Below are 144,179 nucleotides of genomic sequence, written 5' to 3'. Positions count from 1 at the left end.
CATTCACCAAGGCTACATCTTTCTTGTCTATACTCAGGAAGTGTTGTCTCTCTCAACTTTAAAATAAAAAATCTGGGAGTTCCAGTTGTGGATCAGTGAGTTAAGAACCTGACATTGTGTCCATGAGGATGCAAGTTGGACCCTTGGCCTCGCTCAGTGGGCTAAGGATCTGGTGTTGCTGTGAACTGTGGTATAGATTGCAGATTTGGCTTCGATCTGGTGTGGCTGTGGCTGTGGTGTAGGCCAGCAGCTGCAGCTCCAATTTGACCCCCTACCCCAGGAACTTCAATATACCACAAGAGTGGCCCTAAAAAGAAAAAAATTAAAAAAATTAAAATTCTGGACTCTATGCTGACTAGACTATTAATTTATGTTACATGCCTGTTTCTGATTCAAATCATTATGATCAAGTGAATAAGATTATGTTGATTGATTTAGACCAATGAATGTCCACCACTGGATCTGATTAAGAATTCATTTCAGGGAGTTCCCGTCGTGGCTCAGTGGTTAACGAATCTGACTAGGAACCATGAGGTTGTGAGTTCGATCCCTGGCCTTGCTCAGTGGGTTAAGGATCCGGCATTGCCATGAGCTGTGGTATAGGTCACAGACATGGCTCGGATCTGGCATTGCTTTAGCTGTGGTGTAGGCTGGCGGCTACAGCTCTGATTGGACCCCTAGCCTGGGAACCTCCATATGCTGTGGGAGCGGCCCTAGAAAAGGCAAAAAGACAAGAAAAAAAAAAGAATTAATTTCATCCAAACCATATTCTCCAGCAAAAATCTTAGGGTTGATAGGGTATTGAGTAAGAGACCAATGATTATGAACTATCCCACATGGAAAGTGTCTCTCCTCAAATAGTATTAATCCTAAAATGAGAGAACCTATTATTCGCATTTAATTTAAAAAATGGTATTGATTGCCCTCTTTTAGATGCAGGGACAACCAGTGTTAAATATTGTTAATTATAAACGAAATCCATTCTTCACCTTTTCTAGACTGTGGTAAAAATGAGTGCTGCTCACTGAATATTGGCTGATCTCCATTTTCTGGGTGCAAAGTAGGCTTGACCTTCAGTTACCATTGTCATTTGGTTGAGACCCTTGACAGATTCTGGCCAACATACATATGTTTTTTTCAAGTAAACTTTTAATGGAAGTGATATGTATCACTATTGGACTAGACCTTGTAAATGCCAATGAGAGGTTCTTAAGATTTTTTTTTCCCTCTTGTCAAATTATCTGGCATGGATCCAGGGAGTAGCTGTATATGAATGAGGATTGCAGAGTAAGGACAAAGAGGAAATACTAAGCAGAGCTCCCAGCTGACCCCTGATGGACATAGGGAATAGTTAAGAAAGAAAACTTTGTTCTTTTAAGCCACTGAGAGTCAAGGATTGATTGCTATCACAGCTTAACCTAGTGTATCCTACTCTATACACATTAATCTAGTTTTGACCTGGCATACTGGCACTCTGAGGGCCAAGAGCTATGTTTTTCAGTCCACTATTATGGTCATGTGACTATATTTTCCCCAGCAGAATGGGAAAGAAACTACTATATTCAATTTTCATATTACTTGTTTGAAAGGGTATCTGTTTCCCTGGGCTACAGCTTTGACCTCAGTGCTGACTGGAAATGACAGTGCCTATGGTTGTGAATGCCTCATGATGAAGCTGGCAGAGCTTACCCCACGTCTTTGGTCCATGGATGACTTGCTGGATCAAAGGCAGCCACTTGCTCAGTGCTTTACATAAGAGAAAAATACACTTCTGTTTTCTCTACGTCCTTGCATTTTTGGGTATTTACTGAAGTAGTCTATTCTTTACCCTGACAGATATATCAACTTGAACATATAAAGAACCAGCAAGAATTTATAGATATATTTATACTGTTTTTCTCTCCCCAGGGACTGCAAAATAAGCCAAAAAAGTGGCCTTTATTTTACTAATTCATTCATTCACGTGTATATTCCACTGATATTACTAAATTGCTATAATATGGGCAGGACAGTATTCAAGGTGAAGAAGGATTACTATTAAAATGTATGATGAGGTTTAGGGTTCGATCCCTGGCCTCACTCAGTGGGTTAAGGATCTGGCATTGCCTGAGCTGTTGTGTAGGTTGCAGACGTGGCTTGATCTGGCATTGCTGTGGCTCTGGTGTAGGCTGGTAGCAACAGCTCTGATTAGACACCTAGCCTGGGAACTTCCTATGCCATGGGTGTGGCCCTATAAAGACAAAAGACAAAAAAAATTAAAAAATAAGATGTATGGCACTTCCTATGAATGTGCTTATTATTTAAGTGGAAAGTTAAGAAATATGAAAATTAAGCATTTAGAAAAAACTGTGAAGCAGAATAGATTCAGTACATCATATTATGGCAAAAGGATCCTGCACTTTGAAGTCAGGCAGACACAAAATCTGAATTTAGACTCCCTTACCTGCTAATTAAATAATGTTGAGCAAGTGATAATAAATGCACAATGATTGTTATTTTGTAGGGTTGATGTAGCTATATCATCCTGTAGGTTGTCTAGAAAAGTTCATGGCAAATAATGGACATTCAATTGATGTAGCTATTGTTCATGTTAATTCCAAGCAGTTCTCATAAGCTATGAAATATCAAAGAAAGGATACATTTGCAAGGGGAAGCAAAATTAGAGAAAGTTTATGTAGATAGTGAGAAGGAAACTGAAATCTGAAAACTATAAAGGATTTTCCCCAGAAGAGGAGGTAGGTGAGTTCAGACACAAGTAGATATGTAGGAACCCTGGGTGAAATGCACATAGGTGAAATGGGCAATGGAAGAGAAGGGATAGAATGCAGCAGAAAAGGTATATTAGAAGGGAGTTAAGAGAGAAAGGTAGAAGTGCATCTTAATTCTCCTCCCACTGCTAGCATACAGCAGAGATAAGTATAGATCCCTCTGGGAAAACTTGAAAGATATTTTGCTCCCCCCCCCCCCCCCACTTTGGGAAAAAGAATCCAAGATTACAAATATAGGCATTGTAAAGTAAATAGCAGGTCTGTAACCCATTCTATCTCTTTTCTTGAGAAGAGAGGTGCTTCCAAGAGAGGAAAGTAGGTGACTTCATCCTGTTTCAGTGTTAATTTGCTAATGACAGAATTCTTAGAGGTGAACCAATAATACTTGCTAGCAGATGAGTTGCTATCTCTGGAATATTTTTCTAAAGGATCAACATGGCTCTCAAGGATTGCTTGTGAAAGTTATACCTTTATGGGATGGCTCACATTAACTATGTAGCTACCTAAGTGTAAAATGGAGATATTTTAATGAGCAGAATGTGTCGTTCTGTGTAAGGCATGTGACTGTACATATCACTTGGAAATCTTATATTAATATAGGCTCAGAACACATCTGGGGAACTTCACTGGCAACCTTGGATCTTTCCTTGCTCTACCTGAACCTTAAGATTACTTGAATCCTTTAAATTATTAGTAATGTTCAATATGGGATAATATCTGATTTATGTGAGTCTAATTTAGCAATATGAGTTTTCATGTTACTTCAGATTGGTGCATGAGCAGGGTTGCATTTCAGATCTGCAAAATGCAATAGCTAAGACATTATTATTATTATTATTTTGGCAAGAAAAATGAGATGGGGAAATATGATGAAGACTTGATGGCAAGTTAGTGGACTACCCATTTTTGTCTGAAATGGTGGAAACCCAGTGCATATTACTGGAATAAGTCTTTTTTTCTTTCTTTTTTTTTTTTTTTTTAGGGCTGCACCCTTGACATATGGAGGTTCCCAGGCTAGGGGTCAAATTGGAGCTACAGCTGCTGGCCTATGCAACAACCACAGCAAAGTGGGATCCAAACCATGTCTGTGACCTACACCACAGCTCATAGCAATACCAGCTACTTAACCCACTGTGCGAGGACAGGGATCGAACCTGCATCCTCACGGATACTAGTCAGGATCATTAACCACTGTGCCATGACGGGAACTCCTGTAATAAGTCTTATCATTGGAATATATAGAAAATCCATCTATATATGGGGAAAATGGCTAAGTGGATAAAGTGTGGTTAAAAGGGAGGGCAAATTAAAAGTTCTTTTCCTTGGCCATTGTTAGTAGCCTTGATAAAAGCTAGATTTCTGAAAGAACATTAGGCGGTGGTGGGGAAAGATAAAATCAGTAAGTCAGCTTTTTCCAGTCCTGGAAAACTTCTCATGCCTCTTCTATAACTGGGAGAAGTGTTACTTTCATTTAGCGAAATAATTCAACTATGACCATTGGTTACTCAAAAGTTTATATAAGCAACAAGAGATTAGGTTCAGGTAACTATGGAATCCTAAGGGGTTCTTTCTGTTGGAGCATTAGGACACTTAAAAGCAAAACATCGGGGAGTTACCATTGTGGCTCAGTGGTTAACGAATCCGACTAGGAACCATGAGGTGGTGGTTCGATCCCTGGCCTTGCTCAGTGGGTTAACGATCCCGCGTTGCCCTGAGCTGTGCTGTAGGTTGCGGACTGGGCTCAGATCCTGCGTTGCTGTGGCTCTGGTGTAGGCTGGTGGCTACAGCTCCAATTGGAACTCTAGCCTGGTAACCTCCATATGCCGCGGGAGGGGACCAAGAAATTGCCAAAAAAAAGAAAAATTAAAACATCAGGAAAGCCTGAAGACTAATTAGTGGCATAATCTCTTAGAAAAAGCAATCAGGGAGGCATACATTTGACACCATGTATTGCTGAATGGAAGTGATATTTTTGGGGTGATGGCTACCCAGGTTGCCGAGAATTTTGATGAACAAAGGGATCTGGATGGTCTACAATGAACATGTTGCAATGGACAAAGGTGAGAGAGATTGTCAGCCTCACTCTTACCTCTTAAAGGGCCATGGAGAATTTCCTTTAACTGTCCTGTCTGAAGAAATTTACTCCCTCTGTTAAAGGATAAGCCATAAAATCCAAAGAAAGTTTGACTGAATGGCCAAATCTGCTTGCTTAATTTCTGCCAAGGGATCTTAGACTGTATGCAGTGATTAGAGCAGGTGGCTTGGTAAGCAAAACCTTCTTAGGAGTGTTAGATCTAGCTGCTCAATAGGTTCCTATGAGGGTGGGAGGGTAGAGCTGTGCTCTGAATGGCATGGAGGTAAACCTGGGAGGGTTAGAGGAGTTCCTGAGGGAAACAAGTTCAAAGTAGAGTTAGGATTTAGGAAGTGTGACTGGATAATGATAGTTCCTTCCTTTTTGTTCAAGAATGCATACTTGGGGTGGATATTATGGGCAAATAGGGCATATTATATATCATATAGGAGGATATCTGCTAAATTCACCTTTCATGCAATGTTAATTGGCTGTGATAAATAGGAACCCTTGGAACCAAGCCTTCCTTTATTAACATGAAGCTATAAAAGTTCCATGAGGGAAATAAAATTGCTAATCTCATTAAGAAATGGTTGAGTTGGGAGTTTTGACTCTTCTACTTCCCTTTTAATAATCCTGTCTGGACTGTAATTATGGAAGACAGTGTTTAAAGGTTAATGCTGGGTTATTGAGGGTTTGCCAAGGCAGTTTATTTGATTGCTTCACCTGTGTTTGACACAATGGTGTCTACACAGGAAGTGCAGAAGGCCAGTTAAGACTGGTATGATGTTACCTGCTTGGCTGACACATTCCTTTTAGTAGCAGATTTGGAGTCCAGCCAGGTCCAATTTGCAATTTTGTGGAATGGAAATCAGTATGCAGTCATTGTTTTGATACAGGGCCATTTGAATTCTCAGGCATATGGCCCCAAACTAATGAGGTAGGACTTGAACTTGATAACCATTAGAGCAAGTTAGTATACTGCATTGATGATGATTATCATTGAGTCCTCAGAGGAAGAAGCTCTGAAGGACAAACAGAGGCTGACTTACATATCCAGCTAAGATAACTTTTAAGAGAAAACAGTGGTGCAGGCAGTCCTACTTGGTTACCATGAACCATAACTAAATAGACATAGACCAAAACTTTTGGCAGAAATTGGACTAAGGAGAAGACATCTTTGATTTTAGATTTGTAAACTATCTGAAGCTGCTGCTTATTACAGACGATTAGAAAACAGTAGTTGTCAGCTTGTTGCTAGGCAATGGTGAAAACTACCTATACCAGAGATATCTCAGGTGAGAAAAACCAGTCCTGTCTTGGGTGAGATCAGAGCAACTGGAAAAGGAATGGAGAAGCCAGCAAAATTCAATCATAAAGTTGCAGTACCATATTCAAAGGCATGTTAAGGGTGGGATTCACATATACAAGGATGTTGACTTTATAGAGCTCTTATAAATAAAGCTGGAATCTACTAATTTATTGGAAAATGTCACATGGACTATGGATCTATGTAGAAAACAGATGTGTCAGCATCCAAATTCCTCATGCTGTAAGTGAGGAGATGACACACTTTGCATAGAGATGTCTTGTATTAACTTGGGCCCAAGTGTGAGAAGAAAGTCTCAGGGGAGCTGCATTTGAGGTCCTGGCTCTTTCCCACTTTGTCTCTGCCTCTTAACTGCTTATGTTTATGAAATTATTAGTGAAGAACTATATTTAATTGTAGGGGTCTGATTTGACAATAAGATTGGATGTTATCTCAGTTACAAAAGGAGATATTTACTTGGATGTATAAAAGTAATTACAACACATCACACAGCTGAAAAGTGAATGAATATCCAGAAAAATGATGCAATATTTTTATTACTTAGTAGCAGACACCTCTATGACACTCTTTTCTCCTACATGATTTGACTGCATCTTCTATAATCACCTCCTTATATGATAATCCTCGTCATGTATCATTTTGTATATGAAGAGTGGAAAGATAGTTCTGCTTTTCCTCTAGCATGAACACTTCATTTTTCATTATTGATGGGTTAGACTAGGGGTCCAGGAGAAATTTATCCTCTACTTAGCGTTTTGAATGACTGAGGACTGGAAAATCCTTCACAAAGTATTCTTCGGTACGTTTCAGATCTTGTTTCTCCTCACTACACTCATATTTTGATTGCAGTCCCTTTAGAGCATCTGCATATCACCTGGCCCTGCAGTCCTTATCAGGACCTTGGGTGAGCTGGCACAGCAGGTGGCAGAAGTATTCCTGGAAGCCATTCCTAGCCAGGGTGGCTGGAAATAACTATACACGATAGTGACCGTTAACAGCATGAATAAACCCCACCATGTACAAATGAAATGTTCTGCCAGCTCCTTTATCTGGAGTCTGACAAATGGGAAGCATGGGTGGAAAGGGCAGCAATCCTAGCTCATTTTAAAAAGTCTGATTTTTGTCAATGTCACCTATGCCATGACCACAGTACTGGGGGTCCTTCCCAGGGCCTTGGAAGAGACCAACTCAAGTGAGGAGCCCTCAGAATAAAGCTCCATGACCTTTCTGGAAAATCTGCCTCTGAGTGGGACCAGATCATGAAAGGATTTGAAAGTGGTGGGGGAGCTGTGCTGGATGCAGTCTGCATCTAATATATGCAAAGGACATTATTATGAGCAGATAGCTTAGAAATTCAGAGTGGGTTAAAGATATGTGAGATGGGTAAATGGTCCTCATATACTAAAATTATCAACTCAGTACTCATTAAATTTCTTATTATAATATCAAAGCTTTTCTGTAAAAAATGTTTCATCTTTGCTAAATTTTTCCTAATACTGGGGTACTGGACATAGAAGAGTTGTATTAAAGATGTAGGATTGGTTTCACCAGTGCTAAATCCATTAGCAAGGCATTAAATCATCCTCTGGCTACATCAAATGATTATCAGTTTCCTAAAGCACCACCAAAGAGATTCTAGCTCAGTCTTTTATCAAGGTCATCACACATGTCAGACTTTGAAAATCCAGTGCCCTGTCATTATTTATTTTTTATCCTGCCCAAACAAATCTTCAACCATGAACATGCTTCTTCATTTGAAAAACAGGGTGTGTTCAATGCATTATTAAAATACTTACCCTTTAGTTGGCATTATCAGAAAAAGGAAGCTTCAATGGTTGCCAAAACTAAACAAATAATACTGCAATGGAGGAAGCAGCCTCAGAGATTAATTTGTTTGATGATTAAGACAGAGAAATTTTGTGCTGCTGAAGAAGTGGAAACATCTGAGAAATCACTGTGATGCTGCCCCCTTGAAATGGAGACATGGCCAGAAATAGCATCCTTATTATATCTGTCCCCTCAGCCAGCCCAGTGACACTGTATTAGACATAAGCCAGTGCACAGTTGGGTTGAGTTAGTGAATATTCCCTATTCTGATTATAGACATCTATATCCAGTTGCCCATTATGTCTTTTCATTTAGGTTAGTTATCATAGGCACTTCAAATTAGCATGTCTGTCACAAAACCCCATGTTTTGTTTACTGATCTGATGCTCTAAAATCTGCTCCCCAATTTATATTTCCTACATCAGTAATTGCCCCGGTCTCCAGTTGAATACCCAAGTTTTGTGAACACCATCTTCTCTTCCTCTATCTTATTGTAGTTCTGTAATTTTGTTCATGTGTTTAACCATGATAGCTTCCTCACAGCCTTCTCTGCCTTCAGTTTTCTTTCTCAAACTCATATTTCCAGATAAAATACAACTATAATATTCTCTAAAAGCAAAACAAAGAGAAATATGACCATGTCAGTCATCCACTTAAAATTATTTAATGGTTTTGTCTTGCATGAGTGTAACATTCAGTTTTCAACATGACCTATGGGCACCTGGTTCTCGCTAATTTTTCCAGCTTTACTGACTAAAGCTCTCCCTTCCTCATTCTAGCTATACCAAACCTTTTGTAATGTGCTCTTTAGTCTCTTTGCCTTTGCTATTTGATGAAAGAATAAATGTAGGCTGTAACTAACATAGACCATTTATTTACCCACCAAAAAACAAGAGTTGTTTTTTTGTTTTTTGTTTTGGTCTTTTTAGAGCCCCATCCATGCCATATGGAGGTTCCCAGGCTAGGGGTTGAATTGGAGCTATAGCCACTGGCTTACACCACAGCCACAGCAATGCGGGATCTGAGCTAAGTCTGTGACCTATATACCACAGCTCAAGGCAATGCCGGATCCTTAACCCACTGAGTGAGGCCAGGGATCAAACCTACATCCTCAAAGATGCTAGTCAGACTTGTTTCAGCTGAGCCACAATGGGAACACTGAGATTTTTTTTTTTTTAGAGTATAGTTGATTTACAGTGTTGTGTCAATTCCTGCTGTATAGCACATTGACCCAGTCATATATATATATATATATATATATATATATATATTCTTTATCTCATATTATCTTCCATTATGTTCTATCCCAAGATATTGGATATAGTTCCCTATGCTGTACAGTAGGAGCACATTGCTTATCCCCAGCAGATATTTATAAAGCAGGTAAAGCTTCCTGAAAAATATCTTATATAACCAGGATAAAATATGGTTGGTCCTAACCAATGAAACAGAAGATAATAATACCAAATATTAAATATCATTGTGTTTGATGTTTTACTGACTATAGAGGATCACTACATTAGATTCATCTAGAAAGCTATGAGGCTGTCAGGCCAAATTGATGGCATGACTGTGTTGTAAGTAGACAAGTAGAAGTATGACAAGTAGAAGTCATAAGTGAGCTATAATGAGGGTCTATGTTAGGGCAGAGCCAGTAGAAGTGAAACATGGGACATGGATTTGAGAAACATTTGGAATTGGTGCCAAATAATCATGGACAAGAGTAAATAAGTTTTTTGATATGGTCATGGACCTATGGGAGAAGGCAATACTAAGATTAAGTCTTTTATTATGATGCACCCTTATTTGAGATGATATAATTTAGAATGGTTGATTTAGAGTAGGTGCTACTCCTTTTATAAAATTAAAAAATGTATTTACCCTCCACTTGATGGTAATTACATTTTAAGACAGAATAAATTCTGAAAATTCATAGTGTTGTAGAGAAGTAGTACTTATACACACATGTAGCAGTGGTGGGAAGGATAGGAAGGAATGAAAACTCACCTTTACTGGGAGATAGGTTGCCTAATATACAAATGACAGGTGATGCTTATGAAGCAGAGAACAATAGTCATCAAGAGAATCAGCTCAGAATCCTGGTGCTAAAGTCTCCTCACTGTGTGACCTTAGGCCCATCACTTAACTTCTCTGTTTCTTGGTATAGCCATAAATATCTGCCACTTTGTGTTAAGGCCTTTTGCAAGTATTTTGCATTTATAATCGCATTAAGCCATTAAAATTTTTTTAAAAGACTGGTTTTTGAGATAGTCAATTTATTAAAAACTACTCAGTATTTCAAATGTTTAAAATAATATTTTATTAATTTTATATTACCATAGATGATTTAAAAAGGTATAGCAGATCAGTGTGAGGATAGTGCTTGGTGCTCACATGGATTCACAGTGCCTTTTCAAGGGCTGAAGGGGTCATTGTGCTACAGATTGGAAAGCTATTTCCTTCTCAGAAATAATTACTTTGGAAACCTTGAGAAAACACTATTAGTCCAATTCTGTAGCATATAAATGTCTTTTCAGCAGCATTATAATTTGATGTTTTGAAACAAAAAAATAGATCATATATTTAGCTATTAATCTGCCTCCTCCAAACTTTTGAGATTTATTTATGTAAAATATTCTGTAATCAGACTTTAAGGGAATAATGTAATAATAATGCTTCCTTTTATGTAAAGGAAACAATATGTCTGGATCATTGGCCAGTTAAATGTCTTCAATAACTGTTTTATTTTATCATCTTTGAGTAAATACATCTAGAGTTCTTATGAATGTGCCCAAATTTCTTTTTACAAGCTACTGACTAATATGGGACCAGAAGTACAGCTGGATTTTACTGGTCCTTAAGCAATGTTTCTGCCTCTACACCAAGTTGCATCCAAGTTGTATCAAATGAGGGTGAAAATTACTTAATTACATATTGATAGGCTGAGGATCTAAACTAGTAAACTGATTATCCTATTTTAACCACACATGTTCCAAAAAGTGAAAACTATTAGCTAGTAATGTTGGGCCTCAGTGATTAAAAAAAAATGAAACAAAAAATCAACTGGATGAAGGCATAGCATACATCATCCATCTCTGTGGATACACATCTTTCTATGGAGAAAATCTTCTGGCAAGTGCATACATCATCTATGTGGATCCCAGCTTATTTTATGTGAATTCATTATGGTCACTATATTTTTAAATTCCTTGAAAAATAAATTAATAATTCTAAGATATGTGGCTAAGTGGTAGGTAATATTGGATAAAATTGAGAATCTCAGGAGCATAATAGTTTCAATTGACAGTAAAGTGTTTCTGGCTCAATGATTTACTTCATTTTGCAGGAGAGAGGCTCTTTAATATATACACAAATAGCGAATGAGCCATTTCAAAGATTCCAAGGAAAAAATTATAAAGTCAGAATCCTTAAATAAAAATAACATTTTTTTCTCCCAACAATTCCTACCCAAGTGATTTATATCTCAAAGAGACTATATTTCATTAATCAGAACGGGAGACAGAAGGGTGAAGTGGCTATTTTTCAATTTTATCATTTCAGAATCATCTGCCTTGCAATAACGATGCGCCTGTGTGCTCTGTTTGCTGTGCTTTATTGCCTTCTGCTCTATGCTTTACCATCCTTGAGCTGGTTCTCAAATCCCTAGGTGGAGAAACCACGTCACTTCTCTTTTTCAGTTTAACCATCCATCCCGGGTAATCATGATTTCAAGGGTCGAAAACAGTTTAAATTAAAAGCAATCACCAGCACTCTAGGCATGACCTATGTGCAGGCCCTTGTAAGAGGTCTCCCAGTCTGGGTCAGAATGTGCCTCTTTCATGCTCCAGGGTCATCTGGAGAAAGAAGATATTTATAAACCTATTTCCTAACACCTTGAAATGTTGTAAGATATTCTGTGAAGAACTAGAGAACATTTTAGCTTGTTATAATCTCACAAAGGAGATCTCAAATCTGGAAAGAGAGTTCTCACTCTCCACCGACCTTATCGCAGAACCAGTTAGGCCAAAGCTGCTCATGAGATTCTATGTAGGATGAAAATGCCCTAAAAGGGCTAATTTGATGAAAGTTATTAATAATAAAATAAGAAGAAAAGATAGTTTAACCTTAGGTAAGTTTGTGATTAAAATAACTTGGTTTTGATAATGCCTCTGAAAGTATTTTTTTGTGTGTGTTTTTGCCATTTCTTGGGCCTCTCCTGTGGCATATGGAGGTTCCCAGGCTAGGGGTCTAATCGGATTTGTAGCTGCAAGCCTACGCCGGAGCCACAGCAATGCGGGATCCGAGCCGCATCTGTGACCTACAGCACAGCTCATGGCAACGCCGGATCGTTAACCCACTGAGCAAGGGCAGGGATTGAACCCACAACCTCATGGTCCCTAGTCGGGATTCATCAACCACTGTGCCAAGATGGGAACCTCTGAAAATATTTTTGAAGCAGCAATGTATGTTTAGAATACTGTTCATAATTTAAGACTCAAGAGTGATTCATCTACATCAGTTGGCAAATAGAAAAAACAAAAAAAACTATTTACTAAAGTTAATGCTGTAACTGATCTCAAATTGTATGGATTGCCATGAGAAGAAAAAGCTAGTAATAACACTAAATTCATAGTTTATAAGCCAAATACTTAAGATCTCAGCAAGGTTATGAGGTCAAACACAGGAGCGTGGAGAGGTCAGGGTACAATAAAACTCGAGGAGGATTTCACTGTCGGCTTAATGCTGGGACTCTTACACTCGGGAAAATCAGTGGAAACAATTCTCATATCAACCTCCTATTCAGAATTATCTATCAGCCCAAACTTCTGGTAGACCAAATGCCCATTTGAACTCCCACTTTCCATTCTTGAGTAACACATCATGGGAAGGTGCAATTTCATCTCTGTTCTATCAGTGTTGTTAGAACAATCTACTTTGTATTCTTGTATTCTAAAAGCACCTAAATGCAGTTACCCACATAGATGTAAGCAATTCCACTCTTATAAATCAAGATTCCCTAGCCTATCTTTGTTTTCTAAGGATTTTGTTAATCTCAGATTTATTTTTTTCATTCGGTAACACTGCTTTATAACATAAGTTTTCTGTGTACGATATTATATTTCTACTTCTATATACCCTACAGCATGCTCAAATTAATTTCTTTCTGTCAACATACAGTTGGTAGGATTAAAAATTTAAGAAGTAGAAACATAATGTTGTATACATGAAATTTAAATAACATCGTAAACTAATGTTAACGCCACACACATTTTGTTCTTCACTTTGCGAGTGTTTCTTTGGATCTTTGTCTGACCAACATGCATTTTACTAAATACTTCCTCCCTGTTGCTATGCCCTATCCATTAAAAAAAATATATATATAAAGCCATTTTTCAAAGTTGGGCACCATTCAGTAGTTATGAGACAGAATATGTTAAAAGAGAACAAAAATTCTCCATGTTCACAGACTTCACTGAGTCCTTACCACAGTTTATTGTCCAAATGACAACTTAGAAGAGACTCAAGTTTATATCTCCTATTACTTCATTCCATTGTACTTAATATGGTTGGGTTTTGAGGCTGATCATTCAGTGACCATCTGACTAAGCATGATACACTCATTTCATAGGCTACCTCAGTATCCTTTGTAGCGAGAGGAACAGGAAAACATTCAACTAGTAAATTCAGTTTATCTTATATATATAAAAAAAGACACAGTTCTGAAAAAAAGCCATTACAATACCCCTATTACAAGTAGAAAACATGTTCCTATTCATACAGCACCTCTGAGCACTAAATGCAGTAACATTATCTTCTTTTCCATTGGTCCCTCATCTGGGTATTATATTTTTATATATTCCATCTGCTGCTCTTTCACAATTGTAGGTTTATATGCTCTATCTTTTATTCTCTACCATCTCATCCTGCTGACAAATTTTAGTTTTATTTTTTCATATCAAAGCTTCCAAGATACTTGCATTACAAGGCCACATGGAAGGTCATTTATTCTCTCAAATCCTCAAAGAGATGTGGATGATACTGTGTTTCCTAGCTATCCTGTCCTTATATAATATATTAATGTTCCATTAGCCTTCTTTCAAAAGTGGCTTATAAATAAGATGCCTTTATCTCACGTTTTTTCTCTATTGGTTGTAAAGATTCTAAAGTAAAACTACACTTTTAAAAAATCCTGAGTTTTCTTCTTACTCAGACAAATTCCTTTTGTCTACCTAAGAAAAATTACAAGCCGACTACAAGTTCAAAAATGCACACCATTCTGGGGATGGGTAGCTATTGTCATTGGCAGATCCTGAGACATGCATTATTTGTTAAGCCTCTTCTACTTGAATTACTACTCACTCCAGAACAAATACCTTGTTCCTAAAAAAGAAATGGAGAAAAACCCAAAACTATTATTTTTCCCCTGAAAGATCACACCCAATGCTCAGAGGGTTTCTCAGAGACTGAAAGGAAATCTTTTTACCAGGTTACTGTTATGATTCCCTACAAGACTGAAGTCACCCAAGGGTATGCTCCTTCTCCTTAGTCCTAGAAGCCATTGGATGGCATACAAGAGCAGAGGGAAGATGATGACAATAGTGAAATGTAATTAGGATGCGTCCAATTTTCCTACCTGACTTGATAGACTATGATTCAGCCCAATTTGCCAAGCCCATAATGTTGGTTATTTTGTAAAGAAAAGCAGATTGACTTCTACTGTAATTGCATGTTGTAAATATACAACTTTATTTCATCCAGAGGAGGGAAGTTGGTTTATATAAATCTGTTTTCATAACCACATGAAAGTTTTCAAAAGGAACAGTGTTTGGCTTATCCAAGAGCAAAAGGTAACATGGTCACTATCAAAAAATGTTTAGGTCCCCACTCAGTTTAAAGGTCAGTTTCCAAAGGAAGTGTGTCACTTATGAGAGAGCTCACATGTTCCCCACATGCATCAATTAAAATCAGCTAGGACAGTGGAATGACAAATTAGAATTTTGAAAAAATAAACTGTTGTGACTTCCACTTTGAAGAATGGCCATATAAGTCACTTAGAGCAAGTGAAAATAGCTAAAATCTTAATTTTTTTTTCTTTTTTAGGGCCACACTGATAGCATATAGAGGTTCCCAGGCTAGGGGTTGAATTGGAGCTACAGCTGCCAGCCTACACCACAGCCACAGCAATGCAGGATCCTCAACCCACTAAGCAACACCAAGGATGGAACCTTCAACCTCATGGTTACTAGTTGGATTTGTTTCCACTGCACCACAACAGGAACACCCCTAAAAATAAATTTTAAATGCCTCTTTTGAAGAAACAAGACCTGACAAGATTGAGTGCAGTTATCAGTTGAAATTGAAGGGAAAATCAGAACTCTAATATATGGGTAAGCAAAGAAGCTACTTTGCTCAAAGGGCATTTTCTGATTCTGGCAAATTTGAACTTTTGTTATCTCGATTCACAGACCTCCATTACTTCTAACCTTTTCCCACTTGTTTCTCTCTGTTCTAGATACACTGCTCTTCCTAAATATCTTGTGATTGTACTGGTAATCACTATGACAGAAAAGGATGTATTGAACATTAAAGAATTTATTGTTTATATGTCCCATCATATTAACAACTTTCCAGCACAAAGATAGGATAATCATGTTAGAAATCAGCTTTGTCAAATCAAACAACAAGTAAATAAGAACCTACCATAAAATAAAACTGAGGTCTTCAGTCTATGAAAATAAACGACCAGCATTAGTGGCTGAACTCTCTGGCATAAGTATTTGGTTTAGACTGCAGAGTGCAGAAGTATGTTAATCATATTTTACTATTTCCATCATTTCCCCTTTGCTTTTGTGTGCCATCTAATGGCTTTCACAAGAAAGCAAGGCTTTGTCGTCATAAGCCGATTAAGATTGATCCTAGGGAATATGCATCCTAATCCAGTTATTATCAATATATTTCGTTTGTTCATACCCAAAGACAAAAGGAAAATATGTTTTTCTCATTTTCACATTGATATGCCAAATAGATGCTGTGATATGAGGCATTTGTTGCCCTAGTGATTGCTAAAGGCTGGTAGATAACTTCTGCCATCAGCAATTGCCCTTAGCCTAAGAAAGCTGCTTCATCCAAGTTCATGTCCTTTTCTCCAAGATAGTCCATATCCAATGACTAATTGATGCAGTGAGTAAAAAGAACTTGCGGTAACCTGACGGGTCACACCAGATCCAAACTTCTTCATGGAATTTTCTCAGGCCTCTGTTGTAGTGATAGCATAGTTCAGATTGTCCTTTGCCCAATTTTGCTATCATTGCTTTCTTATGCATGCTGTTCCTGAATGCACTTCCCAATTAACTTCTTATGGGCAAATCTCATAATAGAATCTCTTTCCAGAAAAAACAAAAAGTATCTAAGATAATTGGTATCATAAGTTGCCCTAAGAAGCTAATGAGTATAATGTGAAGTTTGGTAAAATGGATCACCCACTGGTTAGATGGCAATAAATGTCTGACCTCTGGTCTTCCCCTGGCATACTTTAGTGTGCAATTGTTAAAAATTTCAGGAGTTCCCATTGTGCCTCAGTGGTAGCAAACCTAACTAGTATCCATGAGGATGTGGGTTCGATTTCTGGCTTCACTCAGTGGGTTAAAGACCTGGTGCTGCTGTGAGCTATGGTGTAGGTCACAGACATGACTTGGGTCCTGAGTTGCTGTGGCTGTTGTGTAGACTGGCAACTGCAGCTCCAATTGTACCCTAGCCTGGGAAATTCCATATGCTGTGGGTGTGGCCCTAAAAGACAAAAAAAGATTTTTTTTTTTCATTAATTGTTAACTGAATGAGATGCCCTTGTTCTCACTTGTTTGAGAAGCATGGGGGAAGAAAAAAATTTCAGGACTGAGGAATCAAATGGCTGCTGCTAAATAAAATCAAAGCATTGGACAAAGATAAGGAAAAGTATGGGTAATCAATTTAAGGCAAAGTGTGAAACTTGGAGGGCCTTTTGGCAGTATATAAAGAAAATCTGATCTTTTTCAGTCAGAGGGTAAAAAACAACCAAGAAGGAGGCCCAGGGCTTGATTTCAAAGCTAGCTGATTTCTAGAAAAGAATTCCCAACCCCATCGAGTCTGCTACACCAAGGTCATGGCCTTGCTTTGGATGGAGTATGAGACTAAAATTGTGGATTGTGATATCTAGGTCAATGCACTTGAAACAGCCCACTGGGCCTGCAGAAGTGGCACATTTTTTTTCTTTTTTTAATGAAAGGTGAACACCCATATTGCTTATAAACAAAGTAGAATCCTCTGGCTTGTAAACCATTGTGTGTTCCCATCTGGATCCCACCCCTAGCTTTCTTCCTGATTATTAGAATGACAATTAGGGTCAAGTCACAGCTTAATCTGGCTGAGGAAATACTATTGGCAAAGAAAAGAGCTGTAGAACCTACCCAACAGGTATCAGTAGGAATTGGGAGGCTGTGTAACGTATGGGAATGAAAGGATGCTGGATCAATTGAGATTTCATACATAGTTGGATTAAAAAGAGTATTGTTATGAAAACACTCAACTGGAATGTAACATTTAATACCTTGGGAAGGACCTTTAGACAAAAGTGATGATGTTGTTAGGCCCTTGCAAGCTTGGAAAAAACAATGACACATACATAATGAAGCAGAAATATAAAGCTTACCATGGTGAATGGTGGGATAAGACATCAAAATCTCCAAGAAATAAACAGACTAGAACATCTACCAGGCAAACATGTTCCACAGGAAGGCCCAGAAAAATCTACAATTACCAAAGTTTTAAGTTATATGTTGGTGAGAGTGGTACCAGAATTGTTAAGAAACTCAGTGGTTACTATCCTTTTTAGACTGGAACTGATGATGAGATGTTATTATAGAACCGAGGATGATAGTCTTGCCAACTGGAGATTAGCACTTGCTGTCTGCCTCTGCAAGGGTCGAAGCATGAGCCATTGCAGTTGCTGACCTTCGGCACCCCCTGAAAAAAGCTCAGGGTGGAGATCAGGAGTGAGGCGCTCTGGGAAAACTGGCAGAACAGGTAATCAGATATAAGATATTTCCAGAAGACTTTTATGAGCCCAATTCTTGTATCTCCTCATATCTAGAAAAGAACTAAAATCCTTCATGGTGGTATCTGTTCCTTGTGACTAGCAGGAACCTTCCCAAGACTAGCAGCAACCTTCTGCAAAAATGTGTGCTTGATTGCATGTACTTCTCCCTTTCACCAAAATCACATGTATATTAACTCCCCTACACACCTATCTGAAGTGGTTTCTCAGCACTATCTGAAGTGCTGCCTCCAGGCTATAGTCCTCATTTCCCCCAAATGAAACTTAACTTAGAACTCTCATGTTGTGAATTAAAGTTGATAATCTCAAAATAATAAAGTCTAAGCTGTGATACCTCACTATAAGAGACAGACACAAATGCCATAAGAATGTTAAAGACACAATCCAGAAGACTTGACATGCAGAAAGTTCTGGAGATATTTTTCAAATCATGGTGCTCCTGGGAGGAAGAGAGATGGGAAAAAAAATATGAGTTCCTGAAACTGCATAATCAAAGAAGAAAATTTAGGATGCAAAATAAATCAAGGTCATGAATTCTAAGTCCGCTGCTCCAAGAAAAAGTCAGAAGTCATTGCCTAGTTTCTGGACCTGAACCAGTTCTTAATCAAAGAAGAAAATTTAGGATGCAAAATAAATCAAGGTCACGAATCCTAAGTCCACTGCTCCAAGAAAAAGTCAGAAGTCATTGCCTGGTTTCTGGACCTGAACCAGTTCTTAGTTCCAGAACCATCACCCTGAGGAGAGACCCAGTAATACCACAGCAAATGTATACTAAAACCGTTGTCCCGATACATCCCCAAAGGAAATGTAGCATCAACTTGGGTAACTTTATGATGGGAAAGGGGAATAACTAAACATTTTGAAGACTTTTGGATACAGTGTGTGCAGTGTTATTTGGGGGAATCAAAGGGTTATCATAGCTTCCTTGTTAAAGAGGCAAATTATGGGGACCAGATGATAAACAGAATCCTGATAAATTCTGATTTACAGTAAGTTGTTAGATCCATGCACCCATGAATTGGACATTACTTTGGTTCAAATGTGTAATTAGAACAGATATATTGTGTACTTGGTGGAGCATCACAACGTTTTTATTTTGTTTTTTTGTTTGTTTTTGTTTTTGTTTTTGGCTTTTGGAATAAGAGCTATTATAGTCATATAGTGAATCTGACCAAACTAGCAAATCAGAAACAGTATTACATCCCAGACAGAATGACAGGTGTTAGTGCTCTTTTTTGTTTTGTTTTTGTTTTTTGGCTGCACCCATGAACTGTGGAATTTCCTGAGCCACAGATCAAATCTGTGCCTTAGCAGCAAACCAAGCCTCTGAGGTGGTGGGTCCTTAACATGCCACAGGGGAACTCCTTAAGTGCTCTTCTTTTTAATGATCTCAATGATGCAGGGATGATGGCCCTAATTATATGCCTATTTCATCAGGCTGTTTCTGAATTCTGAATGATGACAGTAGACTAATGAAAACTTCTCCAAGTAGTAGCCCCATTTGTAGTGGTGGTGACAGATGTGGTATTTTTGCTTGACTAGAGAACAAGGCCTTGAGTGTGTGGTACATAATCAACAGTCTGACAGAGTTTATTCTATTTTCTTAAGGAGGGAGGATTTAAAGAGTTTTCATACTATGACAACATTATGCTTTCGTGGTCTGGCTCAGACCTATGTCGATTTTCCTGCTCTTTCATATTGTGGTCTGGAAAGATCTGGTTCAGTGAGACCTTGTGTACAACCACGCATTAGTTCAGTTTGGCATCAGTGTGCTGTTAATCCTGGGTCAGTGAGAAGCGGAAAGTGTGTTGGAGGCTCTGTGAAGATACATGCATTCAGAGGTTGGAAAATAAAACCTATGAAAATCTGGGTGCCCACCACATCACTGTGATTAAATGCAAAGAGTAGACAAAGAATATCCCTTATTGCGTCACTCAGAGCTTGCCTTCTCCATTTATTTAATCTGTTTTTCTTACTCCCTTATATTTGTTCCTGAGGGCACTTCCTAGTAAAGTTCCTGCAGAAATCTCTGTTCCCTTAAGAGAGAATCCAGACACTTAAATATTTGTAACTGGTGCTTGCTCTCATATACTTTAAAGCTCTGCAGTTGAAATCCCTGGATACCAGAATTTCCCCTCAGTTCATAATGAAATGGAACACAGCCATCATGGCATTGCTGTGTTTAATCAGCTTGTGACTATAACTTTCCCAATATATAAAGCGACCCAATAAGTAATTTCAGAAATTAGAGGTTTGGCTAACGTTTTGGAAGCCAGTTGAGATTAGCACTATTAAAACTCTAATACAGATTACAAAATAGATTTGACCAACAGAAAGAGAGTTTTACAGAACAAACGGATTCTTGATTTTATTCTAATCAGAAAAAAAATGGATTAGTATTCTCACTGGAAATAAATGATACGTATGCAGTGGAAAAATACTATAATATATTTCATATAATTTAAAATCTAACTGTGATGTAATTAGTGATTAGAAATAAAAATCCTAAAATGCATATGATTATGGACAGACCTATAATCATGGACCAGGAGCACAGTAGCATGTAAGTAGGCATAAAGCTGATAAGATGCTGCTTAAGCTACATTGTTAATAAAATGCAAAGAGGCTTATCTCACTAAGAGTCTGAAGAAGTATCATATAACATGTACTTGGAAAGAGTTGAAAAGAGGGTCAAAGTATAAAGAAATTATTTACCTCCCACAGATTTAATTCTGAAGAAGGGTGATGTTGAAAAATCGTTCAAGGAGGATTGTGGAAAAGGAGTTTGTCTTCCTTTTGCTAAGATAAGAGTGAAATAAAAATTAAGTACACTTTTATCCTCTAATTCTCCTCAATTGGGATTAAATGCAAAGAGTAGACAAACGCCTCGCATTAAAAATATTTTTTTTTTCTGAGAACCTAAATAAGTTATAGCTGGTGTACTCTGAAAGGTCTCACTTTAAGCTATTGAGAAATCTGTAGTTAAATAAAGGAGTTTGCTCAGTTGATTAATCAATTTGAAATAAATTCCCAGCTGAGATTACTTTTACCTATGCTGTACTTTATTATACAGCTATAAGATCATCTTGAGAAAAGAAATGAAGTCTCATTTGATTTAGAAAGTCTTTCTCAAGGGTCTCCAATTTAATCTTTTGTTGTGTTTTTGTTTTTCTAAAATATGCTTTTATAATAAAAATCCAATTTTACATATCTAATAGATATAACATATTCCATTATACAAATTAGTTTTATACATATTGAAGTAAAACAATGAAATTGGCACTGAGAAACTTCCATGAGCCTTGTCTATACAGCTAAGGTTCTCTCTAGCCCATGACAAAGCCAGTCTACTCTTTAGCTAAGAAATAATGTTTGCATTAAATTCTGTGTTCTTTATCATTTTGCTTTACTTTATGGTTTCTCTCAAATGGATATATCAAATAAAACATCATGTATTTTATTTGAGTTTACTTTACAGAAGTGGTACCCTACTATACTCTTCTGCAAATATTTTTCTTTCATCTTTTGCCATTATGTTTTAAGACTCACTCATGTTTATTTGTGTGGCTGAAGTTACATCATTTTGATTACTCTAAAATATTTAATTATATGTATTTCTAGTAGTCATTTTTTAAGAGCAGTTTTATATTCATAGCAAAACTAATGGAATCCTCTTATGGGCAGTAGGTTAAGGATGTGGTGTTTTCTCTGCAGTGGCTTGGGTTGCTGCTGTAGCTTGAACCCTGGCCTGGAAACTTCTTCATACTGCAGGCATAGCCAAAAAAAAAAAAAAAATCAAAACCCTGAGAGCAAGGGGGAGAGAGATATTTCCCAAATACTCCTGCCTCCACATCTGCAGTTTTCCCCATCACCAACAGACCCCCACCAGAGTAGAGTATCTGTTAATATTGATGAACTTACACTGATACATCATCGTCACCTAAGTCCATGGTTTCTATCTCGGCTAATTTTTGATGTACATTCTAAGAACTTGAACAAATCTGTGATGACATGTATCTACCATTATAGAAGTTTTACTGCCCTAAAAATTTCCTTTGTGCTCTGCCTAACCTCCCCTCTCTAATCCCTGACAACCACTGATCTTTTATTGTCTCCACTGTTTTGCCTTTTCCAGGAGGTCATATAGTTGGAATCACACAATATGCAGGTTGGGTTCTTTCACACAGTAATATATACTTAAGTTTACTCCAGGTTTTTTCATGGCTGGGTAGCTTGTTTCTTTTGAGCACTGAAGAACAGGCCATTGTCTAGATGTACTACATTTATTTACATTTACTTACTGAAGAATATCTTAGATCCAAAAAAAAAAAAAAAGGAGTTCACTGGTGGCCTATTGGTTGGGATTTGGCGTCATCACTGCAAAGACTTGGGTTCAATCCCTGACCCAGAAGCTTCTGTATGGTGTGGGCGTGGCCAAAAAAAAAAAGAAAAAAAGAATATCCTAGGTGCTCTTAACTTTTAACAATTGTGAGTAGAGCTGCTATAAATGTACATGTGTAGGTGTTTGTGTGGACATAAGTGTTCAGTTCCTTTAAGTAAATACCAAAGAGGGCAATTACTGGATCATACGGTAAGAATATGTTTAGTTTCGAAAGAAAGAGTCTTCCAAAGTGGCTGGGACCTTAACATGTTCCTACCATCAACGAATGAGAGTTCCTGTTGCTCTACCTCCTCACCTGCATTGGGTGTTGTCAGTGTTCTGGATTTTGGCCGTTCTAGTCGGTGTGTTAATTTGATACATCAGCATCATGCATTACATACTGGAAAATATACAAAAACTTCATCCTCTAACTTTTAACAAGAAAGAAAGTGTGTTTAAAAGTGATCTTGGGAGTTCCCGTCGTGGTGCAGTGGTTAACGAATCCGACTAGGAACCATGAGGTTGCGGGTTCGGTCCCTGCCCCTGCTCAGTGGGTTAACGATCCGGCATTGCCGTGAGCTGTGGTGTAGGTTGCAGACGCGGCTCGGATCCTGCGTTGCTGTGGCTCGGGCATAGGCCGGTGGCTACAGCTCCGATTAGACCCCTAGCCTGGGAACCTCCATGTGCCACGGAAGCGGCCCAAAGAAATAGCAAAAAGACAAAGAAATAAAAAATAAATAAAAATAAAAGTGATCTTGTAGGCATGACTTCATAAAGATAGTGGACTAGGAAGGCCTGGATCTCATTCCTCCGCAAAGACATTGATCTCGCTCTATGGTCCAAAAAACCTTCATGAGCACTCCAGAAGTTAGTGTGACCATTGTGGCACTCCGGGCAAGAGCAGCTGCATTGAAATAGGTAAAAAAGGAAAAGCCATTTTATTTCACCTGTGATAGCTCCTCCCCCAAACCTGACATTAACATAAAGCTATGCTAGATGTGAATTTGTGACATTGATAACATAAGTGAGGAGGAAAATGTAAAGGAGTAGAATTTTTGTTTTCAGTTGAAATTATTAGTTTAAAATCACTTTGGGAAGGTTTATCCATAAGGGTTTTTTAAACTAAAATATTTTATTGCTTAAAAATGCGAATAATCTGATCCATCAGAGGGTCATAATCTTTTTATTGGAGCTCTTGACTTGATGTTGATGGCTACTGAGCTATCAGGGTGGTGGTTGCTGAAAATCACTAAGGATGATGCTAAGTCTGAAAGGAGATAAAGAATTTCAAAGGGTACTAAGAGATGAAGAGGAATGGCTAAAAACAACTGAGCAGAATTTATGAAAAAAAAAACTCCACTTGAGATTGCTTCAAGGAATCGTAAGATGTCACTCAAGGCAAGAAATGAAAGGGCACTTCTGAGAAAAGATTGAGGGTGGAGTAAAGTTTGCTAATCAGATAAAGATGTTTCTAGAGAAGAGAAGTATTAGAAACAGAGTGGACGGGAGAGTTTGTGTCAGAATTAGAGGCCGCAGTGTGACACTGAGAGTCCTGGGGATCATAGAGGTCCAGAGAGGCTAGATTTCCAGTGGGGCCTGAGGGGAAGAGTTTTGGGAAATAAGGTAATCCATCTCTAAGATAATGGTGGAGTAGGCCTACATATACATATACATGCACATATATATGTGTACGTGTATACATGCATATATATGTATGTGTACATATACATATATAGTCCTGCCCATTCCACTTCCAAAATATTTCTAAAATCCATTTAATTTTCAACTGCTAGCAACCTAATTCAAATTACCATTTTCTGTCACCAGAACGAATTCACTTAAACTTTTGCTCTCTACGAATCCATTATAACTCACATTTTATCCATTGCAGTATTTTAAAAACATTTACATATATTTGCTTTAAAATGTATATTTATTTAAGAAATATATATGTAAATATATATATTTTTTGTTTTGGGGGGCTACACATGTGGCATATGGAAGTTGCCTGGATAGGGGTCAAATTGGAGCTACAGCTGTCAGTTTACTCCACAGCCACAACAACATGGGATCCAAGCCAAGTCTGTAACCTACACTACAGCCCATAGCAATGCCAGATCCTTAACCCACTGAGTGAGACCAGGGATCAAGTCTGCATCCTCATAGATACTGGTTGGGCTCCTTATTGCTGAGCCACAATGGGAACTTCCTAACAATTAAAATTTATCATTTCGTTCTCCTGCTTAAGAACCATGTAATAGCTTCTTACTGCTCTTAGGATAAAATCCAAAAGCTTAAGGTGGTTTACAAGTCAATGCCTGAGATCATTCTGCAGAATCATCATCTTAACCTGCTCCTCCCTTCCTGTTCTGTGCTCTCCAGCTATACTGACCTCTTACTTTCTCAAAATTGAGTGGCCACATTCAGGATATTTATACACTTTCTTCCCTGTGCTTGGAAGATGCTTCCTTTTCTTCTTCGATGAAGTTGCTAGATTTAGGAAAAGCATATAGAGTGTCCAGTTAAATTTGCATTTCAGATAAGCAGCAAATAATGTTTTAGTCTATGTCCCATGCAATATTTGGGTGGCCTGTTTTATCTGGCAACCCTGCTCCTTAGTCTACCTAATTCCTTGTCTTTCAAATTTCAGCTTAAAAGTTACCTCCTCTCTAATTGCCTCAGACTAATTTAGATTCTATTTTTTACACATCGTTAGAATAGGCAGTACTTATGTTACTTAATATCTGTCTTCCCCATTAGATCACAGGCTCTATGATTTAAAAATAATGTTTGACGAGCCACAATATTGACACATTATAGGAACTCTATAAATACTTTTGAATGAAGCCTGGGTTAAGTGGAGTATTGTGTGTGCAATATAAAATAAGGTAAATTTGTGCTTACATTCCACCATGAATCAACACCAACTGAGTTACCTTGGGTAAATCTGTGTTTGCTCAACAGAAAATTGGAGTGGCAATACTCTAAATTGCAAGACTGTTGTGAGAGTTAAATGTGAAGGTACATAATAAATGTTCAAAAATGCATTGCATTTTTCCTTCCTTCTTGAATTTGGTAAAGAACTGTGATGTACCCTTATCTTCCTTCATATTTAGTGCATCATTCAAAAATCCCCTCTGAAGCAAATCCCTTCATATAGCATCAATTCACATCAATCTCCTAAGTACATACTTACCCTTCCACTTTAATTCTGTTAATTCACAGATTGGGGCTCTCTTAACTCACAGATGTCTTCTAGGCCATAAGTTTAACTGTGATAAACACCTGTGTATAAGTGAAAATTTTTGTTTTTTGGGGGTCTACATGCATGAAATTGCTTTATGTTTTTATTTTTGCTTTATTTTTAGTCATTCTCCATGCCTGGTTGTAGTAGAGCTGCAGCTTTCCCAAAACTTTGGAGTGAAATCTAGGCTACTCTTAAATCTGGAGATTCCCTTCATGGCCATGTTTAGATGTGAGGAAATGGACATTATGGTACAGCTTCTCACCACTTGATATTTTGTTCCCTTCCCTCTGCTCCAGCTCTCTGTTAGTCTAGGGTACAGAGTGTGGGGCAGACAGGATGAAGATGGAACTGTTTTGTCATTCTCCATTATACACATTCTCTGCCTCATGAGGCAATTAGGATGCTGGCCAATACCGGCAGTCAAGAAGAAAACACAGCACTTGAATTAACAGTTTCACAAAAATTAATTCTTCACAAATTTCCTGCCATACTCTCCAATCTCCATTCTGTTCTTTGCCCTCCTTCCTTCCCTGCTTTTGAAAATTATTTCTTCTATTATGCTGTCCTTCCTTTCTTCTTATCTTTCCATTACTTTTTACATTTCATCTTTTCCCCTTTCTCTCTCTATCTTCTTTCCTCTTTCCTTTCTTCCAGATTATAAGCAAATCTATACCTTCATTTCTGGCCTGTAATTATGTTTCTGTAAAATACCAAATGCAAAATCCATTCCTTTCTAGATCTGTCAGATAACCTGAGAGCTTCCCAGCCTAAAACTAGGCTAAGCCCAGGTCTGAAAATCACAGAGAAAACTATACTTCTTTCTCTTCATCTGTATCCTAGCTTTCCGTGTTTTGCCTGTACCTATGTAATTTCTGAGCTGTTATCCTAACATTACTGCACTTGAATCCATGCCGAGAAATGTGAGTAGCTAAAGACGAGATTAATTTGATCTAAAATGTGGGATTGGAAAGGAGCCAGAAAAAAAACCTAAAAATCTTATTCAGCAATCCATAACTTTTTTCCTCCCCAATACTATTTAAAAAATTTTTAATTACATTATATTTGATTTACAATGTTCCGTCAAATGCCCTATTTTTAAAAAATCTCTTAGTGTACCGGCAAACACATATTAGGATAAGACAGGTGAAAAATGAACTTATCTTACAGGAATATACCCTCTGTGTGAGTGTGTGTGGGCCAATGATTGTGGTACTGCCTTTGGCTTTAAACAACCCCCACACTTCTTCACTGTGTCAGGTAGAGGCTGGTGCTTCACTAATTTACGTCTCAAACATTGTGTGGCTGGGGAATAACACATGCAAAAGTTTGTTCCAATTGCAAAAGCAAACCTGGAGAGATACACCACTGAGGGCAGCAATTTTCTGAGGCTGTGATATCATCGCCGAATGCCCACTAGCACTGCATGGAAAAGCCTGTATGGGAAATAGGCAACCACCTCTATACAAAATAGAATGATCCCAGTGATAACCAGACAGATTAATAAATCACATTTACAACAGAAACATAGGACCATGGGAAGGGAGGTCACCATTTTGATGCCCTCAAGATATGCTGAAAATGAGAAAAATGGCAAGTAATTTTGTCAGCCCTTATCATGGAAATCAGATTTGACCAGGGAATGGTTCATGGTCCCAGACAGAGCCTACTTTATTTCTTCTTCCTGTATTGCAGACCTGTCTTTAAACTTTCACTTGTTTAAAAAAAAAAAAAAAGAATGCTTTATGGTTATATGAAAGTATCATTTGGAGGGTTTTCAAGGCTGGTGCCTGGATTGAAATATGCAAATACAGATATTATAATTGTATTCAGATATTAGATATTATAAGATATTATAAGATATACTCAGGCAAGAAGAATGGACATACCTTCCCCAATATCACAGAGTAGGGACATTCTCTGAGCTTCACAAGGCTTGTCATCAGAATCTACTTTTTTTTTCCTCAGAAACTTAAAATAATTAAACTAAAGGAATTCCATTCTTGAAATTATGGGTACAATTTAAGTAATTCTGCTTTTTACAAGTCAAGATTCAGTGCAAGAAACAGCAAACATACTAAGAATTTTAAGAAGCAATAAGAAATATAATATGGAGAAGTGGGTGTTTACCAAATAGGAAGAGAGACCGAAGAAAGGATTCTAAGCAAGACCTGCAAGGATGCCTCCTGGATCAATACAGATCTGGTCCACAAGGAGAGCCACATTTGAGTGGCTACTGAAACTATGCCAGAATTAGGAGGCCAGTCCCATGGCCTCTGAATAGCCCCAGAGCTGGAGAACCAATAGCCATAGCTGCGAGCCAGGGACTGGATGGATGGACAGAGAAGCCACATCACTGCTTCACCTGATAACTTTCTTTCCACACACAGGAAGCTGGAGCAGTGCTGTCTAATGATGTAAAATGAGAGACACATTTGTAATTTCAAATTTTCTAGTAGCCCCCTTTTTTAAAAAAGTAAAATGAAACAGACAAATGTTTCTTTTTGGTTAACCCTAAATAGAAAATAGAAGCCTTGAGAAGTTCCTATCGTGGCTCAGGGGAAATGAATCTGACTAGTGTCCATGAGGATGTGGGTTTGACCCCTGGCCTCACTCAGTGGGTTAAGGATTCAGCATTTCTGTGAGCTGGGGTGTAGGTGGCAGACACATCTTGGATCTTGTGTTGCTGTGGCTGTGGCATAGGCTGGCAACTGTAGCTCTGATTCGATCCCTAGCTTAGGAACTTCCATATGCTATAGGTGTGGCTCTAAAAAGCAAATTAAATTAAATTAAAAAATGGAAGCATTTCAAAATATAATCCAGATAAAACATGCCATTAATCCATTAATTTTTTTTTTTAGTGTAAAGACTTCCAAATCCACTGTAGGTTTCATACTTACTGAACATCTTCCTTTGGACAGGCCACTTTTCAAGTGCTTAGTAACCACATGGGCTAGAGACTGTATCCTGGGCAGTGCAGGGACAGGAAAGGATGCTGCTTCACTGCCGTTGAGAAATCTTTGTTTCTTCCACGTGTTTTCAAGCAGAAACAGACAAAACACGATAGGATGGAGGCTTCTACCTCTGTTTTGCCTTCCAGAACCTTGATTCAAAGGAATCTGGAAATTACGTTCTTTTTGTTTTGCTTTGATTTCTAAACTCCTCAGTTAGAGGAAAGGTATCATTCAGATTAAATAAAACAATCTATAGTATCCAGTAGTTCTTTTTAAAAAGAAAAAGGCAAAGTTCCTATCATGGCTCAGTGGTAACAAACCCAACTAGTATCCATGAGGATGAGGGTTCGATCCCTGGCCTCACTCAGTGGGTTAAGGATTCATCATTACCATGAGAGGTGATGTGGGTAGTAGACACAGCTTGGATCCTGAGTTGCTATAGCTGTAGCTGGCATCTCCGACTTGACCCCTAGCCTGGGAATTTCCATATGCCATGGGTGCGGCCCTAAAAAAAAAAAAAGAAAGAAAAGGTGATTGCTATAGGAACCTATTTGTTGGATTTGTGTCATCTTACAAATACTTTCATATATGCTACTTTTAAAAAATGACCAGTTTATTTCTCCTTTGGAGCACTTGTCTTTAACTAAGACTCTGTTTTACAAAATTTATCATATTTTATAAGCATAAATATAATAGTATATCTCCAGAATGGTTTCCTATAACTTACTCTGTCCTGAAGAGAGACAACATATTATTTCTGAGGCTTTGATCACAACTCTGGAGAAGGACATTCTTCGTTGTCTCCAAGGATTACTACACAAAAAAGCATCAGCATGAGAAGTAAATCCTTTTTTAAATGTTTGGATCATTTACAATATGGATACATTCTTGAAAATTGCATGGGTCTGACTAGTTAATTCAAACTGACTCTGTAGCCAGCATTGACTTATTCCAATGCACAGCAGCAAGGGAAGAATAAGAAAATAAGATGCAGGCTTCTGGTCAAGATTCATATCGTGAGAATAGCAGAGCTTTTAGAGCTTATTTATAACAGAAGTAATGAAATGTTAGTGAAGTTAAGGGTGCATTTTTTGAGAAAAAAACATAACCCTATAGTCAAGGAGCACACAGTTCCACGCGTCTAAAAATCCAATCAATGAGATGCTGTACCGTGTCTCCACTCCACAGTCAGAGCCTCGATTTATCACCTTGGTTCAGTACACGAATGAGCTAGTAGCTGGGAAACCTGGATAATTTGTTCTGTTTAGACACCTAGAGTTTAATAAAACTCTAGACCTGTCTCCCAGGAATAAACAGTAATATGATACTACCTAGCACCAGCTTGGACATTGTCGGTGTGCTGGGTACACACATTGGATAAATGCTCAGATCCAAATACAATTGGTTCGAGTGAGCGTGAACTTATTATTATTATTTTTTTAATATTCAACTGAGACTTACTGCCAAGTGAGTATCCTAAGACATGTGATAAGGGCATGGGTGCTTTCAGAGGATTCTTAATGCCTCTTCTTTTCCCTCATATTATGGGCACCTCCCAGATTTCTTCATTGTGCTGATTTATGGTTTCTGCTGAGTGTGACCTTTCCATGACTATTGTTGCCATTAGCACCTCTCAGGAGGTGGACTTTAAAATCTATGTCTTGAACTTGGCTTCCCTTTAAAAATTCTCTTTTACATTACAGATCCATATTTTCAACAGATTGGTGATGAACTACTGACCATTTTCTGGCAGGCAGCTATGTTAAGCCCAAAATTATGTTTCTCATATTGAATGAAATCTCTCTGAGTTCACTAGTTTTCTTTTTTTAACCAACATCACCAGAAATCCTTATCCTTCTGCCTATGTTTAAACCTCTGAATAAGCTTGATTTCTTTCTCTCTCCTTCTTCCTTGAGGCAAAACCATTAGTTTAATCCAGGAAATTATTTTAAAATTCTGTATTCAGATCCATTTTTCTTTTATTGAAGTTACTATCTTAATTCACAGTTTGTTGTAATTTTATTTTTGAAAATATCTTAAGAGTAGATATTTTTTTCCCCTTTCAGCATATAGTTCTACAAAATATAACATGTATAGATTTATGTAAAAACCATCATAATCAGGATTCAGAACAATTCCGTCACCCCTCAAAAATTGTTTATGTGGGCTCTTTATAGCCACACCCTTCTTCCATTTCTAACTCCTAAAGAACAGCTGATCTGTTTTCTGTTCAAAGTCTATGTAAAATTGTCTTCCTTAGAATGTCAGATAGAGGAATTCTACAGTATGCAATCATTTAGACTGTCTTCTTTCACTCATTCTTGTCTTTGACATTTACCCAAGTTGTAGTATGCATCAGTAGTTTCTTTATTTTTCATGCCGAGTTAGGGTCTCATGGAATGTATGTACCACCATTTGCTTTCTTATTTTTCAAAACACATGGGATTTTCTTACCCTGCTGTTCAAGGGCTCTTGTGATAAGTCTTCTGTTTCAAGCCTGGTTCCCTTGTCTCTCTTCCTTGTACAATTTCTTTCAGGAAGACTCTTCTCAGTTACATCATTTTAGTCAAAAGTTTTCTTTTTGTTGCAGTATCAAGTTTAAATTAACTTGCTCCTACCTCTCCTTTCTATTAAACTCTTACCCATTACTGAGACCATTTCCCAGGAGTCTTTTTCTGAATCTTCTGAGTAGAATTTGCCTCTCTGAAGACTTTATGGAGTGCTTTGATTTTATGTGACTTAATGTTGATTTAATAGCCAAGATTGTCTTTTAAATTGTCTATGGATATAAGAGATGAATCAGAAAATTAAAATGGTGCCTTAGGAGTAAATATTGGAAATTAAGACAGTGGATCATCAGAAATATGCAAAATCCCCTTAAGCAGTGTTTCTTAAAGGATTTCACAAAGTGGGGTGAATGTAGCTGCAGAGTGTGTGCTTAGCCTTCAGCAAATACCAACATGTTTTTGGAAGGAATTCTACTTTGAGGCCCATTCAAATACATTCTTTTTTATATAATTATTTATTATAGTTGATTTATAATGTTGTGCCTCTGCTGTACAGCAGTGACCCAGTCACACATACATAAGCATTCTTTTTCTCATATTATCTTCCATCAAATTCTATCCCAAGAGATTGGATATGACTCCCTGTGCTATGCTATAGGACCTCATTGCTTATCCGTTCTAAATGTAATAGTTTGTATCCACTAACCCCAAACTTCCAGTCCATCCCACTCTTTCCCCTTTCCTCCTTGTCAATCACAAGTCTGTTCTCTATGTCTGAGTCTGTTTCTGTTTTGTAGATAAGTTCCTTTGTGCTGTATTTTAGATTCCAAATATAGGTGATGTCATATGGTATTTGTCTTTCTCTTTTTGACTTACTTCATTTAGTATGAGAAACTCTGGATGCATCCATGTTGCTGCAAATAGCATTATTTTGTTCCTTTTTATGGCTGAGTGATATTCCACTGTGTATGTACCACATCATCTTAATCCATTCAAGTGTCAATGGACATTTAAGTTGTTTCCATGTCTTGACTATTATGAATAGAGCTTCAGTGAACATACAGGTGCATGTAACTTTTGGAATTTTAGTGTTGTCTGAATGTATGCCCAGGAGTGGGATTGCTGGATCATATGGTAGTTCTATATTTAGTTTTCTGAGGAACCTCCATACTGTTTTCCATAGTGGTTGTACCAATTGACATTCCCACAACAGTGTAGGAGGGTTCCTTTTTCTCCACATCCTCTCCAGCATTTGTTATTAATGATGTCCATTCTGACCAATGTAAGGTGGCACCTCATAGTAGTTTCAATTTGCATTTCTCTAATAATTAGTGATGTTGAGTATCTTTTTAAGTGCCTATTGGCCATCTGTATGTTTTTAGAGAAATTTCTATTTAGGTCTTCTGCCCCATCTTTTAAATTGGGTTGTTTGTGGGTTTTTCTTTGTCGTTGTCGTTGAGTTGTATGAGCCTTTTGGAGATTTTGGAGATTAAGCCCTTGTCCATTGCATCATTTGCCAAGATTTTCTCTCATTCTGTGTGTTGTCTTTTTGTTTTATTAGTTGTTGATATTTTTATGTTTCCTTAGCTGTGCAGAAGCTTTTGAGTTTAATTAAGTCCCATTGGTTTATTTTTGTCTTTATTGTCATCATTTTAGAGGTGGATCAAACAAGATATTGCTGTGATTTATGTCAAAGAGCATTCTGCCTATGTTTTCCTCTAGGGGTTTTTAGTATCTGGCCTTACATTTAGGTCTTTAATTCAATTTGTTTTTTTGTATGGTGTTAGAGAATGTTCTAATTTTATTCTTTTAAATGTAGCTGTCCAGCTTTCCCAGCACCATTTATTGAAAAGACTACCTTCCCTCCACTGTATGGTTCTTGTCTCCTTTGTCATAGATTTATTAACCGTAGATGCTTGGGTTTATTTCTGGGCTTTCTGTCCTGTTTCACTAATCCATATTTCTGTTTTTGTGTCAGTATTATACTTTTTTGATGACTGTAGCTTTGTAATATAATCTGAAGTCAGGGAGCCTGATTCCTCCAGTTCTGTTTTTCTTTTTCAATATTGCTTTGGCTATTCAGGTTTTTTTTTTTTTTTTTTCTGGTGTGTTTCCATACAAATTTTAAAATATTTTGTTTTAGTTCTGTGAAGAATGTCCATGGTGATTTGATAGGGGTTGCACTGAATCTGTAGATTGCCTTGGGGAGTATAGTCACTTTGACAATATTGATTCTTCCAGTGCAAGAGCGTGGTATAGCTTTCCATCTATTTGTGTCATCATTGATTTATTTGATCAGCGTCTTATAGTTTTTAGAGTACAGGTCTTTTGTTTCTTTAGGTAGATTTATTCCTAGGTATTTTATTCTTTTTGATGTGATAGTAAAGGGATAGTTTCCCTAATTTCTCTTTTTGATCTTTCATTGTTAGTATATAGAAATGCAATAGATTTTTGTGTAATGCAACTTTGCCAAATTCATTGATCAGCTCTAACAGTTTTCTGGTAGTGTGTTTAAGATTTTCTAAGTATAATACCATATCATCTGCAAACAGTGATAACTTTACTTATTTTCCAATTTGGATTCACCTTTTTTCTTCTCTGATTGTTGGGCCTAGGACTTTCAAAACTATGTTGAGTAACAGTGGTAAAAGTGGATATCCTTGTTTTGTTCCTTATCTTAACAGAAATACTTTCAGGTTTTCATCACTGAGAATGATGTTAGCTGTGGGTTGGTCATATATGGCCTTTATTATGTTGAGTTAGCTTCCCTTTATGTCCACTTTCTGGAGAGGTTTTTTTTTTTTATCAGAAATGGGTGTTGAATTTTGTCAAAAGCTTTTCCTGTATGTATTGAGATGATCATATTGTTTTTATTTTTCCATTTGTTGATGTGGTGTATCACACTGATTGATTTGAAAATATTGAAGAATTCTTGAATTACTGGGATAAATCACACTTGATTATGGTGTGTGATCTTTTTAATATATAGAGTTGGATTCAGCTCACTAATATTGTGTTGAGGATTTTTGCATCTATGTTCATCAGTGATATTGGCCTGTAATTTTCTTTTTTCGTGGTATCTTTGTCTGTTTTTGGTATAAGGGTGATGGTGGTCCCATAGAATGAACTTGGGAGTGTTCCTTTCTCTGCAATTTTTTGGAAGTGTTTCAAAAAAATAGCTGTTAACTCTTGCTTGAATGTTTGATAGAATTAGCCTTTGAAGCCGTCAGGACCTGGACATTCTGACAGGGTAGAGTTACCATTGTGGCTCATCGGTTAACAAACCCAACTAGTATCCATGAGGACATGGGTTTGATCCCTGGCCTTGCTCAATGGGTTAAGGATAAGGCGTTGCTGTGAGCTGTGGTGTAGGTCACAGATACACTCATATCCCACACTGCTGTGGCTGTGGCCAGCAGTTGCAGCTCTGATTTGACCCCTAGCTTGGGAACTTCCATATGCCATGGGTGCAGCCCTAAAGAGACAAAAGACAAAAAAAATTAAAACTGTATTCTGACAGGATAAATTCTCTGCCTTTGCAATAAGATGGGGCCCTTCTTCAGGCTGAGGGCCAGGTATATCTTCACTGCAGAAATGGCTCAAACTCTTAGAACTTGAGTTTATTAAAATTTTGATTTATATATCTAGTTATATTTTTCTTTTTTACCTTTGTGTTTTTGATAGGGCTGCTATAACAAAATACTATAGACTGAGTGACTTAACAGAAATTTATTTTATTACAGTTCTGGAGGCTGGAAGTCCAAGGTCAAGGTGGTAGCTGTTTTCATTTCTTCTGAGTTTCTCCCCTTGGCTTGCAGATGGCCAATTTCTTACTGTATCCTCACATATTCTTTCCTCTGTGCCCACATATTCCTGATGTCTATGTGTACATCCCTCTTTGTATAAGGACACTAGTCAAAGTAAATTATGCCTACCCTAAGATATGATTTTGACTTAAATACCTCTAAAGGTCCTATGTCCAAATACATAAAGATGTACTGGATGCTGGGGACTTCAACATATGAATTGGAGAAAGGGGACTCAATTTAGTCCCCAACACTTGCAACTTCTTGAAAACTTTTATTTCTGTATAACTTATAAATAAACTGGTCAGGCTTACTCAATTAGAATGTCTTGACAGATAGATTTTGAATGAGAAATTAGTCAGCTGGCCTTCTAGATAGTCTCTTGTGTGTTTATGTTATATAAATCAGCATTTACTTGCCAATCAACCCTGGAACTTTAATAAAATAAAATTTTTTAACTATTGTGGCAGATACTGGGCAAGAATTTTGGTAAATATGGAAGATAAATGCCTGATCTGGGCATCTGTTTTGGAAAACAACCTGTCTCATCCAGCTATAGTCCTTTGCATTGTCTGCATCACTTTTCATTCAAGACTTCTGCAGTCTTAGTCACCCCTGATATTTAACCTTGAATAAGTTACTTTATTTAATTGATTATAAAATAAACATTTCCCACATTTTAAATTAGGATGCATGAAATAATAAGTGATATTTAATGGTTTACTAAATTTTTCTTTTCTTATTGATATATAAAATTAATGATGCAATTTAAAATTTATAGCATCACAAGTTGAAATAGAATACCTCTCCTTACCTCTCTAGCTGCTTTTTCAGAATTAGGAAAATAATTCTGAGGGTGAAATAAGTAATCTATTGCTTGATACAGGTCTTGGCATGTGACATGCTCTCAAGAAATATTGCTATAGTCATTATTTTAATGTGATTTTTTTGCTTGTACAAAGCCTCATTTATAGGAAATGAATAATAAATATTGATTTTATGGAAGAGGAATTCATATTTGGGGGAGGAATTACTGTTATGACATGTCAATTATGGTAACCTATAAACACAGAAAAAAATTTTATTTGTGAATTATATCCATTTCCCCAAATTCAGATTTTATTAGCTGGAGAGATGAGAATGAGAATATTGTGCTATAATTCCAGATTTGATGTCGAGCTGAAAAACACATGTAGATAGCAGCTTTGCAAAGCAGTATGAAGAAAAACATTATCTTATTAAAAAAACTTGGCTGTTGACCTCAGTACTAATAAAGTTCTCCTGAGAGGGTGTTTAAAACTCTGTGTTACTACAACATTCTTCTGTTTCTCCCATATCCTTTTCCTGATCTCCTGATTTCAGTAAGGAGAAAAACCTAAGTGACTCTTAGGTTCCTGACCAGCTCTACTTATAAATTTTACTTTTCTTCTCTCCCCATTCTGTCTCACTGTCTCTTGGATATGATTGTCTGCAAACCCTACTATATACTCCTCTGGAGTGGTGATCAGGAATAGAAAAATGTGAAGCTCCTCAGAGAAAAACTAGGGGCCAGTGATCTCAAGGCTGATACAAGAGTGTTATTTTTGGAGTTCCCATTGTGGCTCACCTGACATGGTGTCCATGAGGATGCAGGTTTGATCCCTGGCCTCGCTTAATGGGTTAAGGATCTGGTGTTGCTGCAAGCTGCAGTGTAGGTCATGGATGCAGCTCAGATCTAGTATTGCTGTGGCTGTGGCATAGGCTGATGGCTGTACTTCAAATTTGACTCCTAGCCTGGGAACTTCCTTTTTTTTTCCTTTATAGGTGTGGCCCTAAAAAAATAAAAAAAGAGAATGCTATTCTTCCCTCAACAATGTCAGTTTTATCCTGTTTCCTAATAGTACAAAGAATGAATGAGTCTACCTTTTATAATCAAATTTTACTTTCTTCCAGCTAGGAATCTTATCTAGAGGACAAGGAAGCAAGAAAAATTATGGTTACACTTATATCCTTAGGGTTAACATATGTCCTTAGGATCACTTGGAAAATTTCTCCTGCTAAACTCCACTGGGTGCCACATGACAGACACATCTTCCTGAAGTCTGAGTCTTGCACTTAGTGCAAGGAAATGTTCAGGTTGGGTCAAAATTTCAGTTTGTAGTTGTACAGCACCCTATTCTTAAGTTCACCAAAATTACATTCAAATCATCACTTGTATTCCACATTTGATGATGAGCTCCTTGAGGGCAGGTGCCATGGAGAAGATGGTTTATTTTCAGGGGATAATAAAGATATTATTTATTTGTCATATAATGTACATTCCTTAGATATTTGTTAGAAAAAGGAATAAATGAGTAAATAAATGAATAAAGGGAGTTCCCTAGTGGCTCAGGGAGTTAAAGATCTGGCATGGTCATTGTAGTGGCTCAGGTTGCTGCTGGTGATGTGGGTTTCATCCCTGGCCCAGGAACCTTGGCATGCTGAGGACATGCCCAAAAAGAAAAGAAAAGAAGTGAAGAAAGGTACATAGATAGTCATTCATTCCAGAAAAGCCCCAAATTAAATAATAATAATAATAAAAATTCATGGGAGTTCCCATTGTGGTTGAGCAGAAACAAATCCGACTAGTATCCCTGAAGATGCAGGATTGATTGCTGGCATCGCTCAGTGGGTCAGGGATCTGGCATTGCTGTGGCTGTGGCATAGGTCAGCAGGTACAGCTCTGATTCGACCCCTAGCCTGGGAAATTCCATATGCCACAGGTGTGGCCCTAAAAACAAAAAAAAAATAAATAAATAATTAAAAAATAATAAGTACAGAAATACAGAAAATAGCTTGACTTAAAATGCTAATACATTCAAGGGCTTCGTTCTAATTGTTTCTTGGAAGGGATGGATGCAAACCAAGCCAAGCAGTTTCTTTACTTGTTTGTGTCTACATATAACTGTTAGCTGCATGTCCTCTCAGTTAAGAGCAGTGGTCTCCCTGTGCTCCTCTGATTCTTTACAACCAGGACCATCTGGCAGCCTCAGTCCTGCCCGATTTACTCACTGTGTCTGCCTTCACTGATGAACAGATCTCTCTTCCAAACAACATCCTTTCCCTTCCCCATCACCCAGCCATAAGTCGCTCATGAAGATGTGAAAGGAATGCTTCCATTCTGATACAATTTGCCAACTAGTGATTTACATTTATTTAATCATAACAAAGATATAGTCCTAGCAAATAGCTATTTAGAGGTTTTTCCTTACAATTTAATTTATAACTATAATTATCATCTTTAGAGTTTAATTTTCTGGGCACTATGAAAGACAGACAACTATTATTCTTGGGATTTTATTAATATTAAGTAATAAGGCATTGAGCTGCCAAACAAGTCATTTATTTGGACATGGTAAAGGATAAATGATATTTGCTTTCCCCTCTGAAGTTAATTTTGTAATTGACAGATTTTTCCATATATTTTTATGGTTTTATTAGCATTTTATAGCATGTTTTATATTTCAGAAAACTGCTTTACACTCATTTTAATTAGTTATTTCTCATATATATATATCAATTAGTTTCAGTAATGGAAAGAGTAAAGTCAAAAAGAATTTGAAAAGCAAGATGTCACATATGCATACAAATTAAACTTTAATGACTTCCATCTGGGGATTATTACCCAGCATCACAAGTGGTTTTAGAGAAAAATTGTATGAATGACAGATGGGCCTTGCTAGCTTTCTCATCTTGTCCAGAAGAGGGTGAAATGAGTCAGGCTTTCAAAACCTTTAAAGTTTCTTAAGAAAATGGGCATACCAGATGACTTTAGTGGGTGGGAAGAAGAAATAATATGAAACAAGATATAATGCATGACCATGGGTAGTAGGCAATGTGATACTAATACAACCATTTAACTCTCAAGAATACAGGCTTCTGGAGTCTCTGACTTGAGTTTGATCTAGGCTTCATCACTTCGTAGTATGACAAAGTTAATATTTTTAATATTACAATAATTTTAATTTTAATAATTTTAATTTTAATAGTTGATATTTTTAACCATGCCTTTCCTACATGCACAATGGAGCCCTCAGGACTCACTTAGGTTTAAGTAAACTCTTCCACATTTTTGAGGTTTAAATAAACCCTTTCTCAAAGTGCTAAACTCAGAAGTTGACACATGGTGAACCCTAAAGAAATGTTCACTAGCGTTATCTGTGTTAGCCATCCAAAGGTTTTTTTCTTGAACTGTGATATTATTGTCATTCCCACTTTGACCTTCAACTTTGATCTTGGTCAAAATTTTATGAAACTATGCTGTTTTTAAATGACAACTCATACTGTGACTCAATCATTATGAGTTAAAATCTAAACTCTTCAATCTATAACTCATAAGGGTGATATATCCATTATTTCTGAAGGAAACTTTCACTATTATCCTAAACTTTCTTTATGTCTCAGATGATATATGTAACCAAACTAGCCCCGTTGAGGAGTATAAATATATTTACAAATATATCTAAATAGATAGAGATGGGTATATGGAAAAACTCCAAAACTTTCCTGCCTCCTAAAGTGAGCAGATGCTTCCTCTTATGATGGGGAGGTTGGGATGGGACTTAGGAGACCCATCATCATTTAATGAGCAGTTGATGGCATTCTGCTGCGACATGAAGCCTGGTTTCATGTGGTTATCAAATAACGAATTCTTAGTATCTCAAAGTTCTTCTAATTTCAGGGTTTTTTTATATTTGAAATTCAACCAATATTTAAAAATCAGCATCAAATTAAGAACAGCAAGAACATTATTTCTCATTAGAAATACATTACAGGCTAGACAGTATCACATCAATTGATTTCAGTTTTATGTTTGAACATTTATGCACATTTCCTAGCCCTAAGAAATAGCTAAAGTAACCCATGCTCTTTATATTTTGCCTAGGTAAGTCAGATATTTGCACTAGGTTCCTCAATATATCTTAAGGCATTATTATTTTTATTTCATGTAATGTCAACGATTATCAGAGTAATACATAGAGGAGAACCAAACTAGATAAATATGTTCTTTAAAATGCATTGTTAGTTATGGATATGTGTTTGGCTCACATGATTTTTTACTTTCTACTTATTGTTCAACTAGCCTATTTATTTTAAACAAAGCCTGGGAATAACGCTTTAAAGTTTTTATGTGAATTGTTGTTGCAATGTAAATTGTAGCCATTATTGAAAATCATGTGTAGAAACAGCATATAGTGAGAACTCAATTGTTAACAGTAGTTCATTGATAGCCAATGTTTATTTAATACATGAGCATTGTTCAATTTCAGTGGACTCTAAAGAGGGAAAAATGACTGTGCAGGAAAGTATGTCTTTAAAACTGATGGAGGAGTTTCCTGGTGGATTGAGGATCCAGTGTTGTCTCTACTGAGGTATGGGTTCAATCCCTGCCCTGGGAACTTCTGCATGGCACAGGTATGGCCAAAAAACCTATGAAACAGAACAAGACTGATGGAAATGTCGATACAGACCTTCTCATGTTCTCCGTGATGACTAGTGACCATTCACACTAGTTAGTGATCATCATTTATAGCCCTATGGTAAGGCCTGCCTTAATCATTTTGTAGTTCTGGCTGGTGTTGATGTCAGCTTTGTCCATGAGCTTTCAGTCTCCTACTTGCCTAAGATGCCTTTGGCATCTCCTTTCCTGTTATTTTTATTTCTAGCTATCATTCACCAGCTCCCCACCTGTCTCATGAGGTTGATTTTCCTACCTTGCCAAGTGTCTTTTGATGTCCAATCCCTAGTTAGTCCCTCCTTTTCACTGTGTTGCCATCCTCTTTACCTTGCCTTAGTGGTTTCATTTATCTCTTTGACTAATGACCTGTCAAACTACTAAGGAGTTTAGAATTTAAATTGATTTTCACATACCAATTTGAAAGGGTAAATAATGCATAAATAACTAGTAAATTACATGGCACAAATACTAATTATTGTAGGAACTTAAAGATACTATCAATGTTCATATGTACTCATTCATTCATTCATTCATATGCCATTTTTAGGCAGCATTTATACTCCACTGGAGGTTCAGTGAATTCACATGCAAGTGCATGCGCGCACACACACACACACACGAAGACAAAAATACATGAACACACACAGTTTGGATCTATATGACGTAAGATGGATACATATCTTATATAGCAATGGATATATGTTCAATAAAATTCATACCTTAACATAGTTAAATAAATTACTACTAGGTTAGTCGCACTTATTCCCCTGTCTTGTCTTTTGCTCCAAAATGGAACATTTTCAAATATGCTTCTGGAAAATGAGGCTGTTAGAATTTATTTTACATTGGTCCTCACTATAATTTTTCTGTTCCTGGCAGTGATCTTAAAAGATTATGCTGCCCTAACTCCCTCCCCCAGGAGACTGGGAAGGGCCTAAATGCTCTGAAAAGAGGTCTGTAAAAGTATCCATGTGATACAATTATACAAATATAATATCCTTAGATTATTTGAGTGAGAGCTTGATAAGAACTCTTTGAGGATATTATCACAGATATTGGAGAAATAAGTAAATTTCCTGTTAAGTCTGGTGTCTTAGTTCAGGCTGCAGGAACAGAATACCATAGACTGGGAGCTTCAACAATAAACATTGGTTTCTCATAGTTCTGGAGACTGAGCTTCTGAGCTCAGGGTACCAGCATGGTCAGGTTCTTGGTGAAGGCCTTCCTCAGGTTTATAGACAGCCACCTGCTCCTTGTATCCTCGCATGGCAGAAAGCAGAGAGAGATCCCATTTCCTTTTCTCCTCTTAAGGGCACTAATCTCATCATGAGGGTCCTTCATGACCTTATGTAACCCTAATTGTCTCCCCCCAAACCCATTTCCAAATACCATCACATTGGAGCTACAGATTTTAACACACGCATTTTGAAGGAGCATCAGTATTTGGTCCATAGCACCTTGGAAAAGTAACCAATCAAATCTTTGAGAAACAGAACTCTGATAAAGAGAAAAATTACAGGGGACTATGTAACTTGTCCCACTTTGAAGAGAAGAAATGTTTCTCATTAGGCTTTTATAGTGAGATCTCTCTGGCATAACTCTTCCAGGGACAGTTGCAGGAATTTGAAAGTACAGGGGTTTATAATTCAGCAAGTCCTTGGATGAAAATTGCTAGGAACTCTGAAACAAAATCACTAGGAACAATACCCATTGTTCACAAAGATGATCATATAAATCTACGGTGGACAGATAAAATATAGAATACTCACTTAAACTTGAATTTCATATATATAATTAATAATTTTGGAGTTCCCGTCATGGCACAGTGGTTAACGAATCCGACTAGGAACCATGAGGTTGTGGGTTTGATCCCTGGCCTTGCTCAGTGGGTTAAGGTTCCGGCATTGCTGTGAGCTGTGGTGTAGGTTGCGGGTGTGGCTTGGATCCCTCGTTGCTGTGGCTGTGGTGTAGGCTGGCGGCCACCACTCTGATTCGACCCCTAGCCTGGGAACCTCCATATGCCGTGGGAGCAGCCCAAGAAAATGGCAAAAAGACAAAAATAATAATAATAATATAATTTTTAATATATTCTATGCAGCATTGTTATTTGCTCAATTTGACACTACTACAAGTAAGCAATACATTTACAGCCCATTATATTCTGGAGGCAAATCACCATGGAAGGGTGGCTTTCCAGTGAAAAAGATGCAGAAGATTTAGAAATTAAAATATACTGACCCAGTAATGCGAGCATTTTCATGGGCCAAGAAAATGGTTGTGATAATCAACCAAAATAGTCAACTGAGAAATATTATGGAACAAGGACACTGTGTGTGTAGTAATTATGAAGAAATTTACAAGTGGTAACAATCAGTTTATAATTGACTAGAAAAATTAAATGTGGGCATGTTTCCATAAATGTTGATAATTAGTAAATGTGTTTCTTCCCAATGAGGGCTCCATACACATAAAGTTTGCTTAGGTAAGACATGGATTAACATGATATAACTACTTCTGTTTTGACCCAGATCTCAATATATCATATTCAGCAAAATCCTTACAGAGGAGAAAACCTTTTGTCACAGGCCACTGGGTTTGTGGCTGAAGGAAGCTATGCAGAGGCCATTGAATTACACACATATTGACACTGAATCCTACAAAATTATTACTGGATTTCTATAGCCTAGTGATTTTTATTAGCATGGTCGTCATCATTAATCAGGTTGAAAATATGGAAGAACTTAAAAATATGGAGGCCAATAAAGAATTTTATGACTTATATTCATTGAAGAGTGTGCTTCACAGCATTCATCATGGCCATTGGTTTTGGACATGAATATTTTGGTACCTAGTGAATGAGGAGAAAAATTTTTTATATTCTACCTTTTCAGCTTGTAGACCATTTAGTACACAGGCTTGTTAATGTCTAGTAATGCTATTTTTAAAGCAAAATTTTAGATGCAGTTGTATTAAATTGCCATGATTAAAAAGTAGAATTAACACGAAAAATGAGAGAAAGCTTACATTAGGGCCAGAATAGCTGAAAAGTGAAGAAGTCTATATTAAGCTTTGGTTACCTTTATTGAATAGTTTTAGACTATGTTCCTGAACTAGGATAATCCAATAAGAAAATTTCTAACTGGGAGTTCCTGCTGTGGTACAGTGGGTTAGGAATCCAGTGTTGTCTCTGAGGGGGTGTGGGTCTGATCTTTGGAAATTCCATACCTGTGGCCAAAAGAGAAAAAAAAAAAAAGAAAAATTCTAACTATTTTATTATAAAATATTAACTAATTAGAATGTAAAACAATTTTTAAATAGTATCACATTCTATTGGATTCATTTATGCACAATGTATTCACATTCAGGTTTATGACTGTTAAAATTATTCTTGGGCCATGGAATTTTTTTTTTTTTTTTTTTGGTTCTTGAACATGGCATGTACTACCCAGCATTCCTCTAAGGAAAAAATATGTGCTTATTGCACTTGAACAGCATGAAGGATGGCTTCTCTTTTTCTTTTTGGTGTCAGTAGCTTGCATGATTCCCTTAAGAAGCTGAGAAGGATTATGGCATGCTGAGGGTGAGTATTTATATATGGCAACTGGAACAAAATTGAATTATAATGTACTTCCTGTTGGGGCTCTGGGTTTACCCCTCCTCTGCCCTGCTCTTTGCATTTCAACTTTAACTCTCACTCTTATTTACAAGGCTTTCATACTCTGTGGTCAAAGTCATTGCTTTACACGCCCCCCCACAACTTATTTATTCAACTCACATTTCATGTTCCTCGTGTTTCAGCCCTTGGTCTTTACCCCTGAATTTAAGCTTAGTAAAAGTTATTGCATCACTTTGATATTCTTCCACAGCAGCTCTTAAAAGCCACTTCAAGAAGATCTACATTGGAGTTCCCATCATGGCGCAGTGGTTAACGAATCCAACTAGGAACCATGAGGTTGCGGGTTCGATCCCTGGCCTTGCTCAGTGGGTTAAGGATCTGGCATTGTCATGAGCTATGGTGTAGGTCGCAGACATGGCTTGGATCCTACATTCCTGTGGCTGTGGCATAGGCCAGCAGCTATAGCTCCTTCAGCTCCAGCCTGGGAACCTCCATATGCCGTGGGCGCAGCCCTAAAAAGCAAAAAAAAAAAAAAAGAAGATCTACACATTTCCTCCTCAGTCTGCCACATCTATTCTTAGTCAGTTGAATTCCAAACCAACTGTTCACCTTGGAGGGTGCTTTATAGGGATTCACTACTGGATATGTAGAATGTGCCATGCAGGGTGGAAGACTGTCTTTAAAAATAATGATGAGCCAAGTTTTAGTTTCAGTGTTTTGTCTGTCTGTCCTTTTGGCACCATTCTAGCCTAATCAACTCAAAGGTCAGGACTGTCTCCTAGCCACTCAGGACTAGTGTGTAAGCCTAGGACTGAGTGTTTTATAGGACTCTCCATTACCAGAAATGTTCATACTTCCCTGAGTTGCATTTTTGGGAGGTAATAGCTATTAAAGATTTAATCAGATAAACAAATTGGTCTTAACATGAGGCCAGTGCTCATGTTTTATTTGATGTTTTTTTTCTAACTGAAAGATATATTTTCCCCAGAACTTCAAAAGCCTTCCCCTGCCCTTTACATCATACCTTGGAATCTAATATCTCCATGACAAATACATAAACCAGGCTGGAGGAAACTCAGATGGATTAGTTGGGAAGGGATAAAATCTTCTGGAAGTGAATGATAAGAGTCCCCCAGTGCTATCACTTACCTTACACTCTCAGCCAATGAACTTTCTCCTACTTTGAAGAATAAGTAGAAGACTCCAAAGCACAATTACTTTTACCACTATATCTATAAATTAACCACTATTCATGTGAATATATTCTTTTCCTTTGGTTATGTTATCTGAGATCAGTACCTCCCACTGTGCTATCCCTTCTACTTTCTATCTCTCCTTGTCATTCGAATATTCTAAAGTTAGTCCAAATTAAGGCAACCCTTTTCCAATCTCATACTCCCTTCCAGAGTCTGCTTTTTTAAAACTCTTCTACTTTGGGGGCAAACTTCCTGAACAAGTTATGTATAATGACTAGTTCCATTCCTCAACCCACAAAAATCTGACATGTTTCCCGCCATCCATTGGTACTGTGCAGTATGTAGCCATTTGTCATGTGTGATTATTTATGCTAATTAAATTTCAAAAAATTAAATGTTCTATTCCTCAGTTTCACTATTACCATTTTAAGTGCTCAGAAGCCCCATGTGGCTATCACAGTGGACAATGCAAATACAAAATATCTCTATCATCTCAAAACACTGTATTGGGCAGTGTTACTCCATAGAAACTATTCCCACTAAAGTCACCATAATCTTCATGTTGCTAACCCAGTGGACATTTTTCAATTATCCTGTTTGATTTGTCACATTGACCATTCATTCCTTTTAAAACACGTCCCTTCCTTAGCTTCTCAGCCTCCACACTTATATAAAAACTTCTGTTTATCTCTCAGGAACTTCTCGGTATTCTTTGGCATTTTTCCTTCTCTGCGTACACTGAGTACTCTCTTGGATTATATTCCTTTGGATAAATTCCACTTATACGATGAGAAGTCCCAAATTCTTCTCTTTCTTTTTTCTTTTTTCTTCCCTTCCTTCCTTCCTTCCTTCTTTCCTTCCTTCCTTCCTTCCTTCCTTCCTTCCTTCCTTCCTTCCTTCCTTCCTTCCTTCCTTCCATCCCTTTTCTTCCCTTCCCTTTGCTTTCTTTGCTTTCTTTCCTTTTTTCCTAGACTCTCATGTTTCAAACAAACATCTATAAAACTGAATGTAGCTTTTTTACCCCCTCACCAAACAACCAATCTTCTTACATTCTAGTCTTCTCTGAGCCAGTCAGTAGCACTACCAACCCCTCAGTTTATATGACAAGAATCTTGTGTTTACCCTGAAATTATGCTCACACATAAGCAATCTCCAGGTCAAGTCAATCTTAAAATTAATGCATAGTTAATTTTTGATTTCTACTTTTGATCTCTTCCAATCTTTCACTATATGGATCTAAAGCTATTTTTCAAAAATCATTTTGATAATATTATTCCTTTCACTGGAAATTTTTCAGTGGATTCTCATTGTTTTGAAAAACTGAATTCTCAACAGTGGTTCAGGGACAGTCCACACCTCTGCTCTTCTCATTTTCTTTTAGTTCCTCTCAAGTACCAAGCTCTTTTCTAGCTCAGGATCTTCAAGCATGCTGTTACCACACCTGAAATATCAGCTACTCTCTCCCACCCATCTTAGCTCTCACTCATCCATCTGGTCTCAATTTATGTGACAGTTTCTCAAAGGCATGTTTCCTGACCTCATCTCTGGTTAGTGTACATCTGCATGTCCAAAGCTCATCCACATTTTCTACTCATCTTTCTTATAACTTACAACTTGTTTAACATTTGTCCATGAAGGTAAATACCAGATCTTTGGTGAATGAAAACATAAGTGGAATGAACTTTATAGTTTCTAGATTAGTCCAATTTCTCCACGGTCATATGCTACCACATGACAGAACCATGCCTTATCCTTCTCCTACTGAGGAGGGAATTGAAGTCTTGAAGTCCTGGGACTTCTGAATGGACACGATGAAAGAAACGTAAAGATGCTATTAAGATTACTTGTTCCACTGCTAGAATCACCAATATTCTGTCCTTTGAATTCACTTACCCATGAATCCTTATAATTAAGTTAAATATTTATTAATGATGTTGTCCTTCCCGCCTCACTTCTGTTTATTGGCACCTTATGTTCAGTTGGGGGTTCATTTTAAGGGCTATCATACTTAACTCCATTAGTAATGTTTGTTTGAGAGGACAAGAAACATGAACAAAACTTCAGTATAACAGAATGAAAAATCAGCAAATACAGTTTTCAAAACAGCCTTGGATCATTGTTAAAATGACCATAACCAACATACTGAATATAAAATCCTTATAATCTTTGAAAAGATGGAACATTTGTCTGCTATACCTTTGTTGAGTTTCCATGTAGACTAGGATGTATGGAGACTTTTTGTGGTTTATATGTAAACTGGGTTATGTGGAAACACTGACTATGAATTAAAAACCCAAACATCTTGATTAGAGTCTGTGTGACCCATCAATAGTAACTATGAAAATCTCAGCACCAAAGAAGAGAACCAAAACAATTTTTTTGCTTTTACTTTTTAAGTCTCTCTAGCTAACACCTCCAGTACTTGGCTGAAGCTGGACTACTTATATTTTGATAATCACTAGGGGAAAATTTTGCATTTATTTTTCAAAATGCCTTTCTCCTTTTTTGAGGCCTTGTTGTTGCTTCCCTGTGCTCTCATTCTCTGTACTGTGTATTGATGCCAAAAACAATTACATGACAAAACCTCTTTCTCATTAAAGACAAGGTCTTATTTCAAACTGAGAAAATAATTAGAAAGCTGACAGGAATTCCTTTGGGTACAATCGTGTTTGTAATGAGAAAATTGGACATCACTGAAGTCAAAGGGCTTGGCCTTGGGAGCCAAAAATGCTCAGTTTTGGTCTCATGGGCTGAACCTAGATGCCTATCGCTGCCCTACTGAAAGCTCGTTGTTCCTTCTCCTGCTCAAATATGCCAATCAGCACCTTTCTGATGTCTTGCTGCACTGCTTATTAGGTAAATCTTGAAGTAGTTACCCATTTTATTATGTCTGGAGAAAATCCCGATACAGGTGCATGAATTAAATCACTTGTGCTTCACTTCAAGCATGAAGTTCAAACTCATTGGAAGCCACAAATTATACGCTTGAGAGACTGCTGCAATTTCCAAAAGGACTGTACTTGACTGCTGGAAGAAAGAAAGGACACACAAATGCTCAGTTCACTCCTGTCTGCTGGTATCTTGCTGATAGTTTAGTTAACATCCCAAGGATAATTCCAAAGGTCAGAAGAAAAAGCAGGGGAAATAGTGCTGTGATTCATTCTCACACTCTTGTTTGAATAACTAGAAAAAAATTTGGAAGAAAAAATACAAGTGTTCTTCTACTTGTAATAAAAAAAGTTTTCAGAATTCCTGGAACACTAATATTACTTTAATATAACACAGTGTATTGGAAAATAGAAGGTACCTTTTAGAATGTAAGGACTGCATCTTATCAATAATAGTAAATATCTAAGTTACCAACTGTAGCAATGTTCTTTCACCAGTATCTAATACCTTCCAACTGATATTCTTAAAGAACAAAGTATTTTAGCCACATATTTGCTGTAGCTATTGTCATGAATAATAGAGGCCAAAAAAAAGCTTGTAAATGTAATTTAATATAATTGAAAAAGTATGAGAGTTTTAAATGTTACAGTAAGCAGTTATTTTCTCTTTCCTAGACTATTTGTTAAGACAGAAAAAAAATCATTATTGAGGAGACATGCATAACCTATCAGCATATGACCTACTGGTTTTCTGATAGAGCTAGTTAAGAACTGTTGTATGAGAGAAAAAGGATACTATATACACATTTTGCTTTTTAGGGCCACACTCACAGCATATGGAGGTTCTCAGGCTAGTGGTTGAATCGGAGCTACAGCTGCTGGCCTATGCCATAGCTACCGCAACGCAGGATCTGAGTTGCGTCTGCGAACTACACCACAGCTCATAGCAACGCTGGATCCTTAACACACTTGAGCGAGGCCAGGGATCAAATCTGCAACCTCATGGTTCCTAGTCGGATTCGTTTCTGCTGAGCTATGACGGGAACTCCAAGAATAGTATATTTTTTAAACGTGTTTCTGGATCTTCTTGTACCTTCTAATTTTAAAGGAAAGGAAAATTTGGCTGCTAGGAGATAATTAATTTTACAAGTAGAAAAAACATGTGCCATCCCTACCAAATCCTTACAACATGTTTCCTGTATGGAGTAGCCTATCCCTGCTCTGCTTGTAAAGGATGTGCAAGTCCCATTGCGGAGTCAACTAGTCAGGGGCATCTCTCCTTGCAGCTTTAGGCAATAACCTCAGTGCTCTGGCCAAAACTGCAAGCGGCTGGACCAAAGAGGAAGATATTTTCCCTCCAATCTTTATGCTGTTATACTGTTCTTTCATCTTTTGGGAAGGCTGGGAGAATCTGCCTGACTGGTTAGATTTACTTATGAACATTCTTACATTTATTTCTCCTCTGCCCTCCTCCACCTCTTGCTTTTTCCTCCCTTTTTCTCTCCTCTTCATCCTCCTTTCTCCTCTGCCCTCCTCCTCCCTTGCTTTGTCCTCCCTTTTTCTCTCCTCTTCATCCTCCTCCTTCTCTTCTTATTACAGATAAATTTTAATACAATTAAAACCAGACCTGAACACAGAGGCTGTAGTGTAGTGACTGTGGAGTGTGGAAATGTATAATTCTTTGCATAGAAATATTAAGGGTCTGGAAAATTTCATCATTTAGAAAAAAAAAGCTGGTGTTCATATAGACCAGTGCTTCCCAACTTCTTCATATTATTCATTAATTTAACAAAGATTTATGGAGCATCTTATCTTTGGAAGCCATTGTTCTAAGACCTTGGGATACAGCTGTGAATAAAAGAAACATATACCCTTTTCTTTGTGACATTTACATTCTAGCACAGTTACTCAAGGGTGATGTGGTGATGATGGCAGAAAGGAATGAGGCTGCTTGCTGCTTCAGGGAACTGGTATTTCCCAGACTGGGTTCTGCTTGGCTACCCTGGGAGCTGTGGGATCAATATGTAGGCACTCTGGTACCATTTAAAATCTATTAAAGTGCTGTGGAAAGCTCTGATTTAGACCATTTTGTGGTGTGTATGTGCATGTGTTTGTGTCCATCTACATGTGCTCTTATATATTTGAATGAAGAGCTACACCTAATGTGTGTAAATTGGGAAGTGAGTACAAATGTAGGCCCACATGCGTAGGTCCCTAAGTCTAAATATTCCAAGTTATATGTGAAGTCAATAAGGCATTAAGTAAAATACATTCTTGCTTAATTTCTTGACAAATAACTCTTGCTAGATAGCTGGCTGACCGGGTTTAAATTTAAATTTCCCAGAGGCCTTGTAGTTGAGGACAAAAAACCTGGCTGCATGGGGAGGAGGAATGGAGGTAGTCTTGGGTATAAGACATGAGAAAGATCTGGCTTGGAAATCCTGTGATGCCGGTGCACTAGCAGAATGACCTTGGGCATTTCTTTTCTGTGATCTGGAGTAGTTTCCAAAATGTCCTCTTTTGCAGTAGCTATTGTACAAGCTCTTCCTTTTCTTGTCTGTATTTATTTGGATGTACAGTGCTTCCCTTATTATTTCTTAAGTGACACTCTAGCATCAGTGAGGATTAATGTAGAAGAGAGATAGCAGGAGAAGGACAGATGGGCTTTTCCATTTTCCTGGCCATCTGTCTTAGACTGATAGAGCAGAAACAACTGTTGTGAACTGTGGAATGGAGAGACAATGTTCTACACATTTGGTTAAAAACAAGTTAAAATTTAACCTAGTGTCATGGCTCCATAGGAGAAATATGACACTACCATCTACTGACCCACAATGGCAAAGGAGGGAAAGCTTACAGAATTGGGAAAGGCATGGAATGAAAGACAGAGTTTGTTTCCAACCACATTTGTTTAATTTGCAAAAGAATGCATTGTGATCTACACAGCTTTGTCCTCTGAAAAGCCATTTGCTTAACAATCTCTGTGGTTCTAAGTAAGTCTCTTAGATTTAAGGGATAATTGCTTAATATTCATCATATATATATTTACAGAGTGTATATATAGTTACATAGTATATATATATATATATATATATATTTACATTTTAAATAAACATTTATCCAGCTATAGCAATTGATGCTCAATGATTGATGGCTTCTCAATTACAGACACTATTGTGGTCTTTAAAATGGTGAAAAATGAAAATGGCATATGCTGCCCAGTAGGAAAAAATGTCCTAATTTTCTAGTGCATGTGCAGTGCCAATTGTCAGTGTGGCATAAGTAAAATTCTGTTACAAGTTGAACTAGTGTGTTTGGAAACACTTAAGTACACATTGATGAAATTTAGTTAAATGGTCAAAGACAAAACTATTTGAAACTGAACAAAATGTCTGGAACATTGGAATGAATATACATTCATTTAGCTCATCCTGATGTTTGAGCAACAATATTTTGCTTACCTAGCATTTGACTAAGGATGTTAAATGCAGAGCTATGGGAGCCAAAATTTTGAAATGGCTTCATGCCCACAAATGCAAATTATTGATGAGTAGGATCAAGGATATTGTATAAACGAATCCTAGGAGAGCTAGTTCAGAAGTGTGATTAATTCAGTATCCAGGAATAGAATGAAATACAACTACCATATCATGCCAAAATTTCAGGTTACTTCCATTTTCTTGAGTAATAAAATATAGTCTCTCAATAACAATTACCTTTCAAACAACATTCACATACTCATAGGATTAACAAATAAAACTAGAAAAGCATCACCTTGAGACTTTGAACAAGCACAATGATGAAATGTCACATTTATCAGATAGTCTTTTTTTTAATTTTTAAATTTTTAAATTTTTTCTTTTTTTTATTACTCAATGAATTTATTACATTTGTAGTTGTACAATGATCATCATATCAGATAGTCTTATATCTATCTGTGGATATTTTTATTTCTTTGAGCATGCCCAAACAGTCATTATAAAAAATTTTATCAATAATTATTAAATGTTATCTTTTCCTTTGGAATTCTTAAAAGAGAAATAATACTGTTATATTTTCTATGCTTTTTCTATTCCTTCTTGGTGGAATGAACTCTTGCTATACTTATGGAAATACTTTAACCCTTTTCTGAGGAGGACCTATTTTATCTTAAAAACCCAGGTAAGTAGGCAATGTTCTGACTGCCCTTCCACAAAAGATGTTTTTCATTTATAAGATAAATAGTCCCATTGATTCTAAGACTTCGATATGATTAAAATATGGAAATTACTCACTCTTTAAATTTCTCCTCTCTGAAGATCTTTAGTGATAATTTTATGTGTTGACTCATGGAATTATTTTTTTAGTCAGTTACTGGAATATAATTTGCAGGTATAGTTATAATGTGTTTTGTCTATTGTATATCTTCCATAACATATATTAATATTTAACACTCATATGCATATATTAACCCATTTTTAGTGTGCAGGACTATGAGTTTTTAACAAATGAGTATAGTCATATAACCACCACCATAATAAAGATATAGGATATTTAAATCACCACAAAATGTCCCCCTGGGCCACTTTGTAGTAAATATCCCTTCCTGAACAGCTATAGCCCTGAGCGAACACTGATTTGTTTTCTATCCCTATAGTTTCACCTTTTCCAAAATGCCCTATAAATGAAATCATAAACTATGTAGTTTTTAAAATCTGGATTTCTTTCACTTCATGCATCTGAGATTTATCCACATTACTTCTTTTATCAGTAGTTCATGCTTTTATAACACATATATAGTATGTATATAATTTATATATAAATATTGTCAATGAAAAAATTAATCATCAATCTAAGAAAGAAGTAGAAAATTTTATTCACGCCAACTTGAGGATTATAACCTAGAAAACAGTTTCTCAGTGATCTCTGAGAACTATTTTGAAGAGGTAAGTTCCCCGGTGGCCTAGCAATTAAGGACTCGGTGTTGTCACTGCTGGGTCTTGGGTTCAGTTTCTGGCCTGGGAACTTCCACATCCTTCAGGTACAGCCCTCCACCCTCTCCACCCCCCCCCCCAAAAGGCAAACCAGGAGGCCAGTGTATATGTTATTTTGATGAATGCAATTCAAGCTCACATATTGGTAGAAGGTTACTGCTATTTCTGAGGAACCAATATTTTAGTTAATGGTTTTAGTGTTTTTCTAAGTATGGGAAAATGCAAGAATCTAGGTTCTTAAAATGTTTCTCCTGAAAATATCTATCTTTGGGCCAGTTCTTACAGTTTACCCAGAACACAAAGTGCCTCTTCCTTATCTTCACCATGAATTCCTTTTAGGGTGTGTTGTACATCAGCGACTATAGTGGCTGATGACTTGATTCTTACAGGACTTGATGGTGGGCAGCATTCTTGATTTTACAATCCCTTCCCTTTAGGTCTTAATTGCAGCCAAGGTTTTTCATGACTGGTTTTGCCCCATGGCACTCAGAATGCTCTTTCCCAAGTCAACTGAAGATTTCACTGGTTAGGTCACTCAATGTGTTATTATGGACTAGGTCCTGTTAACAGTAATCCAGAGCATCTGGACCCCTTGTTTTACTGGTCTTTATGGTCAGGAAATGGGTCCTTCATTTGCTCCTTCCCATATCTAGAATTACACTATTGCAGTCACTTATCTTACACTAACATGTATTTGGTCAATGCTTTAGGATCACCTAATGATCCCTTTTTAAATCAGAGACTCAGTCACACATTTCATAGTACAAGAAACAATAATGTAAAACAGGCAGAAGACAAGTAACACAGCTAGTAACATTAATAAGGTTATAGTGCGTATTTAAGCTGAGACCTTCTGTTAGGTGTGACCCAGTACCTCCCAGGTCATCTGACCAGTTTTTTCTGTAGCAGTTGCTGTCTTTAAGGGAAACATATATTGGAATCATGCATAAAGTTCATCAAAGTTGTCTGTACATAAAAGGTGAGTGGTGGGTCATTGTGAGCCTGTATAGGATTGAGAAAGGAATTTTATTTTCTAAGGGGTAACATGGCTGGCACCAGAGAAAAATAATTGATCTTTATGGTTGGTATTTCTGCCACTGAATTAACACATAATTCAGTTGCGCAATGCACTAGAAGGGTGGGAAGGAGGCCAAAGAGCAGAGAAAAAAAATTATGTTTGAATTTTTCTTGTCTTGCCTTAAAATAGGAATTTTATTTTCATCAATATTTAATATATGGTTTATTATAGATCATACATTTTATTTTATCTAAAATGTATTATATCATATATACTATATATCACATACATAATATTAGTATAGAAGTAATTATTTACATCATTACATGCAATTATATATGTAGTGTGTATCTAATTAAACAGATAAAATGTGTAAGAATGTGATGCTCTTTTATATAAACATCCTGAATAAGGAAAATTTCTATGTGTGAGTTATCAGCTAGTATATTTCCATTTCTTATATAACTTCCTATTATTAAAAATTCAAACTACTGAAGGATGTGAATAGAAAATTAAAAGTACTCCTTACATTTAGTTCTTCTTCACAGTGAACTATTGTTATGCTAAAATACTTATATAAGTTTTCAATTTTTCTAATCATAATAGGATCATCTAATCATCTGTCTAACCTTCTTTATGTCCGTCCTGTATTTATCCAACATCTATTTCACTACATAAGTGCCAAGCTATCAAGAACCAAAATTTTGTCAGTTTTGTGTTTAACAAAAATCTGTTATTAAGTTTTGATTCAGTCTTAGCTATTGGAAAGCTGAATATCCGAAGTGTCATTTTTTGACATCCTTGAACTTGTGAATTATTGATGATCAGTGAGCATAGAGGTTAATATCCCCCAATCAACATGAATTATGTAGGCCTTTCAGACATTTCACTGATATCTAAATATTCACTTTCAACTTTACGGAATCTTTCTAGATATAATTAGCATTGTAAATATTTTATATGCTTTAGACTTTACAATTCTATCAGTCAATTGTAGTCCAAATGTTTATTTAGTACTGCAAATGTGAAATGTTGCAAGAATTAATGGTAATTGTATAAGTTGATAATTTTAGGCACAAACATTATCTATATATACAGAAGGGGGAGAGAGAGGGAGGAGGGAGAGAGAGAGAGATGAAATAGTTATGTAATTATATAAACAGTAATAATAAGGCTTAGATCATATCATAGTTCACATTTGTGTAAAACTGTTGGATAGTATGCTATTTGTAAGATTAAAAGAAACTCGTAAAAACTCAATTTAATTTTTACTTCTGTCATAACTCTTTCAATATAAAAAGTTTGAGAATTTTTACCAAATTGAAGGATGAATGAACAGTAAAATGTTAACTTTGCCATGTCAAATTCAGTGAAAGAAAATTTTCAAAATCATGTAAAATAATACATACGATATAAATTACCTTTGATCAGTCATAATAAAGAAAATGAAAATAAAGACCGGGAGAATGTTTTAGAGATGAATGAATTACCCACAAAAAACATTGCCTCTTTGCTTGTTTCATTTGAAAGTGAGCAAATGTATAGCACAAAGGATCAACCTAGCAGCAGACAGTGCTGAAAATAGTTATGCTATATTATCAAGTCAAACTTGAAAACAATTGCCAACTAAAAATGGCAACTACTGAGTTCCCATTGTGTCTCAGTGGTAACAAACCCAACTAGTATCCATGAGGATGCAGGTTCGATTCCTGGCCTTGCTCAGTGGGTTAAGTATCTGCTGGCATTGCTGGTTGAGTATTGAGCTATGGTGTAGTTTGCAGACATGATTTGGATCCTGTGTTGCTGTGGCTGTGGTGTAGGGCAACCGATGCAGCTCTGATTTGACTCCTAGCCTGGGTACTTCCATATGCTTAGGGTGCAGCCCTAAGAAGCTAAAAAAAAAAAAAAAGACAACTGAAGTTTGAAATAATAAAGTTTTATGCTAATAATCTGGGATAATAATTTATATTCTTGTCATCTCAGAAGGATTTTGCTTCAGCTTTGGGTGATTATTAATTTTAATATTGGTCCTTTGGCATTTGAACAAATACGCATTTAGTACGTATTTAATAACAGCATACTGTTTACCAAATTGTACTTAATATTATATCTTGGGTGTATCTTAATATTTGTTTTTATATTTATGTTGTTTCCAGTTTTTTACTATTACAAGCAGTCTAAAATGAGCATCTTACACATACTTGTGTATTTGTGCAAATATGCTTGTAGAATAAACCTTTTAAGTAAAATTGCTAGGTTAAATAGAAAACACATTTTGAAATAACTGATTTTGCCAGACTGTTTGCTTAAAAGGCTGCATTAATTTACATGCCCTCACTAAGTGTGGAAAGTCCTGGGTCATGAACATCTTCAGTCTTCGCTTCCCCAAACTTTCAAATTTTTGCCTATCCAAAGATTAAGAAATGTCTTGTGTATTTGATTTACATTTATGTTATTAAAGTATCATTTTGAACACTCTTTCCATATGTTTCCTATCCAGTTATACTCCTTTTCTTTTCAGGTCCAATGTCTAATTTATTATTAGGTGGTTATTACTCTTTTGTCTCATTAAATGATAAAAATCTCAGTATTTAATATAATTAGTGTTTTATTTGTCCTCTGTATTAGAAATGTTTCCAATAAACCTGAAAATTACCAGTGAAGCTTAATTTACATTTGATAAAATACTGTTAACTAAGATGAAAACATGCATGTTGGTGCAGTAATATTTGAAAACTTGAGCCTCTATATTTAAATAGTTTTTTGTTCTGTGAGATAAAAAGTACATTTGCTCTCTACTGTACTTATTTCTCATTTTGTTACTTTAAAAATTAATTTTCTGTATTTTTATATATCAGAGTTTAAAATAAAAAACAAAGTGAATTAATTGAAATTACACAAATACTTACACTTACTGTTTGCCTTTTAAAATTTTTATTTATTTTTACTAGAGTTGATTTACAGTGTTGTGCCATAGCATATGATCCAGTGTTGTGCCATACCGTAATGACCCATATTTATTTATTTTTATTAAAGTAGAGTTGATTTACAGTGTTGTGCTATAGCACAGTGGCCCAGTGTTGTGCCATAGCATGGTGTTGTGCCATAGCATAGTGACCCAGTGTATATACACATATATACACAAACATATTTTTTCTCCTATTGTCTTCCATCATGCTCTAGACCAAGAAATTAGATATAGTTCCCTGTGCTGTACTGGGTGTTAGATAAAGGCATTTCTTGTATTATGTTGTATATCTGAAATTAAACTGTATGTAAAATAAACTATTTAATAACTATTTAATAAAATGTAACTCCAGTGGAAATAGAGTTCAATCTATCTAGTAATTGAAATTAGTACAAAAATGTTATATTATCTATTACTTGATATATAAGATTCATTGCATAATATATTTAAATAACTTGTTCAATTTTCTTCAGGTTTGTAGAAATATCGATCATTAAATGGGAGGTTCTGGATTTTTGATTTTTCTGTATAATTTGTTAAATTTTAAAATTATTTATTTCAACTAAGTTCAACCATAATTTTTAGGAAAAATATTTTCTTTAATCACAGTATATCCTTTCTACTTAGTTTATTTTTGATAGCAACTTGAATAAAGCTCCTATAACCTTTTAGTTTGTTTAGTCCGGTAAGCTCCTAATGCATCTATACTTTTTCAGTGCTTTTTTCTTGTCAGATATGACAATAAATTCTATGTGTATATATAAATGTGTGTGCAAGTATAGAGATATATAAATATGTGTATGTATATACACACATATATAATTTATATATTACTAAAATATCCAAAGTGTATTATTTCAGAGCTCTCAAAAATTTGTAAATATATAATTTGATTGTAATTATAAACTTATAAAGTAGGAAAGATGGGGATTAGATTCATGGAAAAGCAAAGTGAAAGTAACCTAAATTGAAACACAGATCTCAGAAGTTAAGTCAGTTTTATCTTCCCTACAAGATCCCTGTAGATTGCCTCCAGCTATTCTAAATAATTATCAATTCTCAAGCACATCTTGACTATTTTTATTAATTAATTAAAGCATAGTTGGTTTATAATATTGTATTAGTTCTGGATGTACAGCACAGTGATTCAGTACTTTTGCAGATTATATTCCATTGTAGGCTATTATAAGATTTGGGATATAATTCCCTGAGCCATACAGTAAATCCTGATTGCTTACACCTTGACCATAGCCTATGTTATTTTCCTTTTGTGCCTTTTATAGTTGACAATTTCCATAACCTATTGAAATCTTACTCACTTTTGAAAGTCTAGTTAAAAATGTCACCTTCACGCATTCCTTCCCTCATTCCCACAGCTACTCCAACTCTACAGCAGTGTGCTCATACTGCCCCCTACAGACTTGATCATGATTTGCTTCTTAGTGATTTAGTAGTGTGTGAACAGATCCTATTTTTCCCACTAAATTTTAAATATTTTACAGCAAAGGACATATATTTGATCTTATATCCTCATTATTTCTATCATAGCATTTAACATTGAATCAATGGTGATAGAATGAAATAAATGAATGAAAAAAAGGGATTTCAAAACAGCCCAGTACAGACTAAATTTGCAGACTTGACTTCAAGTTTGAATGGAACATCTTACAAGAGGACATCACTTTTCTTAGTCACTGTAGGTGTGGTGCAGGTGTGTTTATGTCCATTTACAGAAATAACTCAAAGGAAAGTGACAAATGGGAGTTGTGAGCATGGGAAGAGATGGCCAACTCTTGATCCCTCTAAGAATCATGTCCTTATTGCTTCCATCTTTGGAAAAAAGCCACTTTCCCTTCCCTCAAAATCAGGAAACTACGGTCTCTGTTTTCCCAGAGAAATCATTAGCAATATTTTTCTATTTGGCACTTTGCATTTGAAAAACATCTCGCTAGGAAATGGTCTTCATTTTCATCACATACATATTACTTCTTACACTTTGCCAAAACAAATGACACATATTTTCTTTCTTTTGCCTTTTTTAAATGTTGAGTCATCAAAGACAATTGAGCTCTCACAGAGATAAACGGAAATGAACTGACTTTATAAAAGAAGCGAATTGACGGAAAAGAATTAAATGAAGCAAATATTTCTTATGTAAATGGTATTTATTCAGCATCTCAGGCTTTGAATAATTTGCAGTCATGGGAATTCACTTTGGGATGTAAAAATTTGCTGAAATAATTCAAATATGTCTTGTCAATTTTTTTTGAATATTTTGAGTAGAGAGTACTCAGGATGGTAGTAGAAAAAATCAAAATATTTAACAAATAAAACTGGTTTAGTCTTAGAAAAACTAGAAATTTATATCAAAAAATAAATTAAAAAATACAGCCATGGTTAAAATTCATTAGAATAATATTTCTAAGGCATTTTGTGTTTAATTGCAGAGTGATTATTACATGCCAGTAGTTCTTTTTGTGATCCATAGATCCCTGGGATCCTGGAGCAGTTTTAGAGGGGTTTGTTAGGTCAAAATTCTCTTTCTTTTTCCTCTGACCTAGTTATAATTTATTTATTTATTTATTTTTACATTTTATTGAAGTATAGTTGGCATACAATGTTATATTAGTTTCAAGTGTACAGAAAAGTAAGTTTATACATACATCTATACACCTACACATAGGTGTGTATGTGTGTATATATATTCATCCATCCATTGTTTATTTCTCCCATATAGATTATTACAGAATATTGAGGAGCTTTCCCTGCACTATACAGTAGGTCCTTGTTTAAAAGCCCTTTTTGTAATAAAATGAGATATTTGCCTTTTTTTTTTTTTTTTTGCTGTGTTGACACTTATACTGTTGGGCCTAAAGCAATGGTGGGTAAAAGTGCTGGGTTCTTGGCAGGAGTCCAGGCAGTGGCACTAGTCTGGCCTGGTGCTCATTATCTTCATTGTCATGCTCTTACAGGAAAAAAAAAATATATATATATATAGTTTTTAATTTAATGTCCTTGATGAAACAGAACAAATCATGTTTTATAAAATCTTGATTCCTTTTAATATTCTACATAACAAAATAAGTACATATAAAGCACTTCCTTTGCATAACAAAGTGTAGCAATTGCCTCTTGGGAAAACACTTATCCAATGTTTTCAGAACTGAAATAGTTATTTTTTTTAAATTATAGCTGATTCACAGTGTCGTGGCACTTTCTGTACAAAGTGACCCAGTCATACATATATACACATTTTTTTCTCATATTATCTTCTATCATGTTCTAGCCCAAGAGATTAGATATAACTCCCTGTGCTATACAGTAGGACCTCATTGCTTATCCATTCTAAATGTGATAGTTTGCATCTACTACCCCCAAATTTCCAGTCCATCTGCCTCTCTCTTCTCTCCCCCTTGACCACCGTAGGTCTGTTCTCTATGTCTGGGAGTCTGTTGCTGTAGATAGGTTCCTTTGTGCCATATTTTAGATTCCACATATAAGTGATATCATGTGGTATGTCTTTCTCTTTTTCACTTACTTCACTTAGTATGAGAAACTCTAGTTGCAGCCATGTTGCTGCAAATAGCATTATTTTGTTCTTTTTATGGCTGAGTAGTATTCCATTACATATATGTACCATATCTTTTTAATCCATTCATCTGTCAGTGGACATTTAAGCTGTTTCCGTGTCTTGGCTATTATGAATAGTGCTACCATGAATATACAGGTACATGTGTCTTTTTGAATTGTAGTCTTGTCTGGATATATGCCCAGGAGTGGGATTGCTAGATCATATGGTAGTTCTATATTTAGTTTTCTGAGGAACTTCCACTTTCTGAGGAAAACATGGTGGTTGTACCAATTTATATCCCCACCAACAATATAGGAGGGTTTCCTTTTCTCCACACTCTCTCCAGCATTTGTTATTTATAGATTTATTGATGATAGCAATTCTGACTGGTGTGAAGTAGTACCTCATTGTAGTTTTGATTAGCATTTCTCTAATAATTAGTGATGTTGAGCATTTTTTCATGTGCCTACTGGCCATCCATACGTCTTTGGAAAAAATGTCTGTTTAGGTCTTCTGCCCATTTATCGATTGGGGTGTTTGTTTCTTTGTTGTTTTTGTGGAGTTGAGTATTTCAGTTTGTGTATTTTGGAGATTATGTCTTTGTCAGTTGTATCCTTTGCAACTATTTTCTCCCATTCTGTAGGTTGTCTTTTTGTGTTTTTTATGGTTTCCTTTGCTGTGAAAAAGCTTGTAAGTTTGATCAGGTCCCATGAAATAGCTACTTTTTAAACGGGAAATCATTTACCTTTAAAGAATTCCTGACATACATTGGGTGTTCAGATTTGGGCATTTGGGAAATGTTTTCTGCAAATGAATGAAGTGTGTCACTTCGAGGAAAACAACTGACAATATTTATTGCCAATGATAAAATTTGTGCTTTCAGGTAAAAATCAGAATTTAGAAAGGCTTATGTGTATCACCATGAGCTTGACAGCTTCCCAATACTCAAAAGATTTTTCTAATGAGATTATGGTGCTATTAATAAATGAGGTTTTCCAATTATTTTGTAACTCAATTACTAGTAATTCTCAAATAACCAGTGCATGATGTTACTTTGCCCATACAAATGTTCATACAAAGTGCAAGATTTTAAGTTTCAGAGAAAGAAAAATTCATTGAAATACTTTCAGATCCTACATTAAAACTTACCTTTAAGAAATTAGCTATTGTTGAGATTTGGTGTTGTATCAAAGAAGCATGTCCGCAATTATTTAAAAAGGCCTGTCTATGTGAAGTTAGATTTTCTTTATATACTTCAACCTAAACCACATACTGATAAGTTGAATTCAGGAGCAGATATGAGAAAACATCTGTGTTCAATTAAAGCCAGAATTAGAGTTTTGCAAAAATAAATAGCAATTCCACTCTTCTTACTAAATGACTTTTTGAAAATCTGGTTACTTTTGTAAAAATATATTTATTTTAACATGTAATGTGTTTAACATTATTACTACTTGTAAAATAAATGTATAACTAATATGTTAATATTTCTTAATTACCTATTTGGTTAATACTGATGCATATAATCCCTATAAACAGATGCTCTTTGGGTTACTCAACGATATTTTTTTTAAGAGCTTAAAGGGATCCTGAAAGAGAGAGAGAGAACTGCTGGTGTAGATAATAAGCACTGTAAATAACTTCTAAGACAAAGATGTGGCTTGAGATCAGAAAAGAGAGGAAAGGCTATGTGGAGAGAAAAGACTAGAACTCTCTATCAGGAGATGCTTTGATAATCACTCCCATCTGTCAAGGACCTGTTGCTATTAATTACCACTTGATTTTGATGTGTCTTCATTTTTGCAGGCTTAGTTTTTGAAATTGTCATGAACATATATAATCTCAATCCTTGCACAGATTAAAAATTAAGAACAAAACAGATATTTATACAGTCAACTTGCTTCACCATGTATCATTCTATTCTTCCCTGAAAACTGAAGCCACTGAATACACCACATAGTCCATTTCTCCATTTCCATTTCTATGTTAGATCCTCTAATTAGTACAATTTGTTTTTAAAATTTAATTCTATCACGATTATGTCAAAAACTCACACTAAGTTTTATAGACCTCCATGTCTTTAAGTTCTGTGGATAATTTTCAAACTCAATTACTTTTTCTCTTAGAAAAATTTAACATAATCACTTCCTCTTCCTTTTTAAAACACCAAATTTCACTTATATTTCACCACAGGCTTCTATTTCTTCCTATTTGCCTGGCCACTCATTGTTGAATCTTTTTGCTGATTCATTTTTTTTTTCTAGCAATTCATTGTGGGAATTTCCATTCTCTTACTCAACATGCTCTCCACAAGTAAATTTATTTATCCCTAGGGCTTTCAACTTTACTGAGAGATGATTCCCTGATTTATATTTTCTGTGTAGATTTCACCATTGGTATGTAGATATGCAGGCTTAACTGCATATTAGATATTTCTACTAGGATGTTACAAATGTACCTCAAATTGAATCTTTTTATAAGAATTTTATAATTGTCCCATACTGTTCCAGATTCTGATGCTCAGTGAAGGTAGCCACTACCCATCTGCCTGCAAAATAAAAAATCACAGGACACTTGTTTTGACATCTGCCCAAACTCATTCCTAGTTAGTAATCAGTAAGACCTGATGAATTTCTCTTCCAAATATGATTTTTATTTATTTATTTATTTCTATCTCCTCTACTCCTTCCTGTAGGTCTATACTACTGTCATCTTTTGCTGGGGATGTGGCCTAAGTCCCCTAATACCTCATGGAGAGTCATTTCTCCCTCTCTGAAGATTATTCTCCATTCTTGATCAAATGCAGATTTGATAATATGATGTCACTGCTTTAAATTATTTTTTTGCTTCTTTTTGCTTTTTGATAAAGACCACAGCTGTAAATAATCTCATACTTCTCAGCCTTCTCATTGGTCTGTATTTTCTAGCTGTTATGACTCCTTTTTTAGTTTTTTCAGTGTATTCTGCCTATTTGTACTTTAGGCTTTTCCCAGAATTTTGCTTTACCTCTTCTTTTCCCCTTTGGCTTCTGTTCACTCATCTTTCAGATCTCAATTGATGTCTCACAGTGCATTGTTTTCCTCAGTAGCACTTAGCGCAATTTGTAATTGCAAATACATATGATTATGGCCCTCTTCCTCATGAAATTCTTAGGAAAACTTCTCTATTTTGATTTCCACTGTATTTTTAGCATGTTAGACTAGATGTAGATGACTTTCTTTCTTTCTTTCTTTCTTTCTTTCTTTCTTTCTTTCTTTCTTTCTTTCTTTCTTTCTTTCTTTTTTTTTTTTTTGGCTTTTGTCTTTTTAGGGCTGCACCCACGGCATTTGGAAGTTCCCAGGCTAGGGGTCTAATCGGAGCTGTTGCTACTGACCTACACCAGAGCCACAGCAATGCCAGATCCAAGCTGCATCTGTGACCTACACCACAGCTCATGGCAATGCTGGATCCTTAACCCAGTGAGCAAGGTCAGGGATCGAAACCACAACCTCATGGTTCCTAGTTGGATTCATTTCTGCTGTACCACAACAGAAACTCCAGATGTAGATAATTTTCAATGAATATTTTTGGTTTGCATGTATGGAAAATATGTGTTAGGTAGATAAGGCTTGAAAAGAAATGCATGTCGGGAAGGAGAATGACATAGAGGTGGGAAACAGGATGTTTCCTCCAAGGACTTCAGTTTCTCAGTCCCCTTCTTTCTATAACATTATGTGCCTTCTGATCAACAATTATTGCTCAATTTTGGTAACTGCATATTCTTCAGAGGGGTAACATCTTTGTAAAAATTATATCGAATGGATTTGTTGAATGTGCTATTTTGTAGTTACTACAACTCAAAATAATATGGGGTACTTACCATCCAAAGTAGGTAAGTTTTCAGTCTTAAATACATATATATATAACATATATATATGTTATACAAGGAAATAAAGTATTTGATATTTTTTACTTGAATTACAATATTTTAGAAATTTCAAGCAGTTAAAATCAAGTTAAATACAAATTAAATCTATTCAATTAAATACAAAATTATCTTAAAAATGGATTCATATTTATGTGTATATATTCATATATCCGTATATTATTTGACATGTAGTCCAGCTTTCAGTTTCCTGGCTTTCTATTATTTTTTATGTGAAGGTGAATATTGATGTTAATATATAACTATCATTTTACTAGTTATATTCTATGTAACAAAACAAATTATTAAGCTGTTTGCCTCTGAAATCTTTGAAATATAGATAAAAACACAATTTATGGTTGAGTTCTTGGTTAACAAAATAATTGCCTTCCAAACTCTAAAATGTCTTGGGTCACCAACAATGAAGCACCGATTATGTGGACATGGAGGTGTCTCTTAAATCTCCAGGCTTAGTTTTTAACAATCACTCAGAGTTTTACGTGATCTAACTGAGGAACATCATAAACCTAGAATTAATAGCTATATAGAGGAATTTGATCTGGTATTGAATTGTTTGCCTATCGTATAAAACCCACCAAAAATCTCTTAAAATAACTTTGGTGTTGTGCTCTAAGAGCAGGTGAAATTGCTATACACAATTTTGTTTAGAAATACCAAGGTAATGTATAGCACATCCAGACAAGGATTCTCAAAGTATATGAAGACCAAAAGCTCCTCCCCTCAATGAAACAAGCCAAAAAACCCCTCCTTGAGAAGACCCTGCTGCTAAATGCCACAGGATTAGAGGGTATGTTTTAGCTTCATTGCAAACTTGTTCTCTGACCTCAGAGTCCATTCTATTCTAGTTAACATTGTTCTGCTGATGAGGCTGGAGATTAATACCATTTCTCCTCCCATAGGAAGATAAATAAAATATCAAGTTTATTTCCCTAAAAAGATGGAGAGGAATTATGACCTTATAGTACATATTGTAAATATCAACTGTTCTAGAAAAAGACTTTAGGGATTTGTTGACAGAAATTAAGCTATTAAATTTCCTTAAGCTTTATAGCTGCATTGCCTTTATTTGGAACTATTGAGTTACTGTATAAGAGTTTATCATAGCTAGAAAGATACAATCTTTTCTGAAAGATCAGAGAGTGTACTATCAACTCAAAGTAGTTATTAGCTATCAAAGGAAGGCTAAGATATGAAATACTGCACAAGACAATGAAAGCTGAAAATAGATGTCTAGGGATATCATGCCAAGGATGAAGGACTATTAACATTCTGTCAAAAGAAAAGATTCTGACAGCTGAATACTCTATTTCATTCTCCATTATGATAACAGATATTTCTATCACCCAATATTATGTTAAGTATCATTTTATTTTCTGTCAGAATATGCATTGCACTTTGGAGGAATTTTTTCACATGGGAGTGACTATATTTATTGAATAATTTGAAAATATCTCTATTAAAAACTTTGGGGGAGTTCCCATTGCGGTACAGCAGAAACGAATCTGACTAGTATCCATGAGGATGCCGATTTGATCCCTGGCCTTGCTCAGTGGATTAAGAATCTGGTGTTGCCATGAACTGTAGTGTAGGTCGCAGATAAGGCTCAATTTCCTGCATTGCTGTGGCTGTGGTGTAGATAGGCAACTGCAGCTCCAGTTAGACCCCTAGCCTGGGAGCTTCCATATGCTGTGGGTGCAAAGCAAAAACAAAAAGCAAAACAAAACAAAAACTTTGGGACACATTTTCCTTTTAAAATATAAATATTCTACTAAAATAGCTCCTATGTAATTTTTGTTTATCCTTCTAAATCCCATATACTTGTAAAGTTTTTAGCTAATGTCCAAGAAAGGAAGTAATTCAAAACATCAAAGCACTGGGTTTAAAATATTGTATACTTAGGAGTTCCCGTCGTGGTGCAGTGGTTAACGAATCTGACTAGGAACCATGAGGTTGCACGTTCGTTCCCTGCCCTAGCTCAGTGGGTTAACGATCTGGCGTTGCCGTGAGCTGTGGTGTAGGTCACAGACGCGGCTCGGATCCCACGATGCTGTGGCTCTGGCGTAGGCTGGCAGCTACAGCTCCGATTCGACCCCTAGCTTGGGAACCTCCATATGCCGCAGGAGTTGCCCAAAGAAATGGCAAAAAGACAAAAATAAAAAATAAAATAAAATATTGTATACTTAACTGACATATTGATATGGATAGAGTAGGCACAAGTAGTTGTAGAAGTCCCAGTAAAAAATCATAGATAGGGAAATCTAGGGGATGTCGGGAGATCACTGAGATCACCATAAGTTAATAATTGCTCAAGAAAGCCATCACAACAAGGCAGGCTTGCTTGACTAGTGGAGCCCTGAGAGGTTGGGTGAGGGATGGGATGAGGCCTACATTCAAATTCAGACCAAGGGCAGAAGTGCGAGGACTGCCCTTCTGCTGATTTGAATATACACCTTATCAGATACTAAGGAGGAGCTATTACTCCAAGAAGGAAGAAGAGGTAGTCTTTTCCAATCCCCACTCCCCTTGGATAATAAAACTATAGCCCACTGGATCCTGGGGACAGAGCCTCCTTCCCTGCCTGCTTGCATCTCTCACTAGCTTCCTATCTTAGTAAATGTTTCTTGCCTATCACTTTGTCTCTCACTGAATTCCTTCTGTGTGGAGGCATGAAGAACCTGAACCTCAATAACTCCAGACATTGGGTGAGTGATTCTAATTTAAAACATGGGTTCAAATCCCAATCTGGGTTTTGGCTGGGTTTGAGTCCTGGCAGGAGTGTTCAAGTCTCAGTCTCAGGTTTTGGCTAGATTGAGGGCATTAGTACTGTCAGTTTCAATAGGATTTAGTTTAGGTATTGTTTGTGCTTTTTATCTGATTTCCAAGATAGCACTGTTTTTTAAATCCATTTTCTTTTGGATTTATTCTCTTTTTCCTATTGAGTCATTGGAATTTTTAATGTATTCTGCTAACTAAATCTGTGTGGTGAATGTCTTCTCCCAGTGTGAGTGTATCAGTCTTTTCCTCTTTATTTAAAATGTTTTGTACCATGTCTGTGAAATAATATCCACTCCCTCCCTGTAAAATCAATAAAGATATTTTATATTATCTTTTTAAAGATTTTAAGATTTTCTAATGATAGTTAAATCCTTTATACATCTATACTTGACTTTTGCAGAAATAGGTCTCTGTTTCTCTCTCAAAAATGTTCAAATTTCCCAGCATAGGTAACTGAAAATTCTCATACTTCGTCTCCTGGACTACAATGACATATCAGTTTGTGTAGTTACCATTGTTATGGCAGATACCCAGCAGCCCTGCGCTGCAGCGTATCAGCTCTGGCGACAGCCCCGTGGCTGTAGCGTACCAGCTCCAGCAGCTTTGAGGTTGCAGTGGATCAGCTCTTTTACCCAGCGAGAAACCAAGCGAGCACGTAGAGAGTTGGAGAACTCAGGTTTATTACACCGGCGGACTCAGAGGAGATCGCTCTCCAGAGTCTGAGCCCAGGAGAAGGGTTTCACAAGGCTTTTATGGGCTACGTCTTCCGGGTCCAAGCTTGGCTAGTTGGACTGGTGTGATGTCAGGCAAGGTAGTAGATGTGGAAACAAATTTATAGAAGCAGATGCGTGGGGGAGGGGTGGTTGGGGCAGTTGGCTAGACTTTGCTTAGTCATCATGGCTGGGGTCTCTCCTTTCTACATTTTATTGGGACATTTTCTCCTACACCATAATGCATAGCAAAGCCAAAGAAGCACTTGGAATAATCTGATTCATGCAAACTATGGTGTTGGATAGTTGATTATTGTTTTATTAGAAGTGAAATTAATAGGAAGTTTACTTAATTCTCACTTGATCTCTATAAGCAGAAAACTTGTTAATCAAGTGAACAAGTCTAACCTGAATCATAAAAACAGAAGCTCAGTGGAATTCTTTTTGTGTTGTTCCAGCATCAGCACAGCATACCCTCTAGAAGCCAGATATCTGTTCCAGCAGAGCCTCCCATTTCAGGGTCAGGGAGAATAGATTTCCCAAGAGGATCACTGGCAAAGAAATCGAAAGGTCTATACTACTTCTGCTTAGTTCCAAGAAAAATGTATTCTACCTATTTGGGAACACAGAAGCATTTAATGGCTTTAGTTTCAAGAATACAGAGCATTTTGAAGGATAATACCTTAACCTTCAGAATCTATCATACTCATGTTTCTTTTTGAAAAGTTTATTTCTGAAAATCCACATTCACACATGGAGTAAGTGGGACCACATTTGTCCCTCCTGCTGTAAACAATTAGAAAAATGGAAAATAATCTATAAAGCAAACTTTTTTTCCCCCCAGTGAACAATAGACAGAATGGGACTGTGGTCCCTGAGATAAGGGAAACAATGAGAGGAAATCTTAGGATCTTTGCAGATTTCTGCCGGGAGGAAGTTTTGTATTATAGTGTAAGGACCATAAAGTCATGCAAAGCAAGATAGTCTTAAGGAATTTGGGAGACAGAGATAAAAGATTGCTGGAGCTAAAGTGGAGAGGAGATTGCCATGCAGATAAAGATATACAGAAATCTGATTAGAATCTCTAGCATTCATCTGTTGCTGAATACTAGACATTTATTAAAATACATTTATTAAAATAAAATACCACAAGATTAGGCAAAGTGTGGCCATGAGTCTGTAAGCTATCCAATTCTCTGAGTTTATAGAATTTGGAATTCCAACCAGTCAGGGGAATTGAATTTATGAGGATGCATATAGTAAACTTAAGAGCCTTAGACATTCACACCCTGAGATGATAGTGGTTTTAGCAGGTTTTAACTGAGTCTTTCTTTTATCTCTCTGTTAAACTATCTGAATCTGTGGATATTATACACAACTGTTAGTTTTTTACCAATTGCCTGCTGATTGTTCTATTGTTTTTGATAATGACCTAGGGACAAGTTGCTCTAAGGTCTGATCTATTAAACTTAGACCACCTTGCATGAGTAGTCAGTGAGGTGTGTTCTGCTTCCAGGAATAGTCTTCTTAGTGGCCACTGTCCCTGATTGTCTCTGATAAACTAGCTGGCCTATAGTTTAGCTGCTTGATCTAGTGAAGCTGCCAGCCTCCCTCTGCTTACATATCACCAAAATCACCATTATTTTTTTAAAGCATTCCAAGGCTCAAGTTTTCCCACATTCTGTTTTATATAAAGTCAGTTTTCTTGAGGAGAGCTTCAGAGGACTCTTGATTCAGCTGGCCTTTCTCCTAGGCAAAATCTCCAAGGTTTGGCTTCAGAAATGGGGTAGCAATGATGGCCACTTCACTGGGATTGTCACTCCAGCTTTATAAGCAGGGAACTGGGAGGTATGCTGTCCTATCATCTTTTCAACTTGTCTGCCCCAGCTTAGAACCTTCCCCACACAAGCGATGTAGGGAAAGGGGAATGATGTATTTAATATTCTTGATGACATTACTGGGTTAGAATCTCTTCCTGCTGTGTAGGGACTGGGATGTGGAAAGGAGCCCTCATTAAGTTGCACTTGCTCAGACTTTAGACTCTACAACACATTCTGGAATGATATAGGGAAAGTTGGTTGTGTTTTCTTTTTTAATTTTCATTTTTAAATTTTTTAAAAATATAGTTGATTTACAATGTTCTGTCGATTTCTGCTGTACAGCAAAGTGACTCAGTTACACATGTATATACATTCTTTTTCTCACATTATCCTCCATCATGTTCCATCACAAGTGACTGTGATAGGGATGGAATAGGCACAGGTTGTTGTAGAAGTCCCAGCAAAAGATCATAGAGAGAGAGGGAAACCTAGGTCATGTTGGGAGACCACTGTAAGTTCAAGAAAGCCATCGGAACAAGGTAGGCTTATTTGTCTTAGTATTGAGCTACAGAAGGTGTTTGTAAATTTTGGAGATTAATCCCTTGTCAATTGCTTCGTTTCCAAATATTTTCTTGCATTCTGTAGGTTGTCTTTTCATTTTGTCTAGGGTTTCCTTTGATGTGCAGAAACTTTTAAGTTTAATTAAGTCCCATTTGTTTATTTTTGTTTTTATTGTCATTACTCTAGGAGGTGGGTCTGAGAAGATATTACTGTGGCTTACCAGAGAGTATTTGGCCTATGTTTTCCTCTAAGAGTTTTATACTATCCAGTCTTATATTTAGGTCTTTAATCCATTCTGAGTTTATTTTTGTGTATGGTGTTAGGAATTGTTCTCATTTCATTCTTTTACATGTGGCTGTCCAGTTTTCCTAGCACCTCTTATTGAACAGGCTGTCTTTTGTCCATTGCATATTCTTTCTTCCTTTATCATAGATTAGTTGACTTTAGGTGCCTGAGTTTAATTCTAGGCTTTCTATTCTGTTCTGCTGATCTGTATTTCTGTCTTTGTGACAGTACTATACAGTTTTGATGACTGTTCCTTTGAAGTATAGTCTGAAGTCAGGGAGCCTGATTCTCCAGCTCCATTTTTCTTTCTCAGCATGGCTTTAGCTATTCTGGGTCTTTGTGCTTCCAAACAAACTTTAAAATATTTTGTTCTAGTTCTGCGAAAAATTTCCTTGGTAATTTGATAGGGATTGCACTGAATCTGTATATTGCCTTAGGTAGTATAGTCATTTTGACCATAATGATTCTTCCAATCCACGAGCATGGTATGTCTTTCCATCTATTTGTGTCATCTTTGATTTCTTTCATCAGCATCTTATAGTTTTCAGAGTACAGGTCATTTGTCTCTTTAGGTAGGTTTACTCCTAGCTATTTTATTCTTTTGGATGTGATGCTAGATGGGATTGTTTCCCTAATTTCTCTTTCTGATCTTTTGTTGTCAGTATATAGAAATACAGTCAATTTCTGTGTCTTAATTTTGTATCCTGCAATTTTGCCAAATTCATTGATGAGCTCTAACAGTTTTCTGGTAGAGTCTTTAGGATTTTCTAGATATAGTATCATGTCATCTGCAAATAGTGATAGTTTTACTTCTTCCTTTCCAATTTGGATTCCTTTTATTTCTTTTACTTCTCTGATTGCCATGGATAGCATTCCAAACCTGTGTTGAATAGCAGTGGTGAGAGTGGACTTCGTTGTCTTATTCCTGATCTCAGTGGGAATTGTTTCAGCTTTCACCATTGAGAATGATGTTAGCTCTGGGTTTGTCATACATGGTCTTTGTTATGTTGAGGTAGGTTCCCTCTATGCCCACTTTCTGGAGGGTTTTTATCATAAATGGGTGTTGGATTTTGTTAAAGACTTTCTTTGCATCTATTGAGAGGCTCATATGGTTTTTATTCTTCAGTTTGTTAATGTTATATATATCACACTGATTGATTTGCAGATATTGATGAATCCTTGCATCCCTGGGATAAATCCCATTTGATCATGATGCACAATCCTTTTAATGTATTGTTGGATATGGTTTGCCAGTATTTTGTTGAGGATTTTTGCATCAATGTTCATCAGTGAAATTGGCCTGTAGTTTTTTTTTTTTTTTTTTTTTTTGTGGTATTTTTGTCTGGTTTGGGTATCAGGGTGATATTGGCCTCATAGAATGACTTGGGTAGTGCTCCTTCCTCTGCAATTTTTTGGAATAGTTTCAGAAGGAGAGGTGTTAGCTCTTCTCTGAAATGTTTGAAATAATTCACCTGTGAAGCTATCTATCTGGTCCTGTACTTTTGCTTGTTGGGAGATTTTAATAACAGTTTAAATTTCAGTACTTGTGATTGATCTGTTCATCAGAAGATCTAAACAGACAATTCTCCAAAGAAGGCATACAGATGGCCAAAAAACACATGAAAAGATGTTCAACATCACTAATTATTAGAGAAATGCAAATCAAAACTATTGTGAGGTACCACCTTACACTGGCCAGAATGGCCATCATCAAAAAGTCTACAAATAATAAATGCTGGAGGAGGTGTGGAGAAAAGGGAACCCTAGTACCTGTTAGTAGGAAAAGAGTATGGAGATTCCTCAGAAAACTAAAAATAAAATTTCCCTTTGATCCAGCAATCCCAATCCTGGGTATCTATCCAGAGAAAACCATGACTCAAAAAGATATGTGTACTCCAATGTTCACTGTAGCACAATATACAATAGCCAAGACATGGAAACATCTAAATGTCCATCAACAGAGGAGTGGATCAAGAAGAAGTGGTACATATACACAGTGGAATATTACTAAGCCACTAAGCCATTAAAAGGAAAGAAATAATGGCATATGCAGCAACATGGATGGACCTAGAAATTATCATGCTAAGTAAAGTCAGTCAGACAATGAGACACCAACATCAAGTGCTATCACTTATATGTGAAATCTAAAAAAAGGACACAGTGAACTTCTTTGCAAAATAGATACTGACTCATAGACTTTGAAAAACTTATGGTTTCCAAATGAGACAGTTTGGGGGTTGGGGGATGCACTGAGGGTTTGGGATGGAACTGCTATAAAATTTGGTTGTGATGATCATTGTACAACCATAAATATAATAAAATTCATTGAGTAATAAAAAAAAGGCAGGATTGCTTGACTAGTTGAGCTGCAATAATTGCCTCAGGTCATTGGGTGGGAAATGTGATGTCTGCATTCATATTCAGAACAAGGGCAAGAGTTTGAGGACCTCCCTTCAGCTGATCTGAATACATAACTTACTGGATACTAAGGAGGAGCTACTACTCCCAGAAAGGAAGAGGCTGGCCTTTCCAACCCTTCCTCCCCTTGGATGATAAAACTATGCCACAGGATCCTCGGGGAAGAGCTCCTGTGCCTGCTTTCTTGCATCTCTCACAAGCATTCTACCCTAATAAATCTATTTCTTGCCTATCACTGTCTTTCACTGAATTCCTTCTGTGAGGAGGAATAAAAAACCTGAACCTCAGTAAGTCCAGATATTGGGTGAGTGCTAATTTAAAACATGGGTTCAAGTTGCAATCTGGCTTTAGGCTGGTTTTGAGTCCCAGCTTGTGGGTTCAAGTCCCAATATGTGTTTAGGCTGAGTTTGAGTCCTAGCACATGGGTTCAAGTCCCTGTCTGTGATCTGGCTAGGTTAAGGCTGTTAGCGCTTTCAGTTTCAACTGGATACAGTACCCTGTGCTACACAGCAGAGTCTCATTGCTTATCTACTCCAAATGCAATAGTTGGCATCTAACAACCCCCAAACCCCAGTCCATCCCACTTCCTCCCCCGCAGCAACAAGAAGTCTATTTTCTCCATGTTCATGAGTTTACTTATTTATTTATTTTTCTGTAGGTAGGTTCATTTAGTTGGTTGTATTTTCTAATCTTTGAGTGGAAGCTGGGGGAAGTGGAAGCCCCATTTTTTAACCACTCCCATTCAGGAGTAGAGTTCATATAATGTTAAGCTGATGTGGGGGAGGGTGTGGGGATGAAGCAGCTCATGGCTTAAGTGCCACAGAACTCTCACTGTTCTTATTCTTACCAAGATTTAGTAGATTTTCTTTCTTTCTTTCTTCTTTTTTATTTTTATTTTTTGACTTTTCTGTCTTTTTAGGGCCCCACCCACAGCATGAGGAGGTTCCCAGGCTAAGGGTCTAATTGGAGCTGTTGCTGCCAGCCACAGCAACACCAGATCTGAGCCACATCTGTGACCTACACCACAGCTCACATCAATGATGGATCCTTAACCCACTGAGTGAGGCCAGGAATTGAACCTTCAGCCTCATGGTTCCTACTTGGATTCATTTCTGCTGCACCACGATGGGAACTCCAGTAGATTTTCTTGAATGAGGTTTTTTTTTTTTTTTCCTTTGCTGGATGCTTAAGGAGATTCTCACATTGCTATTCCAAAAGTCATATTACTCCAAAATACTGTTAAATGTTTTTACTACATTAGAATAATTATTTCTATCATTTAAAAATATATTAAAAATGGAATGTGGGCATTCCCACCATGGTGCATTGGGTTAAAGACCCAGTGTTGTCTTTGCAGCAGCTTGGGTCCCTGTTAAGGTATGGGTTTGATCCTCAGCATGGTGCAGCAGGTTAAGGATTTGGCATTGTCACAGCTGTGTTTAGGTTGCAGCTGAGGCTCAGATTTAGTCCCTGGGCTGGGAACTTCCATATGCTATGAGTGCAACAAAATTAAAAAAAAAATTGGAATATAGAAAACATTATTATTAATAGTACTTCTTATAAAAATGACTCAAAGAGACAAAGAGACTGTGAAAAATATGTAGTACCATTAAATAAAATTATTGTTATTAAAAATACAGGGTAATCAGTTTCCCTGAAACAGGATGATGTGTGTTTTTATATAAACAGCAATTGAAGTAAATATTTTGATTTGTATTCTTTGAAACAAATCTCTTGTTTGAATACTAGACACCAAGAGCTTTATTTTTTTTAACATTTACTCTACAAACACAAAAAGTAATTTACGGTATATATGATTTATAAGATTATTCAGACTATGATTTTCATAGCATTTAAAATAGATAATTTATATATGCTGCTTTTGACAGAATCAACTGACAATTTATTGTAATAAATTGTAATAAATCATGATGTTCTTTTCCCAATAGGCCTTAAGAAATGCAAAACTAGTTGCTGTTAATAATTTAATGTACAATGATTTCTAGTTATTTAAACCCTGAATGTCTGATTTCCTCACCCTGCAATGTTGCCTTTATAGAGTCACCAAATCTAAGTGTGCATTTTCATTTTCTTTTGCCTGCTTGTGGACTCATTAAGAGTATAAAAACCTGCAGAGAATGTCCATAAAATCCTTGGATAAAAGCTAGGCAAATAACAGCTGATACACCTTATAAAGAGGTCTATCAGTTTGAAGATATATGAAACTTAAATGTCAAAAATCTCCCTTGTAAATAGAACAGATAGAAGCTACCTTGGAAGCTTGTTTAGTTAGGCCTTGGAATCTTTGCTTTAATAATTTTGAAGGGCAAAGAAAAAGTCATTTGATTTAATATGTATCATCATACATTAGTGTTACTCAAATGTTATGGCCATTTGTAGTTAATAATAATAATACAGTAAACCTAGTTATTATATCATACCCAGATTTTATATATTGGCTATAATATTTAATGTAAATTAATAGGTAATTTGGCTCAGTTGACATATTCCTAGACAGGCCAAAATTTCACTTTAGACTTGATCCCTTTAATTATTTACATATTCATTCCCAAGCATGTGTATGAGTATGTATCATATATTAAGCAATATTTTAATTCCTTGTTTAAAAAAATAAGTCTTTACAGAGTACGCTGGTGGCTCAGTGGCTTAAGGATCCCGCATTGTCACTGCTGTGGTGCTGGTTCCACCCCTGGCCCAGGAACTTCAACATGCTATGGGAGCAGAGAAGAAGGAAAGAAAAAAGGAAAGGAGGAAAGAAAGAAGCCCTTAGTGTTTAAACTCATTCAGTTTTGAATGTATATCACATGTCCGTATTCACACTTTTAGTGAAAACTTTCCAAATCCATATCAGTTGAATATAATACATAATAGGAAGATTAATTATCTTAGTTAAGAATAATTGATACAGTTACTTTGACAGAACTAATCTCAATACTAAATTCCTAGGAAAGGGCCTTAGATTTACCCAGGTTTTTTAGGGGCTCTCAGTAGAATAGCGATGTACTGCAGAGATGCCCTCTCAGAAATGCAGAAGTTTTCTTCCTAGCTGTTGACTGGATTGCAAAGGATGGCATTTAGTTTTGGCTCTTTTGAGGGATGGTCTGGGCTGAAGAATACTCCCTTACCCAGAGTAGTACCTCCTTTTAGGGCAGTCCACATTCAGTGACTGATCAATTAGGGGATATTAAAGCCTGGCCCTCTTATCTCTACCTCAAAATAACTCTGAATCCATGCCAACCTCCATGTCTGTTGGGTCTGCATGTGGCTCCATGTCACCCTGAATCCATCTACTTTTTCCCTTCTCTACCTGCAATTGAATAGCAAGCCAAGTACAATCTCCTAGACTATTGAATCAAATCCTCTCAAATTACTAACAGGGAAGTTGAATTCCAGAAGGATTAAGTGCCTTACTAGAAGGAGTTATGGACACAGTTGGCTAGAACCCAAATCAGGTCACATGATTTGCTGCTGTGCTCTGTGCCAGTCTCATTTCTCCATGGTCAATAAAGTTTGACTTCAACAATCGATTTAATAATATTATTTACTCTTGAAAAAGATTCTATTATTTTCAGTAATGCAAAATTTAGAAAACAAAGAAAATCAAGTTTTGTGGCTTGAAAATACTATAGTGCCTCTTAATGAAGTCTATGCTCTCTGCTCTTGAGTTACATTATATAAAAAAATCCAGGATGCTCTTATGTTCATCAAAATTGTCCATGGGCTTAAAACGTGAGAGAAAATATTGCTCTAAATAATGCAGTGGAAGGAATTCTGAAGAGCTAGAAAGTTGCTTAGAAAGGATCAAAGAGGATTTAGAGCCTCCAGGAAGGAGAAACCAGATAAATGCTTTGTTTCTGTATTAGAGGATTCAACTAGAAAGGTCAGGGAAAGAAACATGGTGAATAAAATATACTGACCTACTACTTTTCCTTCTGAGGCTCAAGTGGGAGAAAATGATACTCCGTGCTTACATTGATCCACATGTATGAGAGTGTGGGAAAGATGGAGAGTAGGCCAAGAATTAATTGATTTGTCAGGAGAAATCAGGAACCAACTTGGATTCAGGGGAAAACCCAATGCAAGCAGATTAAGGAACAATGTAATGCTGTCTCCAGAGGACTTGGGAAGTGAAAGAAGACGGCACTTCTAAAAGGGAAAAGAGTAGTATGTTACAGTTTATGTTTTGAGAAGAATATATGGTTTTAAAAGTTTAGAAGGGTAAAACTTTTAAACTCTGGAAGGGTACACAGGAACTAGTAAAGAGGATGATTCCAGTTGGAAACTGATCATTTAGGGAGTGCTGTGTGAGTGGTGAGAGCATGCCCTTTATCTACTAGCTATGTAAAATACAGAGAAAAGAAATTGGAGAAAGATAAAGAGATAGATGTCCTTTGAGAGCCAGTGTTTTGAGGAAAGATCAAGAAGAGAAAAAGCATAATCAAGAGAATGAGAGAAGAGAGTTGAAAGAGGCAAGAAGGAGATGAATGGGAGAGAGATAAGGAGAGGGAGACATTCTAGAAGGAGCAGATGAATATCTCAAGAAGAAAAAAACAAAATAAAACAAAACAGAAATAAATGACTTGGCACATCAGACCAGGTTGAAAACATTATTTTAAGGATTCTTAAGTCCAAGGTAGGATGAAAGTAAATGTAGCAAGGTATTAATTAAACTTCAGTATAATGAAAGCAAAGATGGGAGAATTTTTTTCCCCCATGTGTTAATGACAAAAAAAAACCCTCCCACTTTTCTAGACAATAAAAGGGAAAACTGACTCTTTTTCTCTTGGCATTTGAGACAGAATGGAATCACCTCTTCTATTGATATGTGGATCCAATAACCCTCTTACACTGCCTGTTATAATGAACTCTGTGGTATATTGATAACTGCAGATTTATTGTCAGTAATTGAATGGTTCTCTTAGTAAACATAGCCATTTTCATTTGAAAAAAAAAAAATAGCCAGCATTCAATTATGTTCAGTTCTTTTGTAATTCTGAGGTCCACAATCTTGCCTTTGTGTTGACTTCTATTGATTTAGGTACACTTTTACTGTGTTACTTTCCCAGAATACCTTATAACTAGTCTGCAAATGTCTCAGAATGGCTGTATTTTTTTTCTGACAAATGTGGTAATTTTGTTTGCATTACTAAAAAGTGTCAAAACTATAGTGTCTACTAAGCAATAATCTTTATGTTTTATTTTCATTGCATTATATAAAAATATATTCAGGTGAGGTGAATAATGGTTGCTTGCATAAGCACTTACTCTTCCTCTCTTCCTTGGCTATTTGAAGTTACACAGATACCGGTGTGAGTTTATCACCATCATTACTTAGCATTTCTCGCCAACCTCTCAACACATGTGTAACCAAGAGGAAAGACTATTACTTACAATGAAGGGGCCAGATACATGCTTCTTAGAATAGCTCTTGTTGATTTTTGCAATGACATGGAGCACAACAGACACTCTTTCCTACAACTAGGAGACTAAGTAATAAGAGAAACAATGTGGCATGATGGTTGCAAGTGTGGATTCTGGAATTTGGCTATTTAGGTTTCCACCCAGACTTATGGCCAGCTATGTGGCCTTGGGCAAGTTATTCAACCTTGTTATTCCTCAGTTTCTTCTCTGCAAAATGAAAATAATAACTATGTCTAGATACTCATGTTGCAACAGAACAAAGGGTGGGGGGAAAATGTATACATATAAGGATAACTTGATCCCCTTGCTGTACAGTGGGAAAAAAATAAATTAAAAAAAAAGAATGCTGAGATTAAATGTAATGTATATAAAGCACTTAGAACAGGGCCTGGAAAAGAGAAAGAACCCTATTAGCATTTGCTATCATCATCAATAGTAGCAGTAATAGTTAAAATTTACTGTTGTTGTCATTCCTAAACAACCATTATGTAAAATTGCAGAGGCAGTCAGATGAATAAGCAATTTATCTTAGTCATCTTGGTTTTGATAACTTACAAATAATTTATTACTGGGATGTTTAAAAATGATTGCCTGAGTTCCCTTGTGGATCAATGGGTTAAGGAACTGGCATTGTTGTTGCAGTGGCCTGGTTTGCTGCTATGGCACAGGTTTGAACCCTGGCTCCAGAATTTCCATTTGCTTCAGGCACTGCCAAACAAACAAACAAACAAAGACTGCCATTTCACTTTTGTTGATTTTATACATGTGTTGTTCATCAATTAATATATGTTCAATGTATTGCTTTGTTTTGTTCATTCTCACATGTTTTACTTATTTTATTTTAACCTTTAATTTTTATTTTTTGCTTTTTAGGGTCACACCTGAGGCGATATGTAAGTTCCCAGGCTAGGGGTCAAATAAAACTGCTGGCCTACACCATAGCTCATGGCAATGCTGGATCCTTAACTCACTGAACAAGGCTGGGGATCAAACTTGCATCCTCATGGATGCTGGTCAGATTCGTTTCCACTGAGCCACCATGGGAGCTTCATTCCCACATGTCTTAATCAAGTTAGACAGACCACCTCCACCTAGTGGTAGGAAGATGCTACATGTGCCTGAGTCTCCTTTTGTCTCTGAGTTTCAGGGGAGACCTTCTCGTGGTGACTTTGCTAAATGGGTGTTTTCTTCTGAGTTGTCCTGCACAGTGATACCAAATTGTTATGTGAGTACTTTTAGGCATTATCACATAGAGGCAAAACAAGGTATCAGACCTATTCAGTTACCATGGGGGAGATGGAAAATATGTTAGTAAATAAGACAGCTCTAGGAGTTATCTAAAAATATGAGGTGGTATTGCATTAAACGGAGAGTGATAAATATAAATAGAACTGCCCTGGGAAGGTTTAATGAAGAAATTGGGGGGGGGGTAGGAACAGATCTCTGGAGAAAGAAACCAGTGAAGATTCAACTGAGTGTGGAGAGTAGGTTTGAAGCAATAAGGCAAAGCACAATGAATGTAGCATTTTATGAGACTAATGAATAAATTAGCTTTTTGTGGGATTTGCAGTGAAAATCTTACTGGACTCCAAACCATAGAAGAGACAAAAATCGTTCTGTGATAGAAGTTAATCTGTCAAAACCATTGTCTTTTGCTATTCAGTGAAATATTTCCCCATGGTCATTCCCCTTCTCACCCTAGCCAGAGTGGTTTTTCAGAAATTTGAATCAAACAATAGCAGAACTACTTCTTCCTACCATTCCTGACCCTGTTTCCACACTCTGTCACTTCTCCCAAACAGAAGATGAAGATCAGGAATGTTGATGGCTTTTATTTTGCATCCCCAGTGTACAGAGGTGTGTCTCTGCACCGTAAGACTCCAAATATATTTTAAATGAAATTTTTGAATGGAGACCAAAAGAAAAAAGAATGGCCAGGGCCATAGCCTAAAGCCAGTAAGATACTTTGCATTATAACTCAGGATGGTGATGGAATAGATGCTCTTTTAACTCAGAAAAGCAGTGTTGGAGTTGATCATCCAGAGTAGGTGGTGGCTGGTTGGTCCATGGGCTGGACTCAGGTGATAGGAGGTCTCAACCACTGCCATCCTTGGAATGGACATTCTCCCCACCAATCCCACAGTGAGAGCTGTTTTCAAGGACATAGCCTTGAGAGAGCTGTGTGCCATTAAAACCATCTGGACGGTGTACATGATTGAACCGCATTAAAGTCTCTGTATAAACCTCAAGATTCTGGTGGGGAAATTTACTCATCTTGCAGCCTCAAGACAAGCTTCATGGGTGAGCTTCCATGAGGTTCCTACTGCCACCTATGGATCTGGAGTAGTTTGCCTCTTTCTTGGGACTCTCTTTGCCCTCCATGTATGGGGGCCAGTTAGCGAATCAATGCATTTTAGTTATTCAAACAGGAAAAAATATGACCAGGTTAACAGAACTGAAGAGACTGTAAGTTTATTTCCCCATTGAGAAGTGTGCCTAATATTTATAGATAATTTGGGGTCGGGGATTACACTGACACCTACAGTAAAGGATTCAGAAGTGTCTTATATCCATCCTATCCCAATTCCCAACCTGGGATCTGAAACTTGCTCCCCCTCTTCTAACTAGCTGTAAATAATGTTGATGGGTAATAGTTGTTTTATGCTGTGAATGAGATACACTATAAGACAGAAAGAAACAAGGCTTTCTGATTTCTCAAAACAGAGTACCTGCAGGAAGAGTTAGGGTCATTCTTGCTCCCATTCTTGCCTATCACCAGACATTGCTAGTACACACTCCACCCAGCAAGTGGAAAGACAAGACACACTGTGTAGGTAAAGGGCAAAGTCACTGTTCTTTGCCTAAATCATTTTATGTATCCCCATTAAAATATGAGTCTAAATACAACAGTTCAGTTATGAAAAACCAAAAGCCACTTAATCTTACCCCATTTTAGTTTTTGATATTCCTTAATATGCCCTATAGTAAAACATCTGCCAGGATTGAGCACATGACATTTTTTCCCCAGATGTATTAATTAAGAATTACTTTAAATAAAAGAATGCTTCTAACCAATTTGACATAGAGCTGTAAATTTGTTTGTGTGCATTTATTCATTGGGATCCACAAAATAGGTCAGTTTCATGGCTTGTCAATGTAAACTTATGACAAATGACATTAAAATAGAGATATTACTAACTCTAGCTTATGGGATATTTGCTTCAGAAAAGTTATTCCATAATTATTTCACAGATGGGTCTTTCAAAAAATGCAGAGTTCATAGTATATAAAAACATCCTATTTGCCAAAAAAGATAACTTCTTATCTTTCTTCCTAAGAAATTTTGGTTAGATTTGTCAGGTTAAGCAGAATGAAGTCAATTCTCTACCCTGAAGACATAAGCAGAAAACAGGCAGTTTATTGGGAAAAGGTATAAACATAGATGACAGACGGAGTTGAGGGATTAAATTGAAAGCAGAGGTAATAAATAATGACAACTTAAAAACCTAGAAGATAGGTCAGAGGTTAAGAATAATGAAGTATTTAGAATTTGTCTATTTAAGCTCCTCTATTCAAAACCCTGCCTTTTCACTCAAATTAGTGTGTCAAGAAAAAGTGATATTTCTGTATTGAGGTGACTTGATTTACTTTGCATAAATTTACTTTCCTCCTTATGGAATCTTCCTTCCCACAAGAGGCTTATTTTACTACCACATTGATGTCATATTTTTTTTGCCAGCAGTTTCCTTACCAATCCTCTTTTCTTTCTTCTATGAGATCTGCCTTGTCCCAGGTCTTAATGGGACTGAGCTCCAGAATGACAGAGCCTGAGCTCCAGAATGATGGTAACTAGGAACAGAGCCAGAGATGACTTGCATGGCCACCTAGTGTGAAAGACAAATGCATGCATGTCATCGTAAGCCATTGAAATGTTGGTGCCATTTTAATCACATCATTATCAGGCTACACTAAGTAGGGTCATAGGCAGAAATAGTGGTTAATTAACTTTGGAAATGGATCTTTAAAATAAAACAATAAAAAAATCTCCTAATCTTTCTCAATATCTGATACTTATCATTAGCTATACAGCTAAGATATAATATTACATATTTGCATATAAGTAAGTGCTTATTATATCCTTTAGGCAGAGTACTCTGAGTAAATCCAAGTTCTTCCCTTATTTTGATTTTCAGCTGAAACGTAATATATGTGATTTGAGATTTTGATCTTTTTGCTAAAGTCTTTGGTCTTTTCATTTTTTATTTTTTTGGCTTTCTAGGGCTGCACCTGCAGCATATGGATGCTAGGGGTTGAATTGGAGCTACAGTTACTATCCTACAGCACAGCCACAGCAACACAGGCTCCGAGCTATGTCTGCTACCTACACCACAGCTCAGCTGGATCCATACCACTGAGTATGGCCAAGGAACAAACATGCGATCTCATGGATGCTAGTCAGATTCGTTTCCACTGAGCCACAATGGGAACTCTAGACTTCATTTTGATGAAGTCATATATTTCAAGTGAATCTTCAATATTATAGGTTGCATTTGTATTATGGGTCAGTTAAATCCAATATACTTTGGAGTTTTAAAATGTCTTTATTTTTTATTATAGTTGATATAAAATGTTGGGCCAATTTCTGCTGTACAACAAAGTGACTCAGTCATTCAAATATATAAATATATATATATATATATATAATATATATATATACACATACACACACACACACACACACACAAATTATTTTTCTCGTATTATCTTCCATCATGTTCTGTCCCCAGGTATTGGATATAGTTCCCTGTGCTATACAGGGGGATCTCATTGCTTATCCATTCTAAAAGTAATAGTTCGCATCTACGAACCCCAAACTCCCAGCCATCCCATCCCCTCACCCCCAGCAACCCAAGTGTATGCTCTAGCTGTGAATTTGTTTCTGTTCTGTAGATGTGTTCATTTGGCCATCCATATGTCTTCTTTGGGGAAATGTCTATTTAGGTCTTCTGCCCATTTTTCAATTGGGTTGTTTGTTGTTTTGTTGTTGAGTTATATGACTTGTTTATATATTTTGGAGATTAAGCCCTTGTCAGTTAGTCATTTGCAAAGATTTTCTCCCATTCTGTGGGTTTTTTCATTTTTTTAAAAAATGATTTTCTTTCTGTGTGAAAGCTTTTGAGTTTAATTAGGTTCCATTGGTTTTTTTGTTTTTAATTGGAAAGTGACCTTCTTTAGATTATTTTGTGTATAAATTCCTAGAGAAAATGTATATGTATATTCTGTGTGTATATAATATTCTGCTGAGATATGTAGCTTTTAGCATACTGTCAGTTCTGAAGAGATGCTAAACAATAAAATGATAAGCAATGTCATGTATAAATGTATTTACATAAATCATATTTCATTCTATTCTGTGATAATATTTTTTTATAGTTTTTGATCCATATATGTTATCTTAATGCTTTATTTCTTGGAAAATCATTGCCATATATCTTGATATTGCCATGTATTTGGGTATTATGCAGAAGAAAGGCTATTAATGAGTCACCTATCTTTTTTACTCTTTAGAATTGAAAATATAACTTCTATTATAGCCAAATATATTTCTTCTATGGTTGAATAAGCATAAGTCTTCCTTAGGAATCCATGAAGTGTGGGGATTGGAGAAAGTGCTTACTGACAGTGCTTGCACAGGCTCAGAAGTAATCATCTGTATGATAGAAAATATGTGAATCTGACTCAGCTTTAGGAAAAGCTTTGTAAATAATATTACCAAAGGAAAGCCTGTCCCATCAATACTGACCTCATTATATGAGATCTTTATATCTTAAAAAATAATACCACTCATACCACAAGTGAATTTCACCAAAGACATTGTTATTATAGTCCTCAAGGTACTGGTAGAATATTAATTTTTCATATGATATGAAACTAGCCACATATCTGTAACTAAAAATGCAAAGACCCTTTATGAACTTTTATTATTGACAAGAGGTACTGAGAGTGCATCCAGTCCAGATTCCTTTTAAAGTGGGTCATATGTTTTAGAAAGACATGTCAAAATTATTCTAACTGTAATTTCAGTCCTGGGAAGACCATCCATAATATCATTTCCATTAGCCTAGGTAAAAAAATAAATACAATGTTTAAAAGCAACATTAATTTACTCAATTGGCTTTGCCTGCTCAGTTTTAAAGTCATAAGTGGCTCTTGAGCTTTTCCACCCACTGATTTTCAGTTCAACTGACATTTTAACTAATAAACTCTACATCTTTCTTTTGATGGTATTTATGTAATGGAAATCAACACAAAACAACTTAAAAACAGCTTAGGAAAAGTAATGGGGCTTAATGGTAACATGTGGCAAATCCAACTTTCACTTAGAGGGTAAGGCTGCCTGGTAAGGCTCTATTTTATTGCAATTAATCAAAAAATTACCTTCTACTTTGCTTTTTGAAGAGAACATGGGAAAGAAAATGATCTTCCCTAGTCTTTCCAACACATAGCCACATTGCACCAAGACAGAAAATAGGCCCATCTTTTCACATCAAAACATGCTCATAAAAGTCTCTGAGTTATAAATTCTCCAAAGGCTCTGTTTTATTTAACCTATTTTCCTTGAAAACTTTCTCCTCCCCTACTTAACTGAATTCAAGTCTTCTTCTCAGCTCCCACCCCCAACTTAATCAATTCCCCATCAATTCTCTCTCACAATCTCCCACTCTTGCTCCTTCTTATCATCATTATTCCGTAAGTTTTAGAATAGAGACAACGTTCTCTTTGCTTTCCACTACACTTTTACATAACTTTGCCTAATTATCATCTACCCCCCTAATTATGGTCTAGAATTGTCATACCCTTTTATTATACTTTTTGTAATCTTTCAACTGTGAAGATATTATTTAATCATAACCCAGAAGAGGGGCCACCACTTTCCTTTCTTTCATTCCCATAAACCACTCTTTCCTATTGAACCTGGCTTATCTAATACTGTGAATGTCCCAGGCAGCCACTATTATCAATACTGTGAATGTCCCAGGAAGCCACTATTAACTGACATGAATTCACATACAAGAACTTTCAGTCCTTCTTAGCATGTTTTTGATTAACTTCAGCTCAAAATGTGAAGTCTTTTCATGCCAATCTCCTGTTATTATCATTGGGGGGTTAAGTATTTATGTGGTAACTCTTATTACTCCTGCAGATAAGTTTCTTTTAATCTCTTAGCTGCATGGATTTTCTTTGAATTTGATTTTTATCCTCACTGGAATACCTATAATTCATACCTAATCATCAGTAAAAATCACTGTCTGAAGACCAGAGCCTCTGAAATACCTGATTGTCTACTCCCTGTGTTTCTTTGCTTTTATGAAACATTTTTCTATGTACCCTTTTTCTTGAATATGCATCTCAAAGATTTCCTTTTCATATTTTTCACACTCTATACATACCTTCTTCACTTTCTTCACTATGCCTCCAATCCGGTATGAGTTCTAACAAAAATCTCAATCTTCTCTCTTACTGATATTCTATCATGTTTACCCAACAATTCCCAACCAGGAGTGAACACTTTTGTCTGGAATCACCAGTACCCAGGCACCCTTCAAAAAGATCACATGTACTACATCTTCAGCTATTCTAAATATGTTCTATAATCCTTCTATTTTCTTTATCAATGGTTTTCCTTAACTACCTCTTCTAAAATACTATCTTCCCCTCTGGTTGGGAGGGCTCAAATCTCCGAGGAGGTCATGCTTGAACAAAGGCCTGAGTGATGAGAAGGCAACACCCAAAAATCTGGATGGAGGATATGCTAGGCAAAGCAAATAAAAGATTTAGAGGTTTTGACTCAGAAAATATAGTTTCCTAATCTTAAAGAGACAGAACGCTTGACTGGAGTACACTGGGAGGGGTGGTAAATAGGATGTGAGATTTGAGAGGTAGGCAATTTTTATGAAGAACCCTCTATTCCATGGTAAGAGTCTTAACCTTGGTGTTACTGAAGTCTGGGGCCAGATTATTCTTTGCTGTTGGGCTGTCCTGTGTGTTTTAGGATGTTTGGTAGTTTACTTGGTCTCTACACACTGGATGACAATAGCATCTCCCTCTTGTGACAACCCAAATGATTTCCAAATATTGCAGCTTTTCCTCTTGAAGCAAAAATCACCCTCCAGGGAAGATATTGAAGTATTTCCAGGAGTAAAGTGACTTGCTTTGTTGTGTGTTTAAAATTGTCAACCTGGCTTTTTTGGAAGGAATGGGCTATAAGAAAGTAAGATTGGAACAGAGACAGTTCAGAGGCCATATCTCCTCTCTAGGTGTGAGAATGTGGCACCATGGAGTACAGTAGTTATTATGAACATTGTTTAATTCAAATTATGTTTGAAGATATTCCTAGAACTTGGTCACATGACTTACCGAAAGGCATATAAACATCAATTTACCAATTTAAGTTGTCAGGAAGAAATTGCATGGAGGAGTTACCTTGTGGTGCAGTGGGTTAAGGATCTGGCATTGTCACTACAGCACCTTGGGTCACTACCCTGGTACAGTTTGGATCCCTAGCCTAGGAATTTCCACATACTGTGGGTGCAGCCAAAAACAAAAACAAAAAGTTGTAAGGAAACAGCTGGAACTCAAAGGAGAGCTCAGGACTGAATTTACTAAAACAAAAAAAGTTAGAATAATTAGCATTTGAATCATAATAGTTGAATTTACAGAGGACCAGTTAATAATAGCCCTTTCTTTCTCTCAAGTTGAGAAGGATTAAAATATAGGCATAGAATTCCTTCCTCAAATCACATAAATATATTAACACAGAATGGATCAAGGACTTAAATATAAGAGATCAAGATACAAAATATAAAATTCCTAGAAAACTTAAATGAACATCTTCATGACATTGGGTTGAAGGCATGAAAATTATGAGCAACAGAATAAAACAAAAACTAGATAAATTGCACTGCATCAAAAATAAGAACTTTTACTTCAAAGGTCCTCTCAAGAAAGGGAAGAGGCAACACACAGAATGGGGGAAAATTCTGTTTCTGATAAAGTATCATATCTAAAATATTTAAAAATGATTATAACTCAACAATAAAAACCCAATATAAAAAATGGGCAAAATATTTGTATAGCTATTTCTCCAAAGAAGATACACAAATGGCCAATAGTCACATGATAAAAATATTCAACATTGTTAGTCAGTAGGGAAATACAAATCAAAACTATAAGAACCATCTCACACCCATTAGGATGGTGCTAATAAAAAAGACAGATCACAAGTATTGGTGAGGATGTGAAAAAATTAGAGTGCTCAAATATTACTGGTGGATATGTAAAATGATACAGTGACTTTAGAAAATAGGCAGTTTCTCAAAAAGTTAAACATAGAATTACCGTACAACTTAGCCAATTCCACTCTTAGATATGTAACCAAAATAACTGAAGATACATGTCCATGGGAAAATCACACACAAACGTTCATACCAGATTATTCATAAAACCCATGAAGTGGAGACAGACCAAATACCCATCAACTGATAAATGGATAAATGAAATGAGTAAATCCATGCAATGGAATATTATTCAACCAAAAAAAATAATGAAGTACTGATATGACTTGGATGAACCTTGAAAACATTATTAAATATGTAGGCCCAGTGAACTCCTACTCTTTACCCCTGGAGTAAACAGATTTACCCACACAGTCATAGGCAGAGATGTTCTTGAGGTGCCTCCCACAAATACGCATTGTGGGGAAGCAAATTTGTAAGCATCCTGTCTGCAGTTGACCAAATAAGAGAAGCACCAAAGCAGTTGAGCCAAGCCTACCAAATTTCATCTTGCAAATACACCAATTCCATAAGAAGCTAGAAGGAGACAAAATTGTTAACCTTAGCTCAGTTCTTTCTCATGGATACACGAACTCATGGAGTCCCCTGCGAACACTTGAAGGGGAACAGATTTGAGAGGATGATGTTCAGTTTTCATCATAGATTTTGTTACCGTGAAACTTTTCAAGTAAAGGTGTTGGTTGAAAGATGAATATATGAGTGTAATGTAACAGCACTGAATGACTCTAGACTCTTAAAATATGCCTTGGGAAATGACAGGGAAGGGTAAGAATGAATCTCACAAGAGTTGTCTTTTCCAACCCATCAAGTCATGGCATCCATGAAAGTGGTTTAAGGGAAACAATAATCTTCTGCTTAAAGAGATGATGAAAATAAAAAAAAGTGAAAATTTATGATGGATGACTGCTATAAATTTCTCTAGCTTTTATTCCTTGAAGTTTATCATTTTCCTCACATTTGGTTTTCAATATGGAGAACTTAAATTTTTTGTTTTGTGGTTTTTTTTTTTTATCAGTGACAGGAATCCTATTACATAAATCTATTGGCCTGGGATTGAAAACAAACATTAAGTATGATGCCTAAAAATTTTTCTTAAAAATGTTTATTTGAACACTCATAGAACCAATTGACATCATTTTATTGCTATACAAAGAGGAATAACTAAAAATCTTTCCTGATGTGGTCTACCTTTTCTGGAGATTATATTGAATGGACTGTTTTATTATAAGCTAAATAATCCAAAAGCTTCCACACACTGAGAAACTTAATGGTTTGTGAAAGAAAGGTGTCCTGGGAGCTTCTATAAAAATACACTAGGCCCTCATGTCTGTAAGAAAATTATCCAACTCATTGAATACTGATTACCATTTTATTATCTGAATCAATACCAATGCAGTTAATGTGACATTTAGAAATCATAAAAGTGAAGATAGGATAATTGTTCCCCTAAACAGAGACATTAAGGAAATATTTTAAGCCTCACATAATAAAGTCACATTAAAATTTAGAGAAACTTGTGCCCAAATAGTACTGCTGACATTAAGCAACTTAAGGTTTCCTTTGCTCTTCAAGTGACTTCATTTACTGTTTAATCACAATGTTGGAGTTCCTGCTGTGACTCAGTGTTAATGAACCTGACTAGTATCCATGAGGACCTAGGTGCAATCCCTGGCCCCACTCAGTGGGTTAAGGATCCAGTGTTGCTGTGAGCTATGGTATAAGTCGCAGATGAGGCTGGGATCCAGCGTTGCTGTGGCTATGGTGTAGGCCAGCAGCTGCAACTCTGATTTGACCCCTAGCCTGGGAACAAATTGTTAAGTGACTACCAAGGCCAAAAGGAGGAAGAGTTTACAAACTATGTTCCAACATTGCTTACAATTAAATCAAATCATTAAACATAATATTACCATTCTATATTTTAATTGCTTTAAAATTAAACTATTTTAAACTTCTTGTATCTACCTTGTACAACAGATTCAAAGAATTTTAGAGGTAGAAATAACCATATAGATCATCTAATGTAATTCTCTCATTTTCTAGGTGAAAATCGTAGGTCTACAAATGTTAAATAATTAGATAAAAGTTATATTTTAACTAGAATTAGAGCTGAGGCAGAACTCCAACAGCTCCTGAAACAACCTTCAGGATTCCTTTTATAAACCACATTGCTTCCAAAACTTTATGGTATATGTTTGAACCATTCAACACTCTATTTGAGAAAATGCCTGCTGAAATTATAATTAGAATTGCTTCAGCTATAGTTAATTTGAGAATAATTGATATCTTAAAAATATTTAATCTTCCAATCCAGGAAGTTGGCATTTATCTCCATTTATTTACAGCTTTTTAAATTTCATTCTTGAAGTTTTTAATGGTTTTAATTTTTTTAATGTAAAGCCTTAAATATCTTGTATTAAATTAATCTGTATATATTTATAAATTAAAAAACAAAACAAAAATAAAAACTGGAGTTTCCATTGTGGCTCAATATGTTAAGAACCCAACTAGTATCCAGGTCTGGAGAACCCCAAAGCTCTCTCAAACATACAGCCTAAGTCAACCATTTACATATCACTTCAACTTGCCATTCTCCAAGGTGTGGAGTATTCTGGACTATGTCTAATTCTGCCTAAGTGTAAATATGATTTAATTTATTTACATGTTTTAGTGCAGACATTAGGGAATATCTTCTTTTGAATTAACTAGTGTCTTCTCTTGAATTTACTAATATGTCCTCTGTACGTCTATTTACTGAATTTGATACATAGATCCTTCCAATTAATTCTCCCTATCCCCCAAGGTCAACATGTCTCACACAACAGAATAAATGCATGAAGAATAGTAAGGGTGTTTTAGTTCATCTGATTAAACTTTTCTTTCAACACAGCATATTCTGTTTATGACAACTTGTATTAAGTTATGTTTAAAATTGTTGAAAAAGGTAAATATAGTGGAAATGGCAATTTGAACAGTCAGCACTATTAGAATAAGTAGCCTTTTCACTTTTTGATGGTTAAAACCTCTGTAGATTGCACAGAATGGAAAATAACCATAAGAATCCTGATGTGACTGATGTGAAATAACATTTAGTTCCCACAGAGAAGCCTTTCTTCAAAAACTCTGTTAAGGTTAAACATCTTTCAAAAATTCAACAAAGAACAGACCATGAAAATTGACTCTTAGTAACACCTGTTAAAGGGAAAAAAGAGAAGAATATTTTACACCAGGGCGGTGAGAGGAAAAACTGAGAGTGTGACTAAAAACCGATATAAAAACTTTTCTGTTGGTGTCAACACTGATTTCACACTCCTGTGTTAGCTGCCAATTCTATTTTAAATTATTGGGCCTTTGCTGTTAAAGAAATAGATGGGATGCATCGTGAATACTGCAGTCTTATTTGCTGTTGGGAATTGATATAAACATTATATATTCTACTTCTGAAATATACTAAAAACTGTCCTTGAGGTAGAGATAAATAAGCAGGGTGAGATGTTGGCAACAATCAGGCTAATGTATGATCACTTTAAAAAAAGAAGAAATTGGGACACTCTGAATTATCTTGAAATAGTCTTTATATGTGAAAATCTTGACATTTTTGTTAGAATCTCCTAAAAAATTAACAATTCTTGACTAGTCTTCTTGGCACATTTTATGGAAATTTATATTCCTATATATCTAGAGAAGACCTTAGCAAATAAACTGGTCAAATGTTACCTGCCTATGCTATTTAAGTGGTAGAAAAATATCTGAAAAAATAAGAAACAACTCGTAACTCCAATGTGGAAGTGGCTGGGCTTAGGGTGCCACCAGAATGTTTGCTCTTTAATCATATGCTTCTATATTGTTTGCATTTCTATAATGTATATATGTTTATATGTTATATATGTAGGTTTTTTTTGTTGTTTGTTTTTTGTTGGGTTGTTTGTTTGTTTTGCTTTTTTTAGGGCTGCACCTGTGGCATATGGAAGTTCCCAGGCTAGGGGTTGAATTGGAGCCACAGCAACGTCAGATACCAGCTACATCTGTGACCTACACCACAGCTCATGGCAATGCCAGATCCTTAACCCACTGAGTGAGGCCAGGCATCCTTATGGAGCCTAGTCGAGTTCATTAACCAATGAGCCACAAAGGAAACTCCCTGTGTATGTAGCTTTTAAGATGAAGTTGCTTAGATGTAAACACGTGTTCCCTCTCATAAAAAGGACTGATGACTCTGAGGGCAGAGCCATGGGCTCAGAGGGTGGAGTCATGGACCACAGAGAGTTATGCCCAAGACTTAAAACTTAATAGAGTTAGCCCTGTTAGATTCTTAAATTACTTGGAATTAGTCATTCTGTGGTTCCTTTTATATTCTATTCTCTAATGAGACTATCCATAGCTATTATTCTATGCTTTCCCTACTCTTTTATTTGGGAAGTAAACAAGGTATTTACCAGCTTCACAGGTCCTCAGAAGGAGAGAATTTTTTTCTCCAGGAAGGAGTATCCCAAGAGCTCACTTATCTAGTTTAAATGGTTTAGATACTGAAGTTTGGTGCTTTTGAGCTAATAACACTTACATGAGATTTTGGACTTGATACTGTAATGTGTTCAGATTATATGGGACTTTGGATGAGGCTAATGTGTTTTATATATGAAATGGATGTGAATACTTGAGGGTCAGAAGGTAGACTATGGTAGGTTGACTAATATCTCCCAAAGATGCCCACGTCCTAATCCCTGGAACCTATCATATTTTCCTTTATGTTGTAAAGTGACTTTGCAGGTATGATTGAGGATTTTGAAGTGGGAGATTTTCCAGGTTATCTGAGTAGACCCAATATAATCATAAGGGTCTTCATAATCATATGATTGTCTCTTAGCTTAGTCAAGGATAGGGAGGTTGTGTTGTCGTCAACCCTTCTTACCGAACCTACTCAAACAATATATGCTGGAGTTCCTGCTGTGGCACATTGGGTTAAGAATCTGACTGCAGCAGCTCAGGTTGCTGTAATCGTGCAGGTTTGATCCTCAGGTCAGCACAGTGGGTGTAAGGATCTGGCATTGCTGCAGCTGAGGTAGGTCACAGCTACATCTTGGACTGGATCCCCTGCCCAGAATCATAGGTGTGGCCATTAAAAATAATAAATAAATAATATATGTGAAATAAAATAGTCCATGACTGGGCACAAGAAACAATCCATTTTTATAAGAACCTCAGCTAGATTTCCAGACATGTTTTCATTGCCTTTTTTGCCAATCTAATTCCCTCACTTTGGGGCTTTTTTTTTACGTACAAAAACTAATATAACCATTTTATTTCTGGTATTGCAATTAGCCTGTGCATCCTATCTGGAGACTTTAATGCAACTGCACAGTCATTTTAAAGTCATAACTAGACAACTTGTTCTGTAGCACAGGAGCAGAAGGGACTAACTCCAGGCCAAAATCAGACACATTATCTGAGCAACCTCCCTAACAAAAAAATGTTGGCAATGGTAAAGATGTGGATATCTTGGGCTAATGTCTTCCCTTCTGACTTTTGCCTTAGCAGGGAAATTGGGGGAAAAAAATAGCCCAAGACTGCTCTCAGAAGGAAGCTGGCCTGGCTCTAATAGCTAGGATGTAGTGTTCTCTTGCTGGACATAAACAATTTCACAGAATTCCAATGTTAGACAAGGTTATTGTAACATGATAAAGCAAAGCAAAAACAACACCACTCTTGTAACCAAGTCTGAGCGTCTGAGACAGAAAAAAATAAGAACTCTGCAAACCATGATCATACCCAAACATTCTGTTCACTTTACTAGCTATGAACTGCTGCATCTTTATCAGTTAAAGCTCTACTCTCTTTTTCTTGCCTTCTAAATGAAAAATGTTGCAATCCGGAGCAACACCTGCTTGCTTTCCTGAAACCTCCCCCAAATTACCTAACATTAGTCCAAATCCTATTATCAGGCCTCTTCTAAACCGCTATATTGACATCTCTACAGTTCTCTACTGTGTGTGGTCTCCATTGTTACAATCAGTACCCCAAACTCCAACTTCAGGTGACTCTGGTTGTTCCTGATCATCTTTGACTGGACAGCACTGATATAACAATGTCAAAATTTCAAGGACATCAAGAACACATGTTTATTGCTCATTTACGTTACGTATCTATTGCAAAGTGACAGGGAAATTCTTCTTCATGTTGCCCTCAATCTGGGCAAAATGATAAATTACCCAGTATTTTGAACATCAGTGGTTGATATGGAAGAAGAAAAGAGGAAGTACTCAGTTGTACATTAGCCCTGAAAGCTTCTGCCTGAAAGAATATCCATTCACTTCCACACACATTTCATTGGCTAAAGCAAATCCTTAACATCAAGGGAACAGAGTATGTAATCCTACCATTTGTTTAGAGAAGAATCTAAAATATTTGGTCAACTTGGAGTTCCCATTGTGGCTCGCCTGAAATGAATCCAACTATTATCCATGAGGATGTGGGTTCAATCCCCAGACTCGCTCAGTGGGTAGGGGATACAGTGTTGCCGTGAGCTCGGGTGTAGGTCACAGATGCACCTTGGATCCTGTGATGCTGTGGCTGTGGTGTAGGCTGGCAGCTGCAGCTCCAATTCAACCTGAGCCTGGGAACTTCCATGTGCTGCTGGTGTAGCCAAAGACAAAATATTTGGTAAACTAAACTCATGACTATTATGAGCTGGCTTTTAGTTGGGAGAAAAAGAAAGTTATGTTGGGAAAGAGGGTTTCTGAGGCATGAGCCAGGTCTTTCTTACACATGTGTTCTCTTTATTATTGTTCTGTAGAATAACATGTATTTCTTACACTGTGAAGTATATGTATTTCAAAACAAAAACACATAATGAGATATAGGATAAAACCTAAATACATACTTGGAAGTTAAAAATGGAAGAATTGAAAATTGGTTTTATTAGAGTTTGGTATCCTTATTTTTCCATCCATATCTATGTTACTAAAATGTCACCCAATTCATCAAGAATTATCTAAACTGGAATCTAAACTTAAAAACTGGAATCTTAGTTTTGGGGAATACTGACAATTTTTATTTTCTAAGCCCAACTACATATTAAAATTTACTAAATTTTTCTCTGTTAATCAAACCTCTTGCTTTACCAGTACCAACTTTTCATTGCAAAAATGAGGAAAAAGATAAAAAGATGTAAAATAGAAGAGGAACAAAAGAAAAATAAGGAACAAAATGGCCCACATCCAACTACTATGAGTTTCAGAAAGAAAGAGGAAATTACCAAAGAAATTAGAAACATTTCCAGAATGCAAGAATTTTAGTATTTAAAATATGTTGAATTTATACCACAATGAATGAAGAAAGGCCCATATAAATTCATATAGCTTCAAAATTTTCTCAATGTTGAGGTAAAGAAAATACAGCAAAATCTTCAGAGAGAAAGAGTGGGGGGAAAAAGTACATTTATAGGCGTAATTTATGTGCTCCAAACCTTTCACTACACCCCAATTGAATGACATAATTTATCTGGTGGAGTAACCCAATTCCTACAAGATCTCAGTCTTCAGTTTTTATCTTCCTGCATTTTTCCACTGGCCTGAACTATTGATCAAGGCAACTGTGGGGAGTGAATCATGAATCACTTGGGTTCCACTCTGTTGTAGCAGGACATTTTTTTTTTTCCCTTGGGAATTAGAACTAAACACTTCAGGTAACACAATTATCCCTTCTTTGCCTGGGCATTGAGAGAAATATGAGTGAACACAAACCAGCTCAGAGCACAGTCTCGCCTTCCTGTTTAATGAAATCATGATGATGTTTTCTGATGGAACTATTCCTTTTGTGAGTAGAGAAATCTATATATTTAGAGAGCCAATACTAATGGAAATGGGGAGCTAAAATCCCTCCAATGGGTGATGATTTTAACAGTGGGAGGAATCACTCCCAATTCTATTCTTCTTAAAGGCCCACATCCTACCTACAGCAGATATTGCATCTACTGATTTGAGGCATATATGGTAAAACATCTTTTTCATGGCCATCCCAATCTTGTGGACTATGGAATGTGCTATCAAACATGTAATGGTGATTAAATATGTGCTAAGACCTATAAATTCTCTGTATCATCTTTGCATTGCTATAATGTATGTCTCATGATCAAAGGATATTTTGTATAGAATACCATGGCAATTGATAAGGCATGCTGTCATTCCATATGTGGTAGTTCTAGAAGAAGAATTACAGATAGAGATGGTTAATATGTTTCTGAATATATGTCTACTTCTGTATGTATGTATATATAGAGTAAGATGAAGTAGTTTCCTCTCCTTTGGTGGAAATTAACATTTTTGTGAGATATCAGCTCTTTTCCTTATAAGAGGAGTATATTCCAATGTTCTTTGCTTTTGTGATTTTTCCATCACCATGTAAATTGTAGATGGAATATACTTTCCTGCTCTATTGCTGGAATTAGTCCTGTGAATTGTTTTGGTCAAGAGAAAAAGAGTGGATGTGATTTATGCCAATTGCATACCAAGAATAGAGACTTTTAATGAATTATGTCATTGATTTATATCAGCTTCTTCTGATATTGTCCTCTGTCACAATAGCAGGACACTCCAAACTGAAATTGCTCCTTCTCCATGGGTTCCAAATTAAAACAATGGGATAAAAGCCAAATGGAGCAGACCCACAGCCAACACATGTAACATGAAAGAGGAATAGGTTTTTTTTGTTGTTGTTGTTGCTTTGGCTGCTATTACTATTATTTTAAGCCCCTGGTAGATTGAGATTGATTTTTACTGTAACAAAATCTATCTCATAAACATGATCTGAGGGATCCAAACTAATCAATGGTGGCCAGTTGGTACCCTCGAGGGAATGAAACAGATTTGGGAGTGAAACACTGGCATTTACTTTTGGCAGATTGAGCATAATAGCAGTAGCCAAATGAACCTTGGAGAGGAAATAGCTCTTTTTCAATCCATCTCACTTTATGAATAGGCCATTTGAGAAAGTACCTGGATAGGAAGAGTGTAGTTCATATGCTCCATCCCATTTATCACAGCTTCTGTCATAGTGCAGTCCATCAGTAGGCATTTTTAGGGGTCAAAATATTTTTACACTCATTGCTTGTTTTGAGAGGTCCATACTTCACCCCCAAATTCCTTGTCACTGATCTTCCAATCTTGTTCTGTCCATGAATCAGCATCGATCTGTATCTAAGCTATCTTTTCTTTTTCATACATTGTTTTCTATCACGGTCTATCTTAGGAGATTGGCTAGTCCCCCATGCTATATAGTAAGACCCTGTTGTTTATCCTTTTAAAAAACTTACATCTCTCCTTTTACATAAAGTGTGATGTACCCCCACTTCCCAAAAGTCTGATGACTAGAGGGACGTCCCTGCTCTGTGGCCTTTCAAGGACATTCTTAATGGGATTATAATGTAGCAACTGTCCTATGCTATTTCTTGAATATGATGCATATAATTCTAAGCCAAAGCCATACATTTTATATTTTTAGTTTCTTTGTCAAATGGTCATAAGTAGGGTGATAATAGATCCTGGTTTTCCCTGGAATTTTTTTTTTTTTTTTTTTTTTGCTTTCTGGGGCCACACCTATGGCATGTGGACATTCCCAGGCTAGGTGTTGAATTGCAGCTGCAGCTGCCAGCCTAAACCACAGCCACAGCAACGAGGGATCCTTAACCTACTGAGTGATGGCAGGGATCAAATGCCCTGGACACCCTTGATTTACACCCACTTTCCCATCTTAATTATTAATAGTGCCACTTTTCGCTCTTAAAAGTGTCCTCATTTGGATGGTAACTATATATGGGGTCACATAAATCATAGATATTGTTGGAGTGGGAGGAGTGATAAAGCAGTGAAAATATGTGCATCTGAGCCTAATTCTAGAGTTTGTCTGTATATTCCAACCTGTTCAGGCCCAGTCTCATAAGTTCCTTTTCCATTACACAGCAGTGTACCACTGTAGGCTTCCAATTTTATGATTCAGTAGATCACACATCATGTTGATTATGTACAAGTAGGAATGCATGATTACTGTGGTCAAAAATTCTGTTTCTACTGGGGACCAGTACCAGATCAGAGGATGTTTTTTGAATAGAGAACAGTTAGTGATGGGAAGGGCCAGGACCTACTCTCAAACCTTAATGGTCTGGGCTGACTCTCTGGCTGAGGCTTTCTAAGGCCTCCATACAGCATCTCTGTCTGCCATAAATACTTCTCATACTATTGGCTTTGTTGATTAAATCAAAATTGCAGGGAATCTTTTTCCCACTGCAGGGTCTTTTCTTATTCAGGTATCATTCAATACCGGTAGATTTGGAGTTCCCATTGTGGCTCAGCAGGTTAAGAATCCAACATAGTGTCCATGAGAATGGAGGTTCAATCCTTGGCCTTGCTCAATGGTTTAAGGATCCAGTGTTGCTGCAAGCTGTAGGTCACAGATGCAGCTCAGATCCAGCTTTGCCATGGCTGTGGTGTAGACCAGCGGCTCCAGCTCAGATCTGACCCTGAGCCCCAGGAACTTCCATATGTTGCAGGTGTAGCTGTAAAAGGAAAAGAGAAAAAAGCAGGGGGGAGACTGGCAGATTTATGGGTCATCCAGTAATAGATCAGAGAAGTACACATAAATGTGATAACTACTGCCTCAAAATCCAGAGTTCCTCCAACCATTGAGTGTCTTCATGATGGGGAGTTCAAGGCACAGCAACTTTCTTTCACTTTAAAGAGGATTTTCTAAGATAATCTCTACACTAACAAAATACCATAGAAACCTCCCTGAGTTGGCAAATGACTGAAATTTTGCCAGGTTTATAACCCATTCTCTTATATAGATGTATCTTACTATAACATTTTGAAGACATGTTAATCTCTCATAATCACGTTCAATTAGAATACTGACATCAATATGGAATAATATAATGAAATGTTAGCATAAGAGATCTTTCAACTTTATTATGACATAGCCAGCCCAAAGTCGAAGAGCAAGGGTATGCTGATATTGCTGGTAGAGGTAAAAATACTTCAGGCTAATTTTTAAGCAGGAATTGGGGAAAGAAAGCTCCTGCACACAAAGGACTGTGTTGATTGACCATAGTAAAAACACTGACTTCAGCAACTTAAGTGTGATTGTCATCATCACCTGATTAATTTTGTGATAATCTGGATTTTCCCTATAAGTTTTTTTCCTGTTTGCACTAATAGGCAATTAATGAGGATGTGGTGGGAATTGATAGCCCTACATATTTGAAACATGTGTAGTTGGTATTCGACTCTGCAAACATGTCTGAGATTGACTTGACTTTTTATTTACTCTCTTGGTAAGAATGGGCATAACCAAGTGTTTCCACTTGGCTTTTTCTGTCATTAAGACCTTCACTATACAGATTGTAGAACCTACATAAGGATTCTGCAAGTAAGTATGTCTTTCCACTAAATGGCCAGGCATTGTAAGATGTGTCTATCATAAATTCCATACTGCAACTTTAATTGTTTTTTTCCACTAGCCCTAGAATTTTCCACTTGAATATATTAAACATTTCTAGGCCTAGTAACTTCATTATCAGTTAACCACTGGCACAGACCTGTGTCTCCCAAAAATGAGATTACCACCCAATTCAGTGGCTTATTATTGTTGATGCACTCACGTGATCTTTGACAAACCAATATTACCCGTGCACCTCTAGGAGCCTATTATCTCTGCTGAGATGATGGAGTCCAATTTTATTGCAGAACCCCTCATTGTTAACTCTAGCTTACTGGAAAAAAACACTCTAGAACTTTACATTCTGGTGGCCTCTCTCACCAGTTCATTTCATAACAATTTGGTGAGTGGAATCTACGTTGGGCCAGTGAAGGAAGTTTTTTATATGTGGGTGAACATTTGATATGTAACAGAATCAACCTAATAGTCACTCTAATCCAGTGAAATTCTCATATTTGATCCCCAGTGACAATAGGCTATTAAGTTCAACTGTCAATTAGCCAAGATATTACAGAAGAGTGGCAAGGCAGGTTCAGGGGAATTGGGGGTGGGATTAAAGATATCCTGCTAAAAACCATACCTATCAGTATATTCATCTCAATCAGTGCTCATATTTTATCCTTTCTAGCTTAATATCTATAGGGTCTACTCATCAAGTGTTTCCCAAACTCCTGCCGGTAGAAATTAGTGACATCCTATAATATATTTAGAGTATCCCTCTGGAGGCATGCCTTGAACTTTCAAGTCTAGTCTATGAATGTTGAATTTTTCATGGATTTGAAGGCAGAAATGTGAGGTAGAAGTATGCCCTGAGATGATTCAGCAACCTCTTCTCAGAAAAACCAGGATGAGGACTGTTTTGACATGTAGTGAATTAACTTGAGGCATAGGAAGGCCAACAGATCAGGACATGACTGCCATTGAGAAGATAGTTTATAACTCATCGTTCCCAAGAGGAGAGGTCGTGCCATGCCATGGGGGCCATATGGGGAAGCATCAGGGTCTGTCAGGAGACAGAAGGAGAGAGGGAAGTGTGTGTAAGAACTGTTATTGTTGTTTCTGTGGAAAAAAATGGAGAGACAGAATGAACGGGTTTAGAATTGGCTAGTTTGAATAATTTCAGTGGGTTCTGGGGCATAGGCACTATCCTTAGTTGTTTAGGACCCATGCCTACACTCATGAGGGCAGGTGGATAGTGGCCCAGGGTGTGAGAGCTCAATAAAGGAGGTGATTAGTGTGTGGGTTTTGGATTAGTTGGTTTGCATTTGAAAAGCATGCTTCATTTGAGTTGTTTGCTCTAAGAACTGGCTAGCCTGGGGTCAGCAAGATCCCAGATGTCAAAGCATCTAAACACAGAAAATAAAAAATCATCAATTTTTTATTTATTAATTTTTCTCTTATCAAGTAGTCTTAATTGTAATCAATTGTTATTTTCCCAATACAGTATTTTTTTTCTACTGTACAGCATGGTGACCCAGTTACACATACATGTATGCATTCTTTTCTCACATTATCATGCCTCTTCAACTTTTGTTTCTTCTGCAGAGGGATGCTGGTCCCTTCATTGTGTGTGTGTGTATATATGTACTGGGTGATTGTGATCACAGAGGGAGGAAATCTTTGTTAGCAAGAAGGAAACAGGGAGGTTTGGCTATTCAAAGATTTTAGCATTGAATGCCTCTGCTCAAATGTCCCCAACTCATGTCTCTGAGTTTATCCTCTTTCTCAGTAGTGACCTTAAAATAATACATGCTTTTTCAAGTTTTGCTGTTTAAATGGTACTGTAATTTAGCAGCTGTTAGTGTATATTTGCTGCAGCTATAGGAGATGAGAGCTTCTTCAAAACAGCCCTAAAGATTTTCTGATTTTCTCAGTTTGTTCTTAGTTGGGCATTCAAGGACTCATTTTGTCCTTTGCACTATTTATGCTTTCTAGAAAGTGAGAAAGAGCCAGCTGATTCCACAATCTTTATAATCATGACTGTTACCATAGTTACCAAGTATGTTAACTACTTGACCTCCATCTGCACAACTTTCTTCATCTCATAGCCAGTGGGGATAATTTGAGTTATCGTGATGCCACCACATGCTACATAATTGCCATTGACCCATTACCCCCAGTAAAGAGGTTGTTTCTTCTCCTCTCAAATATATGAGCTCATTTTTGATATGATTTTACAACCTGAATGGTGGAAAATCCTGTTTCCTAAAGTTACTCCAAAAGCCAATTACTATATTAGTCAATGTCCTAGCTATAAAAGATGAGACATTCACAGTAAGTAACTAAGGAAAGTTTAATAAATGCATATTTCACTAAAGTGTGGGTAGGGTATAAAGAAACAATCAAAGTATCTTGCAGTATCCTGACGCTAACAAAAATGCGTAGCTTCCTGATATCTCAATCTAAAATGGCAGGAGTTCCCTATTGGCCTAGCACTTAAGGATTTGGTGTTGTCACTGCATCACTGTTGTGGCACAGGTTTGATCCTTGGCCTGGGAACTTCCACATGCTGCGAGCATGTCCAAGAAAAAAAAATCTAAAATAGCAAGCAGGGGAAGAAGTTACCTAATCCCAGGGTGGGTAGGTGCATTGTGAGGATCTTCTGACAAAAACTGGTCTATTAGAGTAATGCAGCTGTCTGATAGTGATCCTGAAGCAAAGGAGTCTGTAAACCAAAAACAGAACCTCAATTTCTTCCTGTCCTCTCATTTTCTGCCAGAACTTCCCATGGAATGAACTCAAACAGAAGCCTGAGAAGGTGAGAACAGGAAGTTACAGACCATATAGGTCAGTTTCCAATGATCCAGAAGGAAAAGTCTAGAGGGTGGGTTTGGCAGGGCAAACACAAAACAGCCAGCCCAGCACCTACCCAAGAGGAGAAAAACTAGACTTAGTTCTAACATCTTGATCTTTTTCTTCTAAGTCCCTAAAGACCTCCTTCCTCTTTCTATAGATGCGATGGTATTAGAGAAGAACCAAATTAACAGCTAATGTCTGTCTAAGAAAGTCAGTTCTTCCATCTTTAAATATTTTAGTCTTTCAACTCAGAGAGCAGATGTTTTTATGAAATATAGGAATGAACATTTTCCTCTATTATTTACTTTTTTGTATAAAGATATTTAATTATCTGTAGTTCTAAAATAACACTAATATGCAAGAGACATTCCTCCTTTAACATAAATGCTTCATTTTTTTTTACCTAATGCATGAAGATGATAAAGGAAAACAGAATCAACTTGAAAGGTTACAGTGGTATTTCCTGCCCAGAAAATAATTTTGTATTCTGAAATCAAAGGCAGGCTTTATCTCTTCTTAGTTTTATTGACTAGGTAATTTTAAAAAATTTCCCTGAGTCTCAGTTTCACCATAATTAAAATGGGACTATAATGCCTAAACTGAACAAAATTGTTATTATTAGTGATAAAATAGACAATATTCCTGGCATAGTTTCTGATACCTATTAGGCACTGAGTTATTTGAAAGGATTATTAATAGCACCAGACATAGACGTTAAAGAATAGAAAATATTAATTTAGGTGTCTAAAAGACAAATGAAAGTCCTCGGAGAAATTTAGAAATTAGTCCTTGAAATATCTTTGCAACTTTTAAATCCTAACAAAATAAACAGATTTATTTGTATACATGAATTCTGATTAGAAATGTATACCCACAAGCTATGTGTGTGTACTGAGACACAGCTCTTTTCTTTCTTTGTTCTTTAAATAAATAAATAAATAAATGTCCACATCTCCACAGATTTCCTGACCATAAGATAATTAAACCCCTATGAGCCAAACAGTTCAGAAATGGGTTTGGTCCAATATGCTGGCTACTTTGGGGCCTAACAAAGTGAATTGAAAATGCCAGTGATTAATGGGAAACAAAGATTCAGGCCGAGCTGCATTTATTACAAAGCAGGGACACCATTAGATTAAAACCATTTACATTCTGAATTTCAGCAGTCCCTAAAATCAGCTTATAGGCAAAGCTCCTTACACTAAAATGAGCTTAATTTCTGGTTGTAAACAGTTCTGCTGAACACCAAAAATTTCAGGCTTCATGAGGATCCCTTGTTCAGTTCAGATTAGTTTGGGGTGTTTTTAGTTACCTTAAAACCTTATAGAGTGAATTTACTCCTTCAAACTTATACCAACAATTTTTTTCCTACTAGTATAAATTTCCACAACACTAGAATGTTAAGGTGAGGGACTAGTTATTCCATGGATAAAACACATTCTTTCCATTCTGAATATATATTTTTCCTATTTTAAATGAGTTCATTTATAGTATTTCTCTATGACTTTTATTTAGAATCCTAATTCAACGCATAACACCTACTCCCTCAAGAATTATAGGATATGCTAATATTTAAAAATATATATATATATAGGAAATGTCACTATCTGGGGCTCAACACCATCAATCCTCTCTCTTTTGTGTGTGTTTATAGGGGTAACACTTTCTGAATTTCTTTTCAGGCATTCACCCTTCCCCAGGCAATCCATGTAACTCTATGGAAACTGAACTTATCCTCAAACCTTTCTTCCAAGTTAGTTAGCACTCCCTTCAAGCTGTTCATGTTTTTTGTTTGAGGATGGACTTGTGATTCCATTAAAGTCAATGAGATATGTATATACATTCTTTTTTTATTTTTTACTTTTTAGGGCTGCACCTGTGGCACATGGAGGTTCCCAAGCTAGGGGTCTAATTGGAGATACAGCTGCTGGCCTATGCCACAGCCACAGCAATGAAAGATCTGAGCAAAGTCTGGGACCTACACCAGAGATCACAGCAATGCCAGATCCTTAACTCACTGAGAAAGGCCAGGGACCAAATCCATGTTCTCATGGATGCTAGTTGGGTTTGTTAACTGCTGAGCCACAAAGGGAACTCCATGTATACATCCTTGAGACAGGTTTCTTGAGAACAAGCATTTCTGATTTTCAACAAAAGTTACTTGTAGAGAGTCATTTCATTAGCTGGGATTTAGTCAGGAAACCTGTAGCACTGGAAGCTGCCAGCAGCCATTCTGTGACTAAGATGCTTTTTAGCCTTAGCGTGACATAGACATAATGGAAGATAGAGGAATTGAATACATTGCAGTCTTTGAAGATACTCAGGCTTGACTGATGCCTTCCCAGCTTGTGGTTAGTAACTTGTATCATGAATTGCCACCATTTTTTAAGTTTGTATATATGTACTATTTTATCATTTAGATTTATTGCTTGCAATGGAGAAATTTCTCTCTGATATAAATGCTTATCTACTTGAAAACAATTTTTTACTTTGTTTATTCAATCAGCATTTCCTTGAAGCCGCCATGTGCCATTAAAGAGGCTCAGAGCATCCTATAAGTTATTTCTATGTGTATATGGAATTCAAAGCAAGGTTTTCCACTTTCACAGTTTTCATAGAAAAATTGTCTTGATTTGATTTAGATATATTAATACATTTTAGTTTCAAAAGGCTTCTTGAGGTAGAATCTACTCCTAGTGAAGATGCTGTAAACATTGTCAAAATGACAACAAAGGATTTAGAATATTACATAACTTAGTTAATAAAGCAGCAGCATGGTTTGGGATGATTGACTCCAATTTTGAAAGAAGTGCTACCATGAGTAAAATGCTATAGAATAGCATTGTATGGTCTAGAGAAGTTGTTCATGAAAGGAACAGCCAATGTGACAAACTTCATTTTTTTCTTATTTAAAGAAATTGTCATGTCTACCCCAACCCTCAGCAAAGACCACCCTGATCAGTCAGCAACAGCCATCAACATCAAGGCAAGCTTCTCCATCAGCAAAAAGATTATGACTTGCTGAAGACTCAGATGATGGTTAGCATTTTTTGGCAATAAAGTATTAAAATTATGGTGGGTACATTGGATTATTTTTAGCCATAGTGCTATCACACGCTTAACAAACTACAGTATGGTTTACAATATAGTGTGAACACAAGTTTTACATGTAATGGGAAACCAAAAATTTCAGAATTCCCTTGTGGTGCAGTGGGTTACAGATCCAGTATTGTCAATGCATCAGCTCAGTTTGCTGCTGTGGTGCAGGTTTAATCCCTGGCCTGGAAAATTCCACATGCTATGGGTATGGCCAACACCCCCTCCCCCAAAACAAGCAAACAAACAAAAAATTGTGTACCATATTTTATTGGGATAGTCTTGCTTTTTTGTGGTAGTCTGGACCCAAACCCACATTATCTTCAAGGTATGCCTTTATGAGGTATGCCATATCTGAGGCATGTCTCTGAAGTATGTTTGTTCTCATAGCAAAAACATAAGAACCTTTGAAAAGTAAGAGTGTGTTTTGAAATATTTATTAAAAAGCACTCTTAAATTCCCAGTTGAAACTTTTTGGAGTACAAACACAAAAACAAAAATAAAATACAACTCAAATACCTTCTAGGAACCACTGAAATATAGCAATTACTGATATTTCAGATAATGATACTTCAAAGGAGTTAACATGAAAATCAGAATACAGAATATTTTTCTCCACTGGAAGTAACTGTGTTCACATTACTTTCACTTAAAAAGTCTTTAAAAACAAGCTGTCAGATTGCTGAATGTATTTTTTTCATTACTTTTTAAGCAGACAATTTCCAACCACATCTGTATTCCAAAGCCACTAATGAGCAAATTGTTAACTAAACAACAAAATGGGGATACACAGAGTTTGTTAGGAAAGAATTTCCTTAATTAATTAGTTTGAAGGTAAGAATTATGCTTATCTCCTTTCCTCTACTGTTTTATGTTATTTTATTTGCTTTTTTTTATGGCCACACCTGAGGCATATGGAAGTTCCCAGGCTAGGGGTTGAATCAGAACTGTAGCTGCCGGCCTACACCCCACAGCCACAGCAATGCGGGATCTGAGCAATATGTGCAACCTACATCACAGCTCATGGCAAGCGTGGGTCCTTAACCCACTAAGCAAAGCCAGGGATCGAATCTGTGTCCTCATAGATACTAGTTGTATTTGTTACCACTGAGCCATGACAACAACTCCCTCCTGTGCTGTTTTCTTAGTGGATATATATACAGTTGGCTTTCTGTATCCACAGGTTCTGCATCTGTAAATTCAACCAGCTGTGGATCAAAAATATTTAAAAAAATATTCCAGAACATTCCAAATAGCAAAACTTTGAATTTGCATTGTAATAGCAATTATTTACATGTGTTTACATTGCATTTAAAATGACTTTTATAGCATTTACATTTTATTAGGTAATGTAAGTAATCTAGAGATGACTTATAGTGGTGGATGAGTGTAGATTATGTGAAAATACTACACCATTTTATATAAGAGTCTTATACATTCTAGGATTTTTGGTCCTGGAACCAACCAACCCCCTGTGAATAACAAGGGATGACTGTCCACACTGTTAGAATATAATTTGAGTCTTTGATAATTAGAGCAATTGTGAAATCTAACTGTAACCATAGAGTTAGATTAATGATAATGAATTGTTTTGTTACTATTTCACAGAAATACAACCACCACCTAGTCAGATAAACTGTAGATTGTTAATTCCTCTACTTCCTTAGGAAGAGACAGTCAAAATCAACATGTGGTCTCTGTATTGAACTTTTTCACAAATTACGGCTCACAAACACATTTTTCTCTGAATGAACCTTTCAAAATCAGGAAAAAAAACGCTCCTTTCTTCCTTCCTTCCTCCCTCCCTTCCCCCCCTCCCCTCCTCTCCTTCCTTCCTACACCCCTCCTCACCCATCTGCTGCCCTCTCCTCCCCTCCCCTCCTCCCCTTCCCCCCTCTCTCCCTCCCTCCCATTCTCTCCTCTCTCCTCTCTTCTCCTCTTCTCTCCTTTCCTTTCCTTTTCCATATAGCATATGGAAATTCCCATGCCAGGGATTGAATCCAAGCTGCAGCTTTAACCTATGTGGCAGCTGCAGCCACGCAGAATCCTTAACCCACTGCACCACAGCAGGAACTCCCAGAAACACTTTTTCAACTGCCCCCTTTTTGATTTTGATTTCTTCTTGTTATTGTTTATTACTATTGTATACATAAAAACAGATCTAAGAGCTAATTTATAGTCAGCCGAGTGAAATACGAAATTTTTAACTCGATGAATTAAAGAGTTTGAGACTGATGTGGTAAGTTTAAAATGAAAAATGCTTGATATTATTCCTTCATTGATGAAAAATGTTCTTCAACTTTACAGCTAAGCTTTGATATCCACATAAACATTGGTATTCTCACCATGGGCAGTGGCAATGCTACAGATTCTGTAAGTGAGTTTGTGGGCTGTGCACATGGAAGCCAGAATAGTAGAGTCTATTATTAGTCTAACCTGAAGGATGGCTGCAATTAAGAAACATATTTGTGTGTGTGACTGCTGTAACTTTCAGGAGGTCCCAACAAATTGACTTCAGAGCTCTTCAGAGGGGAGAATAAAGCTTGGCATTGACTCATGTGCTCCATGAAGTCACAAGACATTTTAACAATACTATTATTTATACCACCTTAAGTATTTGTCAACCGTTGGGAAAACTGAATACTTATCTGTAATGGTTGATATTATGTATAAACTTGGTGAGGCTATGGTGGCTGGTTGTTTGGTAAAATAGTAGTCTAGATTTTACTGTAAGGGTATTTTGTAGATGGGATTAATATCACCCATCAGTTGATTTCAAGGAAAGATTACCTTTGATAATGTGGCCAGATCTCATCCTATCAGTTGAAGGATTTAAGAATAAAAACAGATTGACTGAAGAAGAAGGAATTCTGCTTCAAGACTGTAACATAGATATCTCGCCTGAGTCTCTGGCCTACTGGCCAGCCCTACAGATTTCAGATTCAGGATTGCAATGTCAACTCTTGCCTGAAGGTCCAGTCTCTGCTGGCCTATTCTAGACATTTTTGGATTGGTCAATCTCTACAATCACATAAAATAAGAAACTTCCTTCCTGTATTTTAAAGATGCAAGTGAAATTCTAGTTAAAAAAAAAAAAACTTCCAAATTGCTAAGATTCCTGCTAAGAAAGGATGTGCACAGTAGCTATTAGGGCAGTTAATCAGTTGGATTTGTCATGCTGAGGGGAAAACTCTTTAGCAAGACACTGGGTGACTAGTGACAGCCTAAATACTTGTAAATCACAAAATCATCAGCTCCTTAACTTAAAAGGGGTAGGTTCAGCTTTTTTTAACTAAATTTTCTTATTTATGTCACTTTGCAAAAACCTAAACAAATGGAACCTTGTCATGCAGAAACTTAAAAACTGTAATAAAAGTTAAACAAGCAAATTATTCTGGAAAAAGTAGAAATACTCTTGTCTACACACTATGTCATAACCTATCAGACCTTGGTAGATACCATGTCCTCAAGAGGTTAACACACTAGTGTCTAAAAGTGCTCTTTGAAATATAACAATGAAATGTTAGAAATACCACAAAATTGGACCCATTGTGATGCAGTGGAAACAAATCTGACTAGTAACCATGAGATTGTGGGTTTGATCCCTGGCCTTGCTCAGTGGGTTAAGGATCCGGCGTTGCCATGAGCTGTGATATAGGTCACAGATGCGGCTCAGATCTGGCATTGCCGTGGCTGTGCGTAGACCAACAACTGTAGCTCTGATTAGACTCCTAGCTTGGGAGCCTCCATATGCCCTGAGTATGGCCCTAAAAAGCAAAAAAAAAAAAAAAAAAAAACCAACCAACCAAACAAAAAAAACCCCACAAAATTGATACATCTATTCTCTCAAATCACTTAAATAAACAAATCCATACCTGCACTAAAAAGGAAAAACACAAACTCAAAAACCAACTAGCCTACTATACCTATAATTTGAGGATCAACACTAGTCTCAAGTGACAAATCACCAAAAACAACCTTTCAGTTGATCTCAACTAGATAAATATCTCAAAGATCTCCACTAAAAATATCATGTGTACTCTCTTTAACTTTATAACCATTAGTGTCCCAGACTCATTAATACTTGTCATTGAATCAATTCTTTCTTCATTTAATTTTCAAAGTCCTCTTTTACATAGTCTTCTTCTTAATCATGTAGTTGATCCAACCCGGTAGGAGACTCCAGTGTGTACTTTCTAAGGCCAATGTGGACTCCAGTTTTAAAACATGTTCTTTCCTTTACAATTTTCTTTCTAATAAAACAGAATGTGAACATCATGGGGACATATAGGATACAAACTAGCAACGGATTTATTAGATTTTATTCTAATCATTATAGCCTTGTCATCATTAAATTAACAGATTAAATTCTAAATTCCTAAATTGTGCTAAAACGCACACAAACTCTCCCTCTCTTTCTCTCTCATATAACCAATTTGATTTGTAAAATTTATTTGAATGGTACTTAAATATGTGCAGTTGGCATTGAGTGTAAAACTGCTACCATTGCAACTCTTTGAAGAATTTTAAAAAACTACTCAAGTGACATAACTTGAGTAATTATCACATACTTGCAGGGAGATTTCTGTGCTTTTGACCGAAGAGCTAAGCATCAGAGATGCTTTGGTCAAATAAGTAATATCCAGTTAATCTATTAAACATATTAATGGTACTTTTAGATCTGGGTTCTAAGACTTTTACATGTGGTATGTACCTGAGGTAGTCATTAAACCCATCCAAATTCCATGTGTAGTGGAAGCTTTTAGTTGAGAATATAACTCTTTTTGCCTTAGTGTTTAGATAAGTATGGAGATAAATGAGGTAAGGGAACAAAAGTTTTGAGAAAAATTTCAGAGAAAAAGTGAGGAGAATATCAAGACATACACACATACACACACCGTGTATATAGTTGAAGGAATTTGGGCCAAAGCAGAAAGAAAGAACTCAGTCCAGTTTTGTGTTTTAGCTAAGATTTTAGAAGTTTAGAGAGATGAAAGTTAAAAGGTCTAAATCAAAACTTTTTTTTTTTTTTCTAAAATCTTTTAAAACCTTAAAAACACTATGTTGGGAGTTCCTGTTGGGGATCAGCAGAAACAAACCTAACTAGCATCCGTGAGGAAGTGGGTTCAATCCCTGGCCTCGCTGAGTGGGTTAAGGATCTGGAGTTGGAGTTGCTGTGAGCTTGGTATAGGTTACAGACATGGCTTGGATCTGTCATAGTTGTGGCTGTGGTGTAGGCCAGCAGATGCAACTACAATTCAACCCCTAGCCTGGGACCTTCCATATTTCATGGTGCAGCACTAAAAAAAGGAAAGAAAAAAACACCCTATGTTGCAAGCACAAGACACCCCATTTTACTGCCTTTCTAATATGCTATAAAATTTAAGGTCCTGTGTAGTTGGCATATTATTGGATATTATAAAGAGGCAATGCCCAGGGCAGTAAGATAGACATCCTACATTTGAAATGTAGAAAAATCAGGAGAAAAAAAACCAACAACCATAGAAGTAAAATAAAAAGTAGTGGAATACTTATCATGAGTGGACAATTTAATGACTTTTCATAAACTGACCACACTAGTGGAACCCTCACCCAAATTAAGAAAGAGTAACCGTCAATTTCCCTAATGATAAAAATCCCACTCAGTAGAAGATAACCACTAATACTTCTGAAAACCTAGATCAATTCTTTATATTTTTCTCTCTATATAAGTGTTAATATACACAGTGGCATCTGGCTGTGCATGCCTGTTTTAGTCTGTTTAGGCTGCTATAACAAAATACCATAAACTGGGTATTTAAATAGTATATAACATAAACTGGTATATAAACAGTAAACATTTATTTCTCATAGTTCTGAAGGCTGGGAAGTTAAAAATTATCGCACTGGAAGATTTTGTGTCTGGTGAGGCGGGCCTTCCTAGCTGGCTCTCTTTTCAATGTAATCTCACAAGGCCTATGGGGCAAGGGAGATTTGTTAGGTCTCCTTAATAAGGCACTAATCCCTTTTATGCGGGCTCAACCTTTAAGACCTAGTTACCTCTCATTGTGTGTGTGTGTGTGTGTGTGTGTGTGTGTGTGTGTGTGTGTGTATGACTGGGTGGGTCACTCTGCTGTACAGCAGAAATTGACAGAACATTGTAAATCAACAGTAATAGAAAAAATAAAAATCTTAAAAAAAAAAACCCAGTCACCTCTCAAAGGCCCTATTTCCAAAAACCATCACATCAGGGTATTAGGTTTTCAACATTTAAATATGAGAGGGACGTAAACATTCAGTCTATTATAATTCTCATTTATGTCTGGTTTTTTTCCCCCTTCTTTAGCACAAGTGAAATTTTTTCCATATGATTCATCTAATTCAGTTTATTCTCACTGCTATATACATGACAAATTTCAGGGGGAATGGACTTATTTTAAAATTACATGTTTATTTTCATTTTTATTTATTAGAAAAGATATACCTAGCAAACAAAGCCATGATTCAGAGATATGAGTGCTTAGAATAAGGCTAGGATATGTGTGCCTGTAGAAAGTAAAAGTACATTTAAAGAAAAATACAAATTAATTATTAGTGTAGACTGTTCACAACAATGGCAAAAATTATGTGTTATATTCAATAGGCAGCATGATGTTAAACATTGAATAGGGTGATTAGCGCTCTGTTCTATGATTTCCAGAAAGCAGAAAGAGGGAAGTGTTATAGTCAACTGGATCAATGGAGGGTATCTTCCCTTAGAATATGATAACAGGTGACCAGTTAAAGTCATCTACCAGATTAACTGGTTGTCAATTTCTCTGTTGAATCTCCTGAGATCACATGAGTCAAAGTGAGCATCACAATGAATCCAGTGGTTCTATTGGTTGTTTCTTTAACCTGTTTTTCTAGCTATTCTCTATGGATCAGAGAAAATATTACAGTGTCTCTTCCTAGGAAAGAAAGGACACAGTCAGTGAAGTTGAAAGTTCTTGCCAAAATTGATCACCAAGTGGCTGAAAAACATGTGTTTAAATAAATTCTAAGGCTTGTGGGCCAAAGGGAGCTAAATATAAAGACTGGTCTGTTTGAGTTTATCAATGCAGATACACTAATCAGATTTTTTTTTTTTTTGTAAATGTATTAGTTCAAATACTTGGAGCTATATCACACTCAGAAAAGCCGATAAAGGAGTTCCCATCCCACTGTGGCTCAGTGGTAATGAACCTGACTAGCATCCATGAGGATGCCAGGTTGATCCCTGGCCTCGCTCAGTGGGTTAAGGATCCAGCATTGCTGTGAGATGTGGTATAGGTCGCAGATGCAGCTGGGACCCGAGTTGCTGCGGCTATGGTGTAGGCCAGTGGCTACAGCTCTGATTTGACCCCTAGCCTGGGAACTTCCATATGCCGTAGGTGTGGCCCTAAAAAACAAACAAACTAACAAAAAAGCTGATTAATTGAAACCTAAACTCAAGGTCCTCTTGTAGTCATTGTGGTGTAGTTGAGATGTTGGGACTTCTGTGGCATATTTAAAGGAAAGAGTTCAAAATCTCTGAGATGCAGAAATGTTTAAGTTCATCTCCTCTATCCAACCTATTAAGCCATATGCTATTGTAGAGTTCAAGTGGGCCCTCTTTGAGAATATTATTTTTACTGAGTATTAAAGAAACGTACTGGTGAAGGGAGCACTAACTTCCTAGAGAAGATCTAGAACATGTTACCATGGAATTTGGCCACGATTTCAATGGAAATAACCAGATCCTAGAATAGTTGATCCTGGATCTTTAGGAATAGAGTACATGCAATTACCATTTGTTATGTTTGAGATCTAGGACAAGAGAGGATTTAACACAAGCTGCCCTGAGGTGTGAGCCTTATGGTAGAGTATCCAGTGGTACTGGGAATGTCTGTGTCAGACTGGAGTGCAGAATGGAGTCCCTCAAGGGGAACTGCAGCACAGACTTCTAAGAATTCGCAGCAAAGCTATGATGGTCTCTTCTGCCTCCAACCATCTCTATCTGAAAAGAAACTCCTGGCTTGCTACTGGGCCCCTGAACCTAGTACACCAAGTCACTTGGCAAATTCTTCTCAGTAAGTAATCAAATAATTTTTTGATCATCAAATCATAAAGCAACTGTGTGCATGACTTTGTATTATTACTGGAAATGCTATGTACAGCATCGGGCCTGAGCAGTTTGGAAGACTCAATAAGTGTATAGCATGTATATTCCTTTCTACTTCTTCTCTGTCATTCCTGCAACCCTGTACCTTTGGACTCATGATCAGTTTTTTAATAACAAGAGAGAACACACGTAACCAATTAACTGATTCACAGATTAAGAGCTCACAGAGGCCTGGTTTGCATGGCGTGTGGTAGTCAGCAGCTGGAAGTAGTCAGCTGCATTGTAGCTCCACATAGGGACAGTCCTCTCAGACAGAAGGGAGGGAAATCCTTCCAGTTGGCAGCGATGTGAGCAATAAGTTTGACTGTTCATTCTATTTAGAAAGGTTTGATTCTACACTAATTCCTGAGCAATGCATAATGGATTAGCTGGCTGGTCAAGAACTTGGAAAGGACCAAATTGGAAGGTGGCTGACAAGTCTGGGGTGGTAGGAATTGTGTGGCTATTTATATTGAAATGGGAACAAAGTGAAAAGGTGGCTTGTGTCCTATTTAAATTCCTTAAAGAGCATCTACCATGAAGAAGAATCATAATAATTAAATAGATAAGAACTATGTGTGGCCTTTTTCTTTGTATACATGTGAAAATAAGTATACCTGTTTTCAGATTCTTGGTTCTTGCTCAATGGGTCCAAGAACATGGACTTTTCCTCATCAAAGCTGATGTGCTTTGTGCCCAAATGACCAAAAATAGGCTAAGGCTGAGCCAGTTTGGTACCATTTCTCAGTGGACTAACCACCCATGCCACTGAGGACTGATTTCACAAAGTGTCTTCCACATGAAAGGAGAGAGGGGTTTGTCCTCCTAGAAACAGAGAGTTATTCTGGATGTACACTGACCATTCCTTCCCACAATACTTTCACCAGTTTTCACATTTCATACACTCACAGAATGCCTTTTTCTTGCCACTTCGCCAATACAACATTGTTTCAAGTTAAGAAATTAATTTTATCATTAATGAAGGGTACCAGAGATCAAGCCACAGAATTTACCTAAATACTTCAGTCAAAATCAGGGGAACTGATAAAAATGGCAGAAATGGCCAACTGATGAGTAAATTGCAGTGCTGCCCGAGAGGGGGTAAAATCCAGAATATTTGATGTCCTATCCTCTAAGCTGGGGCATAAGCCTTCAAATGGTAAACTGTGTATTGTGCTGTTTCCCTCATAGTCATTTCATCAGTGGGTGAAAAGAGGAGTCCCTTCTCACTATAGTTCCTAAAAATCTATTTACAATGTTTTTTTCCTATCCACAAAAACTTGGGCTCTGTAGGGTTGGCAGTCATAGTGCCCATGAGTGAGACACCTATGCCAGGGATCATGGTTCCATTATATTGGAAGATGAAACTGCCAGTTGGCCATTCTACACTCATTTTCTACTGAACTGACAAGCAAATGAATGGATTAATTTGTTAGATGTGGTGATTTATCCAATTTACCAAGGGAAAATTGGATTATTCCTACATAAAGCAGAGAGAAAGAGAACTATTTTTGGACCTGGGGGCCTCATAAGGAATTTATTTGTATTCTCATGTTTGATAATAATGCCAACAACTGAATAAGCTCAGGGCTGACATAGACTTGAATTCAGAGGAAGTAAATTTTTGTGTTGCCCAGCTAAATAACAATGCCAACCAACTAGGTTCTGGATAAAGCAAAGGGAATAAGGAATTAGAGGAGGAAGAGAACTATGGTTACTGATTTGAGCTTGTGATTGGCTAAAGAGGCTGGGACTACCGTAGTTATGTCTTAATGCCAAATAAGTCATTTTTCTTACATTTTAAATGCTATGTCACTAATATTATAATTTAGGGGTCCTTGGAAGGTCTGTTTAAGGTGATATCACCCTAAGATGATTTGGTGACAGGTAGGGTTTTATAATTTGCTTGGTTGGTCAAGAATGGACTCTGAGGAATTCTTGTTATGGCTCAGAAAATTAAGGATCAAAGGTAGGCCCTGTGAAGATGTGGGCTCAATATTTGGCCTCGCTGAGTGAGTTATGGATCTGTTGTTGCCATAAGCTGTGGCATATGTGGCAGCTGCAGCTTTGATTAGACACCTGGCCTAGGAACTTCCTGGCAGATGTGGCTGTAAAAAAAATATATATATATATAGACTCTGAGTTGCAAAATATGTGAAGTATATTGGCTAATCTCCATTTGCCATTTCCTGCTTCCCCATACACTGATTTTCTGCTATTCTTTTGTTTTTTCTGTGTTCTATAGAGTGGTCCCCTGTGCACTGCATTATCTGGGGTTTCCTGACTTTTGGCTTCAGTTTGGATTCAGCCAATGGAGGGCAGCAGCAGTAGATTATAGGATGGGAGGAAAGAATGATAAGGATATTTCTTCTCCACATCCTTCCTCAGTTCTGGTACTGACTGCCTCTCTCTGAAACCATAGGTTCTGTTGAGTACCCTTTCTTCCATTATCCAGTCTTCCCTCAGAAACACTCTTACCTTTTCCACAGAAGCCTGGTGGTGGTAATAGCTTCCTGCTGTAGCTAATCCATGGGTTCTGCAATATTTCTGGTTGTTACTTGAGACCTTCTCACACCCTTCATTAAACTCTCTTAGTGATTCTAATTGTTGTTTCTCCTCTTTCCTCCTGGGATTCAAACTAATATACAAAAGACATAATAAGAGAATTCCTGTAAACACCGTGGCTTTAACCATCTTTAAACTTTTCTCTCCATATATGTTTATTTAAATTGTTTTTAGGGATTCACTTTGTCAAAGAGATCTATATATAATGAGTGGAAGAGTGAAGATGATGGTTCTGATTTGTGCTCCTGGAAAAGTATTCATTTTCTTGCTAACTCCCAATCTCCTGAGCAGGTTCTTGAAGCATATCCAAGGAAAAATAAGTACACATTTTTTTGAATGATATGATGCTTGAAGTTATACAAAAATACATTTTACCATAATACTGGGCTGATCTAATATCTATATCTATATATTTGGTTTATGTGAAACTACTTAACTTAAATCCTGTGCAAGGAGTTCCCATCATGGTGCAGCAGAAACACATCTGACTAGGTTTGATCCCTGGCCTTGCTCGGTGGGTTAAGGATCTGGTATTGCCGTGAGCTGTGGTGTAGGTCTCAGACTCAGCTTGGATCTGATGTGGTTGTGGCTGTGGCATAGGCCTGCAGGTATAGCTCTAATTGGACCCCTAGGCTGGGAACCTCCATATGCTGCAGGTGTGGCCCTAAAAAGCAAAATAAATAAATAAAAATAAATAAATAAATAAATAAATAAATAAATACTATCCTGTGCTAGAATGGAGGTTACCATCCACAGTTTCTCTGTGCCTTAATGTCCTTATCATTACAAGGGAAAAGTAAATAATCCTAATGTATAAACTTATTGTGAGGATGAAAGGCAGTGAAAAATACAAACATTTAAGACAGGGTTTAGCTCTTAAAAGATGATCATTAAATAGGAGCTGCTGTTTATTTCATACATTCACCTGTACTCTGTAGCCAAAAGCACAGTTGTATTTCTTTATCCTCCATCTGTCCCAGTCCTCAAACACCTAGGAAAAGATCTTATGTAAGTTTTGGAGGCAAAAGCAACAATGAGTTCTCCAACATGACTTTACAGCTACTGTCTTATAAAGTACTCCTCTCCTATTTATCCAGTACTGAAAAAGCCCTTAATTACAGGCCTTATACCATTGGAGAATACAAGTTGCAATATAACCATCTATCACAAAGATTCATTTATGATTATACCATATTTCCCTTTAACTTCCATATTTTATCATGAGTCCTTCATATGAGTAAACAATTTTCCTTCTTGTTTACCTCCTAAGATAACATCATCATCAAATTAAAACTTGCAGCAACATATTTAATTGAAATTTCAGTAACTAACAGTAGTAAATATTTCTATGAAGAAAAAGTATTTCAAACATCTTCGTTTACCCATAGTGATAGTATGTCCTTATTTTATTTCTTCTTACAGAGAGAAAATTTAGCAGGGAAATCTATTATCACAAAATGGAAATAACTGAAAATTTGGCATGATGTATCACTGAATTTGGATTGCAGGACCTGTTCACAAAGTATTGAACTTCTGAGATGAGAAAGATATTTGAAACAACAAGGGACCTATGTCAAATAACCACAGGAAAGTTGATTGCTCTGAAAAACTTCAATAAAATACCTTAATTAAAATCTGCACTCAAGCCTCCTCAGCAGTTTGGCAGTTGACAAAAGCATTTCAAAACAGTTTGAGGAGATTGTGTTTTTCATGTTATGGGGGCAATTGAAAAGTCAGTAATACCTCAATCATTCGAGATAGAAGTGGTACAATCTAAATTGGCCTGTAGGAGAGTAGATAAAATAAAGCCTAGGCATTACAGCACTCTTTTCTCAGGTAGCCTGATAAAAGTCTAGCCTTTACTGACATGTTATAAAGCAGGCCTCATCAAAGGTAGATTTATTCTATATTATGTTTCTATCACTTGACTTAGGATAGAAGTGTATGGAAACAACTTCCAATCTGGAATAAAATTATATAGACATTACAACATTAAAATGAAGATAAAGTCACACCAGTTACCCTGCATTGTTGGGAAGTTCAGTTAAAGAGATTACTTAACTGAAGTTTGTTTCAACAGTGCAATAATTACAAAAAAGAAACTTACAGATAATTGGCTTATTTTGATATTTTGCATATTCTACATGTTATTGCCAATAGTTATTTTGAAGTAATTTATCACGTAAAACTGTAGATATCAAATGCTTTCAGGATTGTACCATTGAATAAGTTACTACAGCACTATGGTATTTTACACAATAGTAGGAGGTCCTATTATATTTTATAATGATATTGAGTCTCTTGAGACTGACATACTCAGTATTTTCCAGTTTCTTTAATTTCTTTCTTTTTTTTTGTCTTTTTGTCTTTTAGGGCTGCACCAGCAGCAAATGTAGGTTCCCAGGCTAGGAGTTAAATAGGAGCTGTAGCCACGGCCTATGCCAGAGCTACAGCAACAAGGCATCTGAACTGCATCTGTGACCTACACCAAAGGTCATGGCAACGCCAGATCCTTAACCCATTGAGCGAAGCCAGGGATCGAACCCGTGTCCTCATGGATGCTAGTCGTGTTCGTTAACCACGGAGCCATGACAGGAACTCCCAGAGTTCCCTTCATTTTTAACTAATGGTGATGGAAAAAGTCATAGGACCATTAAGATAAAACTCAGTAGAGAAAATTGTTTGAACTTGAACGCTTCCATAAGAAACATTTATTAGGCAGGGAATTATGCTTAATCAAATTTGCTATTACCATTTTGTTTTAAATTACTAGAAATACAACAGAATAAGGTTGATGTAGATTTTCTTGTTAGAGTTTGGGCAAAAGGCAAAAGTTATTAAAATAGCTGCCAGATCACTATGCAAGACATACTTAGAGAATAAGAGATCAGTTATAAGGCCCTTACGCTCAATACCCATCTCCAGGGTATATAATGGAAATAATTTATTAGAATGCAGATGTTAATAGTGAGGATTTCTTTGCAAGGAGGTGTCAGGGTGCTGTTTATCAACCTCCTATTTTACAAAATGGCAACCTCAACAACACACACATATGCTTGGTTTTATTTTCTTTTTCTCCCCAAACCCCTGCCTCTGATGCCTGGAATCACCTAACATTGATTGTTCCCATAAGAGGAAATAGTATTTCTTGTTAGATATTTGAGTTTTCTCTTAAGTGTTTTTTAAAAATGTAATCATTGTCTTTACATAAGTCTTACAAACTCCTCATATTTATTCCCAAGTATTTATATTTGAGGCTTATGTTGTTAAATATATCATTTACACTCAATTGTAATAAAGTTTTATTATAAAACATTCCAGACATTCACAAAAGACGGAAAAACATAACTGACCTCTACGTGGCCACCACACACATGCCAAAATTATAAAGAGGTTTTTCCTTTTCTGAATTCTTTCAAAGGAAATTCCAGATGTTATTCCATCTCTAAAAATATGAACATTTTTATGTATAACAAAAGTGTTCTTATCACATCAAAGAAAACTAGCAATATCTACTAGTTTCTAAAGTGACATCATTTAGCATATGGCTGTTCAAATTTCTTCAGTAATCAGAAGAGTATCATTTTATCATTTATGTGAATTAAAATGCAGAGAAGATCTACCCTTCACATTAGAGAATGAAGTCTTGTTACCCTCCTCTGTTCTAAATAGTGTGTTCCCAATTTTGTTTTTCTAATTTACATTTTTTTACTTGTTGAAGAAACTAGGCCAGTTGACCTGTAGAATATCCCAGTCTTAATCTATTTGCCTCCTAATGGTGCCATTTATTATATTTCCTTTTATTTTGTTTGACCTTTAATCTTCAAATTTGTTCCACAAGTTTTATTAGAGCCAGTTTTTTTTTTCTCTTTTTCTTTTTTTATGTTTTTGTCAAGAACCCTCAATAGGAAGGAGCTGCAGTACCTCGTGTATATCAGAAGATCCTTAATATCTGATGGTAGCATCCTTAGTACTGCTGAGATTGATCAGTGGTTTCATGGTTCGAAATCTCTGTTCTTTCATCATAAAATTCCCCATTAACCTGTCTTCTGATGGTTTCGTCCATTGAAAAAAAATTTCTTAATTATTTCTAGTGGTGGGTGGGAGCCAACATCTAACAGTTCATAAGAGCCAATTATGCACATTTCTTTGCAACTCCATTTTCAAAGATTCCATTTTGGCAGCTTGAAATTAAGCATGATAGAAGTATTTACACCACAAAAAATCAAATTGTACAAATTAGAGCTTTTCTTTTTAGAGGGCCAGTTTATCAGTGAATCATTATTTCATGGGTTAAAAAATCAAGATTTTTATAATTCTTCCATCAATTCCACATTTTAAATTCACAATTATTCTATAAAGGACATTTTCTTCACTATGGCTATTTGGCAGCCCTGAAAAATAATGCTTTATAATAGTCCTTCAGTATAGATATTAGATTGCCTTTCAGAGATAAACCTAGTTTGGAAAGACTTTGTTTCTCTATCTGTACCTCTACCTTCTCCTCTATTTTGAACATCTCTATCTCTTATGAACGACGTAATATACAATTATTATAATAACTAATATTATGGGTGTATTCATGCCATTGTATGAGAATTAAACCACACTTTCCTTTTGATCTCTGCACTGTTCTTGCCTTCTGATGCACTGAGTTTTCTTTGCTGAATTTTTTTCCTCTTCCTCTTCAATTCAACCTGTTTCAGTTGTTCCAATGGTGACCTTCATATTTTTAACATCTGATCTTAAAAGTGTATAATTAATCTATAGTCCTTCTTTGAATGCTTATACCCAAATGATTTAACATTGGTGTTCATGAGCATAAAACCATCAGAACTGATATTTGATATCTGGCATAAATAACCAGTAGGTCCTGTCTACTCCATATCAAATAAACATAGGTAACTTTTCTTCACCAAATAAACTTCTTTATCACTTTAGCATTTTGGTCTGGTCCCCTGGTATGCTTCATTTTCTTTTGACTATCAGGTATGAAATATTCTACAGATAATTTGAGGCTGTGGATGTTGTTATTTTGCTCCAGAGCAGGTTTACTTTTGCTTTTGGCTGTATTTAGAGTATAAGCAAAATATCTTAATTAACTTTAAAATTGAAATGATTCACAGGTAGTTTTTGAGCATTGGTATATTTTTAGTTTATATTTATTCCTAAGGTATAGTCTTTCATTAGTACTTATGACAACCTGAAGTTTATCCTGAAGTTGTTTCTCCTTAGAAGGCTTTGACTTCTAAATTTCATTCCTCCATCTCAGTGAGATTGTTGAAATTTCTCAGCAGCTTTTCAGCCTTTCAGCCATTTGTCAAACTTACCTCTCTGGGATTTCTTTTCCTCCAATGTTTTTGCTCCTCAACAAATCCTCATTGTCATGGTAGCATTTCCTTTTCTTTCACACAATATTGAAGAAGAACAAAGTCAGAGGATTGACATTAATCAACTCCAAGATTTACTAAAAGGCTATAGTTATCAAGACTGTGTGGTACTGCTAAGAGAATAAGCAAATTTATCAATGGAACAGAATAGAGAGCCCAGAATTAGACTCACATAAATGTAGTCAAATAATCTTTGACAAAGGCACAATGACAATACAATTGAACAAAGATGGTCTTTTCAACAAATGGTGCTGGAACAACTAGGCATCTGCAATGCAAAAAAATAAATCTTGTCATAGAGCTTATACTCCTTACAAAAATTAATTGAAAAATGGATCATATACTAAATATAAAATGTAAACCTATATAGCTCCTCTAAGATAATAAAATAGGAAATAAAATAGATGACCCTTTATTTCCAAAGCCAAAGCATGATCCATATAAGAAATATTTGATATGCTGGACTGCATTAAAATTACAGCACTTACAAAAGTGGCTTTCATTGATCATTTCTAAAAGCTCCACCTCACACATCTTTGAAGACAAGAGATGACTAAATTTCACCTCCAGCTTTCACTGAAGGCTTCTGCCTGCTAAAGATGCAATGTCTTTTTCATCTAAAGCTTATAAAATCTTTCCATGCACCATCCTAAGGGAGATGAAGCAAAATGTTGCAAATTATCACCACATTTACCCAACTCTGTCACCATGGCTATACCTAGAAAATGAAAATCAACATAAGTTGCTCCTTTGAGGGGAAGCTGTCCACACAGCAAAATTACTAGCTGAGAAGTGAAAACCATATAAAGAGATGCCTTTAGTGATAGTCATAAAAAAGACTTTAAAAGAGTACATAGTGTATTGTTTCTCCATATTTTTTTTTCACTTCTTAGCTTTATTCATAAGGTGATATGGTTAACATTTGAATTAGCTTTCAGACCAAATTTTTTTATCCTAATTGTGGCTTTATTGATAGAATTATTTTTATTAAAGTATAGTTGATTTACAATGTTGCATTAGTTTCTGCTGTACAGAAAAGAGACTCAGTTATATACGTACATTCTTTTTTATATTCTTTTCTATATTCTTTTCTATATTCTTTTCCATTATGGTTTATCTCAGGATATTGAATATAATTCCGTGTGTGCTATACAGCAGAACCATTCTATATATAATAGCTTGCATCAACTAACCCCAACCTCACAGTCCATCCTTCTCCCACCCCCTCCCCCTTGGAAACCACAAATCTGTTCTCTATGTCTGAGTCTGTTTCTATTTCATAGCTATGTTCATTTGTGCCATATTTTAGATTCCACATATAAGTGATATCATATGGAATTTGTTCTTCTCTTTCTGACTTACTTCACTTAGTATGAGAATCTCTAGTTGCATCTATGTTGCTGTAAATGGCATTATTTTGTTCTTTTTATGGCTAAGTAGTATTTCATTGTGTATATGTACCACATTTTTTTTATCCACTCATCTGGCAATGGACATTTAGGTTGCTTCCATGTTTTGGAGGGAAGTTCATAGCAATATGGGCCTTATTCAAAAAACAAGAAAAATTGCAATTTAACAACCTATTCTACCAGCTAAAATAATTAGAAAAAGAATAAGAAAAACTTAAAGTTAGCAGAAGGAAAGAAATGATAAAGATCACTGAAGAAATAAAATAGAGATTTTTAAAAATGGGAAAAAAAATAAACAAAACCAAGATCTGGTTCTTTGAAAGGGTAAACAAAATTGACAAACCTATGGCCAGGCTCAACATGAAGAAAAGAGGGAGAATTCAAATAAAAGAAGAAATGACAAGGGTGAAATATCAACCAATACTGCAGAGATACAAAAGAGAGAGAGAGAGAGAGAGAGAGAGAGAGAGAGAGAGAGAGAGAGAGAGAGAGAGAGAATACCATGAACAGCAAATTTGACAACCTAGAAGAAATGGACAACTTTCTAGAAATACACATCCCACCAAAAACTGAATCAAGAAGAAACAGATAATTTGAACAAACTGATCATTAGAAGTAAAATAGAATCTGTAATTTAAAAAACTCCTACAAACAAAAGTATGGGAACAGATGGCTTCACAAGTGAATTCTACTAAATATACAAAGAATAAATTATATTGATCCTTCTCAAACTCTTCCAAAAGACTGGAAAGGAGAGACTATGCCTGAAGACATTCTATGAAGCTTCCATCACTCCAATACCATTGATAACTTGATGACCTTAATCACATAACTTACATGGGCATTTGTTTTGCAGTCTTTAAAGTCAGTGAAATCATTTTTATCTGCATTGAAGGCCTTGATAATATTGGAAGGCAATTTGATGTGGTAGGTTAAGAGCTGGTCTATGGAAACAGAATATTTGATTTCAAAGCCTTGTACACTGGTTGTTTGATGCAATACTCAACTTCTCTGTGCTTTGGTTTTCTCCTTTATAAAAGGGTTAACAGCAATGACAGCCTACTGTGGTTGCTGTGAGGATAACAGGAATTTATACATAAAAAATCCATTTAACACAGGGTATGCCCTATACAAAGTCCTCAGTAGTTTTGTTAACATTCTATGAATCTTATTATGAATGAATCCTTGAAACAACTTTTTATGGGAAGGGGGAAAAACAATATTACTTCTAGTGACAAAAATACATCATTCCTATAGAATGGCATACCCTGCAGTTGCTCTGTATTTTTGTTTGTTAGCCTGTTTTTCTGTTAACAGTTATTCCATGAGCCAGGTATTGTGTGAGGCACTCAGAAACACAGGAAGGGATGGGATTGCTTGGTAGGCTCTGAGTTCTCAGTGAAGTGGTTTTAAAATTCCCTGAGAACAATACTATGATTGAGTTTTATTCATATCTGGGTGGTCTAATTACTATTTTTTTTCCCAGTGTGAAACATAAAAACCTTCCTAGGTTTCTATAAAAATGCATTATCTTACCTTCTGAACTTAAAAGTAAGTTCACTTCAGTTGTCAACTTTAATATTAAAAGAGGGCACTCTGCTTATCTAAACGGAAAAGTCATATTGTTCTTAAATAAATAACTGTCCGTCACAGCTATCTTGCTTCAATCTGATTAAATTCTATTCTCTGAGGATCAAAGACTTCTAATATTCCATTTTAAAAGTCAGAGATTTTATCCTGCAGCATGACTGAAAATCAAATCCTTTGAGCAACTCCTGTTCAAACATTTTAGAAAGCATAGACTTGTTTAGAGTAACAGTGGCAATGAATTTAGGAAATTAGAATTTTAAGATGTTTTAAGATGGCATAAATAAAAAGCCACAATAGTAGAAACCAGTACTTTTGAATTGTATTTTTCATCTAAAATAAAATATTAGTTAGTAAGGTGCAGAATCTTGTACTTATTTACTTTTCTATTTATTATTTGCAAACATTGTCTTAGTGACCTTAAGCAATATATATATAAGATATGTATACACACACACACACTCCTTGGGTACAGCGTGTTCTCCTGTATTCTGGAGAACCCCTAAAATTTAGAAAGCCATGTAAGTTGACCCTTGAACAATGTGAGGTAGAGGAGATTAGGGGTTAGCATTTACCATATGTTAAATGCTTTCTCTGAATTGCCCTGATTTTTGTCCTTATTTTATCTTCTACACTTTTCCTGTCTTTTGTGATTTTTAACTGAGCATTTTATATTGTTTGAGTTTTTCTCCTTTCTTAGCATACAATTTATACTTTAAAAAATGTTTTGTGGTTGTTGCCCTGGAGTTTGTGAAACACATTTATAACTAATATAAGTCCATTTTCAAATACTCTGTTACTGCACAGGTGGTACAAGGAGCTCATATAACAAAGTATTCCTGATACCTCCCCTCACACTTTGTATCTACTGCTGTTGTTCAGTTCATTCATACAGAAGCTATAATCATTACATAGACTGTTACTCTTATTATTTTGAAAAAACTTATCTGCTGTATCAGTTAAGAATAATACAAGTTTTTACTTTAACTTCACTCATTTTCTAATGCTATTCCTTTATACAGATCTGAGTTTCTGACCTATGTAATTGTCCTTCTCTCACATAAATTTTTATTGTTTCTTGCAAGGCAAATCTCTTTGAAGAACACATTTTCTCACTTTTTTTTTTCCATCACTTTTGCGGGATGAGACTTTCTCAGACAAAAAGTGAGGGAATTTGTTCTTGAAATTTTATTTTTATCAATTTCTTCACCTTACTCCTATGAAAAAAATATGCTGCAACTTACATTGATAGGGCTTAACTCATGGCTATGCCACACCTTCAATTGAAATGACCAGTTTTAGAGTTAATCACATGGGGAAAAAATATTGTTTAGTAACATTCAAAAAACATCTTAAATGAAAAGTAGTATTCCACATCTTGCTTCCTCTGATGGGCCAGATGTGGTCCTCAGTGAGTTTGTGTTTCCCTAGAGCTAGTTCACCTTTGACAAATGAACATTTGATCCCAGCATCAACAGGCTAAAAAAAAAAAAAATTCACTCAAAATAAGGGAGTTCCCTGGAAGCTCAGGGAACTTATGTTTGAAACTGATAACATTAATGGCCTGAACCTAGATAGAACCCAGATTGGGACTTAAACACATGTTTAAGCTCGATCCCAGCCAAAACCCAGATTGGGACTTGAACCCGCTGTTTTAAATTAGAATCACTCACCCAGTGTCTGGACTTACTGAGCTTCAGGTTCTTCATGCCTCAGTGCAGAAGGAATTCAGCAAAAGACAATGTGATAGGCAAGAAATAGATTTATTAGGGTAGGATGCTTGTGAGAGATGCAAGCAAGCAGGCACAGAAGCTTTTCCCTGAGGATCAGGTGGGTTATAGTTGTATCATCCAAGGGGAGTGGTGGTTGGAAAGGCCTGACTCTTCCTTTCTGGGAGTAGTAGCTCCTCCTTAGTATCTGGTGTTTATTCAAATCAGCAGAAGGGCAGTCCTCAAACTCTTGCCCTTGGTCTGAATCTGACTGCAGGCCTCATCCCATCCCCTACACAATGACCTGAGGCAATTCTTGCACCTCCACTAGTCAAGCAAGCCGGTCTTGTTCTGAGGGCTTTCTTAAGGAATTAGTAACTTAGAGTGGTCTCCCAACATCCCCTAGGTTTCCCTCTCTATCTATGATCCTTCTTTGGGGGACTTCTGCAACTACCTGTGCCTACTCCATCCCTATTAGGTTGAGGATCTGGCATTTTTGCAACTGTGATTCTAGTCACTGCTTTGGTAAAGGTTTAATCCCTGGCCAGGGAACTTCCACTTGTCACAGGCACAGCCAAAAAAATAAAAAAACCCACAAAATAGGAATTTGTGGTGGATTTTATGGAACTCTAAAACTGTTTCAAGTGATGGCAGCATCTCTGGGGCAAATATAAATATTCTCCAAGTGATAATAATGATGTACAGTAGAAAAAAAATTGTGATGGGGAAGTAACAATAAACAAAATTAAAAACAAAAAAAAGAAAATACAACAAAATTTTAAAAGCATCACATAAATATATTGAAATCATAAAAGAAAGCAGTACAATGCTACGCACCATAGATATGTTAATGATGATTAACTTTCTAAAAATTCAGGTAAAGCAGCTGTGTACTGGGATAGTCATAAGCTTTCATAATTTCTAATATCTACCTACTTTTTTTTTAACTCTCCACTTTCAATAGTTTCCTTTAATTCTTTAAATCATAACCATATACTGGGGAACCTTAATTTACTGAGTTACACACAATTAGTCACACAATTAATTGGAATGCAGGATGCGTTATTAGTAATTCATCTTTTACAGAATATGGCACAGTAAATTAGCAATGATTAAAAGAGTGGTGTTTACCTTTAGTATTATGTTAATATTTCAGAGTTAGGACTTAAATGCCAATGTGTCATGTAAGAAAATTACTAACCTACCTCCAGTTGATTCTCAAAATATCCACACATAGTTTAATGAACTTCAATATAGGCAAAAAGAGACATATTTTAACCTAAACATGTTAGGAAAGAATTAAATATAAGAAAACATCCTGAGAGGAGCGAAAGCTGGTAGATTCCAAGTATCTGCCTTTCCCAGCCAGTAGGAAACAAATAGTTTCTCCTTTAGTTGCCTCCATGTTGAAAAACTGGGGTTGGTGTTTGGGGGGAAATATTAAAAACAACATCTTTACCCAACTCAGAAAACCTCTCCAGGAAGATAGCAAAGAAAACAAACAAACAAACAAATAATTTAAACCACAAAGTGATTTGCATCATAGGCAATCAGCTGAGACTGCACAGACATCCTTTAATATAGCCAAGTAGGTATAATTCATTTACATACATGTTTTTAAGATAAACAAAAGGTCCTCCAGAAAATGGACTTGACAGCCCCATTTGTCATGCACAGATCACCCTCATTTCACCTGGCAATTGAAATGACTAGTGTGTTGGCTAACTGGCTTTAAGGTGGTAATAGTGGTACAAGGGACTTCTCATATCTTTATGGGAGGAGGTAGTTTTGCACCTGGTAGCAAGACACCCACCAAATTTAGGCTAAGATGCTGGACACAAGCAGGGAGATAAAATTTTCCTTGATATTTACATTTTAAAGAGATGGCTCTTAGGTCCTTGAGAAAGAAATCCCTAGTGCATAAAGCTGACAAAAAGGCCTATTTAGTTTTCAATGTATAAATCCCTTACACTTGAAAGGTTGCTAAAGTAGATGTTCTACTTTATTTTATTTTCAAAGGGAGAATTCAGCTGCTTAGTTTTAATTTGTATCTAACCTTACAGTATCAAAGTTTGCAGCTTTGGGTCATGGTCTGGTGGGGTTAGAAATATGCACTATCCACATCCCTGCTTCTCTGAAGACCATTACAAAGAAGGCATCATTACTGCACAGTGTGACCTGAAGAAAGCCTGAGGCAAGTGCCTTCTTGATATTCATGACAGAGAAGCAGATTGGAGAGGTGACAGGATTACAAATATGAACAGCACCACAAGAAAAAATTAAATTATCATTGGGTTATTTTTGCATATGTTGCTCTTTGTGTGAAATTTTTGGTTTGGGTTTGTTTCTATAACATTTCAGCTCCTACTGAAAGCAGTGAAATCTTTTTTATCCAGAGAAACTTATCTGTTTCATAACAATGACATGATATCAATGACATGATAACAGAGCTGCTAGGGAGCTCCCTTTGTGGCTCAGTGGTAATGAATCTGACTAGTGACCATCAGGATGTGGATTCGATCCCTGGCCTCGTTCAATGAGTTAAGGATCTGGCATCTAGCGTTGCTATGAGGTATGGTATAGGTCACAGACACAGCTCAGATCCAGCAGAGCTGTAGCTCTGATTCGACCCTTAGCCAGAGAACATCCATAGACTGTGAGTGCGACCCTCAAAAGCCAAAACAAACAAACCAAAAAAGGAAAGAAAGGAAAAAAGAAAATAGAGCTGCTAGCTTGTCTTGTCAGGAAGGAGTACTAAGGCTCCACAATGTCTTTTCCATCTAAATTTCTCTGTTATGCCCTGGTTACTCCATGGAACTCCAGGGTTCCAGAAACCAAGTTTGAAAACCATATTCAAGTCAGTCATACATCCAGAATTCTCTGGCCCATGTTTATTGCCAAATATAGATAGAGCCAAAAGTATCTCTGACCTCACAAATAGTAATAGTTTTTAAAAGATTAATTTGACAAAACTTCTAACATGGAGGCCTGCTTGCATGCCTGACTCATCTCTTGTTGGCTTTCTGTGAGTATTTCTTGTTGGCTTTTCTGTCAGTATTTCTCATTTATACTCAAAATATACCAACTTATATTTATTGTTCATTATCTCTTAATTTTCTGTCTCTGTTCTAGACAAGAAACATCTAGAAGACAGAAATTCTATTGTACATCTGATTGTATTCCAACATTTAGTATATGACTTGACATTTGCTAAACTCTGCTTGTTTCTGTTGATAGTGATGATTATAACTCTCAGATTTTGAAAAAAAAATGGTTTTTGGAAAAAATTTTGAGTTTGAAGTATGTTTCTATTTGTCTCAGCTGGACTCATGGTTAGTGGGCTTCTTCCTGACTCTGAGCCCTGATCTCCTTCTTCTTAGAGCACTTTTTTTGGAAAAATGTATCACTGTAAATTCTTTTTCTGCCTTTTTGAGATGGAACTCATTTAAAAAGCCTCTTGCTAGTTTTACAACATGGATCTCTTTCTCAAGGCCCTGGGAACTACCTCTTTGAAATGTAATTATCATGGAAGTTAGCCCCCCCCCATCTTCTGTCTTCCAACTTCTGTGAAGTTAAACACTCTTCAGGGCACCTTGCTCCAAGTTGCAAATTATCTCTACTTTTCCTTTGAGTAAGGCCAGTTAGCAAACATAGATGCTCTATAATACTCCCCAACCATCTCTCCTTTTCCTCACCTCTTAAAAATCCTCTGTTTAGTTCTTTTAGTGGAATTGAAGTTGGACTAAGTTTTGGCTTCTCAGCCTTAACCTCCAATAAGGTTTTCCTTACCTGTTTCAATTTGTCCAGTGCAAGTTTTGTTGTCACACAGACTTCTACTACACAGCAAAAGTCAATGTTCCTCTGCTCAAACTTAACTTGCCATACTCATATGAAACTGTATCAGAGAGATGAAAAAGCTGTTCAAAAAAATCCCCTCTCCCAACTAAGGAAAACTTCTTGCTATTGTTGATGGAGAGAAAAAAATTCTGGAGAAAGCAGTTATAATACAATTGACAAAAAGCTGAAATGAACTGGTTTTACCCTTGTGCATACTGTATAAACACATTGATCAGCCTTCTGCAAAGCACTGAGGCAGCTCTTCCAATTTATACATCCTTGTCTGAAAATGCCTTTAGATCTTGCAAGTAACTTTTGCAGGCCACAAGGGAACTCTTAGGTGTACTGAAGTTATATCTTACTCCCTATTAGTAGATTCTAAACATTATGCTTCTTTCTTTTTGGTAAAGTAACAGAATTTAAGTCATCCAGGTTTAGAGGTAAGAAGAGGTTCATCTGAGCCCTTTCTGTCCCTTTCATTTCAGCTGGGCTGCCTACTTCAGGCTCTGCCCTCTGGGGAGCACTGGAGTATATCCTTGACTATCCATCCTGAATTCACATCCAGTGAGTTGCAGAGAGCAGAACTGGCCCCAGGAAAGAGATGGAAGTAAACCAGTTTCATAACATTTTTAGGCTGAAAATGACCTTTGGGGTTAGAGAGTCCCATTCTTTCATTTTTGAGGTAAAGAAAATATGAATTTTCTTGGAATCTCAAAATGAAGTAATGATTGAAATGAGACTGGGAATCAGGAAATCACAGAAACCTAGTCCATTGCCTATTACATTCTCTCTCTTTCTGATGTTTTTCTTCTATTTTTGCCATTTGTTCTATGTCCTTTGATTCTGTTTCTACGCTATCTCACATAGATTCCAAAAATCCATCCTCTGTAAAATTTTATGGTCTGCTAGATTTAACCCACCTTGGAATATGTATGGTTTTTAAAAGAACAGTGCAGCAAAGTATTACAAGGAAAATCATGAATAATCTTTGGTGGGATTTCTTTCTGCAGAGTGGATATTTTTTGTACTGGGAAGGAAAGCTTCCTTCATGCCTTCCATCCCGCCATGTCATCTCCGCTACAGACAGAAAGCTTTACCATCACAATTCAGTGATGAATACAGTCCAAGTCAAAGGCAGAATCTGAATAAATGGCTTCAACATATAGCTTACAAGCAGGTGACTTAATATATTTTCATCCAAGTTTTCTCTCTCCAGACTGGAGAAACCCTTAGTTGGTACATTCTCATTTCTATTTTTTGGGAGAAGACTAAGATTGTAGGGAAATTCCAAAAAATAGCTACTCCTGTTTTTGGACAGTTCACTCTCTTTTTAATGTCTCTTTCATTTGCAGGCTTAAATAGAATCATCTGAAGAAATTACAACATTAAAAAAATCAATTAACTAGCTTAAACACACATGTGCACGTGCGCGCGCGTGCACACACACACACACGTGAGTCTTGCGCAAAATGCTTCCTGGATCAAGTAGATCTGAAGTATAACACATTATGTCTTAGCTTATCATATTGTTTAACTTTTCTCTCCTTTAAATAGTCTCCACTCTGGGAAATATCAGCCTCCAGTGTCATTAATAAACTTGTGTCTTCATACTTTAAAAATCCTGCTTTAGTTCTGAAGCATATAACCTGTTTCTATACTCTGCTTCCATGTGAATTTAACATCATTGTAGTTTCCTACATTTTCTGCCTTTCCAGTCTAACTCTTGGAATCATCAAAATATTATTGCCTCTTAAGATACCCCATGTTCCCACAGGGCTATTCTTTGAACAGATAAAAGCTTAGAGTGGAATTGACCTTTTAGCAGATCCTTCATTTTTATGCTTGTTAGCAAGTTATACATTTTGAGAGCTACCTTTCTGAGGTTCTTAAGGCTGCAGATCCATTTTTGCAGTTTTTCTGCCTGACATAAAAAACCATTCTCTAAAAAGGAAGAAGTGACTCCATTTAACATCATAACATTAGAAGTCTATATGAAAAAAATGTTCTAAGTACTTACAATGTGTCTCACATTATCAAAGATTATGAGAGCATAGTACGTCACATATTAATGGAAAATATTTGAATTTATACAAAAATAAGAGGATATGGGGTTAGAAACACAGAAAGGCATAGGAATGAAGTCCATTTATTTTATTACATTATTACACAGATCACTGTATAGAGTTTTACTTTAAAATTATATTAACTATTGATATGAAAGGAAGATCTTAGTATGAACCAATTGAGGTTATAGTTTGGAGTTATTGATACACTGAATACATTATAATTTTTTTTTTTTGGTCTTTTGTCTTTTAAGGCCTCACCTGCGGCATATGGAGGTTCCTAGGCTAGAGGTCTAGTTGGAGCTGTTGCCTCAGGCCTACGCCAGGGCCACAGTAATGGCAGATCCAAGCTCAAGCTGCGTCTGCGACCTACTCAACAGCTCATAGCAACGCTGGATCCTTAGCCTACGGAGTGAGGCCAGGGATCGAACCTGCAACCTCATGGTCAGATTCATTTCTGCTGTGCCAGGATGGTAACTCCTAAAAATAAGTATTTTTTTTTTAATAAATGAAGTTTTAGATAATAGATAATCACAATTTTAAATGCTAGGCCTGGAATTGTGATGTTACCAGTGTCATTTTATTTATTTATTTTCTCATTAAGGATTATGATAGTATTACAAATTCTAAAAGTGGGTTTCCACTGTGGTGCAATGGAATCGGCAGCATCTCTGCAGTGTCAGGATACAGGTTCAATCCCCAGTCCGGTTAAAGGATCTGGCATTGCCACACCTGTAGCATAGGTCACAACTGCAGCTTGTATCTGATCCCTGTTCTGGGAACTCCACATGGTATGAGGAGGCCAAAAAAAAAAAATTATAGAAGTAAAATTCCTTATTTTATGCTTCAACTAAAAATTATACACTGTTGTTCCCACTATAGCACAATGGATTAAGAATCTGACTGCAGTGGCTTGGGATGCTGGGGGAAGTACGGGTTTGATCCCTGGCTGATTCAGTGGGTTAAAAGATCTGGCATTGCCCACAACTGTGTCCTGTGTGGCAGTTGGTGGCACAAATTCAATCTTTGGCCTGGGAACTTCCATATGCTGTGGGTGTGGTCATTAAAAAAAAATTACACACAATGTATAATTCTCAGAGAATTGAATTAAACACACAGTATTAGGTATCAAGCATTTAAAAGACTTCAGTGTTTAAACTATATTGTCTCTACAAGAATGAAAACTTGTTTAGAGCTGTGATTTTTGTGTTTTATTGGCATCCCATGTATCTAGAACTTACATGTTGGCATAAAATTAGGTAAATATTTGTTGAACTGATATCCTAGATCAGTGTTTCTCACAGCACTGTCAGAGAAACCCTGGAGTATTCTTTTATGCTGTTAATAAATACTCTGAAAAGGGGGATCTTTGGGAACCACAGCATACGGAGATTGTATTTCAGATATTCAAGTTTTGTACAGTGAAATATCTCTGGGGATTCCTTTGTTGAAGGAATGTGTCATTGTGGTTCATCTCGTTGACTATGGTAACCTTTTCATAAAAAACAACCATGGTCATTTTCCAGTTCCAATGGGAAATGCTATCCTGAGGTGCTCTTGCTCTCATACAAGATATGCCACTATACCTGCTGTCTACTCCACTAGGGATTCTCTTTGAATTCAGATACCATCTAGAAAGTCATTTTTTAAAATCAGACTGAAAGTCAGCATTCATTCTTTGATGATCTTCCAAAGAAAGTGAAGATCTCATGGAGTAACAAATTTGTATCAGCATTTTGCAAAAAAAGTCTGAAGAAAATGAGTGGGATTGCATTTAAGCTATAGATCAATTTTGGAAGAATTTGTGTCTTAATATTACCATTCTCTTTTTTAAATAAAATTCTTAATTTTTTGATAAATCAACATCACATGCCTCTTCATCTATAGGGCTTCTTCAACTTCTCTCTGCAATGTTACGGTTTTCTATGTATACAACTTGCAAACTTTGTCAGACTTACATTTACTATCTGTTGATGTTTTCTCACAATCAATTTCAAATTCTGATTATTCTTTGCTAATATATAGAAATAGAATTGATCCTCATGTATTCATCATGTATCTGTAATTATTCTTAATGATTGTGTCTAATACCTTTTTACAGTTTACAAAGGATTTTTCACATGGATTTTTCCTTTATGAATAAGAAGAGATTTGCTTCTTTCTTTCCAATTTGGATGCTTTTTTCTCTTTTTCTTACATTATTTTCCTAGGTTATACTGCAGGTATAACATGGGATAGAAATGGTGAGAATGATCATTTTCATCTTGTTTCTCTTGCTTAGGGAGAAACCACTGAATATTTCATCAATGAATATGATTTTATCTGTACATTTCTTTTAAATAGATACTCTTTGCTAGATAAGAAATCTTCCTGTATCATTAATTTGGTAAGCTTATTTTTCCCTCTTCAGGAATGGTTGTAAGATTTTGTCATTTGCTCTTCTTTTTGCATCTACTGAGATGATCATGTTTTTTCTTATACTGTTAATATGGTGAATTAAGCTGAGTGATTTTTTAAATGTTAAGTCAACCCTGTATGCTCAGGATAAATTTGACCAACAGAGACATGAAAGTTATCTTATGGTCATGGGAGATTGAATAATAGGGTTCTGAACTTTTATGGACCAGTGGTGAGGGTTGGGGCTGGGAGGGAAGAAAGGGCTTGGATTAGAAAAATAGTGATATGAGTCAGATCAGGGAAAAGTGGCTTCTTTACGGTTACTCCCTCCTTTCCTAATAAGGAGGGCTTCAGAAGACCTCAGCAGAAGACCAGGAGAGAAACCTAGGAATGAAGGTACTTGAATTAGAAATGTAAATATCCTTGAGCATCTTAAACTTAAATGCACATTATATTTGATATTGATTCATTTTCATGGTTTATTCTTTATGTGTCCAATCATAAACATATACTTGTGTAAGTAACAGTGCAATTAATTTTACTTTATTGCTAGCAAAAATGAAATTAAAAAAAATTTAAAGACTAGCATGTTTCCTTCCCCCCCAAGCTGGTCATAGCAACAATATCCAGCTTTCCAGTTAGAGCACTGTCTGTCTCACTATAAGTTTGGGAATGTGCTAAGTAATTGCGTTTTTCTTACCTAAGTGTTAAGAATATTTTAATATATGAGTAGGTGTTTTTCAGAGACCAAGTCAGCTCCTAAGATCATTTGTATTTGTTGGATACAACTATAATCAGTCTAAGCCAAGTAAGGATATATTAGACAGAATTTGATTAGGTCTCCTTAATCAAAAAATCCTCATTTCAATCGCTCAATTCTAATTTAAAATTGTTCATCTGCTCCACACTTTAGGTTTTTTATTTCTATATCTACAAGCCTTCTTTTTTCTTTGACTAAATCATCAATTTAAACTAATTGATCCAACATTCTATGTCTCCCAAGATTTTAACCTGTTTATTCTGTTTATTGTTTATATTTTGATACTTAATTTATAGGTATTAATGTTTTCTGCTTTCTTAAACACCATTAATATTTCTTTTATTTTAAACTAATTATTCCTGATAATGAAGGATATTGAACTGATATTTTCAGAAAGCTGGTAGCAGATCCCAGGATACTTGAAGCGTGCCTTTTAATGTTCATTTAAAACATTTTTGGAATTTTGGACTCCATTTAGTAGTAAGTTGTTGCTTGTTTCAATTTTACTCTATTTTCTCCAAAACATTTACTGAAACATATTTCACACTCATCTTTATTCTGTGGTTATTTGGACTTCCTAGGACATTTCTGTATGTCCCCAAAGTCTTCAAGTATCCACGCTTGAGGAACATATTCCTAGACATGGGAGGTTTCCAGCACTAAACTCTGATTTTATGTTACCTAAATTTAGAAGTCTATATAGAAAAGACAATCTTATTTTTCTTGAAAAATGTAAATTACGGATTTACCAAGATCAATAGGTATATTTTTTAAAATTGCCTGCATTTTTTCAAGAAGAAAATGAGACACACAGAGGTAGGAAATTATTCATACATGGAATTGGAGAATTGGTATTAAAGATGCACTTAAAAGAGACACATGCACCTGCATGTTCATTGCAGCACTATTCACAATAGCCAAGACATGGAAACAACCCAAATGTCCATCGACAGATGAGTGGATTCGGAAGAAGTGGTCTATATACACAATGGAATACTACTCAGCCATAAAAAAGAATGACATATGCCATTTGCAGCAACATGGATGGAGCTAGAGAATCTCATCCTGAGTGAAATGAGTCTGAAAGACAAAGACAAATACCATATGATATCACTTATAACTGGAATCTAATATCCAGCACAAATGTACATCTCCACAGAAAAGAAAATCATGGACTTGGAAAATAGACTTGTGGCTGCCTGATGGGAGGGGGAAGGAGTGGGAGGGATTGGGAGCTTGGGGTTATCAGACACAACTTAGAATAGATCTACAAGGAGATCCTGCTGAATAGCATTGAGAACTATGTCTAGATACTCATATTGCAACAGAACAAAGGGTGGGGGAAAAATGTATACATGTAAGGATAACTTGATCCCCTTGCTGTACAGTGGGAAAAAAATAAATTAAAAAAAAAAAGAAAAGATGAGAAACCCTGGAAAGCTCAGGGCCTTTCTAACTCCATAGCTTTGCCTTTCTCTTTTCTGATTCTGCTAAGCTACTATTTTCTGACATATGTTCTGTAGCAATGACAGACAGTCCAGTGTTCTGTCTCCCCCAGAAAAAGACAGTTGTAGGCATGTTACCAAATGACATCCTTTTTGTTTTTCCACTTTTCAAGACATTTGCATTTTCAAGACATTCTAAGTTCACATACAATTTTCAGTAATAAACTAACACAGGTTTATTGGTAAGAAGTTATGCCAAAAGGAAAACCTTTTTACAAAATGCTTAAACTTCTCAGGTAGCAATATGCATTATTTCAGCAAAAACACAGTGAAAAATAACCTTCATAATTTCTTTTCTAGTTCACTTAAACATGCCACCTAGCCTTACCTTTTGTTAAAACTATAATCATTCCATTACTAAGTGTGTCAGTTTCAGGGGCACCTTTCATAGCATCTTTAACTAATTACTTCCAAGGTTTTCTGTGGGATGAATTTTCCCCTGGGTCTTGCTGCCTTTTTCCCTCAGCCAGTCCTCCTGCATCCTCTTTGGACTGTCTGGTCTCATAATTCTTAAGCAAGTCAAAATGTTCCCTACAATATGCTGTTTCAAACATCCCAACTCTAGCTGAATAAAGATCTTGGCAGAGTTCCAATTGATTCTCTGCTCAAGATTTTATTTAGTTGTAGAAATTTTGCTTCATAGAAGTTTCTTTTTTTTTTTTTTTAATCCAGGTCATCTTTTGTAAGAGTAACTATAAGCATATTTTTTTACTTTCATAATTTTTGACTGTGTTTATGCTCCTTGAAATTAATCTCAGACTCTTGTTTTACCAGTTCTAATGGGTCATTTAATTTAATACAATTTTATTTTTGATTACTTTGTAATTTTTTCTGCTTTATTGGAGGCATTGTTGACAAGATTGTGAGAATTTTTTTCTCTGCCCTGATTTTATTGTTTTTCAACAGAATGCCTGACATAGAACATAACTACAAATACTCAGCTGTGCAAAAGAGAATAGTGCTTAAGTACAAATGGGAGACATATTTTTTTTTTAAATAAATACTTAGGCCCCAGGTGCTTGTAGGACCAATTTGTGTTTTAAGTGTGCATTAGTGGAGCTGCCTCATCTGTGGACCCATGAAGACGCCATGAAGTTGTGAGATATTTAAAGTATACAAAGTCATGATTTGATATACATATACATTGTGAAAGAATTACCTCATCAATACAGTATTATCAGCTATTGTCATCATGCTATAATCAGATCCTCAAACCAGATTCATTTTGTATCTGAGTTTATACATTTTTACCAGCCTCTCCCTATTTCCCCCATTCCCCAGTGCCAAGCAAACACTTCTCTACTCTCTGTTTCTGTAAATTTCAATCCCCCCCACCCCAACAAGATTCCACATATAAATGAACATGCAGTATTCCTCTGCTTGGTTTGGCTTGTTTTGCTTAGCATAATGCCCTCCAAGTTCACCAGTGTTGTTGCAGATGATAGGACTTTATTCTTTTTTTAAGTTTGAATAATAATTTTTTAAAAGTTTTTTCTTTTTTCTTTTTTTCATTTTATTATTATTATTTTTAAAGTTATTTCCCCAATACAATTTTTTTTCCTACTGTACAGCATGGTGACCTAGTTACACATACATGTACACATTCTATCATAAGTGGAGTTTCCACTTATGATAGTACACTTATGATAGTATTATAATAGTAATACTAGCATGGTGACCTAGTTACACATACATGTACACATTCTATCATAAGTGGAGTTCCCACTTATGATAGTACACTTATGATAGTATTATTTTTAAAGTTATTTCCCCAATACAATTTTTTTTCCTACTGTACAGCATGGTGACCTAGTTACACATACATGTACACATTCCATCATAAGTGGAGTTCCCAGTGCTACGTAGTTCCCTGTACACAACAGGATCTCAATGCTAATCTTATCTAATCTTTCCTTTTTTAAAATTTATTCATCCATAGTTTGCTTCCATGAGTTGGCTGTAGTGAATAATGCTGTATTCTGCATGAGAATAGAGATATCTCTTTGAGATAATAGTTTCATTTCCTATAGCTATATATCTAGAAGTAGGTATCGTATAGCAGGATCATATAAAAGGTCTATTTTTAATTTCTTGAGGAAATTCCATACTGTTTTCCATAGTGGCTATATTTGTTGACATTCCCATCAACAGTGTACACTGGTTCCTCTTTTTCCACATTGTCTCCAGTGTCTATATTTCACGGCTTTTTTTTTCTTTTTAGGGCTACACCCACAGCATATGGAAGGTCCCAGGGTAGGGATCTAATAGGAGCTACAGCAGCCGGCTGATGCCACAGCTACTGGCTGATGCCATAGTCACACGAACGCCAGATCTGAACCACTTCTGTGCCCTATAGCACAGCTCACAGCAATGCTGGAGTCTTACTAAGTGAGGCTAGGGGTCAAACCTGCATCCTCATGGATACTAGTCAGGTTCGTTACTGTTGAGCCAAAACACGAACTCCATATTCCATATCTCATTTCTTTGTGATAATAGCCATGCTAACAGCCTTGTCTTTTTGATAATAGTGAGGTGATATCTCATTATGGTTTTGATTTCAAATGTCTGTTGGCCATCTTATGACTTTGGAAAAAAAATGTCTATTCAAATCCTCTGCTCATTTTTTAATCGGATTTTTTAAACTGCTGAATTATATGAATTCCTTTTATAATTTGGATATGTGGTTTGCAATATTTCCTCCCATTCCATAGTTTGCCTTCTCATTTTGTTGGTGGCTTTCTTTATTGTGCAGAACATTTTTAGTTTGGTGTATTCCCCTTATTTATTCTTATTTTCACCACCTTGACTTTTGCTGTCAAATCCAAAAAAGCCATTGCTGTGAACAATGTCAAAGAGCTTATACCCTATGTTTTCCTGTAGGAATTTTATGGTTCTAACAGTCAAGACTCTCATCCATTTTGAACTGACTATTGTCTATGGTATAAGATAGGGGTCCAGTTTAATTCTTTTGCATGTAAATATACAGTATGACCAACACCATTTATTGAAGAAACGGTTCTTTCCCCATGTATATTCATGGCTCCTTTGTTGAAAATTAGTTGATCATTTATGTATAAGTTTAACTGAGCTCTTTTTAAGTGTTATATTGTTATATATGTCTTTTAATGCCAATATCATATTGTTTTGATTACTATAGCTTTGTAATACTATTTGAAATCAGGTCATATAACTCCTCCAGCTGTGTTCTTCCTTCTCAAGATTGCTTTGCCTATTTGGGATTCTACTTTTTTTAAAAAAATTATTTTTTATGACCACACCCATGGCATATGGAAATCCCTGGGCCATGGACTGAATCCAAGGTGCAGCTGCAATTGGGCTGGGGATCGAACCTGCACCTCTGTGGTGACCCAAGCCATTGCAGTCAGATTCTTAACCCACTGTGCAATAGCAGGATATCTCAGGATCCTTTTTTATATATGACTGCTTTCTCTATTTCTTTTGAAAATGCCATTGAAATTGTTATAGGGATTGCACTGAATCTGTAGCTCACTTTAGGTATAATGGACACGTTAAGAATATTAATTCTTCCAATCCATGAATATGGAATACCTTTCCATTTAGGTGTGTCCTCTTAAAATTTTTTCATTAATATTAATAGTTTTCATTGTACAAACCTTTCACTTCCTTGATTAAATTTAATTATTTTTTGATGCTATGATAAAGGGTATTGCTTTCTTAATTTCCCTTATGTGTATAGAAATACAGCTGGTTTTTATATATTGATTTTGTATCCTGTAACTTTACTGAATTTTAACAGTTTTCCAGTGGAGTTTTTAACTTCTTCCTTTCCAATTCAGTTATCTTTTATTTATTTTTTGCTTAATTGCTCTGAGTGTGATTCTAGTGTTAAAAATGAACATTACATGAGATTTATCCAATCAGATGTACCCAAGGTGCACATAGGAAGAATTTTTCTTTACCTTTCTTTCCCTTCCCTTGCTTCATCTTTTAAAATCACTCAGGATTCATGGATGAATATATATATATATATATATATATATGTATTATATACATCTGTTTTCCAGAAATATTTTAATATAAAACATATAATATTATTATAAATTTAATTTGAAAGGCTACCTCTCCTACAGGACCTTCTTATTTTAAGATATTTTTCTAAATATGGCATAAAAGAACTTGAAAAGAAAAGGGACACCTGTGGAGACAAAATGGGGCTAATAGCCCTGAAATCACTTCATGGTCCAAAACCTCCTCGTGGGCTGGTATTACACAAAGAAACCATTTATGTTCATTGTACTCTTGAGATATTTACTGTCTTATACCAGCTGTGATACAAGTCTGAGGAAATTTATTTCCTCTTTGCAACTTAATAAAGTGTTTTAATTGGCATACTAAGAATTTGGATCACTATATTTAAAAGGTACCATTGTATAATGCTATGACTTTAGGAAAAAAAAATGGTAATTAAAAAATTTATAAAACACAGAGAGACAGATAAGGCTTCGGTAAGTCTTTGCTTATTCATTACTAATATCCTCTAAATTTGATGATAAAATGAGACTAAGTCTATAATTAAACTTCCTTCTACTAAAAAGATAGCTCTCCTGCTACTCTTACTACTATAAGAATGAAAATAAGAACATATTACTGTGAGGTAACATTACAATTGATTCTAGTAATTTCTAATGCATTTGTGGAAAAAAGGATTAAAAAAGAAAAATCCAATTGTCATATCTAAACCTTAGGCCATTCCATTTGCTGCATAATACTAACTACACACATTGCTATAAATTACTAAGTGGGGTAGAAAGATACATGGAAATTATCTTTTTAATAAGTTTCCCATGGTGTAAGTAAAAATGCAACATTCTTCCAAAGTATTCTACCAGGGCTAAATTTTGACTAGTTTGAATTTTATCTTTACATGTCTCCAAAATTATGTTAAATTAAAAATAAGCAGAAACTTGGGCAACATAAAGGTAGCAGAAGGAAAAAAATAAAACAGGCAAAGAACATAGAAATAAAATATTGAGCAATTAGTGCCTGGCTACCTATAAACATGAATTTTGGTATTGTGGCAGGTGGCCACTAATATGGCCTCACATATCCCAACCTCTTATATTCCCTGCCTTAAGTAACTCCTTTCAGTTGAGCAACTTTTTAAAAAATTTTGTACTGTAAGTATAGTCGATTTACAACATTTCTTCAATTTCTGTTGTATGGAAAAGTGACCTAGTCATACATATATTCTTTTTTTTTTGTACTGTCCTCCATCATGTTCTAACGCAAAAGATTGGACATAGTTCCCTGTGCTGTAGAGTAGGACCCTATTGCTTATCCATTCTAAATGTAGTAGTTTGCATCCACCCACCCCAAACTCCCCATTCATCCCCCCCCTCCTCTCTACCCCCTGGAAATCACAAGTCTGCTCTCCATGTCCATGATCTATTTGTTTTTTGGAGGTAGGATCATTTGCGACATATTTTATATTCCACATATAAGTGATATCATACAGTATTTGTCTTTCTCTTTCTGACTTAACTTTACTTAGTATGAGACTCTCTAGTTGCATCCATGTTGTTGCAAATGGCATTATTTTGTCCTTTTTATGACTGAGAGTATTCCACTATATATATGTACTATATCTTAATTCTTTATCTTTTTGAATTGTAGTTTTGTCTGGATATATGCCTGGGAGTGGGATTGTTGGATCATATGGTAGCTCTATATTGAGTTTTCTGATGAAATTTCATACTACTTTCCATAGTGGTTATACCAATTTACATAAAAATCCTAGAGGAATACATAGGCAGAATGCTCTTTGACATAAATCACAGCAACATCTCATTTGATCCACCTCCTCTAGGTGTCCTTATTCTAATAAGGACAAAAAAACCCAAAAATAACCAAGACCAACATAAAGTCAAAAGCTTTTGCACAGCAAAGGAAACCATTAAAAAATGAAAAGATGGAGTTCCTATCATGGCGTAGCCAAAATGAATCCAACTAGGAAGCATGAGGTTGCGGGTTCGATCCCTGGCGTTGCTCAGTGGGTTAAGGATCTGGTGTTGCCATGAGTTGTGGTGTAGGTCACAGATGTGGCTCAGATCTGATGTTGCTGTGGCTGTGGTGTAGGCTAGCAGCTGTAGCTCTGATTCAACCCTTAGCCTTCTATATGCCCTCTATATGCCACAGCTGTGGTCCTAAAAAGCAAAAAAAAAAAAAAAAAAAAAGACAACCCGGGAGTTCCTGTCATGACACAGCCGAAACGAATCTGACTAGGAACCATGAGGTTGCGGATTCAATCCTTGGCAAAATTTTGTGTTATAAACACACTCAGTGGGTTAAGGATCCAGCATTGCCATGAGCTATGATGTAGGTTGCAGACTCGGCTCATATCTGGCATTGCTGTGGCTCTGGCATAGGCTAGCGGCAACAGATCCAATTAGACTGCTAGCCTAGAAACCTCTACATGCCATGGGTGTGGCCCTAAAAAGGCAAAGGACAAAAAAAAAATATGAAAAGGCAACCCAAAGAATGGGAAAAATCTTTGCAAACAATGCAAACAACAAGGGCCTAACTCCAAAATGTACAAACAGCTCATACAATTCAACAATAACAGAACAAACCAAAAAAACAACCCAATCAAAAAATAGGCAGTAGACCTAAATAGAGATTTCTTCAAAGAAGACAAATGGCTAGCCAGGAGACACACGAAAAAATGCTCAGCATCATTAATTTATTAGAGAAATGCAAATAAAACTACAATGAGGTACCACTTCACAGCTGTCAGAAGGGCCATCATTACTAGTACGTCAAAAATAAATCCTGGAGAGGATGTGGGGAAAAGGGAACCCTCCTTCACTATTGGTGAGCAACTTTTTAATCAGCACTACATGACCTCATAAAGAGATATCACTTCCATGATTACAAAATAGTGTTATGTTTTATAGACTCTCTATAATTCTCTTTTTTTCTTATTGGTTTTGATGAAGTAAGGTGCCATGTTGGAGAAGACAAGACATCATAAAACAGAGGAATGTTTCCAACTAACAGTAAGTTACAGAGGTCCTCAGCCAAATAAACCCTGAGAACCTAAATCCTGTCTCCAACCATGTGAGTGAGCCAGGACATAGGTCTCTTCCGAGATGTGTCTCAGTTGATTCTTCAGCCTCAGCCACAGCCAACATGTAGATTTCAGCCTCATGAGAGACCATTAACTACATACAGAGAAGACCATACTACTAAGCTGTGCATGCAGTTTTGACCCAAAGAAACTCTGGGATAACAAATGCATGATGTTTTAAAACACTAAGTTTTGGGATAATTTGTAGTGTAATAATAGATAAATATATTTATATATTATATGCTCAAAGGAATATATATATATATTATATGCTAAAAGGAATCTATTCCTACTAAAGAGGTCAGATAATTTTATAGTTAAAGTATCAGGGACAAGTTGATTTCTGACTGTGCTTTTCAT

Source organism: Phacochoerus africanus, chromosome 3 (genome assembly GCF_016906955.1).
Source record: "Phacochoerus africanus isolate WHEZ1 chromosome 3, ROS_Pafr_v1, whole genome shotgun sequence".
NCBI classification, from domain to species: Eukaryota; Metazoa; Chordata; class Mammalia; order Artiodactyla; family Suidae; genus Phacochoerus; species Phacochoerus africanus.
Note: the sequence above shows the minus strand (reverse complement) of the source record.